General features: G+C 38.5%; 1 protein-coding gene across 2 annotated transcripts; it reads right to left on the bottom strand.

Annotated features, from left to right (window-relative positions):
• Positions 1 to 6,202: 6,202 nt before the first annotated feature.
• On the bottom strand, positions 6,203 to 110,044 carry MLIP (muscular LMNA interacting protein). 2 transcript variants are annotated; one of them, XM_053973566.1, is made up of 14 exons: positions 109,982 to 110,044; positions 66,727 to 66,885; positions 64,383 to 64,751; positions 56,897 to 58,516; positions 51,379 to 51,450; positions 42,853 to 42,918; positions 42,687 to 42,770; positions 42,532 to 42,591; positions 40,782 to 40,826; positions 38,267 to 38,311; positions 32,352 to 32,477; positions 16,113 to 16,169; positions 8,602 to 8,636; positions 6,203 to 6,497 (listed from the first exon to the last, which is right to left on the bottom strand). In XM_053973566.1, exons 1-13 carry the CDS (start codon positions 110,042 to 110,044, stop codon positions 8,610 to 8,612), a joined length of 2,793 nt encoding a protein of 930 aa, XP_053829541.1. In that variant the 3' UTR covers positions 6,203 to 6,497; positions 8,602 to 8,609. The 2 variants fall into 2 exon arrangements, with proteins under 2 accessions (XP_053829541.1, XP_053829542.1); XM_053973567.1 differs by lacking the exons at positions 56,897 to 58,516; positions 109,982 to 110,044 and adding an exon at positions 101,726 to 101,788.
• Positions 110,045 to 142,049: the final 32,005 nt, after the last annotated feature.

A 142,049-nucleotide genomic window follows, 5' to 3' on the forward strand; every position in this document is an offset into this window, starting at 1 on the left:
TACGTCTGTGCAGTTCTGTCAGCTCCAAGAAAATGACCTCTGATTTGCACTGACATTAGAAAAATTCAAATCTCCTTTATACAAATCTTGAGAAATACTTTTGTCTAGTTATCTCCTTGCTCTGGAAGCATAAGAAAGAATATGTGGTAAATGTCTGTCAGATTAAATGAACAAGCATATCTCTTTTTAACTTTAAAGACCTGCTGATGATAAACCAGAGGCAAGGAATTTGCTTGGAAATTATTTCAGCTCATTTACACGGGAGTTAGATTTCTTTTAAAGGAACACAAAAATCAACTTGTGTTCTAAGCACCTTTCTTTTGCAACGAAGTTGATATAACCCATTTTTCCCACTTGATGGTTTCTGTTCAAACCTTAAAAAACTCCACAAAACTATTCCATTGTGCTTCATCAAATAGATTTTTTTTTTTTTTTTTTTTTTAGTATTTTGCTCTGTAAGCCAAGCAGCTCTGTGTTCACTGTATGGAAGCATGCACTGAATTATCTGTAATAATTTAGAAACAGCTGGATGTGATCCTTTTTCTCTGTTGAAGATTAGCTTGTTCCAAGCATAACAGCTGTCCTAAGATTTTGAGTTAGGGTCCTAGTAGTGGTTCTAGTTGGCACAGTTAAGTGCAAAAATGTTTGTCTAGTTCATCTTTCAGCAGTTCTTGATGTTTACGTTTGAGCTTCAGAAAACACCACACATTTGGCAGAAATTCAAATATTAATAGCACTGAATGATTAATGGAGTAACAAATAATAATAAAAAAAGATGTTAAAATGTCCAAGAATATCTTTAAAGCTGCAACAGGGTTATTTCACAGCCTTTCTTTCAAAAGTCATCCTACTTTGTCTGACTAAGCCTACTGGGCATCATAAAAATCTCATCACCTTCAGAGAAGGGTAGGATAGCAGTGGCTGGAAAGACTCCTGGTGTTGAAGGTGACTCCCAGGATGACAGCTGAACCCACCCCATCAGACAACCATGACACCTTCCCTTCTCCTGGCTGCCACAAGCAGACTGGAGTCAAGCCTTGTGCAAAGGGAATTGCAGTACTATGACCTTATGCCAGGAAAATGAAGGGACACTCAGCCAGTTAAGGAAGAAATCACAATGCCAGACCCTCATGTGCCAGGAGGCACAACTCAATGCATCAGAGAATCCATGTAATTGCTTAAACTCTGCAATGATACCATCCATCCCCTTCATTGAATTCAAATGGAAATTTAGCTGGTGACTCCTAGCCCAGAATGCATCACTGATTTCTAGTGGCCACAATACTTTATGCTTACTACTCATTTTTATTAATGGTTACAATGCAGTGAAAGTTTTCTAGGCAAAATTACTTCAACAAATGTATTATCCCACAATGGATTGTCTCTACCTTGTACTAATGGCAGAATAGGATTCATCCTCCCAAATTGTGAATGACTAGCTCCTAGATGTGTTTATGCAGAGACAAGCTGTGTGTTAAAGTGATTTTCGCACTGTTGATTCAGTCTTTGTATGTTTGCAGCAGGCATAGGAATGGGGAGGGCCTTCACCCTGTTTGGCAAGAGCCTGGCAGCTCTCTGCTGTGGGTTGTTGGTGTGGTAGCAAGAAGTGCCACTTTTAATTCAAAAATTCAGGGCTGCCTATCTCAAGTCCTATGATGTTAATCCAAGTTACATGTAACTCAGAATAATGGTCACTTATGTGACAAATTTCATCAGATGTCTGAGTCCTGTACAGTGTGATTTGTTATTCACAGTCTCTGACACCAGTTCTTCAAATTCATCAGACATTTGAATCAACAGATTTAGGGCCAGAGGTAGAGGAAGAGCAACTGACCCTAATTGTGCATGCCAAAGAAATCCCATTCCTCACACACAGAGATGCACACACACAAATGCCCAAGAGTTCAGAGTCAACAACTGCAGGTAAAAGGAAGTTACTTTATAGGTGTTACAAATATATATTACATGGTTTACTACTACTACTACTACTACTACTACTATTATTATTATTATTATTATTATTATTATTAGGTTGTTATAGCCTCACAGCCGTTTCGTGCTCTACCCACCACAGTAATGGACCGTGTATATTTCTTGTGCCAGCTGCATCCCTTGGTCAGGCCTGAGGAAGCAGGTGCCATCTCATTCTTCTTGCCAGCCATGCTCTTGCGCTGTGTCAAGGCCAGCCCACTCCAGGCTCACTGCAGTGAAGCCTGTGAAGAGTGGGGAACCCTGTGCATGAACCAGCAGTGTCCATGTAGTCATAAAATTGCAGGCGCTCTCCTAAATGCTGTTTCACTAGGACCTACAGAACAGGTAGCAGAAGTCATTGTGGCTCATACCTGAATAGGATCCTCTCAAGAAACACAATCAGGTGCAGAAATTTTGGCCTCCCAATATAGGATGGACCACATGCCATTTTCATTATGCCATCAGTGCAGACTGTTTTAGTGGTGTGTTGCAACTGAGTTCATTGTGTCCAGGGAGGGCGCAGCTGCCGGCCGGGCATGGGAATAAATGAGACAGGTAACATATTAACCTGTGCATGGCTACATTTAGCTTCAGAGAGGTGATGTTTACCGTGAATTTGCCAGTCCCAAACTCAACCAGTCAGAGATGAAAGAGACAAGCATTATACTGTATTTCATTGACAGTATGAGCTCTCAGAAAGTATTATGCTGGTGTTGCAAGGTGTTGAGTTGCATTCTTTGGTTTGTTCCTATTCTTTTTGGTTTGTGGTTTCGCCCTCAGTTGACTCCCCCTCCCCAAAGTCAATCTTATCCCCATTCCTCCCATTCTGCTGGAACATTCTCTGTCAGTTCTCAAATCCCCTCCCCAGAACCTTGTCTGTCATCCAGTCCTCCATCCCTTTTCTCTAGAAGCTTCTGGGAGAGGCGTGGAGTGGTTGGATGAGGGCCAGGAGCCCCTCCCATTAAGCCTTGTGAAAGGCTGCCTTAACTGTCAGTTATTTCCCAGTCCCCTCCCTTTTGTTCCCTATTGGTGAATGGCTGAACTTCTCCCTTGTTACCACCCCTGAATAAAAGATGTTGCTCTGACTGTCTCGGAGTCTCTCTGGAGTTATATCTCCTGAGGCTGGGAGCTCCTTGTAGCAACCAATAAAGCATTGGACTAAATGCCCTCTGGAGTGTCCACTCCTTTCCTTCACCATCGTCGACAGCGTCCTCCCGGGGAAAGGGCTAACACCCTTAGCCGCCCTCCTGCACTTCCAAGCGCGGAAGAATGTCCCCCACAGTCTGCAGTGTCGGAGCTAGGAGGGAAGGCAGAGCGGCTGCCCAGTGGAAGTTCTGCACACATTGGTGTTCATCTCAGTTGTGTGCTCGTATCTGATCCCACCAGTGAATGTCAGAATCATAGGATCATTAATTTTGGAAAAGACGTTTAAGATCACTGAGTCTATCGCTGTGTTCTCCACTAAACCATGTATCCAAATGCTACATCCACACACCTATTGAACAGTACCTGGCATGGTGAATCCATGCTAACTTCAGCAGCCTATTTCAATGCTTGACCATCCTTTGAGTGAAAAAATGTTTTCCTAACACCGAATCTAAACCTCCTCTGGTACAAACTGAGGCCATTCTTATCCTATCATTTGCTATGTGGAAGAAGAGACTGATCACCCACCTGGCCACAAACTCCTTTCAGGTATTCATAAAGAGTGATAAGGTCTCCCCGGAGCCTCCTTTTCTCCAGGCTAAACACCCCCAGCTCACTTAGCTGCTTCTAGTAAGACTGTATCATAATCCTTTTAACAGGCTGATCCTCAGTGTGCCTAGCTGCCACTTTCTGATTCTCTACTTTCAATGATTTTTTTATACTTTAAGGTACAGATTCTTTCATTTTGTATCCCTGAGTTGCTACTCTTACCATGCTAACAAAATCCTTCTCTCTGTGCTTTTACTTTTCTAATTTTGCATAGCTTTAGCTTGTGAACTCCACGAGATTTAAGCAGTTTTCTCATTAAAACTGAGTCCAGACCACAGATCTGTGCCATACCAAACCAGGTTTTGGATGCCAGCCAGTTGAACCCTGGGACCAAGGGCTGTCCTTATTCTGATGCAGCATCTAGATTTTCTCAAGTATGTCACTGTCCAAATACACCTATTGTGTTGGACATATTTCCCTTCTGACCACTTGGGCCAACTTTAATAAATCATTTTATGATAGCTTGAGTTGTAGCACATACCAACAAAAGAAGCATCACAAGCATGCACAGAGGGGGGTGAACATGGCATGTCGGACTGCAAGAGAAGTTGAGGCCAAAAGGGGATCATAAACCCTTGCTAAAGATATGCAGCCATTGTGATCTTGATGGGAATGGGTATTCTACCAGAAAATCATTACTAAAATCAGGGTAAAGGCATCAGAACCTGGACTAAATATATTACACTATTGAATAAGCAGCATCTATTAATCTTCTAGAACTAGAGAAAAAACAATCACTTTTCATGTTATTTTGCTGTTTATAATGTCTCCTTAAAGATTTTTTTCTTAATATTTTTTCCATTGGTTTCCTAGGACAGAATTTCTAGAAAGTAATTGCCAATATAATCCCATTTTTCATTCAGAGATGGAAGCTTTTTGAACAGAGAGGGAAACTCTTTCTTAAAGTGCACACAGATGAACAAAATCACAAACCCAGAGGTAAACAAAAGGATTTCTCCTTTGTCCTTCCTCTAATCCCAGTAGCTCTTTCTCTTGCTTGTGTTTCTCTCACCTACGGGCTTCAGTCTATCTCATGGGTTAATTTAAACTTAAACGCAAGCCATGTGAACAATTGTCTCAGCTGGACATGCTAGAATGGATTTGGGCTCCACTAAAATGAAACTCAACAGGAAAAGAAATTGGGGGTTGGAACAAATTCAGAACAAAACAACTGCCTTGACAAAAATGAGCAGGAAAGCAGACTAATGCTTTTGAGAATCACACCGATCACAAGGCTTTAAATATTAATTTTTCCCATTTCAGTGCTTTACTGAAGCCAAGAAATACTATTGTGTCCTTAGTGGGTAGATCTATTACATCTTCTACAGTACTTTTAACACATATATAGTTATAGATGTTTTTGTATGTATTTTTTATTTCTTTTTAAAATTTTTCTATATTTTTTGTTCTATTTGTATGTGTGGATTTCTGTCCCCACAAACTCTTGAACTCACTGAAATGCTTTTTCAGTTTTTTCCATCACCTGGTTAATAGGTATGCCATTCACAAGATCTTCACAAGTTAACTTCTGTTATTTTTCTATTGGGAAAGAAACTTAAGAGAAAAAAACACCACCCTTAAATGTGTAGCAATCTTTCCACAATACTCTTAAAAATTTATATATTACTTATAGAGAGAAAGACTCACTGATTGCTGACCTTTTCTTCTGTTTTCACAGCTTACAACAGAGTCCAACAGCTTAAAAGCAGGCTGGATCAAAGTTCCACCAACTCCAACAGGGCAAAAGGCTGAGTAGCCTGTGGACTATTCCACTTAAGGTGGCTTTAATGTTTTTCCTTATGGCAGTATTTCATAACATAGTTCATCACATTAATTTTAATGAAAACAGCAGGGATTCTCATTAAATTATCAGTCTTTATCACAATTCATCATGAGATAAAATGCTCCTGCACTCTGGGACAGAGCTGTGATGCAAAGGTCCTGAGCGTGTTGCTAGCATCACCTGAGGGGTGACTTGTGGTTCAAAGGACCAAGACACTGGGGAGAACTCATGCAAGCATAGACAACCAGCTTCCCTGCATTTTCATAATGCATTTTGAAAGCAACATCTTTAAGATCCAGGTCTGTACAACATCATGTGGAAGCAGCACAAAATCAAAAACCCAGCAGCATAAACTGGAAAGTGGTGTTTCTTCCTGGTGTGCCAGGAGTGACGACAGTAATTCTGCCTGCACTCAGCAACTGGCAGGGTCAAAGGGGCTATGAATATTGCATGGCAGGGGAAAATCACTGTGCATGGTCACTGCTGACTGCTGTGGGTGCTGACACCAACGTGAATAATCCCTGGACTACTTCACAAAATACAAGTGTCTTTGTGGTGGCAAAATGTGACCAAATTTAAGCACACAGGAGCATTCCTTTCCCAGCAATGCTGGCATTTGTTCTCAGCTATTTGAAACCCATGGAGCAAGAATCACAAAAAAACACTTTGCAACAAAAATACAGCTTTATTTAATTTCAACATTTATATTATTTCTAAAGAAAATGTGCTGTGTTATATTGGGCATCTCTTAAATCAGCAAGCACTTCAAGAAATGGCATATTCATGTGTGTATTTCTGGGGTTAATTATGCTAGTACATAAGATTATTTCTTGAAAGAATATTTGATTGTTATTACTGCTTTGCAACTAGCATACCTGAAGCAATATTTTTTTAAATGACGCTTTAAATAAGACTGGTGCTGTGGATTCTTTCTAAATATAGAAACAGGCTTCAAAATTCAGTTTTAGCTCTTGATCCTAATTTGAGGCTGCAAAAGAAGGATTTTTGCATGAACGCAATTTGTCAAAAATACAGATTAGTAAGATGCATAACACACACTGAGATCACTTAGTTTTCCTAATTTATACAACCTGGTGATCTGGCTAACAAATAGAATTCATAGTTTCACAGAAAAAAAAAAAAAAAAACCCAACCTAAAAGATATATTCAGCCACCTCCTTTGTCCTATAGTTGTGGGAGAAGATGAAAGCTGGCAGATCAGATTTATCTTGTGAGAAACTTGCCTGTCTTTGCAGCAGCCTGAGGCAAACTGCTTTTAGGACTTAAATTTTCACAAAGCTGTAACTGTTCAAATTCAAACTAAATCTCTCTCCCTGAAATTTAGACGCATTTCTTTTTCTCCTACTCATAGGAAAGATGGAAAAGTGACAAATATCCCTTTAAAATAGTCAATTATGAAGAGAGAAACTGCTGTGCCTCTACTCTGTCCTTATTTCTTATCTTCTGTGTGAAGACACTGAAGCCTTTACATCTTTTCTAAATCTCCCATTTGTTTCCCACATCCTGTGCCACTGATTTTGCACTAATAGTGAAAAAAAGCAATTATCTTAATCATATTATAAGCATTCCTTTCAACATCCCTGAAAGCATTACCTATTCTACCTAGACTCAGTTTTTCCTCCCCTATAATCCTCAGGTTCTCACCTGCAATATCATTGACATTCTTTTTCTGTCTGAACCCTTCATATTTCTTTGTAATTTTTTTTCAATCAATTGTATCTCATTTATTTCAAGCCATTCTTTTAATGTAAGTGATTTTTTCTGAATTAAAATCCTGGCTTCCATGCTGCTTGCAAATCCTCCCAAGTGGGCATTATCTGTAAATTGGGTAATCCTATTGTCCATGTCATTGAGAAAGTAATTAATAGCAAAGTTTTATAGTGCTAAAACTATAAGACAGCATTCTGGAAGTCACTGAGATGTTCTCCCACTCAGGCAGCAAATAACTCTTCTCAGAGTCCTGCTTTCCAATCAAGTACCGATCTAGCTTATGTGAATTTAATTTAGTCCATATCTGCTTTGCTTGCTTAGGGATGTCATGTGAGACTACATTGAAGATACACTGTATAAAACACATCCTTGTATCTGCTTTGCTGTCACAGAAGGAAATGAGATCAACTTGATAGGATTTGTTTCTGACGTGTCCCTGTGCAAATAATCTTATCTTCTTACCATTCTCTAGATGCCCACAAATGTGTTGTTTAATACTTTGTTCCAGTGTCTTGGAAATGCTGTTAGGACTGAATTTTCTGTGATTCTTTAGATTTTCCTTTCCTCTTTTGCTTAGATAGAACATTGTGTTTACTATTCTCCAGTTTTCTGGGAACTTGCTCATCCTGCTAATCACTAGTGTTTGAGAAACTGCTTAGGTTAAGTATTTTAAGGGTAAATTTCATTAGGCTGTTCCATCCTGAATACTCCTATTTACCTCAGTATTCCTTCAGGTGTTATTTGCCATTTCTCTTATTCTTAATAATAATGGAAATAAACTTCTAGTCATAATTAATCTTTTTTGGTTTGTTTTTTGGGTTTTTTTGTGAAGATTGAAACAAGGAAGGAAGAAAAAAAGGCATTGAAGCTTTCAGCCTTTTCACTATCACCTATTTGCTGGCTTTTCTTGCTAAGTACTACATTAACTCAGCTCTCGAGCGTGGTGAATTATTTGCAATGTGGTATTGTTTAACTCTTGCAAGCCATTCATTTAAAAGCAGTATGTGGTTATGTGCTCAAATATTAAAAAATTCATCTTATTTCCCTGACATCGTTTCACAATCTAATTCCAGAATATACCTCAATTTCTTCCAACCATTTGATTGAATTCCACTTAAAATTAATTCTATTGTGATTTTATTCTGTCATGCTAAGAACTGGAATTATTCTGCATTGGTAATTATTCATAGAAAATCATTCACCAAATATAGCCATCTTATTATCCAAACACTGAATTGTGTACCTAAAGCATCCTATCATCTTTTCAACTAAAATGATAAAAGTTTGATAAAGTGACACCAAAGTAGTTACATATCCAAATTTTGACTGTAATCATATTTTTAAAAAGTAGTAATACTCACCATCATATCTAAACAGAACCTCTTTCATTGGAAACCTATAGAAAAATGAAAATAAAAAGCGAGAACAAAGTGAAGAGAAAAATAAAAACTGCAGATGTTATGCAGGAATAGTAGTAAAAACTGGTGAAAAATTCCATACAGCACTTCTTTGGTTTTTTTAATCACTGGTTTGCTGTACTCTTAATTTACAGCTCTGCTTACTGAACCAAGAATGATTTTTCATGCATTGACATTCTTGAGGAATTTTTCTGCCCACAGCAAATTTCAACAGACAAGCATCACCTCGATTAATCATACACCAGATTCACATTGGTTTTCCACTTCCCACTTGTTTTTGAACCTTATTCTTGGAGGACAGAGCATGTGGCCACCCTTGCATTCATGTGACACAGATGTTGCTTGCCTCCCCTTAGCAAGGACTTTGCCAGTCTTCTGTAATAGCCTGGCACCCAAACCAAGGAGTAGGATAGGCTACAGGGTGAACCAATGCAGCCTGTCCCTATCTGGGACAGTGGTCTAAAAAGATAGTACTCAACAGATCAAAATCTCTGCTCCAGGTGGTATTTCAGAGCATGCTAGGGTGATGTCTCCATCAGAGATCTGAAAAGCCTACATGTCCTGGAAGTCTGTGGATGTTCCTAATTTGGAGGATGAAAGAGACTGATATGCCAGGGGTACGACTCCCATTCTGGGGGACTTTGCCAAACTGGAGGAATGGGCTAGCAGAAGATCCATGAACAAAGGCACATACAAGATCTTCCATGGGGCAGGGGACAAGGAGGGATGGAAGGAGGAAATTAATAACCCGTGCAAATGGCATAGGACACTGACTGACTGACTGACTGACTGACTGACTGACAGACTGGGAAGCAGCTCTGTTGAGAGGGTCATGAGGTCTGACACCACACAGAATATGCATCAGTCCAGCCTTGTGATGAAGGATAACCTCACGTACAGTTGCATTAATTAGAGCATAGCCAGCAGGTTGAAGGAAGTTATTCCGCTCTGTGAGGCTGCATCTGGAACGTAATTGCCATTACTGAGCCCTCATGATAAAAATAGTTTTTGCTTTGTCAAGCAAGTAGAGGAAACCAATGGACAAGTATCAGGATGTTTACAAGTGTTCGTTGAGTTCTGGGAAAGTTGTGTGACAGATGAGGGGTGGCTACAGATAGCACTTGTTTCACCTAAAGAGTAGACTAAGTGGTATCTATTTTCCCTTTCCAGACATTTAAGAAAGGTTTAATGACAGCTCAGATTTGCATGGTGAGAAAAAAACAAGACAGTAAGTGGGGAAATTTCAATTAGCCAAAAGGAAAAATATTTTATATCATAAGAGTGGTCAAACACTATAGCTAATTTTAATCTGATTCTATGATACTAATTACTTATGCATTACTTAAGTATTGAATAATTTAAGAAAAAAACCTCCTTTAGCCTACAACTATGTTCTGACTGGCTATTCATGGCAAGTTCTTTTCCTCTAAAAGTATTTCTCAGAACTCCTGCCATTCTTTGAAGGTGACCAATAACAACAGCTATTTCTTAATGCCAGGCAGAATTAGATTCAAACTGCAGTTTGAATCACATACTGATATTTCAAACTTTATCATTCTTATATTACTACCCTTTCAGACTTTTAAATGTAAACTTATAAAAAAATTATTTACAGTAATTATTTTTATGCAATCACCATACAAATAAAATTCTATAAATGCATATAATGCTTTCTTCTTGTTACAGCATGGTGGTCTAATATGCCCTTTCAAGTCAATAGGCTATAACTGGAAGTTTTTACTTAAAACAAAAAGATATAATTGAAGCTGACTAAAATATTGCCCAAATACCTGTTGCAATATAAATTTACTGTTGAACATATAAAATCTTAAAGAAAATTAAAAAATAAAGCACTGTTCACATAGAAAGTAACTAGAAAGATTGTCTGCTGATAATTGAAGTTTTTATTTGAGAATTTAGAAGTGTGCATTGTTTGGACTTGCCTTTTTATTTATAAATATCAGAAGGCAACAGTTTACTGTTCCAGTGGCCTATTCAGTTCAGAGGTTAAAGAATTTGTCACCGCTAACACCTGAAAATCCTACTCCTTCAGTAAAAACAGTAGTTATTCCTACATTTAATGTTCATTTTCAGGGTCATTACATTTTCAGCTAAATGAACTGCTGTAAGTCTATGGAGAGAGCTTAGGGTTGCACTCCTTGGCTTGGTCAAAATAAACTAAGGGCGGTAAGACCCCTACTCCAGAGAGGAATGGGCAGCAATGTTCTGCCATACCAGTCTACACCAGCTCTCCACTGTCTGGGGAACAAGGCTGCAAACTTGTGCAAGATTGAAAGGAAAAAGTGAATAGTGCTTCTGTGATGTGACACATGAAGAGCCCATGCTTCTGTCTTCCAGGAAAGCACAAGGAGCAACACTGTCTTTTTTCCCCAACACTTCTGGAAAGATCTCAGTGCCAAATAGAAAAAGTAGGTACTTGCATAAATTTGACCTTTGAGTGGGAGTGCTTCCAGTGGAGTTCCCTCTACTTCCATTAGGCCCTTGCTTTGACACGCTTGAATCTTCTTTACAAGTTGAAAAGGTATTGAGCAGTATGTAAGAGCTGAATCATTACAGAATAATTCAGGGTCCAGTGAGGAGGGTGTTTAACTGGAAGAATATTGCTTTGCTGTGATAATGCCATGTAGGTTGGAACTTTTGTTTAGAGTAAAACCCTTTACATAAATTCTGTAGTACAAGGACATTTTCATAAAATGGGTACATTTTCCTCTTATATACAGAATCTATCAATGATTAATACTATTGTTGACTTCTGAGCAGGAACACTCCTTAAGTAAATAAAGACTAAGAGCAATGTATAACAGAACTTTGGACCATATTGACATTTTCATAGAATTTCAAATTTCAAGAACTTTTGTTACTTTGCACAAAAGATAGTTGGTAAAATCCTGTTGCCATTGAAATCAATAGAATCAGCTTTCTCTCATGGGGTCTTTTTATAAATGTTGACTTTAGAAATACTATTGAATTCTCAAGTAACTATTGCAAATCTTTCATGAACAAACAAAAACATAAAACATGAGTAACTACTTACTCAACTGCAGCAAAAGATTACATGGACCTGAAGTAATTGTATTGGTAACTGTAATTAGTCATTTCTTAGTAATTGTAATTGTAGACTTGGGATTTTATAAATCATAGATGAATAAGGGTAATGAGGACATACTTTTAGGCCCTGCACACAATGGTTTTTTTCAGATTATACAGGTACATATGCCCAACAGTCTCTCTAAAGGTTCTGACTCAGTAAAATTCTGAGAATGATTATAACACCATTCACACATCATAGCCTGGGCAAACACTAGCTTTACTTGGAAGGAAGACAGTAGGTATCAGGAATTATTGGCATATTGCTTGGTTATCTTTCAAAGAGTATCCTTCAGACCTCCTCCATTTAAAATGCACTGGTTGAAGAGGAGGATTTCACAAGGAGGAGAGTATCACTTATTTATTTTCTTACTTTCACAGGGAAGTTACAGGTCTTACTTGGTACATGCCATAACAGAATGATGCTAAAATTACATGAATGCTATTCTTCTGAATACAAAGATACCTCCATTTTGTTTGTTCATTTGTTTTGTTTTTTTTTTGTTTGTTTGTTTGTTTGTTTTTATTATTATTATTTCCAGTGAATACTTTGCTTTGAGGAAAACAATACAAATTACTATGGAGAAACTAGCAGCACATTTCCCTCATTTCCTCTCTCACTCCTTCCTAGAGGTGTTTGCATTTCACAATGGGAAATTTGGGGTTGGGTTTTTTTGGAATTGCACAAATCACACTTACTTTCTCATTCTGAGGGAGGAACATTGCAGGAAAAGTTAAGTATGGGCCTATATATAATTTTAGATAAAGAGGGCAGATGATAATTTAGATAATATAGAAGAATGATCTAAGGGTCTTATGATAGCAGTAAGAGTAATATTGGGCTTATAACTTGGCAGATTTTTTCCTAATCAGTTCATCATCCAAACAGAATTCACTGATTAAAAAAAAAATTAATTAGTTGAGGATTTGTGGCTTATGAAACTTATAAGGTGGAAATTCAGCATAAACTGTTCCTAGAGTAAAGATAGGTTCCCAAATAAAAAGGAACAACACAGGTGCCTGAAAATGTTGTGATTTTAAAAATCATCAACCAAAACCTACCTTGCTTTTTTTAATGCACTAGAAAGGGAAAGCATTATAACATACAATTCTGAAAACCCGACCACATAAAGAGAAAATGGTGAATATGTGTTAGTTTTTCAGAGAAAGCTTGACAACAGCTTATCTCCAAGAAGCCACTACCCTCAGGTCAGCTAAGAAGGCTGTCCCAAATAACTTGAGCTGGTCCTAGTTCTGTGTTGCTCTCCTGTCTGTCTCCAAGACAGTATAAATGTTGATCTCCTCTGGGTATTAGTGCTGTATACTTCCATTTCCAGAAACAGATCTCAAGGGAAACAGATGCCTTTGTTCAGTCCTTCTTGACTGAGAATGAAAAAAGGGGGTTATCTCCAGATGCATTTGTGTCTTCTCTGACACCCATTAAACATACAAAGAGGTTGCTCAGCCTTCACATGGCCAGCATGATGTGCCCTGCTCACCTCCTCCTGCTAAAAATGAGATTAAAAATGTGGGAAAATAGTAGATCATTTGCTCTGTACAAGTGAATTGAACAGTTCTATGAAAAATGTTTTCTTTGATTTGTAATAGAGAAAACAGTAAATGTGTCATCTCTTGATGTTACTTCCTGAGCAGCTTGTGGTGAGCCTGACACAATTCTTCCTGATATTTCTACATGGACTGGAGTCCAGGGAACCAGCACAAATAGTGAGCTTGCTCAGCTGTACAAAATGATATCTGACAATTTTTTTTCAACTTTAAAGCTAATTATTTGTCTCTACCTAACTTTATTGTAAGTCATCCAATAAAACATTAATCAAAGGAAATACAAAGTGTACTGATAACAGCACTCATAAATCTTCTTCTTTCCCATCGATTGTCTTTGGTCCTTATAAATGCAACCACAGTTTCATCAGATATAGTTTTCTATGGGCCATGGTACAAATTCTCCCATTGTTGTACTACGTTTAAGCTTTTTTTAAAAAATGCAGCTAGAAATTCTGTTCAAAATGCTTGTTTAAAATATAAGGGAACTTTTAGAAGACAGTTTTAATATATTTTACCTGCCTTGGAACAGACCAAGTTGGCCTCTAACCAAAGGAATTTTGCACTTTTTTTGTATCTGCCTTTACTATGTCAGTACAAGATCCTTCACTTTCTGAATTGATCTTAATAATGCATTAGTTAAATTATGTGTCTTGTCTCAGAGAATTCTCTTTGAAAATATCTGTCTTTACATTAGATTTGCAAAATTATTCATTAATGTGCAAATTTTAAAGCAGAAGGATGAGACACAAAGATCTAGCTGTTTGCTTCCCTCTATTTTCAAATACAGGAAAATCATCTGCATCATCAGAGGCTGCAAATATATACACACACACTTACACAAATACACATGTATGTGTATATATACCTGTTTTAGAGTTCCTGGTGTACTGAAAATCTGCTTAATCTTAAAAACAAATTTATCCTCAGAACTATGTAGTCCCTCTCACTGCCTTCTAATGATACACCATTACTTCAATAATATTCCCAAAACTTTACTGCTGAGATGGAAAAAAAACAACCTATCTGAGAAGATCTGAAAGGTATTCTTGGTCTAACTTCACTTTGTGAGGGCATTTAGGGTTTTCTTTGAATAGTTCCATAGCACACACTGTAACACCTGCTTTTGAGAGAATCAAGAAGTGGCTCCTGGGAGGCAGAGGAAAGGGGATTGATGGTGTAGAAACAAGCAGAAATGTCAAAGGCAAGGAACAAAGGAGGAGATTTGGAGAGCTGTGATGGAGATTCAAATAAAAAGAGATATGAAGTAGCTCCAAGTCCCTGACACCCTGTGCAGAGAGGCCAGGAATGCACATGGGAACAAGAGGCTACGGTCATGCCTGTGTACTCCTGGTGCAGAATTGCAGTCTGTTGATCCACCCAACCACTAAGATATCAACCTCTTTTCATTTTTTTCCTTTTTCCCCCCTTATTTTTTTTTTCAAGTGGAAACTGAGATAAACTGTGAGGATATAGATATGTTGTCAACAAACTCAGAATTCAGGCAAATTTTCCACTTCCAAAATGTGAAGAGCTTGACCCCAAAACTCCCACAGTATTTTCAAAACAGTATTTTATTGAGCATTTTACTCATTTGGTAAAAATGACTGGCAAACGTCCATTTCATTTATTTAAATTATCATGTGGCTGCTTTCAGACAAAGTAGAATCTAATTTTAAAATAATAAATTAAAAACAAACTGTTTATAAATATGAAATTATCATTCCTATCTGTATTTTTACACTCATTAAAAAACTAGTGAAATAATTGTGAGAATGCACCTGGTAAAAGAGGTCTTGGTAGTAAAAAATTCATTCTTGTGTCATAAACATTCTCATACTGCTATTATTGGTACTAAATTATGCTTTCATAGGTGAATTTCTAAAATAGTATTGAAAATATCCTATAATGAACAATGTCCTATTACATTCCAAAGCCAGATTAACGAGTGTGATAGTTATTTGAATTACATATGTTTATTCCAGCACTGAGGCTATAATTCATCTTCATGCTCATGATTTTTTTGGAAAAAAGGATTTTCCAGTGCCAGCTGAACCTTTTTAATTTTCTATATGCTCTGTCTCAAGAGAAAATTGATAATGACTAATAGATTGCATCTTCTCTCACTGAATGAATTGTCTAGGGTGGTAACCACTATGGTCTTACAGTTTAGACACATAAATGTAGTAGGGAATTGGCAACTGAATTTAGAATTCAAGAAAGTTTTTTATCCTTCTTCAAAGTAAAAAAAAAAAAAAAAAAACAAAAAAAAAACCAAAAAAACTAGCACTGAATTTTGATACTGGGCAAACTTTAATTACATTTTATGTTTTCTTGACTGTCTTTTATGAAATTCTTCATAATTATCCTAAGTGCTTCTGGTAGCTGTTGTAGTACCTGGTATTTAAAACAGAAGCTATATCAGTGACTGAAAATTGTGTTATTTAAATATGGCTGCATAATTTAACAAACTGCATAATTTAACAAACAGCATAATTTAACCATTCCCACTAGCACATTTTAGGAACCTGAAGCATAAATTTTACTGTTATTTCAGATTCACATAAGCAGCACACTTGGCAAAACAACTCTGGTTTTTGTTTTTTTGGTTTTTTTTTACATTGATCATTAAGAAAAATTAATGTTTACGCAGCCTCTTCACTGGAAAAAAAGCAGGTTTGGAAGCTCAGCACATTTTTACTGATCAACCTTATATGGGCTATGTAAATAGAAGATAAAACTAGCATGCAAATGCTTTAACTCATTAAATGTTAACTGATTACCTCCTTGGAGATGAGCATCTCATTTTCTGGAATAGGCACCATGGAAAGACTGGACTGCTGAGCCAAGATGTCACAGGTTGGACAGAGCATGAGGTTAAACACAGGAAAAAGAAATCCATTATCAGTTCAATTTCTATATAAAATATCACAAAAATTTAAAATTAAAGCCAATACCCTCAGACATACTAAGGATAACAAGGCAGTGAAATCTGTGTTCAGCAGACTCTTACTACTCCTTGTCTGTATTAAAATCTGTTTCAAGGTATGGCCTGTTTTCTGTTATATTATAGTCCCATAATTAAAAGGGCGGAGAAGGGATAAATTCCTTTTGAATTTCAAAGAGGCATCTCAAGCAAAAATCACAGCAAAAGTGCCTACTTTATGATATGTTTAGTATGAGATAATGCACTTAAAGTTATTTAAAACTAGAACCATACCAACTTCAATGAGAATTTAATTAGAATGCAGGTAAATCAGCTGGAGTTCATAAAGGCAGTGTTAAGATCATAAGCTTGTGACATTTTCTTATAGAGTGAAACAGAGACATCATGTTTAAAGAAAAGGTTGCTGAAAGTTTTGAGATGTGGGTGCTTAAGAATTCTCTAAAAGATTGGATACAAAAAGAATTCTCCAAAAGATTTGATACACTACTATTTTCAGTGTATCAAAGGCATTAATTTATTTTGGCATTTAGATCCAATAGTAAATCATCAAATTATGTGTTGCTTAAAAATATTGCTCTTCTAAGAAAATTGATTTTTACACTGCTTTTTGAGAAGCAAAACTGATCTGCTAAACTGGCCGTGTGCACAAAGAAATATACTGAAGTGGAATATACTCTAATTTTCTGCAATCACTTTATGGATGTGTTATATATTTCTCTCTTCCTTTGTAAATTTGCCCTGATTTCTTTCCAGAGAAGAAGGAATCTACTTTAGCAACAACAGAAGGTTTGAACCGTTTAACTTTTTTCATGATTATTATTCCCAAAAATGAAAAAGGAAGGGAACAACTTTAGGCAACAAGTTTATTTATTCAGTAGATTTGTATAAAAGAATAAATTTAGGTAAAAGAATGGTAAGGAAGGGGTAAGGTGCCTAGATCCTCTCAGTGGCAACATCCCTCCTTCTGACACTCATGTGGCTCCCAGTGTCAATCAGGCCAAGGCATCCCCCAGACCTTACACCACCCTCTGCTGCCGCACACACAGGAGGTGTTTGATGGTCTGCGTGCAACACAAGTTCTGCTTCCAAACCCAGCATCCCATGATTACCAAGCCTAGGCAATCCTTGATGATACACAGGTACAAAGTTCTAGAAACACCTGGGGCATCTTGGCAAGTGTATTCCATTGAAAGAAATCCTAAAGATGAGATATTCATTGCCTCATCAGAATATGGCACATCTGTATCCCAGGCAAAGTACGAAAGGTCAGCCACAAAGAGAAGAAGGAACGTATTGTTCATGTTCTGTTCACTTTCTGATGTACAGCTAAGCCCTCTGAGAAGAATTCTCCACTGCTCACAAGAAAGAAAAGTTCCCTAGTCAGGCAGTGAACTGAGAATGGAACAGGTTTTTTTCTCAAATTGCACAGACAGAAAATCCATGAAAAATGCACTTCTATTGTGTTATCTCATCCTGCCCTTTCTTGCTGGTAGTCACTGCCTGCACTCTTAACCTGAAATGCCCCTCTGAGTCATGATTCTGCCTTACCTTTTTTCTTGAATATGAGGTCTCAAGTCCATCCTTAGACCTGACAAAAGTAATTACCTTTTTTTGTCCAAGAAATATATTTGCTTCCCTTATTTTTATAGCATCCTCTTTTCAAACTAAAGAGCCAAACTGTGTGACAGTCTCCATAGGGAGGAAAATTATTTCTATTTTCTGGAGAGATACTCTTAATATTAATTGTTTTGGAGAAATTTAATTAAAAGAAGCAAGGAATTCACCAAATAATATTGAAGAAAAATAGTCAACAATATAGAGTCCTCTCTGTTTCCACAAGGCTTCTCTGACCAAAACACCTTGAAGTAATCACAGAAGAGTGATGCATTCTATGAGTCAGGTGGGTCTAGTCTTAAGGAAGTCACATATGGCTCATTTATAAAGAACTTTAAGTAATACTTTAGTGAATATAGAACACATAAGCCAAGTGCTGCACCCTTTTTCTGCTGAAATAACACTTAGTCTTGCAGGTTTCTGAAAGGAAGGTGTTTGGATCTTGCCTGAAATCATACAATTCTGCCTCTACCATCTGCAAAGGAAATTAATGCCTTGGCCTGGGTGACATCAGCCCAAAGACCCAGAGGCTGATTACCTGTGCTATTTCTATCAAGTGTCAGTGTAAACCAAAATATGTCTGCCTTGCTGTAGAAAATGCCCCATGTCTGTAATGAGTTTAAACAAAAGGCTACAGAATCTTGTTCTTTCCTTCCTGATTTTTCCTTAAAAATACGACTTTTTTTTTTTTGTGCTCTTGTCTGCACAGCCAACTTCAAAGTACCAGAATATGAAGTAGGCAGAATGAGGCTGGATTAGCCCTTTCTTAGTAGACATCGTGTGACTATCACTCCTCAGAGTCATACAGGAATGTGCTTGTGTCCACCAGATCAGAGATGTGAATGCAAGTAGGACTTTGTAATTTTTATGGGTGTGTAGTATCAGTGAGACCTCATCAAACTCTGTCATTGGCATTCTTTCATCTTCAGGTCAAAGCAGCTGGCAAGAAGCCCTATCTCCTATGCAAATGTGAAAATATTGTGTCTATTGATGGTGGGAGATGAATATTGCTTTTATAATTACTACTCTTTTTTCCTGTGACAGTTACAGAATTCTGCATTACTCTTACAAGGTTAATCAACAATTTTTAACTTCTCCAGATGTTACTCAGAATTCTCTTAATGTGGCATTTTTTCTTTATTATTTCTAAGAACAGTGAAAGAGCAAACTAGAGAAATCTGCATTTGTGGTTGCAAAATTGTACTGAGGAGAGCAGAGTATCTTTACAATATATAAGTAGTTGCAGCATGTCATTTCAAAGAGAAATTATACACCTGCCCAAAATAACCTCTTGCAGACTAAGACAAGGCTTAGAAAGAGGTGGTTATATAATATCTTCATTAGACCTTTGTTCATTTAGTTCTATAATCAGCAAGACATATATGCCTTTAGAAGGTCAGTTGATCTTTATTGTGCTATGAATCACAGCTGCCTCTGAACTAATACAAAGCTTTTTGAATTGTTTTCAGTGTAAGACATTTTTCATAAATCTAAGTTGCTCTCTGGAGGGTCTGCAACTTTTGCTAATTGAGGCACTGGCTTAAAACTGGAACCAGTGAGAGATAACATTCATAGGAAGTAAGACTATTTCAACTGTAGTAACCAGAGAACATTCACATTTACACTACTCTGTTGAGTCTTTAATCCCCTTTGAAAATAAATTAGGTACTCTAAACCCTTATTGAACATAGATACATTCCTTCACAATAGGAAAAACAGCTAATTTGTGAAAGACTAAAAACATTAATTTAAACATGTACAACAAGCAAATATTTTCATAAAACAGTTTTATGTCTCTCCACTTTATCTGAGTGATAATGAACATGAAACACTCAGTACCAATAAATGGTAAACCACCCACAGAAGCAGATAAAGGAATACTTTAAACTAAGGGGAAAGAAAATAATAGGATGTAATGGGTCAATTTATGATTATAAGGTCTCTAGTCTCTTTGAAATGACACAGTATAAAATCTATTTCAAAGATTCAGTCCTTAAACACCAAAATCTTTTGCATTTTGTATCTTTATGAAAAGGAAAAATAAAGTAGAAATAGTGTTCACATTACAGATTTACAATGTGCCTTCAGACTTCTGCAGTAAACCATCCTGACAGACCTGCAGATCCTTATTATACACTACTGTAGCTATGTGCTTTTATTTTGAAGATTTCAAAACCCTCTCCAGGTACTGAAAGTACCTGCAAAAAAGAAACAATTCTCACGCATGCATGGTTTCCCTACAGGTTCTTACCAGACCCAGGCCCAGAGGTCACCAGAGTACAGTGAGACTGAGAGATTTGAATCTAAATAGAATGAATCATAAAACCATAGAAAGGTTTGGGTTGGAAGGGACCTTAAAAATCACCTAGTCCCAACCCCTTTGCCATGGGCAGAAGCACCTTCTACTAGACCGGCTTGATCAAATTCCCATCCACCCTGGCCTTGAACACTTCCAGGGACAGAGCACCCACAGCTTCTCTGGACAACATAACACCAGAGAATACCAGAGGCTGGAAGAGTTACAGGGCTTTGCAGTAACATTTCATTATCTATAAGTGGAGTGGGAGGGAGATGCATGCAAGCTCAGCAGTGCACTAATTTTCCTTGGACTGCTTTTTCCCAGATTGAGTTTTACTTCACATGCAGGGCCAGTCCACAATGGATTTGACTGAGAATTTTCTGCCAAAATTATTTTTTAATGAAAAATACTAGCAACAACAACAAAAAAAAATAAACTTTGTGCAAAATATTTTGATTTCTCTTGCAAATTCTTGCTAGTAATTTAGAAAATTAAAATGAAGCATTCAATTGCAAGAAAACCCATCTGCAACTATAATATTGTGTTTTCTGTCTTGGATGTTTCATTTTGGATCACTTCCATAAAATACTAAGATGCATTTCGCTATCCACTTTGCGGCAATCATGTTAAGAGCCTCTATTTTCTGCTGTGTGCTAATGAAGCACTGCAATTCCTTGCGGGGCTGATTTCACTATTGGTGATTATGGGAGCTAGTGGCCAGCAAGGATTCCAGACCCACAATGAAGACTTGAGGCATGAGAACCACAACCTACACATCCATAGGGTAAGGCAGCAGAGACAAACCTCTTCTAATCACATGGATTAGAGCTATCTGCTTTGAGTTAGTTCATGTAACCCAAAGGATGCATATTGGTTTCTGGAGTATTCAAATATTTTCAAAATTTAATCTGTATTGGAAAGAAAAATGTCAGAATTTCCAACAACACAAGTGTTTGAAATTTCCCTCAGCATATTGACTGTGAACTATTTATGGACTCATTGAAATACTCATTGATTAGATGCTTCCTGCCCAAGGAAGGGGCTCATTTCTAGTTGAATGAAAACATCTAAAGTCTAACTGCTTTCCAGGTGACACTGTGAAATGAATTGGATTTAATTTTAAAGAGCTGACTTTCCCCCACATATTTTATTACCAGATTAGCTGCTAAACTGAAAAATCTCTGTTTTCTGAGCAAGCTTCTGATGCAAGAGATCTTTAACCTTAGCTACTTTAAGTTCAAACCGGAAACTTTTAGTGAATTTTCAAGAGTGCACATCTGTAATTGTCACCTATTATATAAAAATTTGCATTAAGATCATATTCTGCACATAGTATAACTAGTAAAATTATATATAGTTTTAACTGAGAAAAAGAAAAAGCTAGTTCACATCATCTCTGTAAATCAGTAAATACTGACTTCTTGAATTCAAGATTTGAGTACATTCTTGGAATTTCACCAGAACTAGTTATATTTTATGCTTTTATCTAACATAACTGAAATTGAAGTGAATTAAGACTGTATTTCACAGTATACATTATAGAAATACTTTCCAGAAAATGTCTGTATAGCTCTGGGTGCTTTGGGATACTTTCCAATAATTATGATTTTCCTTCAGGCTTTGCTTTTTCACCGTCTTCAATTAGAAGTGCACAAGTATAATTTTTGTTTCTTATTCAGGTTTCATATACACCAAATCTGATTTGGTATTCTTCACTCAGTTACATAATTCTGCTAATGTTGTTAATAAGTGCCTTTACCTCTGGGTTGCTTCTGTTCTCAGAAATGGGTTGTTAGCCAGGACCAGAATTTCTATTATATTTGGGAATGTTTATTGCATAAAAAAATGTCTGTCTGAAATCCACTATGCAGAAGACTAGATGCCATCACCCTAGAAAGCCAGATATAAGGATGAACTCACTCAAATTATGTAGAGACTTCTAAGAATGAAGACAAAACATCTTAAAGTGCTATTCAGTGCCTAAGACTGGTTTAATTTGTCCTAGCAGAGACAGCCAGTATAAAGGAAAAGGCAGAAAGAAACAGAAGTGGCTGTAATTATGTTTCAAGAGGAAACTTGAACACTCCTGGGTGTGTTCACTGGGAAGAACGTTTTGGTTTCTAAGCATAGAAAGTGCCTGCTGGGGCTTGATCCCATTGTGTTGTGCGCATGTTTTCTAAATGAACAGAAGCACACCAAAGAAATGCCAGGGTGCTACCATCAGCAGCTTCTCCTACTGGAAACAGGACAGAAATGCTCTCAAACTTGTCTAACTGCCCAGACCAAAAGCAGTGACACAATAATCATTGGGAGAGCTGTCTCCAAAGAAATGGGTACCTGAGGTTGTTCCAGGTGGAGCCAGACTTAGGACATTAGGGGCATGCTCCTGGGTCTTCTGTTGAGCCTAAGATACTTTCAAGTTCTGTTGCTAATTCAATGGCTTTTGAAAGAAAGCAATTGATTATGCTTAGAAAGTTATGATCTTTCTAAAAAGTGTTTCAAGAAACGCCTTTCTTTAAAGATGAGCTGAGCAGGGGCTTTAGACACATTTTATGAAGGCATTATCAAACCAAGTCAAAATGATAGAAATGTCATCTAGATATGATATCATTAAAATAAATCATTAGGAAATGCTATAAAAATAATATATAAAGAAGACACAGAAATATTAATCATTAATATTTTCCCAACGAGGAGGTCCAATTTATAGCTCAGCACTAATGAACTGACTTGTTTACCTCTGATATCTTTTTCTACATCAAAGCAATTTTTCTGGGTCACAGATTGATCAACCACAACACACCTACACAAGTGCAACATTTAAATACCAAAGTCCAAAAGAGAGAAAGCAACTGTCTTCTAGAAAATAAAAGCTGTTGGGATGATGTCTGGGAGAAAAGTGCTTTTCCATGGCAACCTTGAAAGGCTGCTGTATTCACAGAATGTCACTTCCCACCATGCTACTATTAATCAGATACAAACTCCAATGAGTAGGAGATTGAATGATGAAGTAAACACCACAGATTTCATTTAAAAAGTAATAAAGACTCCCTTTAAATATTCTGCTTACCTATGAGCCTGGAGACCTGCAAGTGATTATGAAAAGTTGACACTTTTGGCATGACTGCATTTAGTGGTTTCAAGAAAATTCCATTTAGACCATTTAGGAAAAAAATTAAATTGGCTTGAGCACAAAGTTGGACATTAAAGAGAACTTGTCCTCTGCTACTGTTATAAGTAATGCCTGACCAGACAGAAATGGTAATTTTTTAACATTTCTCACACTACTTGCAAAAATGCTGTTTCCTCCAATCCATTTTCAAAGGCTGTGCTGCTAAATATTTAATAAACAGGGAGATTTTCACAGGTGTGTTCATAAATCGTATATTCAGCCCTTGCTGACAGAAAGAAAAGTTTGAAAGCCACTGGGGACTTAGAGGCTGAGGGAGCTACACTCATTCATTTCTTGCCTCTTAGTTTGAGCAGGTCATTCCTTCCTCCTTCAAAAAATCACTAATTTTCTAAAAGCTAGTGGTCTCAGCCCTGAGAGGTATTTACATCTATTGTGTCTCCTATAAAACATAGAATCTTAGAACAGCACCAATTGGAAGGGCCCAGCCTTTTGAGGGAAACAGAGCCTAGGTGAGGTTACCTAGCATCCTGTCCAAACATATCTCAAAAACCACCTGTGGTGGGGATTCTAAACATCCCTACAGAGGTTGTTCCAGTGATTGGTCCCTCTCACAAAAAAAATCTTTTATATAACAAGATATTAATTCTCTCCTCCTGCTAGTTGAACCTATTGTACCTTGTCTTCTCCATGTGGCTCCATAAGAAGAGAAAGCCTCTGTCCTCTCCCTAACTATTTTTTAAGTACTAGGATCTTGTGAGGAGGTCCTTCCTGAGCCTTCCCTTCTCCAGGAAGAAAAGACCTAACTCCTTCAGTCTTTCCTCATAGGGTAGGTTCTCCTTTTCAGTCTTTTGATCACATCTGTGGCCTTTTTTTGGACTCTCACCAGCCTGTCTGCATCTTTTTTAAATTGCAGGGACCAGAATTGGACACAGTATCCCAGGTGTGGGGTTGTGCTCTTACACCCTACACATTTCTCTCTTAAAGACTGGAGGGATTCCAGTCAGAACCATGCTTTGGAGTAAACCACAGAGCTCCACGTTTCCTCAGACTCTCCATCACTGCAACACTTGTATATAATTCCTTTTTCCTGAGTTGTTTTGTTGCAATCGAAAGGAAGAGGAGCTTTCTTAATAATAAAACTTTTAAATCATGTAATTATCCAAGTCCAGGGAGTTTAAACAAGTGCAGCAGCACCTGGTGGCTGGGCAAGAGAGTGGGGAAGGAGAGGACAAGAGAGATAACAAGGCAAGTAAGAACAGAATCAGCTCATGAAGTGGACAACATTTTTATTGCAGAAGAAGCCTGTGCACAGATGTGAGGAGAGATACACAATACCTTGGTTCCCACTGCCTCCTTCTATCAAATCTTAAAACCACATTGTGAAATTATTTGGGACACATGTTATGTATTTCATCACTTTGAACAGTTATAATCCACAAAAACTGGCCGGTCTATCTTTCAGCTTGATCTCTGTAATTTTATCACCTATGTAGATTCAGGTACTTCAAAAAAAAAAAAAAACAATCTGGCACCAAGTCAAGCCTGCCTAAGCAACACCACAGTGCCCTTTCAATAAGCACTTCAGATCAATACAGCTGATATTATCTTATACCCCGAGCCAACAAATGATATGATCCTGGCTTTAGGTCCTCGCCATATCCAGTCTCCCTAATATAAGACATAGCTTATTGTTTTGGTTGTTTCCATTTCACATTTCTGAGGGAACACTCGCTTAAGGTAATTTTTTTAACAGTAGTACAGGTGGAGAATAACTTAATTCACTGTGACCTCCTGTCCCTTTTCAATACTGCATTTTTAACATATTTAGAATGGTTATAAGAATTTATACCAGCAGGTTTTGCCCTCTAGTGGAAGGTGAAGCAAAACACAACATGCAATTAGAAACTTTAACATTCATAGATTGACCCTGTGGACACTGACCACGTGTTTACTGGGTGGCTGGAGAGACAGCGAGTGAGTCACTGCATGTTATTCCTTATCCTAAAGGATGAGAAGTGGAAACAGGAAAATCCAGGGAACCGACAGATAAAATAGTCTAGGTTTAGTAGAGAACATAAAGAAATTGCCATGCTGCCGGGATGTTGTTTACAGAATGGGTCTAACTGTTTGAAATTTCAACGCTTTATCTTGTGTCTCCTGTGCTATGTTTTCTGCTACTGCAAGTATTTATGACAATAAATTAAATAATTTCTTTTAAAAAACATTATTACCTTAGATTTTTGCTGGGTGGTACAGGAAATAATAAGCAAATATTGTTATGAATTTTATCAGCATATACTGAATCAAATGTCAAATATTGATTAGGAGAACAAAATCAAAATTAATCTTCCTTTGTTTATCAACAAATTTTAATATTACAGACCAAAACAGAAGCATTAAGAAATTCTAACTGATGAATATTTGCTTTTGGGGTGAAAACATCTCTGTTTGTATTAAAATAGCCCAGTATTGACATCTGATTATTCTGTTTGCCAAAAAACAAGTGATATGATATACCAAAAAATTATACTATTTTAGTTACCTTCAGACACCTTTTTCCTGACTTATTCACTTTTCTATTCAAATTTCTGAGTTTTTAGCACTGTTTTCATTATCAACAGTAAATACCCATTTTCATTCTAAAGAAATGGTTTTATTGGTCATATGAACTATTTATTTGTTCATGTGAATGCCTACAATGAACCAGGAACTTGTCCAAAATATTTGATTGTAAAATCTTTTCTGCCTAAGTAAATATGTCAGCCCAGTTCAGTAAAAATTTCAACAGAACTTTTGTTCTGTTTAAACCAGTCTCTCAGATGGGAAAAGGTGCTTTTGTACAGAATGGAAGGTTGATTTAGTTTTAGTTTTAGTTCTGGTTCATCCTCATAAGTGGGTAAAATGGTAAAATCTGTAAATCCCATAGGATGGAGGGGCCAATATCAAACACCATGGACATTGCCTATTAACCCAAACTATGAGTCTAGTATGGAGAGAGAAAGGCTTTTACAGGTATTTCTTTAGAGTCTGACAGCTGATCAACATATATTCTCTGCAGAGATTGCACATTTTTCCAAAGCAGTCTTGACTCCCTGTCAAGCATGCCTGAAACTAGTGACACATATTTCACCCTGGTACTTCTCCTGAAGAGGAAACCAGGACACAGCCTAAAGAAACAGCACCCAATGCCTACATTTTAACCTCTTGCGTCCCACACAAAGTACATCTCAGAGTGGGACAGACTCTCCTGGAAACAAGATTTGATCATTTGCAGCCAGATTCTTTGTTAGAAAAAGAGGAAGTAGAAGGGATGCATCTGAGAGGTTCCAAACAGCATCTTTTATGAACTTCCACAACTGATGCTTTTCTAGGGCAGGGGCTCTCTTGAGGTACTGTAAATGCCTTGTGTCAGCTGCTCATCAAAAATACTTCAATTTAGGCATAGGACACAATTTTCACCTTACAAAGCTCATTAGCCAGCCCTGTTACCCACACTTGGACTACAGAGATTTTTCTCCAACTTCTCCAATGCTGTTTCAAAGATAAAAATGTCAGCAATAACATCATTCACTTTGCACTGGCAAGAGAAAACTGCTTGTCAGGATGACAGAGCCACTGCAAAAGTCTGTATTTCTCTCAGATTAGTCTCCCTTTGCTCAATCACCAAGAAAAAATTAAATACCCCATTACTTTAGTGAGGGTAAATGTTAAAACTAATCTGAGCATGAGGCATTAAATAGATTATTACTGCTTTAGAGAAGAAATAGTTTGAATGAAAAGTGGTGGGAGCCTGTCCTAGCTGGTCTAGAGAAAGCCAGACCCAACATGAGCTGTGTCAAGGAAAGGAAAAGCTCTAGTATCTCCAGGGACGTTGGACACAAGGCTCATCTGAGCTACATCTCCCATAGCTCTTGCCAGCACTGAATCCTAATGACTCAGCTGAATTCTGCCTAGAATTAAAAGGATAACAGCCTACACAGATCTTGAATCACACTATACTTGATGCTCACCTTATTGTACAAAAATAATGTGTCTGTAAGGGCTATAAGGATTCTCATGAACATCACACACAATGGAAGAGAAGTGGCTGAAAGTCCAGGGTTTGGACAGTCAGTGAGGGAGATGGATTGAGGACACAAAGGGGACTTAGTTGGAGGGATCAGTTTAGTTGGATAGAGAGGATGTAGGAGACAATCTTCTATGAAAAAGAAACCCCACAAGTAAAGAGAAATAAATTAATGGGCGCAAAAAAAAGAACTTTGGGCAGAAAGCAAAGTGCTTGTCTTGCACCGTTTTATGTCTCATAGATCTTGATGGTTAACCAGGAAAGGTACTGAACTTTCATGCCAATACAATTGATCTACACTAAACATTTTCATTGGTATGAAAGTGCACACACAAAAACCTAGAGTAGATGTCCCATTAAACCAGTTATACTTTGACTGGGGTCCAGAGCATCTGCCTCCTGCAGCTCAACAGGTGCTCAAGTGACAGAAAAGAAAATCCCTCAAGGATCCTATGCTAGGATAAAATGGTCATATTTGGGGGATTTAATAAAACAGGAACAAAACCAGTGTAAAAACCGTGTCTGAAAGGTACAAAAATGGCTGTATTTGTATATGAGCAGGAGCACTCCAGGGTTTTTAGCAAGACTTCAACAAGACTTTTGAGACATTTAAGTGTTAAACAAGTGAAGGTGCATACACAACATTTTTTGCTGTTCTGTCAGTAGTTAATAGTGTTTCTGGTTAAGAAAACCCAATATGTATGCTCTTTTTGCACCTAAAGGACAAAATCCTTTATAAAAGAGATTTTCAAAAGATTTGGGATAGAGTCAAGGAGGCATACCCAGGTTTTGGCACACATCTTGTGCTTAGATTTTGTCAAGGCTGTTGACATAATACATCCTGGAGTCTCACTTAGTTGGCTGGCTGTCTAGACCAGAACCTCCACTGTGCTGTGCCTTTGAGCCAAAGAACCAGAAAATTTGTGACAAGAGCTGTGATTAGTTCCAGCAGAAGCTAATGCATTGCCCACCAAAAGAGTGAGCATGAGCAAACAGAGGATCAGAACCTGGCAGCAGCCCAGCCACTTCACACCAGGCTTGCCTCTTGCCATGCCTCTTCAAAGGCACCAGTCCTGCTTCTATGAATGATAAACCTTTGCAAACTGGTCACACAGGCTCACACCAAATGTAGCTAATATCTCTTTAGTTCATCCTTATCTTTCTTCTTCCATTGCCCAAAGTAACTTATTTTTTAAATGACAAAGGGGTCTGTAAATATTCTTGCTAATAAACATTTGCAAGCACATGAATTGTCTAACACTCCTTATGAGTAATTTTATATAATTATGTAGCAAAATGCTTAACCTTCCTCAAAAAAAAAATTTTGTTCCCCCAGTTTCAAATTAAAATCTTCATAAAGCTGTCATATCAGCACTGCTACAGATTTATATCCAGTTCCAGTGTATTTCATGGTTCTTTTTTGAACAAAGTGGAACATACTTAGAAAATTCCTGGAATGCTACTGAAATGTACTAAGAGGAAAAAAAATCTTTCTCATGAGAGGAAAAATACAATCCCCAGTAAAGGTATCTAAAAATTGGGGAAGCTTAATACTGTTGGATGGCAACCTCAAAAATATTACACTCTGTAAAAAGTGTTTGAAGGGTAGATATCCACTAGGTAACAGTAATACCAGTTTTACAGGCCCTCAGGGGGGGAAAAAAAAAGCCAAAATAAATTGGGGGTTTTCCTTGGTTTATAAATTTTATTGGCACATGAGTGTAAATCTATATACACTGTGCCCAGAACACAGATGATGAAAGATATCTGTGAGCTGAGCTACATCCTTTCCAGATGATCTTTGCCAATTTAGATATTTTTTTCTCTGTTAGTTACTTTGGATTATCTGCATGAGATCATCTACCTGTTAAAGGAAAAACTATTTATTTTTAAAGGAAATTGACTTTTCCACATAGCAACATTTCTTAATTAAATGAAAAACAAACAAGCTACTCTCTGGTGTGCAGAACAGAGAGTGTGTTCAACAGAGGGATGTGAAGCTGAAGGTCAGCAGTAACAGCTGGCTGCATCATTATGTCTCAAACTGAATGTCACCCACATAGTCACCAGTGCTCAGTGTCACACTGAGAGGTTTGGCAGGGCAGGGATGTACTGCAGAAGTCTAAGAAAAATCAAAAGAGATAAATTAATAAAGCTGATGCCATCTGGAATCACATCTACTCTCTACCCTCCTCAAAGATGCAGTCTGAAAGGGTCCGTCCTTTCAAGATAGGCTACATGAAGGAGAGGCAGCAGCGTTACCTAGAGAGGTTGTTGTTGGCAACGGTATTCGAAAGAAAGGAAAACTCAGAAAAAGGGAGAATAGAATGTAAGAGCTGAACCTCCCAGCATGACTGGGAAAATCTTCAAAGAAAAATGGGGAAAATCTGTAACAGTATGAGCACTTTGGCCCACAGCCACAATTAATGCCTCCTAAGTTCTTATCTGAGGACAGATTAGCACTGGCTCTTCCACAGGGAACAGAATGCCTAACTTCCAGTCTCCTAATTTTAATTCCTCACTCTTATATCCCATGAAAGCAGTAAATTTACCCAATTTGGAGGGAAGATTGGTGGGAAGAACTCTCCCTCTTTGGAAGTCAGCCACCGTGCAGCCAAAAATGCTTTTACTGAGAGCAGGTGAAGGGGAAGAATGAGTCATTAGTCTTTACAGGCTAAAAACCCACGGTTAGAGACAACCAGAGCAATTTTCAAGCTGTTGTCTTGGCACCAAGCCCAGTTCCACAGTCAGTGCTGCAGCCCTCCTACAGGCACTAAAATCCCTCGGGAAAGTTTCACAGGTGCTGAAAGATTATGAACATCCTTACTTGGGCATTCAAGTCCCCTCCACCCACAAGGGATATCAGTGCCATGAGCCTGCTCTGGGAGGCAGGAGCTGAAATTAAGAGCATATGCTGTCTTGTTCAACACTTTAGTGTTTTTCCTAGATCTGCATATTATTATACAATTAATTGTTCTATGAGACCACAGTGAGAATCATATAGCCATTTCTCACACAAACAAAACCAGTTTCTGATTCACCAGTTAAGTGAATCCATCTGAATACAAGTCATTACTTCTTTTTTCAGAACAAAGATGTCTTTATAAACATCTTCTAATATAACACGTATTTTACAGTAACTTGCAATATTAGCTTATATGTAGCTTAGGACAAAAATACCAATTTTTCAGTACTATAAAGCATACAACATAATTTGTTTACATAAAGGAAGCAAAACTGAACCAATAAATTGTGAAATCAACCCTTCCGTCTATTAAAGACAATGCAGTATATTTTTTGTTCATTTTAATGTGTAGCTCTCATATAAATAACTTTGCCTTCTATTATAACAACAACATTAGACTTATTATGCTGTCAGGATTTTAATAATATGTGCCACAAGTAATTTATAAAGTGTAAGTTGATTGGTTTCCACAGTTAGCTTCAAATGTCATAATGCTTCAAGCCCTGGCAATAACCTCAGGTTTGTATTTGTCTGAAAAGAGGAAGTTTGGTGAATTACATTGTCCTTTCATCAGTAAAGCTATAGCCAGCATAATCAGTGTCCAGCCCTGATGGAAGGGAGGTCTGAACTGCCCTTGCCTTTACAGGAAGGCTCTGCTGAGGTGGCCTAGGGCAAAAGCTCTATAGTAAAATATCCAGAGAACTCTCCTGCCCTTTCATCCCTGGAAAATGGCAGCGCAGCACCTTGGAATCTGAAGGCTTTCAGTAAGTTAAAGCATGAATAACTCACTATCAACTCACCTGTTGTCACTGAACTCAAATATTCACTGTCAGCCTCAAAAGTTCAAAGTCAAACTGTAAATCACTATTTTTATTCATTTTTTCTTATATTTTATATAAACTCTACATTCTATGGAAACCTTCTGATGCCACCCATATGTGTTGCTGGAACCCACTCACACCACAATTATTTTCCTCTGCACTGCTGCAGTGTTCTTGAGGAGTTCTTGGATTTTTCTACATCAAATCAGAGCTATGGAGAGGAATAGAAAGAGCTAAAATTAAATTCTTAATTAAATCCTGTTTTAAAAGGAAGAAGAGAGGGCTGCCATTGCTAAAATGTCTAATGTAAGTAGAGATGCAGAGGAGTAAGAGAAATTCAATTAGTAAGGTATTTTATTCACATTGTGTCTGACAAGAGGACAATTGGCTTCATTTTATTTCTCTCCAGATGGAAGATTCAGAACATACTGGATAGGTTAATAACAAACTCTTACAGGGACATTCAGATTGTGTATCATATTTAAGGGTTTTTTTCCCAATAATGCACACAAACACAAATGCATGAGGAAAGGCTGTCAGAGCCATTTATCTGGAGTTTCTCTGAGATAATGCCTCATACAAATCAGCACAGTCCAAGATGTGTTTTTGCAAAGTGATCCTACAGCTTCATGCAGAGGGCTGTGGGAGAAGACAGCATCTTTGCTGCCCCACCATCCCATGTGGTACAACTGTACCCTCAGTCTGTGGATGGACATGGATATGGACCTGGGGGAGTTATGGACCTGGGAGAGTTCTGCTCTGGAAGTGAGACAGAAACACACTGGGGCTCGGCAGTCGCCCTTGGAGAGGAAGTTGTGAACCTTGCCCAGTCCTTGCTGCCATTTCTCTTCAGAGAGGATTCAGGTCTGGGCCCCAGATGAAGGAAGCACTTTCTAGTAGATATGATCTAGGCATCTGTTTGACAGGGAAGCACAGGATTTCAACTCTCTTTTTTACAATGTTTCTTACAGACATCATAAAAAGGTCCTCTCCTCAACATACAAGTTTTTACATCACCAGAAAAACATGGCCCTGTAGAATGCCCAGCTGCCCATCTCAGCTTGAAGACTTTCTTTTAGGAGCCAGGTGCCCCTTGGGGAATCATCTATGTTTATTCCTTCATCTTTAGGGAAACTAGCTGAGGCTACAAAAATCCTTCAGAGTGAGAGCTACTCACCTGCTCAATAGTTTGATCACTGATTTCTTCAAGGTACTTTTTAAAAGGATTGGGTTGATAGGGCTCCTCCTTTTGCTGTGCACTTTTTCCTTTCACCAGCACGGGACGAATTACACCAGGTTTTGTCTTGACCCATAGCACACCCAGGAGAAAAGAGATGGAAGAAGAATCACATAAAATACCTTACAATTTACAGAATATTTGTTATACAAGTCAATTCTGGTGGGACTGTACTGACTATATTTTAAAAAAAATTTCATAATGATGTGTTTCACCACCAAAATTATTCAGGTGTCATGCCGCCTGGACTACTTCTAATACAGATTGTGAGCAAAAGTGCCAAGAGCTGCTTTTAGGCATAGAACTTCATCATTGGCATGTGTTTATTACTGACAAAAAATAGCTACAGAGCTGTCAGACCATGGTTTGTGGGTTTTGCCAGCTGTTTTTTTTTTTCTGGCTGTTCAGCTGCAGCGTGATAAGTTCAAGTCACACTTTATGCACAGGCACGCATCTGCTTTCACACTGGGCTCCTCAAAACAGTAACTGTGAAGGAAGGAAGGACAACTTGTGATGCTGTTAACTTACACCCAGGCAGAAGCATATTAGGAAAAGTCTTAGTGGGGAATAATACCAGTGCTTACGTGCTGGATTTTACAAAGTCATAGAGTCATTGAATCATATAGGAGTGACTATGACAATCATTGGGTCCACCCATAAACCTACTACTGCCAAGTTCACAACTAAACCAGGTACCTGAGCCCTCCATCTACACATCTTTTAAATACTTGCAGAATATTATGTCCAACAAGTGAAAATTTTAAGACAGAGTACGAAAAGTGGAGATCTAATATTGATTTAAGGTACTGTAAATTATACATATGTAGAATATAATGTTTTGGATTGGAAAAGGCCTCTAAGATAATAGAATCCCACCGATGACCTACCACTGTCAAGTCCACTGGTAAATTTTATCACTAAAAGCCACATCCACAATCTTTTAAATTCTTCCAGGGATGGTGATTCAACCATTTCCCTGTGCAGCCTGCAGGCATTTTTCTTAATGCTTACTATAAACCTTCCCTGATATGACTTGAGGCCATTTCTTCTTGTCCTATCACTACCTCACTACAATCTCCTTTCAGGCACTTGTAGAGAGTGGTAAGGTCTCCCCTGACCTTCCTTTTCTCCTGGCTGAACAACCCCAGCTCCCTTCGTCCCTCCTCACAGGACTTGCTCCAGACCCTTCCCCAGCTCCACTGCCTTTCTCTGGACTCACTCCAGCCCCTCAATGTCTTCCTCATTATGAGAGAGATGGACCCAGCACTGGAGGTGTGGCCTCAGCAGTGCAGAATAGAGAGGGACAATCACTGCCCTGGTCCTGCTGGTCACTCTGTTACTGATACAAGCCAGGATGCCCCTGGCCTTCCTGGCCACCTGGGCTCACTGCTGGCTCAGGTCAACTGCTGTTGATCAGCACCCCCAGGTCCTTTCCCACTGGGCCCCATTCCAGCCACTCTGCCCCAGCTTGTACCTCTGCATGGGGTTGTTGTGACCCAAGCACAGGACCCAGCACTTGGCCTCATTGAACCTCATACAATTGGCCTCAGCCCATCCACCCAGCCTGTCCAGATCCCTCTGCACAGAACTCTCCTACCCAGAAGATCAACACCCAACCTGCAAACTGGCTGAGGGTGCATTAAATCCTCTCATACAGATCATTAATAAAGATACTAAGCAGAATGGGCTTCAATACTGAGCCTTGGGGAACACCCCTTGTGACCAGCCACCAGGCAGATCTAACTCAATTCAGCACCACTCTCTGAGCCTGGCCATCCAGCCAGTTCTTCTCTGCAGCTCCCTCTGAGGTTCCCCTGGGGCTCAGGAAGCCCCTCTGTGCACCCCGCTGGAGCACTCCACTGCCAATCATGCCAGCACTAAAGCTATTCACCTCGGTGACACAGTGACAGTTATCTTTAAGAGTTCAGTTGGAAAAGTACAATTTTAGAAAACCTGATCATCATGGATATGTGATACCCATAATTTCAGACAAATTGGATTATTTCATCAATAAAAAAGTCCTTGGTTATCAACCAGTCAACCAAAAATTTTGACTATTAACTTATCAAGGTAGTATATCTGTGATTTTTTTTTAATTATTTCAGTAAAATCTGACAAGATGGATTGTGGCATAAACTCTAAATGGAGGCTAAGGGATAATTTTAAAATAGATATGTTCAGTGAGCCAAAAAAAAGGATGAAAAAGTATACTTTCTCACTGGAATTTTAAAAGTAGACAAGTCTTCAAATATCTGTGAATTTAAACTTTTAAATTAGTCAGTTGTATTCTCTTCTGTTATGACTAACCCATAGAAAATAAGTGGTCTCTGTGACAACTTATGTAGGTAACAACAGGACTGCTGCTGAGCTCCTCCTGCGGTTGCGGAACAGAGGGGTAGCTTGCCCAGCTGGGACTGAGAAATAAATGTTGTCACAGCTCCCCATCCTCAGTATCCAGCTGGGTATAAAAATGCAGAGAAGAAACTTGATTCACTATTAGATTTATTTATAAAATAAATATGTATACTCAATAACACCATGCTGCCTCTTTATAAGAGCAATACACTTCATCAGTCAGTCTGGAAAAAGAGAAGCTTACTATGAAAGCAAGCTGAGATTGCTGGACGTAGCATGTAAACTGAGTCATGGATCACCTTAAAACAAGATCTGCAGGCATCCAGCAAGGACAAGGCAAGTGGGATGTCCATTGGAGGGGAGGGTGCAGAGGGTATTTTGTGCTCTGCTTCTGCCCTGGGAAATGACAGAGCACAGCCCAGGGGCTGAGGTGAAGGCAGCAAAGACAGGCAGGAGCACAACACTCCCCGGCAGAGCAAGGCCAAGGGAGCAAAATATCTTCCCTTAGATTTGTGTTTGCTACTCTCCCTCCTCTCCACAGATTGGGGCCCTTTCATTTGTCTGATCAAGTAAGAAAAATATTCAGCTGAAAGCAAAAAAATCAGCCATGCAGTGATACTAATTGTTTTAAAGAGTAGTAACTGTCAAGCTGCATCAAAAATGTTTTCATTAGATCAATTTTTTCAAAGATGCAGTGCTTATTTAATGATTTTCTAGTCCATATTTCATGACTATATCTTTGTAGGATTCACCAAAAGACACTTATTTTTCTATCAGTATTTCTGAAAAGCATCTGTAAATGTCTGGGTTTCAACATAAAGGTAAATATAAATTTAAAAAGAAAGGTACAGTTGTTATCAAGTCATTATTATGCAGACAAAGGACATGTGGTCTTCTGGCACTCCTCCACACCATGTAACCATGCAATCAAAAGCCCATTGTGGTACCTGAAATCATCAAGGATATGCTACTCTCCTTTTGTAAGAAACCTCTTCACTGTAGAAATGCTTTTAAGGAAGCATTTTCTAAACAACATCATGTACTTAAATGCTGACTGAGTCATATGTTTATGTCTGACTCTGCTAACAGAGTGACAGATATCAGGCAGCAACCAGAATTCTAAACACTTTATTAGCACCCTGACAAACTACATAAAATCTTTGATCCAAAACTAAGAACTTGAACTCTTTCTTTGATGACAAATGTCACAGCTGACATGCTGAGAAACAATCTAAAACTAAGTTTTGCCAAGGAAACTGTTGGTCTTCCTACAACAACATCCAAAAAATGGTAAAGGCTGTTATGGTAGCACTGGGCTGCCACGCTGTACTGGGCTGTACAGAACTTTCAGCAAATTACACAGGGCCAAAGCAGAAGTTCCAGGCTGACCCATAATCAGTGATACTGACCCAATGCCAGGGCATTCTCTGGCATGGGTTTGGCCCACGTCAGCAAGTGCACAATTAGAAATAAGCTACAGGTTGGGCTGGGTGCCTCTCTATGGGCAGCATGGACAGGGCCACTCTCCCTCAGGATAAGAAGGTATTTTGCATGAAAATGAGCCTTGCATAATATCTGTCCAAAAAGTCAGAAGACTGAATGTTGGCAGAGGTATGGGCACGTTCACCTCTAATTTTCTCCCCTGTTATTATGACCCTGGTTGCCCCTGAGATCTTGCTGAAACTGGTGGGTCAGGTCCCAGTTGCAACCCCATTCCATCTGTGACAGAACAAGGGAGATTTGCTTGAAACAGAAAGAGGGCAGGTTTAGATTAGATATTAACAAGAAATTATTTACTGTGAGAGTGATGAGGCACTGGAACAGGTTGCCCAGAGAAGTTGTGGATGCCCCAGCCCTGGTCAGGTTGGATGGAGCTCTGAGCAATGGGATCTAATTAAAGGTGTCCCTGTCCACAGCACTAGGTTTGGAACAAGTCACAAACAGAGTTCCTGAGAAATCTGTTTGGGAATCTGGGCTTTGAATTATGGATGCAGATCAGACAGAAAAGATTGTCTGGTAAGGTGACAAAGTTTGCTGGTAATACTAATTAGGGGACTATAAATATTGGTGCAAAGAGTTACAGAGAGATCTTAAAATACCAAGTAAATGAGTGATAAAAGGCAGGTGAAACATAACTGAATTCAGCACATTTCACAGCAAAGAACTAAACTACATCCCAAATTTGCTCATGCTCATGCACCAATGAACTAATTAGCTGAGAAACTAGCTCTTACTACTCAGGAAATATATCTTGACTTTATTGTGTATAGTTCTGCATGAACATTGGCTTGCTGCTCAATACAAGTAAGAAAAACGAAATAAAGTACTATAAATTATTAAGAAAGGAATAGAAATAGCAATAAAGGACCTTATCACATCCTCATTAAAATAGAAAATTCTGTATTCAGAGCTATACAAGAGCAGTTTATGGCTTTAGTCTTCCAATCTTAAAAACAAATATCTGAAAAAGATATAGAAAAGGGCAAGAAGGACCAAGCAATTTTTAATTTTCTACATGAAACAGACATGACTGTTAGTGCTAGGTCTAGATATTATTGCAATACCAAAAAAAAAAAAAATGTTATTTAGAAAGCAAAGAAAGAAAAATTATTTGTTGTTTCAGTACAAGAACTGAGGTCAAGTCATAGGTTTAAAACAAAGGACTAAAGTACTATTTTGCACCATGCATAATTTAAAAGTAAAGTCTATTGCTAGAGAATGTTATAAAGATCAAAATATAACAAAATTCAAAAAGTAACTGGAAAAATCATGAAAGAAGATTTAGTCAAAGATTGCTAGGAGAAGAAAATTATTCAGGAAGTCCCTAAGATTCCATTAGTTGAAATACAAGGGAAAAAAATTCTCATCCACATCTCCTTTTTTCCCTAAGCATCCATTAGTGATCACTGTCAATTGGGCAGGCTCCATGATTTCTCTTCTGACTCTTCTTCAGAAATTTTGGCTCCAACAAAATTGTGATCAGAATTGTGAAATTGTGATCAGAGTTAAAATGAACACCTGATACATAATCTCCCTTTCCAGTTAAAATGAACATCTGATATATAATGTCCCTTTCTTACTTGATCTTACCCTTGCTTTTCACTCATTGAAGCAGCTTTGACATAAAACAGAGTATAAGAAGGAAATAGAGGCTAGAATCTTTTTGCATTTAAACAAAACTGTACAAGTGGAATATTAAAAGAGTCCAAGAACTAGCAGCTGACTCTACTTCTGTTGTACACCTCAAGATTCAGCATGACTCTGTAGTTTGGGATTTGGCCTATGGGTTTACAAGTAGTGTCAGGATCTATAGCTACTTAAAACAGGTGTGTATTCAGCGCAGAAAAAAAAGCCAATACAGCTCTGTGGAAGCAATGCAGCTTTGTAAAAAGATATTGACTGGAGTTTTTTTTTTTCAAAGGATTAAGAAAGCAAATTAATAAAATGTTGTACTTGTGCAAATTTTGAAAAACAGTGTATCACAGCTGTGCTCTACATACCAGCTGACTCTCAGTTACTATAGGCACCGATTTGTAAAGGTTGGCCTGCAAAAAAGATGAATATATACAGTATTACATGCAATATCTTTGTGATGATAATGACAAAAAAAAAATTCAGGTACAGCACTAGGCTTAACTTAGCTATGGTAGGTTTTCCCACTGACACAGTGGTATGAAAGAATATAAAACTTTCTCATTTCCAGTTTATTTCTACATATAGTCAAACTCCGTTAAAATTTTAGGAATTCTTTTTTTCAAGTGCGACAAAATTTCTGTTTTTCATCCTGATCTAATCTTGAAATTTAAATATTTTTCTAAGCCTGCCATTTTCTGTTAATTTGCAGCACCAATGTTGTTAACATTATGAATAGTACTGGGTTGAGTACCTTCTCAACATTTTCTCACTTTATAGTAGGAGAACCAAAACAATCCTACTTAAGCATACATGTCAATAACATGGACATTCATTTTTCAGTTAGTCATGAGAAATTCCTATCTAGAGAATCATTGTATTATTATTAAAAGTCAGCAGTATCATCCCTAAAGCCAACAGAGATGCATTATTATTAAATGGTGAATAGAATCATATCAAACACCATACAGTTTTAAATGTCATTAAATTAGAACTGTAGTACTTAGTTGTCAGCTGGTATAAACTGAAGTTAGTTTTTATACTTTTTATACACTTGTGTTTGTACAATCATTTACATCCTTAAAAGGTTCTGAAGTTCATGAGAATATAAAAAGGTAGCTGAGGCCAAGGCAAATTTATGACATTTTAATTGTTAAATGGCAGGCTATTTGAACATACTTTTATAATCTACTACTCTGTATAACCTATTGAAGTAATTAACAATATTACCATGTGTACATATGTATACCTTTACATGTGGCGGTTATAAATAATACTTTAGCATTACTCATAAACAAATTTAAGTTCCTCTTTTAACCAAAAATGCCTTCAAAGCAACATTTTGACAAACATCTCAGTATTAGATATCGTAAATACAAAAAGAGAACTCTGTGGAAAACTATTTCTGTGTGTCCTTTCTCTAATGGCCAGAGGACAAATCACTGCCTGGATTATTAACTGGGGCAGAAATAGCCTTTTTATATCCTACTAAGGAAGCAGAGTGAGAGAGGAGGAAAGAGCTGTGATGCACCTATGCTATTATAGACACCTAATATATCATTCAGGAGACTCTGCTGCAGAGTACAGCAATGGCAGAGTACAGGAGAGCCTGGACCCATCAAGTTCAGGCACCACAGCCCAGCCTGAGGACCCCAGTCTGTCTCCTGACACACAAAAAATTCAACACACCTGTACAACTTATAGGAAATATTTGCCTTCCAATAAACCTCTGTGTTATTCCCAAATGTATTTTAAAATATTGATTTGTTTCATTAATGTAGAAAATTCTGGTGGAAACAGAAAAAAAAGTGTTTGTAAGGGTGATTCTCCATGCCATCCCCAGGCTTCCCTAACTGGATGCCTGAATTTATGGTATATGTCCATATTTCAGTTTTGGGAGCTGGAGATTTGCACTGGAGTGTTATTAAATACACTCTGTTCTCAAAGACTACCTCTGAAGTACACTCTTTTATTTCATTAAAAAGCTCTCCTCTGATATTCTTCCTAATTAGTATGAGCCAGCACAATCTGTCAAGCAAAAATCACAGTATGCAATAAAATATGCATACTGCCACATTCAGGAAGCAAAATAGAATTGATCAGTCAAGCATTGTGCTGGCATAAAACTGGGAGACCTCTGTTGCTTTGCCAGCACTGCTTTGATTTGAGATTCAATAGAAATGCTGAATGATGAATAGGAAGCTGAGATTTCTCACCACATGACTAAATGAGTTGCAAGTAAAATGTGGAACCTGCAGTAACTGTGTCTGCTAGAGAGAATTAATATGTTAATTGGGTTTAATGTTTCAATAATTTAACAAATGACTCAATATAGATATTTTCAACATATGTTGCACTGTGTGTGTATGTGACAAAACAGCTTCAATTCATCTCAGCTGTGAGTTTTCAGCCAGCTCTGTATCTTGGAAAGGAAAGTTTGGATCAACCCCAGATTCTGAAGGATAAGCAAGAACTGCAGGACTTCTACCAAAACAAGTCCCCTACAGTGCAGGCTGAGTCCAAAGAAATGCACCCTTCAGCACCCATAACAAACAGTCCGTTTACCAAACAGCTGAACTCTTGCCCAGGCTTGAAGGAAGCAACAACAAAGAAGTGTGTGAGGAAGTTAATTTTAACATCATATTCACACAGGTAAAATTATCAACAGACAGCAGTGAAGAGACTCCAGCCAGGATGGATTTACTACAGTGGGAAGACATCTCGAGTCTCAAATGTCAGCACTGTAAGGTATGTGCTTGTCTATGCTAGTCAACATCCAGTATCACAAGTAGATGCATGTTCAGACTCACCCAGGATTGCTGAGGAGCAGAAAAAGCAAGCATTTTTGCATGCAAAATATAGAGGAATTGTAAAAGTACTTACATATCTGGTTTCACGCCCAGCTGCTCTCTGCAGTGTTGTTGACATCTTGTAAAAAAACAAACAGATATATAATCAATATATTGAGTGACTCTGAACAGTAACTCCAAGAGATTTTCAACATTTTGAGAATTTATTAAGTTTTCCAGAAAACTTAAACGTAAGTTTTCCAGAAATATTCACACCATACATGAGACTAAGTCATATTTAAACTTTGCTTTTATGTTTATTGTAGAAAATACTACTTCATTTTACTGCTCAGAAACATTGATCCTGCTCTATTGATGATGGCATTTAATATGAGAAAATATAACAAAATGCTTATTATTAGCCATAGGTATCATTGCGCCATGAAATTGAAGTTACATTTGCTCACAGAATACAAAATATTACCTCTGCATGCTTTCATTTGCAAGAATTTGCTTTAATTTGACTAATCCATATCAAATCTAAGGCACTTACTTATCAGCTCTTTTTTTCTTCCATGTCTATGACCTTCTTTTATCCTCTGTTAAGCACTTTTTGACCTCATTCTGAGATCCTCAACACTTTTAGTTTGGTCCCTATGCTGCATCCTGTTAAGGTCACCTTTTGCCCCTCTTTATTTGATTTCATGACCGCTAAAAGATGCCTTCCATTCTCAATTGCCCAAGGAAGTGGTTTTTGGATATTCTAACTCAGCTTGGTACCAGCATTTTAACTACTCCAGATTCTTCAGGCATTGGAAAACACACTCAATTACATTGTCTGCCCATCCTTCTCCTGCTATCACATTTCTGTTTTTCAGCCTCTTAGAATCCAATTCACCACTTCATGCTGATTGACAGAAGTACTTTCAAAAACAGAAATTAAATTTGAATTGTATATTCAGTATAGCCACTGAGAAATGCTGGACCTGTGTCCTATTCTTGCATGGTGAACTGGACATTCAGCAGGATATTTTGAATGGATTAACTTTTTGGTGTGTTCATCTGCCAGAAATTCCTTTCCTCCCATTTTTAGTTGTATTTCTGCCATTTTCACTTTCGTATAGCTGCAACAAGTAACTTTAATTTACCTGGACCAAACTGAATACAAGACCTTCTTCCCTTGGTTAGCCATCCTTCTGAACCCAGAAGGCACATCATCATAACTTAATTAAACCAGAAGTTTAGAAATAGAAAATGAACCTTGCCTCTCACTAGCTATTTCTTAGTTATCCAGGAGAAAGAGATATTTCAGACATCCTCCTTCTGGGAGAGGTGAGACATAAAATGAAATCAGATCTTCAGAACAAGTCCAACTATTAATTTAATACTCCCATTACTTGAAAATAAGTTATGAACTTGAAAAAACCCCTATGTTCTGAAAGATGCTTCCAGCTACCAAAGCTAGAAACATTGGTTGCTTTGTAGTAAGGACACATGGATGGGATGAAGTCTGGGAGAAGGCCAGAGAACCTGCCATATGGCAGGCAAGGTATGAGAAATTTTTATCCCCTGAAGCCTTAACACACTCTTTTTCTTTCATAATATATCTCCTTCTGACTTCAGGAAAGTGTCCTGCAGCAAAGACTGCACTGACTCCAGGGCTACAGTTCTGTCCTTCCATGCTTTTTTAACCACCAACCACTTTTGATTTTGCATTTCTCAGCTGCAGTTCTGAGTTGCCATTGGTTTTACTGTCGCAGCGGTCCCTACTGCCTACTGATTTTGTCTGCCTTTATAATTACTTGAAAAGAGCTCTTGCTGTGGATGTGGGCTTATTCACCTACCTTGCCAGCATCTGACTCTGTGCTCATCTGCAGAAAACTTGGAGAAGACTCACACCGGCGCTGGAAAATTATTTTCAACAGAGAATGGACATATTAATGACAGGAGACAAAAGGAAAGGAAAAGAATAAGTCCATTCCACATGCTGATGGGTTACCATAGTCAAGGGGTCCTGCAGGACTTGATCAATGACAGCACACAACTCTTCTGTTTGTTGTCTGAGCTGGGCAGGGGAGCACATCTGAAAAGGGAGGATGGATCACTCAGTTAAACTTTGCTTTTTGCTTTCAAATATAGACCTGAAAGATAAATAACATCACTACCTCTGAATGAGTGTCCAAAGCAGGGCCTTCAGTCACACCAGCAGGCTTGGTTGGCTCTTCTAATGCCTGCAATTAAAGAGGTATTGGTGTGATACTGAGTTGAAAATTTTGAAAATCAAGCAAACATACACTTTTTCCAGAAAGTACCACAAAGGTGGTGCTTTCTCTTTCACCATGGAAAGATGGAAAAGAAAGAAATTACAGGCCTATTGATATTCTTTAGGTCACCAAAACCTGATTCAGAATGTAGATATGGGTTTACACAGAAGAGAGTATTCAAGCAGGGTGAATCATGTCCATTTCTGGAAAATCAGAAACTACCACTTCTAATTGTCTTCTCCTTCAACAATGCCCCCTCCTTCACAGTAAATGTGCCACGGTGAGTGTGCACTGTGTGCCACAGAGGTGTTGGGTGTGCCAACAGAGAGCTACCACCTGTGAGCAGGTGGACAAGGCAGGGACCCAAACACACAGGAGGCCCCTTCTTCTCCTTCAGTAGATGTTTTCTGTAAAAAAGTGTCTCCTGTTTAAAGAGGATGGTGATTTTACCTTGCAACAAAAATAGTGTATGCCATTCTTGGGTTTTAGCCTGAAATCAGAAATGTATGAAGCAAAATATATTTCATACTATATTTGTGACCTCACACTAAGCAGGTATGCAAACTCTTCAAAACAAAACTCCATCTTTCTAGCTTCTTGTGTTTGACTATACCGCTCACTTTCCTATACCAGTACTTGGAGCAGGTTTGAGAACAGTGGAAATCAGTTTGCCAATCCCTTCACTTTATAAGGGTCACAAAACACCCTCAAAAGCCAAAATCCACTGCTCAATTCCCTTTTCATCTTCTTCCAGCATCTGTGAAGCACATTCTCCCTGCCATAACCCATTTTTGCTTTGAAGTGATTTTCAAATAGACATCGTGCTGAGACCAAAAATTACTCTGGAAGCCTGCTGATGTGTCTGCTTAAGCTGGACTACAGAGAAGGGAACTGCAGGGTGTGTGGAGTTTTTTTGTTAAACACATATTTTTGTAAGATTTCATTTTGTTTGTTTTTTTTTATTTAAGTATAAGAGGAAAAAAGGGCATTCCAGTAAAGCCCTTTTTCATGCATGTGGGATTCTGCATGAATAGACTGGTCCCACTGAGGTGGGTATGAGAGCTGCCAAATACAGGAGACATATAGATGGAAATGTCAGAATCTTTAAAAAATAACAAACAAAATAAGCATATTTATTTCTGAGTTTTACTTTGCTGACTACAATTGATTTCTTTCCTTGTCCAGCTACTGGTAGCATACATCTGTTTACACCTAAGCAAAAAGTTAATGGCAAATTACTTTTAATATTATTAAAATACCACCCACAAATGATCTTGCACAAAAGCACATTTATGGAACACCATGTCTTCTACTAAAATTAAAAGTGGCTGCTTTCCAAACATTTCTTCCTTTCTCTCTATCTCTTGACAAATGTGTTTGCCTTAGAGTAGTTGCAGCTCAAAAGGTGAAAAGTAAAAGTGATTTACTTTAATATACAGAAATTAATGTAATCTTATTCCAAGACAGACCATGAAAAGATAGTCTTCCTCATCTCTGAAGTCTCATCATTGCCACCTAGTTAGAGTTTCAAAAAGACAGACAGTCCTATTGAAGAGGAGGACTCAGCCAAAGAGAGCTTAGCATTGCATTCAAATACAGTACCCCTTGTTCAATAAGTAATAAAATTAAGTAGAAGAGTCATTTCAGTACGTATTAGGGTCAGGACTGACAAAACAGCCTGATGTAGAGGGATGATGAGTTTGAATGTTAGTTAGGAAAAAGGAAAACTTCTAATCAATCATGGATTTTCAATAGGGAATTATCTAAGCTTCTCAAAACCCCCAAGAAACCAGTAAGATAATAAACATAATAAAGGGATTGTTCAGAAAAAAACTACTAGTTTCTATTTCATATTCACTTCACCAGAATAGTGGGTGAACAAAATCAAGGGTAAGAAACAACTACCCTGAAGATTTGGGGGAATCTTTCCAGAGGAATTACAGCTACATCCAGAGGTCTCTATTCAGAACCAAGACTGGCTAATTTAAGAATCTGTTCATTTCAGAAATTGAGTTCCGACATAGCTTTCCATTTTGGAGCCTTCAGTGACTAAGGAATTCAGGTGAGCGCAGCACCAAGGTCTGCGCTCTCCACAGTCCCTCTGAGATACAGCCATCATGCAGGAGCCACGCTAGAGAAAGCTGCTGTGTTCTCCCTTTCTGTACCTTTGGGAAAAGAAAATTTTAATCTTCAAACCAATTAATCTAATTTCATTCAGTCTTTCACCTCTTTAATTCTTCTTTCTTTCTTTTTTCTTTTTCCTATTTTTCATTTTTTCTTATTTGAACAGCTGAGTTTTCCAAAGAAAGAATAGAAACAGGAAACTACTCTCTGTAACTATCCCTATCAACTCCACAGAGATAAATGGTTCTGTTTAATCCGTTGTTAGTTTTTCAAAACACATCTCATTTTATTTCCCAGTATGCCTTCTTTCACATAGAAAAAATAAAGAGATAAAAATGTACAACTACATTTTCAAAATTACTGGTGTCATCATGCAAAAATGTTATGATTAATTTCTATCTACATACTGCTGATTAACACTATCAACAGTACTCAAGATTCCCTTCCTATGCTGATGGTCTAACAATATTAGAAGTGGAACATTCTTATTTAGACATTCAAATTTTTGATTATATATGAAACCACAGTGGTACCACAATTTAAAAGAACATTATAATTTAGATAATGAAAATGTAAAGCAATTTAAATTAAAGAACTAGCTGCTGAACCACTTTTTTTTTTTCCTTGAAAAGGGCAATTTTGGGGGTGTGATGCATTTCTGCCATTGACATCACTGATGACTACAACCCTTCCCTCCTCATTCTTTCTTTTTGATTGCTAAAACTGTATCAGAGCTGAAAGGATACTGGTAAATGATCCAAACACAATCTCCAGCATTTCATTAGAAGACTGAAAAGTCCAGGCAACATATAGAAAATACAGAATATCATTTCATCCACCAATGGACCACAGCAATAGAAAGAGAAAAAAAATAATTTTGTGACCTAGATCTGACATAGCTTTCTTCTTACAGTATTCTAAAAACCCTTGACTGAGCATATTTTTCCCATCTCTATCTTTTCCTAAGCCCTCAACACATGCAAAAAAATCCCACTGTACTATGGAACTTCACATACCATTATTTCCTTTAACTTCTTTCTTGAAGATTCTAGGGGATTATACTGAAAATTTTACTGAAACTATTTCTACTACTTTCTGTTCTATAAAATAATTAATATTGAAAACTGCCAGGCCTATGAAAAATTAGTGAGCTCATAGGCTGCTCCTATATTGGCACATTTGATTATTATTACAGACAAACTAGGTCTTTTATTTAGTCCTACAACTACACAAATTCTTGCCTTTCTTTCTTACCATGAGGTATTTGTCTCTAGCCTTGAGAAACACTTTGATGTGAACACACAATCTGGATGCAAGAAATTCACCTAGTAAGTGCACACCAGAAGTATTTGGGGAAAATCTATTTTTATCATAATATTCTCAACAAAGTCTTGTCAGAAATGCTTTCCAGGTCCAGAAAGTTGTGACATGCCTCATAATAGCCAATTGTCCAGCAGTTAGGTCAGTCATCAGAGAGTGAGAAAAATTGGGTTCCAGGTTCTTGCTGTATGATTTCAAAGAGTAACCTGTATCCTCATTTGCTGTGACCAGTTCCTATAGCAATGGATTTTTGATAATACAGTAACTAAGAGTTTCCTAAAGGCAAGAACTCAAGAAGTTAAAGCTGGGTCTTCAATGTAGCTGAATGCTGCAACATTTCCTCAGTTGCATTTCTTCCTTTTCATTAAAAAAAAAAAAAAAAAAAAAAAAATATATATATATATATATATATATATATATATATATATATATATACCCTCTCTTTTTTCCTTCTGCATGCAGAGGAAAATACCTTTTTCTGTTTTTTTCTTCCACAAGGAGAATATGCTGCACTGCCTTTAGTCTGTTTTTGCAGGTGATGGGATGCAATTACCAAATCTTTGAAGTTTTCCAAGAAGTGTAACAAAATATGGAAAGACTTTTACTTTTTCTACATTTTCTTAGAATTGAAATTATTGTTGTCTGCTCATAATCAGTTGATAAATGCAGTCCAAAGGAGACAATACTTGCACCCCTTCCATCCATAGTCAGTCATATCTAGAGTTTTTCAGAAGACTTGGTAAGTGTGGGATAAGCCTCAGCTGTGAAGCAGGTTTGTTTCATGACACATTCCATCCTCCTGGGTTGTAACACATGTGCCACACTTCATCCTCAGTTCAGGTTGAGGGAAGTCTGAGCAGAATATTTGCAGCACCAAGTCTGTATGCCCATGTTTCCTTTCCACCAAAATGATGCTCAGGCAAGGGAAATTCACACCAGAGGGGATGTGTAGCTGGACAAATACAGCGAACCCATATTCACCTGCATAGAGCTTGCTGTAGACCAAAGATGAGTGAACTGTTAAGAGAACACTTTTTTGGTTTGTAAATCCAAAGCCTACAAAAGGTTTTGGGTTACATATCAAATTCTACATAATCCTGAAGATGAAGCTGTACTTGTTTTAAAAGACTATTTTTCAAGGCCCTTGAAAGAAAGAAAGAAGGAGTTCATAGGCTGCTCCTACATTAGCACACTTGGTTATTATTACAGACAAACAAGTCCTTTTATCACTCTACTACTGCACAAATTATTGCCTTTCTTTCTTAACATGAGGTATTTAAAGTTATGAATTTTGCTGTAGCTCCTGGAAATAAACTCTTCATCTACCCATTTTGACAGAAAGACATTGTAGTTGATATTTGATAAATACAACCTCTAAATAACAGACACATTACTTTTAAATAATACCCAGTTCAGAAGGGAATTTTGAATTAGACTGTGACCACATCCATATAATTGTAGAACTTACACAAGAGTGTCTGTAGAAGTGTGACTCACTGTCTCAGTGTTAATAAGGCCAGAAGGAATGACAGTGCACCTAGTATGATGTCTTTAAACCACGGGACTATCTGGAATATGAGAAGCCAGAAAATTGTCCTGTCTTGATTTTTCAATTTTTGTGATAAAAGACCTATTTCAGTCTCCAGCAATTTTTTCTAATGGTTAATTAATTCTTTCTGTCAAATTTTTGCCTTATGCCGATATTAAACTTGTTCAGCTTCCTCTTCTGGCCAGTGGAGCCTATCATCCACTGGGCTGAAGAGTTCAGTATCACCATCTGTGGTCCTGACCCAAAGCTCTGGATTTGTGTGGCTGTGATGGCACTGCTGAGTGACCCTGGTTATCACCAACTCACTCTCAGCATTTCTGCCATCCCTGCTCAGGCACTGTGGAGCTGTGCCCATGCTGGTGAGGACATTGTCTTGACATCCGTGCTGCCAACTCTGCTCTCTGCAGAGCAGCCCCCTCTTGCTGCTCCCTGACAGAGCCTGACCATGCTGAGGGTAAGTGCCTTAAAAACAAGTTTTGTTCTTCTGGCTGTGAAGGAAGTTACAGCCCAATCTTCCAAGAGATATCCTGGATGGCGCTTTTTCTGAGCAGAGAACAGAAATTATGTGAGAAACATCAGGTTCATACAAACTCAAACAGCTGGGAAGTGTGCCAGTGAGGAGATTTGATGAGATTAAGCCACTTCTGGGTTTCTCAAAGTATACACATATATAGCCAATCAGCCTTTTCTTCTCTACAAACGGGCACATAGTCAAACAGCTCTCTTTGAGTAAGAGTACTGGAGGATAAGAAGAACCTGTTCTAGAAAAAACATCAAGGTGATGACAGACTAATGGTTTCATAAGCAGAAGCTGAAAAACTTTTCCAGTTTAAATTAAAACATCTATACAAACGTAAAAGAAACTTTAGAAAGTTAGACACCAACAGAAAATTTAGAGGCAGTCAAATTATTGCACCTTATATGGCACATGAGGAGCAGTTTTCTGTCATGGGACCCAATTAATACTGCAGATGAATTGTTACTAAGGTCACCCACAACACAATTCTTACTAATTTTATTTCTCATGACCACTTAAATTAATTAATATAATTACTCAGACAGTGGGAAAAAGTTGACTTCTGATAACATGCATTTCTAATTTAATCATATAGCAAAACACTTTTTTAGCACCTTTGGCTAAAAAGTATATCTAAAATTATGTTGTTTTTCTAATCATATAATAATTATTTGAATGTAAATAAAACATCACTTATGCAGTTAAAAATCTTACTGTCCTAAATCTCACTCTAATTAATGCTGTGTATAAAATGCTTTGTATAAAATGGGAACAACATAACTACTGTTGTTGAACTAGAATGTATCATAAGTTCCCCATCCAATACTTTTGAGGAGAATATTTGGAAATTAGACTTGGTACAATGGGGCCCAAGTGTGCCATGTGACTACTTCATGCTTTCTCATAGGAGTCATACTCTAAACTCTTATCAGCTGACACAACGGGACCAGTTTAGAGCACTACAATTAGCTGCTGCTGCAGATCAATAGGGGAGATTATTATCCACAACTCCCAAGATGGGAGAAAGCACGTACTCAGGCAATGCTGAAACATACACTTACGAAGTTACTTAGTCAAGAGTCTCTCCTGAAGGCAAATCCTATAACAGAGAATTGATTTCTTATTAGTACTACATGACTGCTTTCACTACTGAAGGATACACCATGGCTAAGGTTTTCAGTAAATCCATGGATAACTAAAAGTCTATCTAAACACAGATATCTTTTAAGTCATTACTTTTTCCACAGATGCTGGCGTTAGACTGCACAAATCAGTTTTATGTATTTGGGATAAGTAACATGCAGATTGTGAGTCAATGCCCCAGAGAGCACCAGCAAGACCATCAAAAGGAAATCCATTTTTTTTATGAAAAAGTGCAATCAGACAGCTGACATAAACCCACTAGTTCACATCAGGAGTGTGATCTTAGAGTGAATATCCTGCTCAGGGTCACCTACCTGGCTTGGGTTGCAGAGTGGTGCAGTCTCAGAGTGCACAAACAGTGCCTTTCAGGTGAAGTCAACCATGAAGTGCTACTTCAGGAGTCCACCAAATTCTTCCACCCGCTAACAGGCTTTCTGCTCAAAAAAAACCCTCCCAAAATACATTCTGTAGGGGTGTAGAATCTCCTGCATCAGCTATTTTCCTTTACAGAGCCGTTTCTATTGCACCACATTGCAAGCTAAAGCAAACATAACCTTCATTAGTGCATTCAAGATTTAAGTAAGGGAAGGATCAGGTTTTATGCAAAAGATTAAGAAAATCATTCAAGATTAAAAGAATATTGGAAAAGAAAGGAATGTCTCTTTTTTTCTGAAAAGTAATCTGATTTATAGCACTTAACTGATAATTACTAGATCATAATCAGTAAGATTTCAAGGAAAAAATTATCATCTTCAAATATTGTACATAGTTAAGTTCACTCTACCCAATAACTTCAGGCTTTGTAAACTACTAGTGAAATCAACTGAGCTGTATATGTGAATAAATATTTAGATGTGTAGTCAGGAATGCTTAAAGAAATTAAGCAGAGGCTAAGTTCCCCAACTAGGTCCTGAACAGAAAGCTTTTTCTGATAAATCTACAAACTGAATGTTAGCATGATTAAGCCATGCCTTTAAACATGCAAGACACTTAGCTCATTGATCATTAGAGAAAACTTTTGTTAAACTTAGCTATTCTTTTGGGAAAAATATTTTTAAAATAAATGTCCATGGCTATTTTGAACCCTTAATGCAAAGCTTAAATTTTCAATTGACTTTCCAAGTTGAATTGTCTGAATAAGACTATACAGCCGTGCCTTTGTTGACTGTGACTTTGGTAGTAAATCGATGCACTGAAGTCTGGGGTTTGAATCTATCTGCCTGTCCTACACAAAATGATTGCTACCACAAACTACATACTGGGAATGGCCCACTGGCTAGCTCTCACAGTGTTCAGGAAGAATGGAAGTTAACAGAGGTCAGAACAATGCCCAGGATGGCTCTCAGTTCAACAAGACAGCGGGTCAAAATATCATATTTTTGGTTGTTAAATTTTTGGGTATAAGCACAGCTGTCCAATAATCATTAACTGACCAAGTTCTACTGATTGTCAGGTCCCAGAACAGCAGTGCTTCAGTCACTTTCCAATAACAAAACAGATTTTGAAATATTGCGATAAAAGGCAGTTCCTTTAGGACACTGGGATTTTTTCCTTTTTTATACTAAATTGATTTTCATAAATTCACATTAGTGAAACTTTGATCTTCAGTGAAAGTGCTTGACCCTGTAAAATGGCTGGAATTATAATCCTGAGTAGTTAGTACCCAGAATTCACATTCTGCAGTATCCCCCAACAGAAATGTCAGAATTTGTACACAAAGTTGAATGGTCTCAAATATACAATGCAATGCCCAGGTCTTTGAGTGAACACTAACCTTCTGTTCCATAAGCAATGTGTTTGTAGGGATTGCTGCAAATGCCTTGTAGCTTGTCTTGATCTTGTACTGCTAAAAGGGTAAACCAGAGAGCAGGAAGAGAAGTAAAACAGGGTAGAAGAGAGAGAGGGAAGAGAGGGGAAAGGTACGACAGAATGAAAGACAATTACAATCATCTTGCAGGCATGTTGCAACAAAACAATGCTTATGTATTTCCTAGAAAAACTATTTCTTTTTAAAAATCTAGTGTTTCTGTTAAGGTTTTAAAGTTCGCTAACGTACGTGTTTTGTTCTTAGTACTGAAGTACGACAAAACAAATTCCCTCTACCTTATAGCTTCCAAAATAAGTTTAACCACTTTCTGCTGACTACCACCCTTAAATGAATATCAGGGGAGGCTGTAAGTTTTTTTTCCAAGTTTTCTTGTGAATTGATATGAAAATGCACAGCTACTTCCGTTGTACATCCACCTGAACAACTGTTGCTGAGTGGTGTGATCCTGAACCATGAAATCAGAGGGGTTTCTGTGATTGGCTCTCATGAGACTGATTATGATCCTTAAATGCTAAATTGCTCGTTTGAGTGGATAGATCATTTAAATCTTCATGCAGCTTTTCATGTCCTGAATAAATAAGTCTACCACCCAAACAAAGTATAGGAACTTTCACACTCTAACAAAACTAACAGAACTGGCAATCTAAACCATACAAAATGTATGGGTTTGGGTACAAAAATTCTAAGATCAACCTTAAAATTTATTATTTTCAAATAATTATATTTTAGACCATATTTGTTTGCCCAGTTATTTTTAAATCTTTACAAATCATATTTTTTACATTTCCTTTGCAAATATAAAGGTTGAATTCAGTAATTTTTAAAAGATTGATGAGATTCTTCTATACTTGTAGGAGTTCAAGAGGTAGGATTCTTAATCACATGACTGCTAGAATTTTTACTATTACTGCTATTATTATTATTATATTAAATAGATATTTGCTACATTGTTCCATTTTAGGCAAAAAATTTTACAAAAAAGTCATAAATTCACACAACAATAGACTTTTAAGTTAGTGATTGATTATTTCTGCGACAGTCAGCCAGAAATAAGGTTATTTGTTAATCAGGTCAGGTTTTTTAATGTACCATTACCTGCAACAGTAAATACTGGTGATCATGAGATAACAGTCTGAAACAGCATGTTGCACTTTGAGTCATTCTTTTGTTTACTTTTTATTTTCTTTATATCTACTAAAGGTCTCAATGACAGTAGAGTGGGCAAAATTTTAACTCAGGAAAGAAATTTATCCACACACCTGTCTTGAAATAGTGTAGGGCACGACCTTTTAATTCTTTCTATACATAATAGTGTTTGCTTTTGGCTTCACTCAGTTGGAAACTGGAGAATGAGTCATTCAAGAAGTTAGTAATCACAGCAATCATATTGAATGAACAGTTTGACAAAGCAGATGAATGCAAATGCTGGAACAGAACTTTCTTCTATTTTTCGGTGGGAGGGGCTTTAGAGCTTGGGATAGTCATTCATACGAGGTTTAGTGATTCTAACTTGGATGTCTACCATTCAGTTTCTTCAGTCAACACTAATGCTTTTTATAATCACAGGCATTTCTATAAAATTAATCTAATCCCAAAGTAGGCAAATCGAAAGGTAAAATAAAATCATCTTCTAAATAGACCGTATTCTCTCCACTAACTGTAATAGAATCATCTAAATTGTGCTTGGATATGCAACTTTCAAATGTCAAAAGTCATGTGAGTTGAATCCTGCCCTTTGAACATTTAGACAGCAACTCTGCATAGCTCCATAGATATATTTATTCATATACAAAAACTATAAGCAAAAGGTTAGTTATGGATAACTAAACTTACGTTTAGTTCTTTTTAAACTAAAATAAAACACTGATCACTGATATGGAAGACCAAATTCCAAATATTAAAATAGGTATATTCATAAAATGTATTCTTGTTTGATTATAATTGAAATCCAACTAAAATTGTATCATTGAACATGTGAAATACAATGTCTTCACTAGCTCCTAGGCTTTCACAAATGATGAAATGTGCAGCATATATGAAAAGAGAACTATGATCACTTTGAGGTTAGTTGTACTATTATATTAACTAAACAAAGACATAACAGACTCTTAAAATCTAAAAGTTTCTATGCTGCTTTCATGTGCTTCATGATTTCCAAATACTGTAGAACCTGTGAGAAACGTGCTATTTTGCAAGTCTGAGATGAGTGGAAAGTCTGTAATTCAGTTTCTCATCTATATAAATATGTTTATTTACACATTATTTCATGGTTTTTAAAATTATTTTTTCAATGCCTAAATACATTTAATTATCTGCTTCACAGGAATCTAGCAGTAATTTTAAACAGCCATGGACAGTTAGGTCTGCTGGCCTGCACCATGGAACAGCCAAAAGCAAACCAATTCCAACATCAGAGCTTGGGCAAATGTCAGTGTGGGGAGTTTGAGGGAAAATGTCCCAGCTTTTTTTGTTCAAATGATCATCTAGGGCACCCACGGGGCACTGCAAAAGTGCTAGATGTGCTATAAAGGCTTAAAATCAGTGACCAACCTTGGTACCACAGAGCTCCTCATGAATAATCTTTCCTGCATTATGGTAGGTTTTGCAGCTGTGCTGAGCTCCATATTGCTAAAGTCAGTTTGTTCCCCGACTGTTTTGGGTAGATCTATATGCATTCTTGAGCTACATTCAAACAGGAAAAATCAAAGACTATGGAAGCATGATACCCCATGAAACCACTACAAAGTTTTTTCAAAACAGAAAGCTAGAAGTTGTTATTCTAACAACTGTTTCTGCAGAATTGATATGTCCCTACTCTGTTTCACTGTCCAGATTGCTATATTGCTATGAGGACATTATCAAAGGATCTACAAAGTCTAGGGAGAGGGCTTTTATTTCCTGTGGTCCCCCAAAGCTGACACTTCACACTGATCTGTGGATTTATGTTTATATTCACTTTGCAAAGCATTCCCATTTTTAAATCATTAACAAATATAAACCAAGGGAGAACACATGCTTTTGTATATATATATATATATATATATATACAAACAGTTAAACAAATGAATAGGTTATCCTTTCATTTGCATTATTTGGTTCATGTCCAAATTCTGGTTTAATAGATGTTGGATGTTGGTTTAATGTGTGTTTTAATGTTGCTGCAATGACTGTTGAAGCAACATTAAGGTTGGAAAATTACACATGCCAAATTACACACACCAAAGGCAAGCACTTCTAGATGCTGTCTTTTTCTCCTGATGTTCACTTAACATTTTTATACATGAAAACATTTTGTCATGCATCAACAGTAGTCAGATAAAGCAATCTGCTTTTTGTCTAGTTATAAAGTTGAGCTTATTAGTACTAAAGAGACCTAAATGCTGCTTAAGATATTAAAGTTGTCTTTCCTCAAAACTTTTCTTTTTTTCTGTGGAAAAAAAGAGATTTTTGAGATTTGAGGCTGAAGTATCACTGCACAGCCTGCTACCATTAACACATCAGCAAAGTTCATTGAGCTATACCATAATCTAGGGATGGAAATACATGAGAGCAGAAGGGGGGTTGAATGGACAGTATTATTAACAGTAGATGAAGTCTCCGACTCACATTTTAAAGCCATGAGAGACCTCTCTTGCTCTGAACACCCTGCTGCATTAGACTTAGATATTTTAGGTCTTCCACATCTCCAGCTGAGTCAGCTTTGTCTACATGATTAAAAATTAGACCGGACTAATGGTCCAAGTCTGTTATACTGGTGGACACTCTCCCAGTCTTCATGGGATGGTGGCGCAGTTTCAAAATTGCCACTATATTGCATGATAAAGCAGAATTAGTAGGAAAAGGGACAGAAGGAAAAACAGAAATATAACAACCTCTGCAAATATAAACCCAGGCAATAGCTCTGTGTCACAAGCAGAGAATTTCTTTATTGCCAGAGACCTCACAGTGCTTGATGCACCAGCTAGCAGGAACAGCAACTGTTTTGCAATCTGAAGGCTTGGTCATGTGTTACAGTTTGGTCTCAGGGGCTTTTTTCTTGGAATTTCTACAATTTCATATCTCTTTTTGTTTCATTAACTAATACTGACAGGGTATAACAACACTGTACAGCTTTGCTCAGCACAATGGCTCCTCTTGGCTCATTTGGATTTTAAAAGGATCATTCATGACAATTGCTACTTTGTGCTGATTTTAACCTCTCATTTCCAATTAACATTTTTTTAAGCCACCCCTGTCATGACCAAACTGTTAGGAGTACACCTGACACAACTTGATCTGACGACCAGGCTGTAATTTTGTGCTGTGAGGCAATATATCAGTAAACTATGATAGACTTTGTGTGATGGACAGAGCTAAGATATGAGTTGGAGGCAGGGAACACAGCACAAGGAAAGCACAGAGTGCAAAGATAAGATAAAAGAGGATGGGAAGCCTTCTGCAGCTCTGGTGCCTTCTGCAACAAACCCCTCCTTTTTGCATAGCAGTTCCTCTTGTTTTCACCTACCTGCTGCATGGTTTTGGATACCCTTCCCTTTCCTTCTTTTTCTTGAGATACACCTTTAAATCCACAGTGTGACTGGTTCCCAAGCCCTCCTGCAGCAATTGCCATCGTTGCTCATTCTCACTCTGCAATGGCTCTCCCGCCTTTGGGTGGATGACAAACAGCAGGAGCATGGCTGATCTGCCAGGTGTGAGACTTTGGTATTTGCAGTAGTTCAGGCTGTAGGAAGCTTGGCTTTTCTTTCCCCCTCATCCTCTGTCTAGCACAACAAGATCAGAGGAGTACAAGAGAAAGGAAAGAAGCAGGAGACTGTCCTTGTCTTCCCTTGCTGGCCCTTGGCCACAAAGTCTTTGCTCAGGCTGAGTTCATTATTGCCTCTGGGCTAGTCCCAGGGTGGCTAGGGTGAGGAAAACCTCCTGGGAAGTGAGGAGGACAGAGGCAGGATGGGATGCTTGGGAATCACTTATCAGTGGAACAGCTAGTTCACATCAATTGGATTAAACTGCTTCTTGCTCAGCCCTGCACCTCAGATCACCATACTTCTATTACTTTCCCTGGGAATACATAAGGATTTACTTTAGAGTGGGGTGAATAGAACATGCTTCAAAGTTATTTTTGATACACCAGGATTTTAGGCGAACTTCATAAATATGTGTACCAAATGTACATCAGAGCCACTGCACACACACTCCATCTTTAGTAGTAAATCATCATACTCAAGAATAAAGTATCTTCTTTTTTATGCTAAAGGATTTCTACAACATCTCCATAATACAGAACACAGTGCTAGCAATTTGAAGGGTAGGATTTCATTTTCACTATCTTCACTATTGATATAAAACCTGTTCCTTTTCCACATTTTTTCCACATCCTATTTATTTTACTAGTATTCTGCAACATGGATGTGATTTTTTTCCTACAGGGACAAAGAAATATTATAAAATAAGCATGCACCAAGAGTACCTTGGGTTTGATGTTTTCATGGTCAGGAGTCAGGGAAAAAGACAGTGGTGAAGTCAGCTCTCTGGGTCTTGATGGCAGTGTGCCTGGTGACTTGTCTGAGATGGGAGATCTGCACTTTAACACTGATGAGGTGGCAGAATGTTCAGGTCTCGGAGAGGAGGAGTTAGACCTAAAATTTGCTTGCACCAATGAAGACTTAAATTGTAGTGGATGGGAATTAATATTACCAGTTTGTGGAAACAGTGGGGTAGAGTGAGGCCGTGGGAGAGACCACTGCTTTGAGATGCTAGAAGGGGTAGGAGAGGAGGCACTGATCTCCTGAACAGATGTTTGGGATGAATCTGATCTAGATCTAGAAGGTGAGTGCAAAAGACTTGGGGAAGGAAATGAGTGTTTTTCTGGGGGAGGAGACAATGCACCACTAGGACTGGTAGAAGCAAGCAAAGGATATGACCGGCAAGTAAAGATGGGCGAGTAAGTGTGTATTCTCTGAGACTTCTGAGGTGCGCGGGACCTGGAGGCAGAATAGCCCAGCCCTTCTGGAGAAGGAGAGGTGGGGTATGCAAAGGAAGAGGGAGTTGGGGCACGAGAAGGATGCAGTGAAGACTGTAAATCTGGAGAGGCAACTGATCTTCTATGGGGGGAGAGAGGGGATGACAAAGAATTTCGGCAGTCTGGAGAAAGTGACTGAATGGGAGGGTGCTTTTTAGGAGAAAAGGACCTTGTTTGAGGGGTGGGATCAGGCTTGGAAGGTAAAGGCAGATGCTGAGCCCATCGTGAAAGCCAATAATCCTCTTTGCTGGGGGAATCTGGCCTTATGGGAGGGCTTGAAAGAGATTTCTTGGGGGTTGGGGGAGTTGTTTTGAACTTTTGATCTATTGCAAGTGTTGAGGAACTAAGAGAGCTAGGGGAAAATGTGGGACAAGAAGCAGGAGAAAGCGGCCTCCGCTGAGAGGAGCCTGATCTCAGAATAGCAGTCAAGAGAGTCAGTCTGGTTGGCAGAGGGGATTTGACTCCTGACTTGGCTGAATTTCCTCTGGATAATGTTTGTGTGCAAGGCTCATTTATACTACATATGGTCGAAGAGGACCCGTAACGAGAGGGTGGAGACAAAGGTTTAGGGCTAGGAGATAATGAATGTGTTTTTATATGTACAGGGAGAGGAGACAGAGCATCCCATTTCATGGAAGAACTCCAAGATATAGACTGAGCTAAAGATCCTTGAATTTCAGGAGGATTGGAGGAAGGATTTGGATTCCTTGCCGGAACAGAGGATGTGGTGAAGCCTCCCATTTTGCAAATACAGTCAGGGCTATAGAAACTTGGTGTTTGTAGGTTATCAGATAATCGAGGAGTGGAGTACCAACTCTTTGATGCAGAAGAAGATATTTTAGACATTGAGGGAGATGAACTATGGGAAGCAGACTGCAAGTAGAGAGATGAGTCTTGCTTAGAAAACCTGGTTGCTGACTGCCAGTTGTTACAGGAATCTTCCAACGAAGAGGCTTGATTCATGTTAACCATGGCACCACACGCTACTTTCTGATTAATTTGAGAAATTAAGTGGACAGCAGGTGGTTTAGAGGAAAGATGATCAGAGGTGGAAAGAGTAGAAATTAACTGGAGAGAAAAAAAAAAAAAAAAACAGAATTGTTAAAATAGGTGGAACTTGTGGAACTGTTAACCACCCCACATTTCAGTCCTGTGGTCATGCATATAGGGTTTCCATTAGTATTGCTGTGTAGGTTAAAAGCATAGGGCTGTTTTAAGCTTGGACATTGAGCCTGATGGATAAGGTATTTATGGGTAGGTGACTTACACAGACAAGCTATATGGTACTTTGGGTTTATGGCACTTCAGTTTTGTTGACGTAAACAAGGTTGAAGGCTACAGTATTTTTCCTTTTAGGTAAAATACAAGACAGTAGTGCCATGAGTGTCTGGAATCATGTGATGCCATCCACATTATGTAAACACAATGAAAGGTAAGAAAATTGCAATAGTGTCCCTTCTCACTTTGCCTGTTCACTGGAAAGCAGCCTTTTTGAAAATAGGATTCAAGTCCAGTGTTCTTTTTCTCATTCAGTAAACAACCGAACTGCCCTTCTGCAGCACTGTGATATCAGAATGAGAAATTTGCTTGGAACGACTTCAATCAGACATCCAGTCTGCTTTTCACTTCTCCTGTCATTCACAGAGCAGAGCATTTGACAGTTCACAGGCATGTGAGAGTCCTTATCCCCTTCTCCACAGTCTTTCGATACACTAATAAAACAGTAATGAGCTCTTTCATGAGTGTCTTTTTTTCTTGGGTCTATTCTAATTAGGATTTGTCAAAACTAATTAGAGCATACAAGTATATTATCAACCTGTTATACAGTTTCATGCTTCTAAAGAAAGAAATTCTCTCAAAATCTTCCAAGTTATTATAATGCTGAAATTAAAAACTGAGGTATACACAATATGAATAAAACAGATCAGTATGAAATCATGATTAAAGTCAACTGTAAAACCAAAAGGATACAAATTGTCACCTAACATTTGACTGAGCAATTTGAAAGCAGGGAAATTTACTCCAGTTTCATCAAACTTGATGTAAATATAAGAACACCTATTTAACTACTGTTAGATACCCTGAAAATATTATGCAGCTCCATGAAAGACTATTATACTATTCAGTTTCAACACACGCCCTGCTCATGGCTGTGGCTCAGCCTATGAATTACATTTTTAAAGCATATGTCTTACCCATAATAGAGACAAATTATTATGATTATGATTATGATTATGTAATATAGTATTGATGTATCACAAAACAAAAATAAGAAGAAAACAACTAATTTTCAAGTGAGAGCACATGCTGGAAGAAGCTGCAACAGAAAAGCGAGATTTAAAAGCTTTCAAAGGCAAAAATATGCCTAAATACAGGCTAAATACACACTTCAATTAACCCTTATAGCTTAAAATCAGTGAGCTCATCCTGCTAAATGATACCATACAAATAGCAAGCTTTTTAAACCAAAGACTCTTTCTCTATAAGGTAACTTCAGAAAAGCTAGGCCAATGCTTGATTTATAGGAATAAACACATAACCTCTGAATACCTTTACAACAGCACTAACTTCCCCAGTTTTATACATGTGTTAAGGTGTCCCATTTCAAAGTGGAAAGTCAATGGATGTATACAGGGCAAATATTGGATATAAAAATTAATGTTGTTTATATCCTTGTATATATATTCTATTCAACTAAGAAATTAGGACTCTTGTTGAAAATGCTGCTAATTAAGAAGCAAAAATACTGGAAATTGACAGTAATTTACCAGCATTTAATCACTATGAAAAACTATTATTAAAAAGATAAAATTATTTAATGAGTTGAAAAGCAGTGTGGTAATAAATCTGATAACTTGGAGCAGCCTCGTGAATTTAATAATGAATTCTGGAAGTTAATCAACTACCAAAACAGAGCTGGGGTATGTAATCTCTGTATTTCAAAACAGAATAGTTAAATTTCCCTTACAAAGACAACAGATTAAAAGAAAGTGAGGAACAAATACGAAACTTCATAATAAAAGCCCATGATGTACATGGACTTCTAATTAGTTAAAACCTAATAAGATTTATAAGCAGCTACAAAAATGTTCATGGTAACAGATGACAAATATGCTCCTGCAAGTAAGATAAAGACATTTTGCAGTACTCTTCTGTTTAAATACCACTGAACACTTACATGCTGAGCTAATTGAGCCATTAATCAAATCTTCAGAAATTATTTTGCTATTGCAACACAGAATTAATAACTACATCTACAGATGATCAACCTCCTATTTACAGGATCAGGGAATCATAATCAAAGTGGGCTGGAAGTGACTTCCAGAGGTCATCCAGTCCAGCCTCCTACTCAAAGCAGGGCTCTCACCAGCACCAGTGGCTCAGGTCAGCTGTGGCAGTGTCTCCTCAGTCTCCAGAGCTCTGATGGAGCTCCAGCACCCCCAGGCAGCCTGTGCCAGTGCTGCACCACCTCCCACTGAGGAAGCTGCTTCTGATGTCCAGATGGGATCTCCCACGCTGCAATTTGCAGCCATTGCTGCCTCAGCTGCCCCTGCAGAGAAGAGTTTGGCTCTGTTGTGTCCATAACTGCCCTGTAAGGGGTTCTGGGCACTTCCCAGATGCCTCCTTAGCTATCTCTTGGTGGGAGTCAACAAAGCCAGCTCCTTCAGCCTCAGCTCACATATGCCCCAGACATATTTACACTTTTGTGCTGGACCCCATTCCCTTCCTCACATCTCTCTTGAATTTAAGGGTTGCTGGCCACCAAACTGAGCATGGCTTTACAGTTGCAGCCTCAACAGTGCCAGGTGAGATAGAATAACTTCTCTCAATCAGTGGAATTCTTTTTTATGTTCTGGTTCTCTACTGGATTAAAACCCTCCTGTAGGTGAATTGGATTAGTGCAGAAGAAGTGAGTGACCAAAGTTGATTTGTGGTTTTTTGGTCTGTGATTCAACTGCAAGCCTTTTTCTCTTCTCCTGAGTACCTATACATGTCCCAAAAATGTATAAAGAAAGTTGAAATGGGTGGCAAGGTTACGTTAGCACAAAGGGATAAAGGCACTTGAAAAAGATCTTGATGCCTTGTAGTTAATCATTCCGGAATTTTCAAAGTGGACATAATACTAGTATTGAGCCTTGCCCAGAAGACCTTCAGCACATTTGAAATGGCAGAACTGAGCTAGAGATAAGGCAAATGGTCATTCTGGTGAGGTCACACTGTTCTGGAAGGGCACAAAAAATGTGGTTAGTTATACCAACAAGACCCTGAAAGATGTGCTGGTCAAACAGGAGAAGGGAAAGAATGTGCAAACTGACACCCCAAAAGGCAGGAATCATGTCTGAGTGAATCATGTCTTCAATTTAGACCTGATCCTGGGCCCAGTTAACCATGCTTTGACCTCAGTAGAATCTCCTTTTAGATAGGAAAAAATAAAAACAAATTACCTACAAAGACTGCAAGCTGAGAAGCAGAAAGTCAGGAGGAAACACCAGAAATTGTGGAAAACTTGAAAAAAATCCCTAGAGACAACACAGTACATCAGACTGTGAGCTGAGACTCAATTAATATAAATGGTATTTAGTCCAGTTTCTCCCAACAAGGAAGGTGTATTATCCAAGCAATGGCATGAATTTGTAGGGACCCCTGACTCATTTGGAAAAGCCAAACCAGATGGCACTGAATGGACAGAGGAACGTCAAGTGACTTCAAGTAACTAAAAATCCTTCCCATTACTGATCCCCCACAGCAAGTCAAGAAATAAGTTGAGCTCATGCCCTGACATTCAGGGAAGCAGATATCCCACTCAACCCAAAGGGCAAATTCCCAAAGGCAGGAGTCAGTCTGACTCTCTTGCATGACTAGACTCACTTTAACATAAAAAAAAAAAAAAAAAAATTTAAAAGGCAAAAAAAATGCCACACACAATATATAAACATTAAATTATTACCAAAAAGTTCCAAATGTGACCAGAATAACAGATTATATTTCTCAGACTTTGAATATAACGTGGCATTTTCCTACATCAGTCATGACCTCTATGTCTCACAAAACAGAAATTTCCATTTTTTTTAATGCTTTCCTTTTTTCCTTTTGTTTAAACAAAGTCAGAAATTAAGCTGAATGAGGCCTTCTGCAACGCAATGGTCCCCAGTATTTGTTTTTTTCACATTTGACAGGAAATTCATTGTCTAATTACGCTTTTAAGTTAATGTCATGTTATATGCAATAACTCTTAAAAGTGACATGATACTGCCCTTATAATCCAAGAACTGAAAAGGTAGCCCATATATGGACTCCTTTGTAAAAAGGAAATGGATCAACAGATAAACCATGCATCTCTTTAATCTTTTCATAGTTTTTCCTTCATTTCAGAAGTGATGATCCTACATTAGATAAGTCAGAAAGAGTGATGCCTAAGGAAGCACCTTAGAACCAGAACAGTAGTGAAAGGCAGCTTAGTAGAAACATCTTTTTTATGAAGCAATAGAGATGGCTAAAGATACAGAGATAATGAAGACTGAGGAAGTACAGTCTTGAAAACCTGTGACTAAAGAATAATGACAAGATATGCAATTACCCATATTACATACTGCTTCTCTTCCTGTTCGGGTGAACAGTTAGCAAAGTTGGACTTAATTTCTTGTTCTGTGCAATCTTTAACTTCTGTTACCTCACCAGCCAAACCCCAATTTACTTCTGAAGTCACCAGAAGCTTAGGAAAGATCCAACATAGGAACTCCTCTGTATAGTATTCCAAAATTCACCCAATTTCTGTAAAAGCTTTTTTAAAACATACCCAAGTAAGCCTGAGCATTGCTGAAGTAAATTTGTATTTCCTCAGAACAAGTATTCTGTTACCGCCTGCTTCCTCTATGTATGCTTACCTATGACTTTAACCTTCCTCATGGAAAATTCTCAGTGACTTTACTGGGAGTTTCTCAGAAGAAATGAACATTTGATACTGCTGTGAATCCCAAACAAGAGTGGATTTCTTACCCACTTGTCTTCAAGCATAAATTGACTCTGCATTGTTATGAAAAATTGAGTAGCAAAAGTATTTCAACACAAGATAGTAAATCATGAAAATCATTTTCAGAAACAAAGTAGCCATGCTTAACATTTGTTTTTAAATTATCAATGAAGAATTGCATTTTCAAGTGATGGTAACCCAGTCAAGGTCAAAGGAAATGCTTGAATTCATTTCATGTGACATGGACATTGCTATTTTGCTAAAGGTGGAATTTTCCATTGCATATACACCCTTCAATATGTATCAGTGTTCTTCCAAAGATGGGAGACATTAACTTTTCATGCAGTACTTTGAAGTGATGTATTTTGTAAATGAAACAATTCAAAGAGTTTTTGGAAATGCCCCAGGGAGAATTGAAAATTTAATATGTCAATAAATGCACCTATAAAGATACACATAAAATAGAAATTTCATCTTCATTAGTTCTTTACACCTGTGCAAAGTCAGGTGTACCAACCAACAATCAGAATAATAGGATTTTTACAGCTTCTTTCTCTTGCATAAAGGACTGGAAGAGGTGCTGAGGAGAAAAAAGAATATAGGTCTGGGAAGTCTGATGCTAATAATTCAAATGATCTCGAGGCTCCATTGATTTTGACGACCTTACCCAATTTAGACTAGCTCGGAATCTAACATCTCCTGATTAACTTCCTGTCATGATGAGCTGCTCTTAAAGGAAAGCATAGATCTGCCTCATCTGCTCCACACACACACGCCAGAACCACATGGAAAGGCAGCAAGTCAGAAGGGTTGGGCCACCTCCTTAAGGTCCAAACATTACAGAAATGGCCAATGAAAATGCTAATTAAAGAACAAATTGACCCAGCTGCTGTACAAACTGGCTTCATATGCTGAAAGGTTTAGAAAGCAAAGGTTATCTCTAGAATCTAAAGAGCTCGTTACCTGATTTTTTTGGGGATCAGTAGTACTGTGGGAAAGTGCAGCACCTGGAAGGTGCCCATCGCCAGGAGGGTTCCCTGTCTCGGTGCCAGGTGAAACATGGGATGTGGTCAGCAGCTGAGCACTGATGGGACTGTAGCCATTGGAAGGCTGATGAATGTTGCTTGAGGCAGCAGCTCCTTCATCTTCCTCACCGGAGTCCGTAATCAGGATAAACTCAGCTTTAAAAAGGTCATTCTCCTGCATTTCTCCTTTGCTTGAATTACACCTCAGGGACTGGAAAGCTGTTCGGGCGCTGTCTGTACAGACAGTGGACGCACAGTCTTGTTTGGCCCCACTCTTTAAGACCAGCTCATCAGAGACTGCGTCAGACTGCAAAAGATACAAGGAAAAAGTTGCCAATTAACTGCATTTTATTTGTGTTCCCCAAAATGTGAAGCAATTTTGACTTTAGGTAGTGATTGTCTCTGCACTACCAAAAGTGCAGTAGGCAAATGAAGAATTTAGGCATGAGTACACAGCAGAAGCCACTTCCCCAGGGAGTCCCAGCTTCCAGCCCCCAGCCAGTGCTGTGGGGGCTGCATTCCCAGCAACTCACAGAGCAACAGGGGCTCTGAGCACAGCGATGGCCTGAGACACGGCCGGCACGGGAACCGGGAAGGAGGGTGCAGTCGGAGCCAAATGAGCTGTCAGACCGCACTACACCAGACACGATGGGAAGGCACCCCAACCGCGGGATCCACGGAGCAGACAATGCTCCCCAGAGGAGTCTGACAGACAAATCTGGGACAAAACCTATACATATTAATGAAGAAACAAAGGCCCTTAAGACAAGGCATTCTTCTAAGAGAGACTCAGAGGTCAGAGAGCTTTACTGTATGTTCAAGCTTCGCAGCACAGACCACAATTGTTCCTTGTATTTTCTGCAATTTCCACATCCAGTATGTCACTTCTCAAGCATGCTTCGGATGAAAGCAGGAATAGTGCAGACTACACACATGACACACATATCATTAAAGCATTCAATATCGAAACTGCTATTGTAAATCATGTTTCCCTCAGAGGAGGAATCAGGTAAATGAATAGACGTATTGTGTTCTGTAAGAGGAAGCCTCCAGATGGGGCTCATATTTGACTGCTGCTTGAGGAACATGGTAATTACAAATTTCCACTTCACTGGCAGTTCCATGAGTCCTGGAATTCAGTTCTTAGAAAAAATATTGGACCACAAAGGGGCATATCACCACTATGAGTCTGACAGTGTTATTTTGATTATCTGATGTTGGTTGTTGAAATAATATTCAGGTTCTAGGTATTTTAGAAGAGGGACTAATCTGTGCTATGAAGGCCTCACAACTGCATCAACTGCCAGAAAATTTCCTCTGTCTACAGAGAAACACATGGGGATGGATGACAGCAAGACCTGATTCTGCTTTACCCTGGGCATTACCTATAACAAAACCAATACTGAGCAGCTGTAAATGTAACTAATGAGTTAAACCACCTGGGGATAATATTCCAGTGAATGTCTCTTCAAATACATCCATCCTTTGCCCAGACCTAACCCCTTTTTCGGCAGACAGGACACTGAAGTGCTGGAACACGTTCAGGTCAGAGGGCTGTGAACTCCTGTGAAAAGTTTATTACATGGAAAACCACCCAGAACTGCAGCCCCAGAAATGTCCCAGGGAAAGAGCTTTTAGACAAAAGCAGAATTGCCATAAACACTAATATTAACCTGAGGGTTGTGGTCGACTTTCAAGCAGCATGGAATAAAATAACACATTAAATGTTGTGAGGCAGGAAAGGAATAAACAAACAAAGGGTTGACTAAAGGAAGGAGAGTCAGGAATGTTGTGCTGCTGACTTCACCGGTGCAGGAAATTACAGGGACAAGTTTTCCAAAATCAAAAGCTTGCTTCCACTTTGATGCATTACTATGCAGCTATGAAAGGAACTGGCACCTTTCTGGAAGCCACAGCACTGGCATTTGCTGAAACCAGGACCAGTGATTCTGGTCAATTTCCATGTGATAACACTCCTTGCACACCACCCTTGCTGTCATGAAAATATAGAAGGAATCCCCCTCATCTGCCATTGCATGACTGGCAGAGCACAGAATTGAGATGATCAAGGGTTTCCTTCCAATATAATGTCTGCCAAAGGCAAAGCAAACTATTGAGCAGACACTCGCCTTCTCCTGAACAATGATTCCACATCTTGGTAATTAAACAAAGCACAAGCCAAGAAACCATTCAAGGGAAAGAGCTTCAGTTCAGCAATGCTCAGAATAAAATTTTCTTTATCTTTTGAAGAAGTGAAAAAAGTAATGCAAACAAAAATCTACCTTATTTACAATTTTTTGATTGCTCAGATCCTTTGGTTCCTCTGGAATTGTCACAAGGAACTTCGAGATATCCACAACCTCAAAATGAGTTGGAAGCTGTCCAATGGATGGTATGAATGTGAAGGTCAATGGTTTGGTTCCAGATTCTTGAGAAGAGACCTACAAAACACAAAATTAAATCAACTTCTTTATCCAAATAAAGATGATTTTTATCAGAGTTGAGATAATATGAATAACATTAAATAATTAATCTACATAACTTACATGTCTGTTATTAACTCTGCTGGTCACTGTTTTGGTGGGATTTTTTAATTGGCTAATTGTGTACTAAAGCCTTATTTAACAGACAAAATACTGCCTTGGTTATACTCATCAACATTCTCAATATTCTAGTGGTGTGGCACAGCAGACAGGAAAACTTTTGTTTGATAGCTTGCTATTCTTTCAATTTTCCATAACAAAACCAGAAAACCATATTCAATCCATTTCAAGGCTGTTTTTATCTTTGTTTAACTCTACTTTAGTAGGAAAAAAAATTCAATTATACCGGTGTATCTGGGCAAATTATAGCCCCTAGAGTATTTGCTTAACAAAAAACAAATTGGGAAAACTTGCAAATGCAGCTAATTCTGAGCAATATCAGAAACAAATTGTGATTTAAGTATCTTCTCAGTTTTTTGGGGGGCTTTCCAGCCACATACACCAACTAGTTGCTTGTTTCTCCCTTTCCCTGTTGCCCTCTCAGTAGGACTGTGCATATACAGCCTGAATCCTCCAAAGACAAGAGAGACTAAATGAAGGCAATTTCACCTAAATGTTCCATTTTATCACGGTGCTCTCCGATCACTTGAATCTCCTTCACAGGAAAGTCCACATCATCATAAAACTCTCAGTTGCTTTGCCAGATATCAGGAAGAGGAACTGTACATGCCTTCACTAGATAAATAGAGGGAACCACACCCCAAACCATGGAGCCTGACATGCTGACTTTCCCACTATTGTTGGTGTAAAAAAAATTCTTTTTTTTAATTCAAAACTATGGAGTACATTGATATTCCTTTGTTATATAACCTGATGTAAACCTTATGATGGTTAATTGTCTTTTCAATGAACTCTAATATGCAGAGGGTTGAACTGTATTGAATCATACAGGAAAACAGGATTATTGCTTCATCTCCTTTTGTTTTTTGTTTGTTTTTTTTTTTTTTTTGCTTGCTTGCTTGCTTGTTTAAAGTGAAATAAATTGAAGAGCTATGACTCTCATTATGCTTCTTTGTAATTTACATCCTTAAGTAAATAGCAATTATAGAACAGAGTGGAATTATGGTTTACATTTCTTGATCATCTTGTGGCTGGAACATTAAAATGATGGACACAGATTTCCAGTTTTTAAAAACTCTAGGCAAATATTAGTTACTTCTACTAACAGCTGCCTCCTGGAGTGATTGGGCAAAACAGAGACAGGCTATTTGTAGAAATGCTGTCAACTACTCTTTCCTCTACAGTTTGGAAAACTGTGCTCTCTCAGACAAATGCAGGTGTGCAGGTACAAGGTGCTCTCCTACTTTTACTTCCCCCTCCATTTCACACAAGTGACACATTTCACACAAGCACTGGATCAACAGCGAGAGTAACAGCTAAATGCTGCACCATGCCAGGAGCTCGGGTTGTTATTTTGTGTGGAGGAGAAACAACAGCTCTGTCCTTCTCTCAGGAGCTAAGGTACTTGAGTCTGATAATTTCTTTCCATAAAAGACCAACACAATTTTTAAAAATTAGCCAGCACAATAAACACTTAGTCCTTGCACCTGATGGAAGCCAGCCGAGTCCCATCAGTACTCAAGGATGCACTTGCTAGCGAGCAGCTACCTGTCCCTATGACACAGCCAGGGATGCAGCCTCCAACCCAGCCCCTCCTGCACCCAAAGGTGCCTGCAAGGTGCAGGAATATCTGCACACAGGCAGGAGCATCACATCAGCATTAGTGATTTCTGTACAGCTGACACAATTCACTGCATTCTTACACTGTACCTGGGTCTACACTAAAATCAGCTAGAGATGGCCTTTGCTTTCCTGAAGACCTGTAGTTTTGCTTTCATCTTCTCTTCTCTAATTAGGAAGTGCAGCTGATGACTTTGGCTACCTTGGTTGTCTTTAAAAACATTTTCCCCTTCTACCTCTCCCTCTAGTCATGCTCTTGCTTTGACACTTGACAGCAGCTGTCCTGTATCACTGGACATTCTTGAGTCAGAGAGCAAAATATTCCTTATAAAAGGAAGAGAGGGAATAAGTGTGCAAATAGAAAGCCCAAACACAAACAGATTTATGGCAAATTCCAATATAATGTGTCAGCATTGCTAAACTCCCAATATTTTATCTGCATATTTGTAACAAGGAAATACAAACAAGAAATTAGACTAGAGGCTCCAGGCTGTTGCATGGTAATGCAGACATCTTGATATCACCTTATTTTGTATGTGTCTTACCCTGCACTTCCAATTTTATTGCTTTGGTGGAACAATTACAGAACACACAGAGAAAACCTTGCTGCCTTTGGCCTAAAGACATTGTGGAAATAATCACCAAAATTGCTTGCAAGCTAAAACTATGGTTGGAAAATACATCAAAATAGACAAACAAGATTTTTTTTTCAGGTGGGAGATGCCATTAAATCATGACATTATTTCTATTCCCCCAGTGTATATTATTTTCTTAAAGTTTAGAAAGCATACACAAGCAAATACAATTACTGCATTTCAGACAGTTTCAAGTTGCTAGATACTGCACTAAGCAGTGACAGGACTGTGCTCCTCTTAGTTTCACTCTTAGCAATTGAGAAACAGGTACTTCCAGCTGGTAAAACTGGTCATGCAATCTAAGCTGCTTCACAGAAACCTAGACAAATATCACATGACTAGCCAGAAAACACAAACATTGCCACTGAGGGAAAACAAAAGAGAAATATTTGTTGCTTTAGATTATTTTTAGTGTTTATTTCCATTTATATATTTTTTAAAAATGGATAAAAATACTTTGACATTTTAAAATTTAAATTTTTATTGAACAATGCAAAGCAGAAGGAACTATTACATACTACTTCCTTCTTTAAGGTAGAAAAAAGATGTTTGCACCTTTTTTATATACTTATACTTTTATATACTTATTATATCTTATTTTCCATCTCTCTCTCTGGCTGATGTTTCTAACCTTGAAGAACTGAAAAGAAATGAACAGGCTGGACTTCCAGCACTTCATTACATCTATTAATTACATCTATTAATATCCACTCTGATATGTAGAGGTAAACAGTAAAGAAAAAAGTTTAAAATTCAAATATATATTAAAAATATATTAAATGCCTTATCATCTTTTCTCTGTTATCAGTAGTAACAGCAGAGGTAATTCAATATCATACATTCCCTGCTGCTGGAATTCACTTGAATCAATACAGTTACAGTGGCAGAAAAATACCAAATGTGACATCTATTGAATTCAATACTAAGGAATTCTAGTTTATATTATATAACCAATCCTATGCACAGGAAATAACTGATTGTTTATAACTGCAGCCTTCACATTAATTAGTTTTTTAAAGAATACAAATTATGGAGTTTAATATTAATAACCTTTGAATATCCACTGGTGTTTATTGGCAGCTGCATAATATATTGACAAAAAGCTTCAAAACAAAAAAATTCTAGATGACTTCCATGAGCTCCTATGTCATCAATTTACAAACAGGTTTGTTGCATAATTAATACGATCAATTTACAGCTGCCCTGGGGATAGTAACTTAAATTATATTAATTATTGTTTTCATTACCACAGCTTCTGTAGTCCTTAGTTGTAGAGCTCATTTTTATTGTCTTGGTTACCTTATGAACACAAACAAACACTTTTATTTAACCTCTCATATGCACTATATGCATTCAGCATACTGACTATTTTGTAATTGAAATAGAGGTTCTACTGTAAGTGATTGCTTCTCAGGACTTCCTTCTGGAATACAGATTGCTAAAGTGAAATTCAATATGCTGATTCATGTTACCACTTCTTCTACTTATTTGTTAATGTAAGTCATTCCATTAATAAAACAACACCCTGAGAAAACCTTAGTCTTGAAAGATCTAGTTCTTCCTTTGTAGATATTTATTTGTTTAAAGGACAGAAAAGGAAATTATGAGTAAATAATAGCAAAATAACAAGCATGTACATCATGAAATAGAAATATGTTGACTGAAGCACTGTTTTGGTCAGAGCACTAATTCACATGCCCACAATTCCTGAGTGATAAATATAGCTCTGACACTCAGAGAGAGCACAGCTAACACCATTTACCCAGCCGGGGAGAGGGGCCATCCAAAAACACAGGCTGAGTTCTGTAATCTCTCCTTAAACTCCTTTTCTGTGTTCAGACTAAAGTCAAACCATAAAGAGACATTTTCTCCTCCTCGAGACAGAGAAAAATCTAGTCAGATGGAATTATCAGTGAATGAGATGTAAGAATTTTCAGCCTATCTTCATATCCTGACTCATTACAGCTATCACAATAACCTAATATGGATTAGCAGTTTATTGTGTAATATGAGCTGTGGCTTTTCTAAAACCTTTTACAAACCGCAGCAGATGCTCATATGAACACCAACTTTCTCTCTGTAAAACTTCAGAGGAAAATGCTAAACCCATTCCAAAAGTCCAGAATGAAGTTATAGTCAAGATGAAGTTTGTGCCAAAGTTCCCAAGGACAGCTGTGGTCCAGAAGCTTCCCCAGGCTTTATGATGTGCCCATTTTATCACCTTCAGCAAATCATTTGTGCTTCTTTCATTACATCAACACACACTCAAATGCAGACAAGTATCTTTTGAAAATGAATGTGTGATGTGTGTAAAGCACTAGAAAGAGCAAATGAATAATAGTAGAAAATTTTAATCTATTATTCAAAATGCAAGAGCTCATTCAGATTAAGTGGTTTTTTTCAGACATCATTTTAATTAGCTCTTCAGCCCAGCAGACTTTATACAACTGTAATTGCTCTTTGACACTGCTCTACTCATATGCAGCTAAATTTGATGAAAGTAGGTAAAAATAACATTTCATTTCCTCCTTTTGCTAAGGGCAAGTAAAATACCTTGCCTGTTATACTTACTTGACTTCATTAAATGCAGTACAACTAAATGGTCGTAAAATATTAGACCTTAAGATGACCTGGGTCTTTAAATCATATTTATATTATCACTGACACCCTTAAATGGCTTATTTGTTTCCAGTCTCCAAAACTTCTTAAGAAGCAACATCTCCCAAGTTAAAACACTGTGTTGTACCATCACCCATGCACCAAACCACAGCTAGGTTGTCCCAGACCCAGACTGTCCCTAGCTTCTCCCTCAGCAGGTAATCACCACTTCCTTCTGGCTGTCCTGTGTTCATGTTATTTTGTGCATCAATCAGAAATTAAGCTGAAATATTGTTGCTGATTTTGCACTAGCGTGGCCAGGCTTGCCATCGGGCCTTCCATAGAAGGCAGTCAAGGACTGACAAAAGTAGACTGGAAAAGTTTGAAGGCAAAAGAAAATGTTTAAAAATCAAAACAAAACAAAAAACTGGTGCTGTCTAAAATGCACATGGACTGTTTATCAAGTATTTTTATATTGTTCATCGTCAGAAGACTTCTTGGGAAATGTGAGACTTCAGATTAAATCCAGTGCCTGCAGATAAAGAAAAATATCTGCCTCGAAACTGGAGTCCTTACAAGGTCATAGGACTTACGCCTTCATATGTAGAGCACATTAACAGATACATTTAGAAACTGATATACATAATATATGCTTATGCAATGTCATGATGTCTCTGCCTAACAAAAAAGGCTGCACACTGGTTAGTCACATTAATATAGCAGTAAGGCAAAACAGATCCTGATTTTCCAGTCCATTTTTGAACAATTCCAACTTGATTACTCAGTAAGAAACTGAAAGTTATAATTTATTCTTTTTTCCTGTAAGTTTCTTGCAATTTCAGCCCTGTAAGAGAGTCCCAAAATGTTGCTCTTACCCTCACAGCAACCTTAAAGCATGTTCTCATTAATCTATATGACATAATTCCCCTCATTGTGTTTTCCCAAAAGCTATGCCTATCAATAAGAGGGTGCTGTTTTCAAATCAAGCACTGGGAGGATAAACAAATCCCTACTTACATCTGTCAGAGTTGAAAGATCAGTCTTGTGGGATGATGCTAGCATAGAACTTCAATTTTATAGTATCACACATCAGCCATTTGCCTTTGGTGTCACAAAATGTCTGAGCAGCTGAGGGCCAGAGGGGTTTCAGCCAGAGCAGCTCCCTCCCCACAGAGCTGAGGCCACCACACATTGAGCACTGCCAGTCCTGCCCATGACACCAGAGGAGATTCAAGCCTAGAGGTGCAGCCACCATGGGTGAGCATCTCCACTGTTCTCCTTTCAAAAACACGTTGCAGAGCAAGTTTAGTAACACACCAGTGACAGTGTTGCAAGCAATGCATTTTGGAAGCAGGTGGTACCCAGCATCACAGCTGTGCCTGCACATACCCCTGCATGTGTTGAAAACTTATTGATAGAATGACAGAATAGTCTGAGTTGGAAAGGACCCATAAGGATCAATGAGTCCAACTCATTTTTTGTGTTGTGAGTGGCCAGAGATTGAACCCACAACCTTGGCATTCTTAGCATATGCTTTAACCAATTGAGCTAATCTCCTAGCAGAGCATTAATTTTGTACAATGGATTACCTACAGAGTGACTCCAGAAAAATGATCTATATGTGCTAATACTACATGTCATGCTTTCATAGCTTGAAGGCTGTTGAAGAAAAACAAGGGATTTTAAAAGATGCTTCCAAAAGTACAAGGACAAGATAACAGCAGAAGCCTTGAAAGTGCAAGTGTGGAATAGGAGCCTTAGGGTTACAAGCACAAATCATTAATAATAAGTTGTTACTCACTACAGGAATGTAATCTTGTGTGCTGGTATTAAGGATAACAGAGCAAGCAAAGAACCAGGATCTGGCATACATAAAACATATCAAACACCATCAAATTTAGATATAGGATGTGCTGGCTGATGAAGGAGGAACAAGTAAACTGTTAACAAAGACAGTAATTTCAAGTGGGCACAAAGCACAGGGTAAGCCCCACCATCAACGTCATCCACCTTCCTGCAAACCCCTGGAGATGCTGGCAGCTTCCATAAAAATGCATAGAAAATAAAAGTGATAGGAATGTCTAGGTTGCTTTCAACTGTGAGACCATTGGGAATGAGCTGCAATAATAGGACCATTTGGACTTTAAGTGTGAGTATGTCTGTACGTAGACTACATCATAATATAAATCCCATGTATGTGAGAGTTTGTGTGCACTTGGGTAAACAGTACAATGAGGAGGTGCTAAGAGAAAACAGATTGAAGAGAGGGTAAAGTGTGAGAGGTAGTGCACTAAAGTCTTTCCCAAATGGATAAACTCAGGGGATTAGTGGTCCGGTTGAATACAAAATAAATGACAAATTCAGAACATCAAGCATCGGCCCAAGACCACCAGGACACACTGGAACCAGCAATGAACAAGTTGAACCCCCTCCCTGTATCTGCTGTGCACAGACAAAGACTGCAGGATTATACATACAGGTCACTTTCCTAGAAACCAAAGGCATAGTAGTAAAGCCTTCTGCTTCTGCACAGAGGGCTGTGGCTCCAGCTGGGCATGAGTTAGTGCATGAGGGTTTGAGAAAGCTGCTTGGGTAAACAAACACACCCTGTGAAAAATTATCTCCTTTAATAACAACAGCCTCATTCTCTTAATATCTTGACTACCAAAAGGGTTTGTATAAATGTTGTTTTTGAGAAGTGTTTCCTTCAACATGTTCCTGTCAGGGAAAAGGGAATTAATAACATTATAATTCTGTGATTAGACTGCTAATTTTCTAATTAGAGTAACTAGAAATTTTTGCATCTCTATATGTGCTTCTCTAGCTTGCATGAGTTGCACAAGGTATCTGGTCTTACCACCCTTGAGGTTTGGTAGTGGTTTGGATACAGCAGATGAGAGTGAGCATTTCTCACCCGTGCAAAGTTTCTGCTCAGTTTTGAAGTACTGCTTTGCTGATTTGCTTAGATGCAACTGAAGGAGGACTGGTACAGCCTCACTTTAGCAGATGAGTTACACTTCAAACTTCTCCAGGTTAACAGCTGTGTGTGAAATCCCTCATGGACCCTTATGAGGATATGTTGGGTATCAGGGCTCTCAGTGCTTCAGGGAAAACCTGCTGTTAGCAAGAGCACTTCAGCAATATTTGGCAAACACAACATCATTTGTTTCACAACAGCATTTTCTCTGTGTTTCCCCAGATAAAAGTCTATCCAAAACACTTCAACACAGTGTGAACACCCCAGTCATCCAAGTCTGACAGGAAGAAATGAAAAACCATGGCCCTTTGTACCATGGTCACCTGTTAATTGTAACATTTACTCTAAGGAAAATTGTCCTCAAACCCAAAGGACTACAGCTTCAGGTTCAAATTCATTCTCACTGCCAGCACTTTCAGCAAAGAAAATTCTTTCCAGGAGAGGATACAAGATGGTTTCCAACACTCCCCCCTCAGAGACTGCAGCTACCTCTGTAAGATTTAATGCTCCCATTCCCATGCCCCAGGTTAACAGATCCTGTCATTACCTCCTGCCCCGATACAACCAACAAGCTCCACCTGCTCTCATCAGAACATCAAAATGCAGTGATATGCTCACACACAACCTGCAGCTACTACATGCATGTCTCCACTGACAGCTGTCTCCTCATTTTGATCTTCTGATTTCCTAAAAGTTTCCTTTTCTTCTAATATTCTTCTTTTATTACTGCTGTCTGTTCTCAGCTAAAGAAAACTTTTTAAAGGTATATTTAAGTTTTTTGATGGCTTTTTCAGTTTAGTTTATTAAAATATTTTCATTTTGTAAAACAGTAGAAAAGTAAGGGATTTTGAGAGTTAAAATGTTTTGGACAAGTTTTATTTAATTGGAAAGTAGATATTCATTTAAAAATAGTTGATCTGGCAGGAGGAAAGTAAAGGCTGGCGTGATTTGCTTCTGGCAGCACAGATTCTTTCCTGTGTTTGGACTCTGCTATTACTATTATTTTAAAATAAGAATCACATTTTCAATAGGTATGTCCTTTCCCAAACTGCTACAACTTGTATCTGGGCACTGGTACTCCTGAGGAGCTATATTTTTGGAGCAGGGATCCAAAGAATATTAAGAAAGAGTTGTATTAAATTTTCAAAAGGCCATACAGCTGCCACCCACATGCCAATGACAGATAACAGCACATCTTTCATGCTTTGGTGTTATCTCACTAAATGATCATGACACACTCTCAAATATGTTTTCCAAGATTCAAAAAGCCATCTGGCATCTGGATTTAACAAGCTTTTTTATCAATCAGAAAAGGGTATTTTGAAAAAAGAACAGCAACGCTGTCATAGATTTCAACACAGGCAAATTAAAACCTTAGTCTTTATTTACTCATATATGACCAGACTGAGGGCTTCCAGTTAATCTGACATAATTTTTTTTTCTACTGTCATTTCAGCAGACAGCAGTGAAAGTCTTGTAATACCAGCTAACCCATATTCCTCAGCTCCCTTCCATAAAGAAGAGAACAGAGTTCTCATTGATGGTACATTAGAGATACACAGAATCCTTTGGAAATATCTGCAGCTAAATTTTCAGCCATTAAACAAAGCACACATAGGGGAGGGCAGTTAATATTTTAATCTCTAAGAAATGGGTTATTTCATCTTGTATTATCAGCAATAGGCTTCCCATCAGAAGCTGCACCCTTTACAGTCATCTGTGCCAGGCATTTAATGATCAATACAAGCTCATCTACAAGCATTCTTACCTGTCCCCTACTAATAAAACTCAGAGGGTTGATAATTCAGATGCCTCCTTCTGCAGTCTGCTGCCTGTAGTATGTAGAGCACAGTTGGAAGATAAATAAAAAATGAACATTAAGAAAGCAGCAACAAAATGTCTATGATAAAACTGAAGAAGAGGTCATATTTTCCCCTTCTCAGCAAGGATTTTCAGAGGTCCTTTTAATGAGCTATTTTCTGAGTAGGTCTGTGTGGGCCCAGAAGAATGTTGGCTACAAAGAGTAATTATTCTGGCACTCAGCTACTAGCAAACAATAAGGTAAAGCTGAATGGCTGTTGGCTTCTTCTGCACGTTCACAGGAGGGCATGATAATAAACTTAAAATCTTGTTTTCTTCTCTGTGTTAATCATTTAAAAGCAGCTGTCTTTAAACATTTAACTTGAGCTTTCCCAAGATAACAAGAATACTGCGTGGGGTCATTTTCATATTACTTTATCTGTTGGGAAAAATAGTTATACTTGTTCCAATTAAATAACTTTATTTTTATTTATTAAATAATTTTACATTATATATATACAAACTTGACTTTGTCTCATTAAAAAAAAATTGTTATTTTTCCACTTTGGCATAATAATTCACTAAATACAGTCGTGTACCATTCCTCAGATATTTTGGAGTGTAGGAGAAAGAATAGAAGAACTGTAAGAGAACAGCAGACTGTACATTTTGCACCAAGAACAAGCATAATTTCTTTAGACAACAAATCTGGGAAGAAAGAAAACAATTCATGATCAAGTATGGTACTAATGTCAGGGTTCTAAAGAAGAGTCTCCCAAATTTAAGCAAAACCCTGTCAGTGTTATAAAGAATACTTTGGAGTTTCAGTTGAAAATGTGTAAATAGCACTCTTTCCATAGATGCTATGAACTAACTAAAAGGATCAGAGGTTCAAAGGATTATAAAAAAGGGGACTTAATTGAAATTAACAAAAATCTACATGCTGTCTACAGATACTTTCTTCAGAAGTTCCCAGTGTTAGAATACAGGTGAAAAAGCAATGGAAAACACTTTTGCATGTAGTAAGAAACAATGTAGGCTCGGCACTTAATTCCTATGTGCTTGTACTGCCATGATGTATCTTCTTTCTAGGAAATTGGAAGAAGGCATGAATGTAATAATCATAGGTTTAGATTAAAGAAGCAATTGAATTAATTTACTGACAGAACTACAATATCAGAGATTTTATAAATATTTTTGCCACCTTAAAATAGTTCAAAGCCTATATTTCCTATAATAGCCCAAAATAAACTCAGTACAATCAAGGTTGACCCTGGCAGTAATTCCAGTATATTTCATACAGATTCTTAAACCACCCTCATCACCAGGGTGATTACCCTTGATTACCCTCAAGTTGTGCATTAATTGACATTCCTGACATACATTACATGGGGTGGATTCTGTCCCTCCTCCTGTAAAGGATGTTCAGCATTTTGATTATAGGAGCGTTCATGAGTGTGCTGTGATTTCTGTTAGCTAAAGACACGTGCCCTCTTCTTCCAACTCTAGGTTTTAGAGTCCAAAATTTTGTAGCCATTCAGAGACCTTTGCTCCTTTTGCCTTAGTGGGAGATGAATCTGAAATCTCCTAAAAGCCGAGCAGACAAATTCAGGGAAAACATCCCTTGCTTACTGCAGTGTTCTGAAATAAGTGGATTGAGGAGAATCGTGCAAGATTTCAGAAGAAATGGTGATTTTTAATTTTTTTTTTAATAATTTTGGACCATTTTTTCTTAAGAAAGTCAAATTTCACCCAATAATTGAGTGAAAATGAGTATGATTCTGAACTTCTGAACTTGGTCTTTGCTTTGAAAAGGGAAGCAATATATCTTGGATGAAGATTGAAACTGAAATTCAAATTAGTAAAATAGGAGGTTAATATAAAGTTTTAAAAAGTGAAAACATTTCAGTTATCAGTTTGTTAGTTTGAGATACCAGTCACAGTTTTAATTTTCAAGAGCGGGGATCATTAAATGAGATATCAAATATATATCCTTCATTTAAATTCAACAGAAAAGACTTATAACTCATGCATTACTTTTTCATCCGATGTTTTGACAAGTTAGAAGATTTATAGATAATAAACAGATTTGGACTTAATAAAAGTCCTTGTTCTGCATCAGCAAATGACTCTTGCAAGTATTATTTATCCCAGAAATTACATGTACTGTGAACAATATTAAGAAATGACAAGAATTTTTAATTATGCTCTCCTATCTGCCTGCACAAGGCACCATGCAAGCTGTAAAAGATTCATAATCAATGTCTTTTGAACAGCTTAATTAGTTTACATAACACAGAAGCATATCTAGTCTCAAATTTTAAAAAAAATTAAAACCCCTAAAACTCTAGATCAAATATCAAAAGAATCATAATAACAATTTATTGGCAATCCAATAAAATTTTAATTATGCAGACTTTTCACTAAATCTTTGGATTATTTTAAAATATTCTAAACTCAGTTTTTACAAAAAAGGCACTGCTGTACTATTTATGTCAAATTCCATTCATAGTGTTAGACTTTATGTTGCTATTGACTACAGCTCTTTCTTCATGAAAAAAGCGATGAGGAGCTCAGTCTTGCCACAGCTATCCAGGTGAGGTTTTGATTACAGCAGAGACTACAGGTCAAGGGGAGAGCTCAGGTGCCCAACAAAAGCCAAAGGCAGATATACCCACAAGCCCAGTCCTCTTCCCTAAACCATTCATTCTCTGACTCCTAAAGTGTAATCACTGACATGTTCTCCCAAAAACTTGTATCCTTGTATGCAGTATTTGTCTCACAGCTCCAGTCTCTGACTTTGCATCTGCCCTGTCTATTAGGTCTTGTTTGTTAACTAGCCAGAAATCGGCATTAAGAAAATAATTTAACAGTTAAGGAAATTAATGAAGGTATTTTTTGAAGCAACTTAAAAGACCTCTTGGTCCAAAAAAATTACTTTTACTCTGCTTTCCAAGAAAGAATCTTTTAGAAAATTCCCAAATATACTAGGAGCTTATGAAATTCTATTAATTTAAAAGGTTGCCTTTAATTTCACTAGAAGTCAGATGCTTTTGTCATATTTTGTTGCATGTTGCCTTGTACATAGGAAATCCCATCTCCTTTGCAGTTCTGCCGTGGACCAGGAATTTTTCATTTAAGTATTTTCTTCCACACTAAAAAAGTCAGTTTGCTTGAACAAAACCTTTTAACAGAACATATTTGGCTTCATTCATTTTATCTGGATGATGCCTTGAATACAGGAGGGAATGATTAGTGGAAGCACCAAAATGGAGAGACAGAAGTGCTTTTGAATATGTCTCTCTTTGAATGACAAGAATAAACTCACCCCACGTTTCCTACAGTGCTGATGAATGACCCAGCTACCAGACTATTTTCAGATGTCTCTCTCTCAGATGTGTTTTTCAGCATAAGATCTGAAAGAGGTCATCCGCCATTAGTATCAGAAAACAGATTGCCAAAGGTTGAAACCTTCCTTCCAATAATGTCTTTTCCTAGTCAGAGTTGTCAGACACAGTTATTGAATGTCATAATGGTGTTGCAGCCTTCTGGAGTTGGAGAAGCATTTAACTCAAAAATCCTGACACTAAGGCCTTGGAAGACGGATTTGTGGAGCAAGAAAGGAGTTTTAGGTAACTGTGAGGTGACAGGTTTTGTTTTGCAGCACTTACTGGAACCTGCCTTTTGCCTGCAAGCAGCCAAGAGCCACTGCAGCACCTGATAGTCACAAACAAGCCAGAAGGCTGCAGGTGAAGGATCTGCACATCTGATCTGTCATCAGCCTTTATTCTTCTTCCAAAACAATGCATATGAGAAATGCACATGGTCACAGATTTGAAGCAATTGGCAGACATTTTTGTTTGGCTCCTCACTAATGCTAAATAAACGTAAGATTTAAGGCTGTGCTGACCCACAGCTGTTCTTGGCAAAATTCAACAGCAAAAAAGGTTTATAGAGAGTGATTTGTGCTACAAAAACAAAATCAGGTCTGCTTAAGAGCTCCTTGTCTGCTACATAGGACACAAACTATCTCTTAGTCATTGCATTTTCACTCCAATTTACTAGAACCTCAAAATTCAATAGAGCATTCAGGATTAAGAGGCTCTGGCATGGTTTCTGTAGAAAGTGCGTGTCTTTGTGCGTGTGTGTGCTCAAACGAAAGACAGGAGAATGTTATGTGGGTGGAGGTGAAGTGTCAAGAATTTGGGATTTGCTTTTGCAAATAGCTAAATCAGCAGACTATATACTTCTCCTATCACAATACACTAGGCCTTGCTCACATGAAACTCTACAGTTTAATGGATTTTTTTTAATTAAAAAATTTGACTGGAGCAAGATTTTATGATGTTTTTGAGATTGCATCAAAATAGAAATAAAATAGGCTTTCATACATTTGCACCTGCCACTTAAAAATACTCTTCATTCCATGAAGATTAATGAAAGGAACAGTTCCATAAGAATAATGCTGTATCACTTCAGAAGACCAAAGTCTAAACTATCAGCTTGTTTTAACCCTAATTACCCATGTGACACACTTCAGAAGTTGTTTTCTCATCCAAAATTAGTTTATCTCTCTTGGAACATGTGCATCTGATTGCAAGACTATTTTTAAAGGTTATTATCTGTCAGAGGGGGTACAGATAGTGAACTATTCATCTAGGGACTGCTGGACATCTACAACTGCAAAATAAAAAAAAAAAAATACTATGCAGCAAATAGATTTATATAAATAGCCTACCATTACTTCTTCCCTGGATAGCATGAGAATGTGTTTCTGCTAATAGGGGTTAACTTATTTGAATGTGTTCGTCAAGCATTTGCAGCCATGTGGCCTTTCATATCTGGTAAAACAAGACTGAGACATCCTGAAAAACTCTTTTGCAGTATTTCTTATTCAGCAACATTGAATTCTACATCACTTCTAAGATATTGATCTTCTTTTTTTGTTTCTTTTTTTTTTCTTTGCTGTTTGTCACCATTTTAAAACATCTGTTACACAAATCCACACTTAGAAAGTATATTCTGGGAAAGAATTCTTATACACTGCATCCATCATTGCAACTGATCCATTAGATAAACCCTCTGGTAAAGCTTCATGTTTCTTCTCTGTTCACACTGACTGCACACTTTTCTAGGAATTTTAAAAATGCACTCGCTAAAGTATCAAACACAACTTCTGAGAGCCTAATGAGAGCTAGTTCAATGCAAAAGCTTTTTTCATTATTATTAATATTATAAAATGACAATATAATTATTGAAAAATGAAATATAAAATCGAATAAAATAGAGGCATGACATCTTTGAAGAATATGCGAAGAATGTAATTTACTCATGTAGCAGCAAAGAAGATGCACAAAAAAGTCACCAAGAATTGTTAGTTTTTGACATCAAATGTAAGAGATTTTCAAACACTCAAATTCTGTTCAGAATGCAGGGAACCATTAAAAGCTTCTTGAAATTTTCTGAGCAAAATTGAATCATTGGGGGTGGAGGAAGCCAATAATTAGAATATTTAAGGGAAAAAAGTTAAAATATTAGGTTAGCAAAAAGTAACAAAGAGAGATTCATTTAACAAATACATAGAAATTCCACCAAAAAATTCATATAAATAATTAATATTTAGGGCAATGTAGAAGCAGCTAAGGATTAGCTGTTGATCAGGACATGGGAATGGAAAGGACAATTTAGGTCCCTTGCTCTGGCCCAGTGAATATTCAATTAGTTAAACAACATGAAAGACTTTCATTAGGAGAAACTCACTGACATACTCTGTGCCTAATGATGAAGTATTGTAATTGCCTCGCAAATGGAGAGATGTGGGCTCAGCTCCTCATGCTGGCCCCTCTCACGCTGCTCTCTAGGTGTCAGCTCTCAGACACAGCCTGAGAGCCTGAGACAGGACGCTGCACAACTGGCACTCTGGCTGATCCAGCATGGCAGTTTTCATAGTCTCATTCTCACAAGAAACTGATACCTGGTTTAGAGGCCTAAATTTGGAAAGAAGTCACAGCTGAGAATGCCGAGCAAGGCGAGCTGCTCGCCCATGGCTCCGTGTCAGATCCTTACCGCTTCCAAGGGCCGGGGCTTGGGCGCTTTTCTACAGCTGGCTTTTCCTGATGGCTCCCCGAGGCAGCGTCACAACTCTGGGGTCACAACTTTCTTGGGTGATTACTACAGATAGATCCAAATTATCCCTTCCTAAGCTCCAGAGCTCAAGAGACCTGAGCCAGTCTGGGTCACCAGCCGTACAAATACAGGCTAATTGTGTGACACGTCACCTAATTTAATAAGCAGAGCACAGCTCTGTGCTAGCCAAATGACTCATCCTCCACACCAAAGTGGCTCCCATCCAGATGGTCACAGCATGGTGGTGCCTCCTTTCCTTTAAACATGGCCCTCCAAGCTTTAGAGAGGATGTGTCTGTGTGCATGGACAAAACACTGCACAGCACCTGCAGATGAGTTGCAAAGGCAACACAGGGCTAAGAGCCATTGTGGTCCCACCTCTCATGTCTCACAGGTTCCAGCAAGCAACTCTCAGTTCTGACAAAAGATCTTTTTGGCCCAAATGTGCACTGCTGAGCTCTTTGTGCCCTAGACAAAGCCCCACACTTTCTGTGCCCTTCCATAGTACCTACATGGTGAAAATAAAAGTCTATGGCCAAATCAACTCCAGTGAGATCTAGAATGCTAAGCATCATGAACTTGTGCAAGCAAATGACTCACAGCTCAGATTCCCACCACCTATTCAGGGTCCATAGCAGTTATATCACCCTAAAATTCCTGTACTTTGGAGGGTTATGCAATTTGCAGCACGAAGTTTTCCAGAGTACCTCCACTAGATCAGCCTAGTGTTTTGATACCAGTCATTCACATTCAGAAGTTAGCAACCTCTAATCAACTTTAAATTGCAATCAAATGATCGACACATCTTAAAGATGCATTAATCATTACATAAGTAATAGTAAAACTCTATTTTAACAGAAAAAGTATGCTGTTCCAGACATCAAATTTTGATGTAAATCACAAAAATGGATTTTTATTCTGAAAAAAAAAAATCTTTGAATCACATTGAATCTGTTCACTACTTGAATTGCTGGCAATGAAATTAATTGTATGACAGCCTCTCATACAAAAATGTTTATCTATAAGCATTTCATATCCAAACCAATAAGTACTATCTTTGTTGCTAGGAGGAAAAAAAGACACAAAAATAACTACTGCCTTTTGAAGGAGATATTAAGGGCAACGCTAACAAGTAAACTGAACTAATAGACAATTGTCTTACTCCTGCCAAGGAATGACATGACAAAATCAATGTGATATATATGTCAATACATGCCAATGTTATTTTAACATCAAATCAGAGTCCTAGGTCAATGTTTTGCATAGGTGGTGATAAAAGTGACACTGGTAATAGCAGTGTTACTTATCAAGATGTGTTATGTCAGCTTCCTTCTGTTCCTGTCAACACTGAAAACGTATAGTGATAATGCACTACATATGCTACCCACCTCTCTCTGCCAGCATCAACCTAACTTATGCCAAATCTTTCTAGAAACACTAATCAACATGCCTTGCTACAGAGAGCTGAGATACTGAGGCTGTCTAATTTAAGATGCTGATGAATAAGTAATTAACTTTCAAGTATTACAAGCAAACTAAGGTTCTGCCAATGTAGATACTATAAAAGGCTGGCAATGATTGCAGTTGAATATTCTAATAGCTTTTATATTATAAAAATACCTCATTTTTTTTACTACTATATATACCATCTACTAATACAATAATGGCAGTATAATAGAAATGTCTGATTACCTACGGAAGACCTAGAAATAATTTTTACATGTCTTCTCCCAGTGAAGATTTTATTAAAGACCGCAGCACACATATGCAAGAGATACAGTGCATTTTCCACTGTCAATAAAGGAGACAAAAAACATCATTTTAGCCTAACTACTGTTTTCTAGCTGTGACAGCCTTCATAAAATAAAAATACCTCTTAGAAACACTCATATGCATGACAGTAACTTTTCTGGGCCCAAGTATCACCTTCAGGAAAGACTAGTCCCTAAATCTATAGCAATTTGGGACTAGTCCTTTGTAGCTCATTCCCACTTGCACAGGCTCTGGTGAACACTGCCTGCAGTGGTGGCAGCAGGTGCTCAGGTCACAGCCACTGGCCAGCGTGTCCATGGCTCACTGAGACCAAAGGGGGACAATGCAGTGTTGTATCTGCCCAAACCAAACCAATTAAGGAGTTCTGAGGAGAGATGGGATGGAAATTCTGGGACCAGAGGGGCCTCTGAGATTTCACTCTGAGATTTTAATTTATTTCAGTGAAAAAACATCATCAATTTTCTTTCAGAGTATTTTAATGAAAATGCTTATGTGAGGTCAGATGTGCTGCTCTTACTTTCTCTATTGAGAAAAGAAAGCACAGGGTGGACTTGGATTATATTGTCACAGAAACCTCGTCTAATCCTGCATTAGATCCTCCCAAAACATGAGACAGAAGACCACACCATTAACAATGCTAGATATTATTACTGTCCTAAATTCAGAACTAAATGTAAAATATATCTTATATCTTATTCCTTATATGAATCTCCAGAGTAACAATCTTTTTTGTTATTATTCTTTTTGGCTTAAATATCCATCTCATTAAGCAAGACACATGACAGGGACTAAGATATTTGAAGAATCACTTACAAAAATGCTAACAATATTATTACTTCACAAATTTGATGCTTTAAAGGGTTTAAATGCTATCAATTTGGAAGATATTTCCTCTTTTCTGTCCAAATTCAGGAGCAGTATATCTTGTATGACTGAAAGTGCACCATAAATATTATAGATAGTCAGAAGTAATGTATTAGTTTGTCAGATTTTACAATGGCTTCTAAACAACTTAAAAAACCTTATTGTTTATATGAACAAATTACATCAGTAATCTTTGTAGTAAGCACCATCTGAGTTTTACATTTATAGTTATTAGCATGAGGTTAATCTCCATCAGTCAACTGCAACTGTAATAAAATACACCCTTGAGCTCATGGTGTGCAATTCTATAAAAGCAATTACATTTCTTTGCCTACTATGGAAGTGAAGTTTTTTTGTGACAGCCAGCCAAGTTCATTTCCAGTGATAGAGAAAACCAATATAATAGTCTCAGGATCTGTCTGTTATCTCCAAAAAGAATCCATTGCATGCTTCAATGGACATAAATGTGTATAAATATCACTGCACCTTGTCAAACCCTAATTCTCTAAAAGCATTCCCAAAAAACATACTTGATCCATGTAGTAAGTACTGCCATGAAAGACAATTTTAAATTAAACCAAATAGCCTTAAATTGAAAAGGATATGACACTGAGGAAAAGGAAAGCTAATGAGACCACATTCTTTAATACAGGCCCCACAACTTGAAGACAAATCCTAAATTATAGCTCAAATGTGACAAAGTAGCAAGTAGCTTTCTAACCACAAAATTACAATGATATTTGTTCCTTTGGGGTGGAGAATCTCTTAAGAAAAACAAAGCTTTGTTCATTAACACAGGTCTTGCTTAAAGCAGAGAACACCTAGTGATCAACTTCAGACCTCTTATCATCTATACTGTCTGTTGATGCATAATTCCATACAGCACTACATACCATATGGCACTTCAACATCATATAAACCATTGCAGGTCTCTTCTTTTTCTTTAAAGCCATCTAGATATGTTTGTAACAGTAAGCAAGATAATAAAAAAAAATCTGACACCACTGTGCCTATGAGAAAGCATTACAATAATGATGGAGCAAAGTTTATATAGAGCTAAAATTGTGCAATAGTAAAGAATGAATCCTGCAGCTTCAGGAATGCATAAAAAATCTGAAGTATCTGAGGAGGAGTTCATTAGAGAGGTAAAACTCATCTGAGGGTATATTAAGGGATTGTGGGTTTCTTCTTTAGCTGATGTGAACTGCCAGCACTCCTTGTATCTCCCTTTGGCTTCACTGGTCCACATCACAGAACCAGTGGGGAAAAAAGACAGACCAGGAAGATGCATTCAGGTGGGGATCAGGAAACATCTTCCAGTGCCATCTAGCACTCTGAAACAACCCATCAGGACAGTAAGGCAAATTCTGGGCCAAACTTCAGTGATCAGGCTTTTAGTAGCACAGGAAAACAAAGACTCAAAGTATTCCTTGCATAAAACATTATCTAATATTATCATGAATCTATCATAAGGACTATAATTTATTTGTTAGAATGTTTTTCATTAGCATATAACCCATTTCTAAATACCTTCCTAAACATTGTTTAGCATCTAATTCATATCCATCAAAAGCTATTTATAAGTTGTTTGATTTTATAAGTTGCTTGTTTCAATTTCAAATATTCTTTCTATTACACTAGGAAGAGGCTGACAATATAGAGATGGTTACACTACCAAACAAGTACAGGTGTGTAATATAGGCAGTTGTTTTTCCTTTTCAAACCAGCTTTCTGAATAAAGTCTGCCTGAAGAAACTTACACCTATGTATTCCCCAACCAGCAGGCAAGAGGTCACTCTTGCAAGAGGTAATACTCATTCCCTCTTCTATTACACTGCTTTATATTCAGAAAATATTCAGTATTTATGATTGCTTATTTCCCAACAATAATTAAGGGACATTATTACTAGAGAGTGAGATTTGGGGGCTGGGATGCATCTTAAGGTTGGTTTAAAGAAATTATTTAAAGCACCCACATTCCCCTGCCCCACTCCAGTAGGATGCCTTTTAAAAAGGGACAATTATTATTCTTTTCCCTTTCCTTTTGTATTAAACAGAAATCACCATCCTGTGTATCTCTGTTCTGTGAGGGAGGCTCAGATCAAATTCATAGGATCAAAGGACTTACCAAAAAAACTTCTGCTTTCTACATTTGTGATAGAGATATGGTTTCAGACCGGCACCAAAATACTCAGAATATACTGTAAAATGAAGCCACTGAAGCTGAAATGGATGTGCTTGGGAAATTTTCATATAAGAAAACCTTAGAAGACCATGACTTGAAGGGAACTAAAAATAGTTTTTCCAGAATTTCGACTGAGATATTTGAATTATGTCTGAATCTTATTCTGGGTGGGAAAAGCTTTTCATCTCAGGTCCTGGAAAAAGAGACTTCTTCCTTGCCCTGCACCATAGTAAGCTAACTGGCAAATATGGTCAGCAAGAGCCATTTAATTTTTGTCTTCTGTCATCTCTAACTCAAGAATTGTGGTATAAATCTGGAAAATAAATAGGAAGAGACCAGATTTGTTTTAGACTAAATGGACTGAAAATAATCTACATGCCATAAAATTGCACTGTCTCTTGGACTAATCTACATGCCAGAGTATTGGAGTGCTCTGTCTCAGTGCTGATATGTTACCTTCTCTCTTAAGACTTACAGTGTCTTTAGAACAGTGGGCTTGGTGGTGGGAAGGGAGATAAAACTTAAGACGTCCTTCCAAGACACCCCTCTGGGTCTGTAAATTAAGCAAATGTGAACATCTTTTTACAAATGCAGGGGAGGGGCCCACAACAAAAAGAAGGCAGCCAGCTCCATGGTTACATGCATGTTTGGGATCAGGTGGAGGTACAGAACCTTCTAGAGAGCCTGGCATAGCTCCACATCAAGTTTCAGTAAACTCACTTCTTTTTCTTCTTTTTATTTCTTCTTTTTTTTTGGTAGTAAAGTCTGATCAAAGCAGACTGAAGCTAACAGTTTTATATATACTTATTTCCACTTCATACTACTCAACTTCAGGCAATTGCTGTGTTAAGCCAGCTTGATTTGAAGAGGCTGCAATCCAGTGAGCAATATGACTGAGAAAAAGAGCAGCAGCTCTTTTCCAGCTCTCCTCCAGCCCAACTCCTTGTCTGCAAGTGATGTTCTTTGTCTCCTTAGTCCAACTGTCCAGATTTTTGCTTTACCTTAGGCAATGTAGAATTTTTTCCTACAGAATTACATTTTCTCTGTACAAAACAGCCCAAGAAAATTTTTTAAAAACTACTGCCAATGACATCTGATTTCAGCTCAATGAATGCAAGCACAAAGGAAATTAGGTTAATCTGACACCAGGGGCAATGAGTCAGAGTATCTGGTTTAGTCATACAGGTACTAAGTGGGTTCACCTGCTATAGGTACCATGGTCAGTACCTTTGATAAGTACCATGGATTTAATTTCTGTCTGTGTCACTACATTTCTATAGGTACATATATATCACTCCAACAACAACCCTCTCTCTTCCTACAAATGTCCTTCTTTATTTGTAGACAGAGTGTCCTTTGTAAAGTTACTCTTGTTTAAATGAGAAAACCTGTTTTGTCTGTAAAGATTTTATATTGCAAGGCCTTTTTTCCCTAGAACTGAATTTTTTTGCATTATGATTTTCTAACAGAAATGGAAAGCTATATGAGAACAATCAACTGGTTCGTCTGTTGCTATAATTTCAGTTAATTCTTGCAAGAATTGTTGCAGAGTTCCTGCATAATTTTACTGCTTTAATTCATATGCAACAGAGTATTTACACTCTGAAATTATGCAAAATTCAAGCAATGGAAGTGGGATATTTCCACATATTTCTGTCTTGCACTTTCATGACAAAGGCATAGAAAACTTCTCTGCAGCCTAAGTGAAGCTTTCATTGATTATTTGAAGGCAGATACACTGACTGCATCTGTGATGATCAGTGAATACATAGTAGTTAAATAATTTCCATCTCCTTCTGATAAATGAATACTGGGTGAAGAACATTTATTAAGTATATGCAAATCATCCCATTAGCAGATTTTTTTTCTCCACATTTCTTAATTCTATTTTCCCAAAACACAATAGAGTTGCCAAGGAAAATACAGATAATTACCTTTATCCTACAGCCCCTTTTTTTTTTTTTTTTTTTTTTTTTTTCAGCTGTGATTGCCCTCTCTCAAGGCATGTTACGTCTCTTCACAATTTTTTTCTTTCCTGACTAGTAACTACTAAATCAGAGACTGTCCTGAATTCACAAACACAGCAAGGAGAGTAACCTCCCAGGAGTATTTGACAATTCAATAGAGGAATCTACAAGCCTTGTGGATCAATGCCACTGCAGTGGTGATGTCTAAATGGCACCATTCCCTAAGAGGAAGGAGTTGTGGTTATTACAACCTGGAGACTGCTGTACTTAAACTCACATAATTAACAGTACAAATTGAATGCTCTTCTGACCATTTGATCCTTTATTGTTCAAGAGAGAAACACAAGCAGAGCCTTGCCCAATGTACCAGAAAGAATATATAGGGTGTAGTAGAATATTAAAAGAGGCTGTGGGAAAAAATAGCTTCAGAAAACATGAAGAAAAGACAAGAGTGTGTAAGATAATAAATGCCTGACATACTTAACATGCTGAAAATACTCTTCCAGACTGGAATCCCCTCTGCTATCAATCAAAAACAGTGGTTCTTAATATAGCCTAACACTTTCCACAGGAGTACGAATGACAATGGTTGCTTCTTGGGGCTGTGCCCAGATTTCAGTCTACATTTTCACTTGTCTATATCTTGAAATTCACATCTATAATTTTAGTGTGCCTGCTGATACCTCTGTTTCACATCAAATATAACTCTGAGCAATGAATTAAATGAATTGACAGACAAAAAAAATAGCATTGCAATACTATGAAAAGCCAAAGTTTCTGCTAACTTAAAGTGACATTTCCTATACAGACAGTTAAGGAAACATAGGTATTTACCAAATCTACATGTGAGCTTGTTCAAGGCTCCATTATAGCCAAAGCAGAGATATCAGACACTTCTTAGAGTGAAGAAGGCATCTAAACTACATCAGAGAATAATGCCCAAGAAGTCCCTACTTCCTTCTGCCGACTGCAACAGGAGCCTCAACAACCTCTTCAGATGTAAATGCAGCTGTCTAAATTCAGGAGAGATGAATGACAGCCTATTGATTAATCCTGTTAGCTAAAATAAGAATTTCTAAATTACTGATTTTAGGGAATGAAAACCAGGTATTTGAGGCAAGGTTAGACTCTGAATTAGTAGGAGAAAAATGACTATAACTTGGGGTCTACCCATTCTCTCTTCTTCTGAAGACTAGCAAGTAAAATATTGAAATCATCCGTAGGTCTCAAACATCTAGAGCCTGCCTTCCACATCCAAAGTTCATAGCATAGGTCTTGAATAAATTTTAAACAGTAGTCTGATACTTTCTTTACAATTTCTGCATTGAAATATCATGCTGACACCTGAAATTTTAGTGGGAATGAATGCTGAAATGCCAGCACTATCAAGAAATAGGTCCAAAGGTCTTTTTTTGTTTTTTTGTTTTTTTTTTTTTAAGAAAGCTTAGTGCTAGAATGCCAGAAAGCACAATTAGGAACTAAGCATCATTTGCTGTTAGTTACTGAAACTGCATAACCAGGATAAGTCAAATGCTAGAGGTTCTTGAAGCTTACTTAGGTGGCTCAGTCTAGGGTTGTTTACATCTTTGAATAGATTTTTCTCTCGTATTTGCCTATTAGAAAATTGTAAAAATCAAAATACAGTTTCCAATTACATAGTGGAATCAAACTCAATGGATTTGGCATCAGGAGCAGGAAAGACTTGACATCAGAAGGGCAACATCAAACACAAGGCAGCATGTTTGCGCCAATGTTCAGTGTGGCAGCAATAGATTCCTCCGCCATCGGGGACATCAAATGTTTGGAATTGATTTAAGATGGCAAGCTCTCAATTAAAGGCACACCACCAAGGCACCTGCAAGCTGAGGCCCACTATCTCCCAGGTGCAGAGACCAGCTCTCCTCTTCCCTTGGCCCTGGGATCATCTCTTATTCCTCAAAACGGCACACCATGTGCTTGTGACGATAACATTTACCTGCCACCTTGCTTTAGTTAAAGGAGCAATGTGGTTTTTTTCACATTGCCTTGTTTTTTTTTTGTCTGTTCTCTTTTCCTCCCATTTGCTAGCTGCCAAACAGACACAAGGTAGCATTAATCAAAATGTTCTGGGTGACCTTTGGAGAGACACTGTGCTGGGAGCCCTCTTCACAATCTAAATGAAACACATCATCCAAGGAATGGGCTCTCTTGAGGTTACAGACAATTTCACAAAAAAAAAAATTGTGGGCACACCATGATGTCAGGCATTAAGGAAAAAAGCCCTTTTTTCAATAAGAGTATTAATTGCATAAAACCTCCTTGCCATTTCCATCTGTACTGCAAAAGCACCTTAGCTAGTGCCCAAAGGGTCTGGCTACCACCTGCCCTAAGAGTGTCTGAGGAAGGACAGTAAGTAAAATGCATTTTACCAGCCTATTATATGATGAATAATTCATAAAGCAGTTTTCTTCCCAGGATAATGTATATTTCCATTCACTTTTTCTACAGTGAATGACCTCCCCAAAAGCAATATTCATTCGACCAAATGCAGAGGTGTCCAGAACAGAAATCTACATCTAAGCCATGTTCTCTTTCCATGCAATAGAGAGGAATTGGCACTTCTGAGATGCAGTCCATCCTACTCAAAGGTAAATGTTTAATATGGGTCAGATTAATCATAGTCTCTTTTTTTTAACTGATATAAAAAAAAATCAATTAGTTTCTCACTCAGATGCACATTATAGACATCTCAAAGAGGAGATATCATTCCTGTCTAAGCAACATTAGTTGGACCATTCATGCACAAGATTCCCTGTAAATATGAGCTAGTGGGTACCTAGAACAAGACTATTACTACTGTAATAGTGAATAGAAAAACAGATCTGTATAAAGCTAAGTTTCTACTACAATGTCATGGATTCTTGGGATAAGAACAAAATTCCCATGAGGCACCACATGAATTTATCATACAAACAAAAGTGGCAGTTTTAATATAATATACATAATTATTATGAAACATGAACCTCAAGTAACAGTCAAAGACAGAGCTCTGAGATAGATGGACTGGATCTCCAATTCAGCCATCCATTCTTGTTTTCTGACCTCATATTGCCAACACTGTTCTCACAGCAGTGAGCCAAGCAAGGAATATTATAGTCCTACCTCACACATACCATTTTTTTCCAGGATTAACAAATGCAGGTTAAGCCTCAGTTTTACACCAGGAGCACCCAAAGCACAAACAAAAAAATCAAGCCATGACCTTACCTGCTTTCACAATATTACTGCAAAACATTTGTGCTTGGTCCAATCCTCCATTCCTGATACATTATTTCACTAGAGATATTTACTGGTGAGAAGACTTAGTGTTGGAGCCAAACACCTACTTGATATTATCCATTCTGTCATCAACATGTCTCATCAGCAGTAGTCTCATCTTCTATTCTTTTGAGCAAAGTTGAAAAATTGCTTTAAAAAGCAGCAGAATTTGACTGTAGAGTGTTTTTCTGGGGAGCTCAAATCTTAGCCTGTGACCAATGCTGCTAATTGAATTTTTACCTCCCATCTTTTTAGGGGAGAACACAAACAGTAAGAGACAAAGTTGCTTTTTGTTTCTTCTTACTACATTGTACCTTGTTCCTTTTTTTTTCCTAGCAGTGAAACACCAAACTACGGCTCAAAACCCTCTTCTTAAGCATTTTAACTATTTTCTGAAGGATCAGACACATGGGGATTTCCCAATAATATTTTGGAGCTCAGTAGTGAACTGTCATTGCAATACAAAATAAGCTCTGACCTGTTTGTGATAAAAAATATTTTACATATGACATTCTTTTTCCTTCTGTCCAAACATCCCATTTTCCTTTTACTTTTAAATTAGCCATCAGGCTAACTACTGTATTTCAGCAATCACTGCTGCTATGCATTACCAAATATGAACTCTTATGCCAAGCTGAAGGAGACACATATCCCTTATATTAAATACATATCCTTCATGACTGAAAGAATTATGTTAGGGAAGAAAAACTGTCATATAATGCTAATTCAATTTCTTTTGAGCACTTTTAAATCCACACTGCAGAAAAGAAAAATTTAAAAATCCAAGTAACGACAGGAATCATACATATTTTCTGCACTAAGTAACTACCATTCCCTTCATCCCATTCTACTCCAGAGAAAAATGAATTACTATTATCTTCCAGTACAATCAGCGTAAATTAGTTATTTCAAAACTGTCTTGAAATAGACAGACATACGCACACACACATACCCTAACAGGAATATTAAAATGCTGCTAAAACCAGGAAATAGTTACAAGCGTTTTCAAGAAAATCTTTTTAAAAAAAAGGTTTGTGTGTGTTTGAGGGCTTTCCCCCAAATTTTACCTATGTTTCTTGCAGCCAAGTCTGTATAGAGAGCCCATAATAACAGGCAGGAATAGGGACTATATCAATATGCAAGCCAGCTGTCTGGATAAACCTGCATTCTCTGGTGGTAAGCTTTAAAAAAAATCTGTAGTGTTTGGGGCCTTGTTGCATTTTTTTTTCAATCAAAACAAAATGGTATATAATCAAAACTGGCTGCATTTGTAGAAAAGGAGCCACATAAAGCTGAGCATTGGCAATTAACAGTGCAAGTGCTTTTCCTAAAGGGACATACAGTCAGTGTTTACACTCATCTCAGTATTAGCAGCCAGACACACAGTGCTTAAAACAATAATTTTCATGGAGTTATCAAAATTTTCAACTGCAAACTCTAGTCCCTATGGATACGAAATCACAGAAGCAATCCAAACAAAATCAGTGGACCAGTGCTGCTAATGAAGTGTGTGCACAGATCTACACAAAGTCGTAGTCCTAAGTATTTATCAGAGAGAAACAGGTGCCAACCAGATGCCAAAAAAAAAAAAAAAAAAAAAAAAAGTCAGAAATTAATAGCAGTCAGTCTGTTGTTCCTGCAAGTGACAGAAGACAACCAAAATGAAAATAAAGGAACCAAAACTTTGTAAGAGCCCACAAGCAACAAGGGCAACCACACAATCTAATTTATGTTATCTGATATTACTTCAGGCTTCCTAATGCTGAAAAAATACAAGGTTATCTCTACACTCAAATAAAGAACCAACCATGGGACTGCAGAACACTGCAAAGCTGTAAAAGGACAATTCTTGTTATAATGCCCAAAGCTCCTGCCAGGCTGGAGCACAGCAGCTGCCTCACGTGCCTGGAGTGCCGCAAGCAGGAGTGCCACAAATCCTGTAAACACTTCAGAAAATACAGGAGAACAAGAGGTCAACCAAAGATGTGACACACTGCCTAGTGCTGTCGAGTGAGAAGGCAACCACGTCACTGAAAGAGTAGCAGCAAAGGAGGATTGTCTGCAACGCTGGAGAGATATTAACCATAGAAATATGGTTAGCAAAATAAATCAAGAAAAGAGCTGAAGCATTCTCACTTTAAGATATGATGCAAAGTATCACTCCCGGATTTCTGAGTAGAAATATATCTTCTAGTTACACAGCAGATGCAGGATATAAAATCTTCTGTATACCCATCATTTATTTCTATGGATCAGGACAAAAACAATTTATTAAGACTGAGTTACGAGTGCAGTCGAGTGTTTTATATAAAGTGCCGGAGGGAAAGGAGAGAAATCTTGTTTACAGTTCAGCTAGGCTCAGGTATGAAAATCAATGGCAAAACGTGTTTGTACAGAAGGAAAAGAGGGTTTTTCCCCTAGTATCAGCATCAACCCACGTGGAAAACTGTGCTGATGAAGCCAGCAAGAAAAATGCAATAAGTTTTAGTCTCCCTACTGAAAGCCTTTATCCTGTAATATGTGAAAAAATGCAACTAAACTTTTTCATGGAAGAGGCTTGTAAGTGTCTAGTGGGGAATTAACAGATGATGGGAGAATCACTTTACCAATGCAAAGGGTTGCTATAAACACATTAGCAGAAGGAGTTTCTGCTGTTGAGCCATAACTTAGAAGATATTTACAGGTGTTCTCACTCACAAGTAATCTGTGAATTCTACACAGTTATTTACCAAAAGTGTGAGGAAACTTAATAGTAGGTACAAATGATGGAATTATTACATTGACAAATAAAATACAGCTAGTCACACATTAATTATTAAAAGATAAGCTTGCTGAAAATTCAGCCCAACACATCCCCTATTTTTCATTCTCCATCTCTATTCCCATGTTTCTTGAACTTTTTTAATTCACACATATCTATTTAATTCTCACTGTCACCATCTTGTAGTCTTTTTTAACTCCATTTTTCAAAAGTAATTACCTTTTTATCCCCTTTTCTTTAATTTCTCCCATTTCAGGGAGAATTACTTTTATTACTTTTTTTCCACATTCTTTTATTAATTTTTAGGACTCCCTGCCTCTCCTGTCTTATTATCAGCTTTCTTCTCAAATCTTGTCTAATGTTTGTATTACAACCATGTCTATGGTGCGCAGGACTAAAAAGGTTTGTGGCGCATGCCACACTTTGCCATAGCAGCAGTGAGTGCAAAGAGCCCCCCAGACTCACCCCATTTCTTACTTCACCAGTACTTTTCCCTGCAGCACTGATTTTACTGACATATGCAGCAAAGAGTAAAATGCTTTTGTTAAGTCCCATTGCTTCAGGAAACAATGAAGTGATGAAGCTCCCTACCAAAACCAATTTAGTAACTCAAAATAGCACTTATGCTTCTCCCAGGTTCAACTTTGCAGCCCTTACTCCCTCTCCATTCAATATTTATCCCTCTTCCACACCTGTAAACTCACATGTGCCTAAATATGGGGATAAAACATCCTTAGGTACCCATGCTACCACTGCTGCTTATCCAAAGCTGTTACTGCCTTGGCTCAGCTCAACATCCACCTGGATGCTCATCTCACACCCAAAGCCAGACTGGGATTTATTACTCAGGTAGCAGAGCCCACATCTCCTGACAGGCAGCAGCCATGCTTGGGAAAAGCAGCATTATGAAAGCCAGAGGCGTTTCTGCCAGGGGAGTGCTGCTGTTCAGCTGGAGGACGACAGGAAGGGATTACACACCACAATAAAGGGCCAAAAAATGTGCAATTAAGAGGTGATAACATAATCAAACAAATTTGAAAAGTAACTGGCTGGTGCAAATAAACTTCACTGAGATATAATTCATTGTCCTGTGTCTATTTTAAAAGTTAAAAAGTGCCTTTCGATTTCTCTGTGGGTTAATAGTCCCAAAAACCTCGAGTACTTGCCATTCCACAAAATACCTAGCCAGTCACTTCAGTGGAATTCTAAAGAACTGATTTCAGCACACAGCTAATAGACATAAATATACTTTTTGATTATTTTTCTGTCAGGTATGTTCATTCCTCTGAAATGGAAGTAACAGCACAGAAAACATTTTAAACTTATTATATAATTATGGTTTTAAAACTTCATTAGAACTGCTTTAAAGCATGCTTCATTTTCCAGCACAAAAACATTGCAAATTATGGAAATAACTTTCTGTTCATGAAATCTGCATATTTTTAATTACACACATTTAATTAGAGAAGTATTTGTTGAATTCAAGAATATAACAGTTGGGGATGTTTATTCATGCATCAGATGGGAAAAAATAAGTTGGTCATAGTCTTCTGAAGATTGCTTCAAGATCACTTGAATTCATGCCTTTTCCACATATTCAATAGCAGCTTAAAGCAAACATCTGAACTGGAAAAACATTTACAAAGAACTCATATGAAGAATTTAGTACACAATAGCATGTGCAGTGTGTTCTGCAGATAAATAGTCATTGGTTACTCCTAACCTTGAGCTAAAAGGCCCTGATTTGGATGATTTGTGGGTGAAATTGCAACATACATAGAAAATTACAATATTTGTAATGCTAATGATGATGCAAATATTATTAATATTTATGCAATGATTTTGATTCTCCACTGGTTTCCACAACAATCATTTGGAATTCAAGTATTATCTGATTCCTTTTATGTTCGCTAAGTTGGAGTACTGAAATCCCTCTCACAATTTCCTCCACTTCCCAGATAAAAAAAAGAATATTTGGCTAGGATACTTCCCAGAATAGCCCGATTTTCTCAGAAGCAGGCACAGTCACACTGAACAAGTTCTGGTCTCTTCTTTTGAAAGGAAAAGTTGGTGCACTGAACTCAGAAGCATCCAATAATGCTAAAAATACCTTTGCATTCTGCTTCAAAAGCGAAAGCTGGTTTTACAAAACAGCTTATCAACTCCCTTCACACTTTTTGCTGCAAATTCTGTCCCATACCTGCATGTCTCACACCTGCAAATACAAAACCACTGCTCTTCATTGTTTGGAATCTCTTCTGTAGGGCACGTTTCAGATATGCCACACTGATCATCACTTTTCATATAATATACTCTGTTTGCAAGTAGACATACACACATTAGTAACAGATTTACTGGAAAATCATCATCTGCTCACTCACACATTGATTGAAAGTGGGTATCTGTTTATATATAAATAAATATTAATTTATTTTATATATAATATCTTTTATGTCAGTGAGTAGCCCTCTAAATCATTTGTATGTGATGAAAATTTGATAAATTCTTGGACTACACATGTTAGCTGCTGGATATCCATTTAGAATTGCACCCTCTCACAGACATCAAAAATAGGGTAGCTACAATATAAGATAATCTCTGCACTTACAAAGGAAGACAAACAGCTATCAAACTGAATCATTGCCACCCTGAGATAGCTCAGTGAGATAACTACTGTAACTATTTATGTTTTATACAAAAGGCATTATTTCAAATATAATTCCATTATTGGAACAAATTGTTCCCGTTTAAGGAATCTGAAAGAAGGCAACTATCTCCTGCATTAATGAAGGAACATCTAAACCTGTAAGATCTTGCATGAGAAATAGTAAAAATCCCAGAACAAAAAGAACATTAATTAGAAAATTCTAATATACCATTTCATAGATAAATAATGTTTACAAGAAATCTACAATACACAATAAATATAATAGAATATAAGTAATTCTGTTCTTAATAGAGTTTCCTATCAAGAAACTCCAACATAGGAACAGTAAAAAGATTCCTTCAGAATATGGGGGTCAACATTTCAAATAAGATTTGAATTTCGAGGAATATGTAATATTGCTACATCAGAAGATATGCTGAAAATCTTCATCAGCACATGTCAAAGCATATCCTAATTCTGCAATGCCCAATCTCACACTCCTCCCAAGACATACACTGCCCAGAGCATAATGAAAATTATTTCCATACTTTTACATGACACTCATATCTGCAGTATTTGAGCACTTCATAGAGGCAGTGCTCCTAGAAGTCATGCAGTCTGACCAATCACTTCTTAAAAATTACTAATATCGACAAATTTAGCTGCTTTTAAGAAACTAGTTTAAGTTGTCCCTAGTAATTTGCAGAGTGTTACCCACACACTTGCTGGCAGGGGGTAACTTCCGAGAACACTCTGCAGTACGCAGAACCATTTTATGCGCACTTCCGTTTGATTGTCATTACGTGGAAGGGTGATAATGACAACTTTCCCTTTCTTTGGACATCTCAACCATTTGACTTAGATTTTCTACAGATGTCAAGAAGCACGTGTTCTGAAAAAACGCAAAAATATTCAAATGGAAACAGAAGGATGAAATATTAGGGTTTGTTTTACCACATTTTACTTACACTACCATGGTGGATAACTACTCTTTTTTTCAGATCCCACTGTATACTAATCTAGTTGGTCATGGTGATTCCTAAGCAAAATCACCATTGGAGAACAAAGAAATAGCCTGTAATCCTGTTATTGACACTTTTATGATAACACTTATGAATAAAACAAAGCAAATAAAACAACGTGAAAATCAAATTTACTCTGATAATCCTATTTCCCAAACTTTAAAGTGCACTGGAGCCTCTGAAAGCCCCAGGCAATCCATCATACGACGCAGCCCTGTGTCACCACAAGTCATTGGAGGCGCACAGCCCTGACTTCTAAGACTTAAAAACTGGGAAGGAACTGAAAGTCATTACAGAAATCATTTATCATTATAATCCTTCAGCACATACACTTTATTTCACAGAAAAAGACATTGTAAACTAGAACATATTGTTATTAAGAATAAAATTAAATGAAGAAAGGAAAATCTTTCTTGTTAGATTTAGCTACTTCTCTCCTGACCAAAAAAAAAAAATTACTTTTTAAAAATTTTTTTAATATGTAAATATCAGTGTCAATTCACCTAAAAGATTGTAAATAAGATTTCTGTAAGGAAAGCTGCTGTATTTTTAACTGAAATCTGTTCCATTACATTGGTGAAAACATGCTATATTAAAGAAAAGCAGAGAGAAAAACAAATCATGTCCTTTCCTCTGCCGGAATTTCAAATACAAAAACTTTGCATTTTGATTTTGTTGTCTAAGACTGAAAGAACTGAGTTTTGACTCAGGAGCTTTGCTAAGAATTACTCTTTGTCTGATTATCACTTAACTCAGTTGATGTTTCAAGTTTGATCTGGATATATTTCAAAGTGTGTTTACTAAAGAAGTACATTAAACCATTTAATTCTTGTTTGAGGCTGAAAAATCTAATGATGTTTTTCAAACATTCATTTTTTACAAAATCATCACAAACAGGTGTATTTCTAAGAAGGAGTAAAATGGTGATAAATGTACTGTCAGTAACATTTTATGAGATACATGGAGTTTCAATAAAAACAATTTAAAATCTATTCAACAGAGGAAAAATTTTTGATGGTTCTTCCCTGAATCTTCAGCTTTAAATGTTTAAAGCAAATCCTGTTGGTTCATTTCACAGCGTTTAAAAACGTATTTATAAAACACTATCATTTTCCCAAGTTTGGTTTCTAAATGTTCTTCAAAAACAAGAAACATGATACAGCAAAGCGAGAATGGCAGTGATTCAATTTCTGTCTCATAGAGAAAAATGTGAAATTGCTTGGGGATTTCTGTCAGTTCTGGGGTAGGAATACATTCATTTGTGTACAATTCCAAGATATGAAAAGCTTCAACCAGTTACTTTCTACTTTTGAGAATGCTGAAAAAATTGAAAGTTGTTGAGCAAAATTAATTTTTCACCTACATTCAGCAAATTTGGCTTTTGTTCCTTTTCCTCAGCAATGGATCTTTGTGGCCAGGAAGGTACTAATATAGTAAAATTTCCATAAAAAATTATTTTGCAATATGTACTACAGGTCACCATCAGTTCTTTCAAAAAAGGTAACTGTTAACTCTCAAAAATTAAATATGAAATGCAGAAAGGTTTCCTGCATGACCTTCATGTTCAATCAAGAGTTGAAGCTCTGCTCCCTTAAAACAGAGAATTTAGAGCTGAGGGTAGTGCATCCCTCTAAAGGAGAAGCAACAGGAAGGAAAGGTTTTGAGTTCTAGAAACTAAGGACCACCAGACATTGCTCCATTTTCCATCCTGTTAGGAAGTAGCAGGTACTCACCGGTGCCTCATCATCAGTCTGTGGCACAAACTCATTCCACACAGTTTGTGTTTCTTCAGCCCACCTTTGCTAACCTCAGTGCAGCAGACTATATACTTAAAAAGTGAAATATAGGCTACCCTGCTCCAGCTTCTCCTCATCCAGTGGAATCTTCTTCTCAAGGAGAGATGAAAATAAGCCATCATCACTTGAGGGAGGCTTGATGCCTCCCTTAATGTGACTGGAGAAGCAGGCCATACAGAGGTAAGGCAGCACTTTTCTGAGATAAACATCCTTGTTCTGGTTTCTGGAGATAAGCAAACATAGCACAGTAAAAGTGCCAGAATGAGGTCTAGAAGCAGGAATGGACTGCCAACAAAAGGCCGACCCAGTAGAGAGGGATCAAGACCACCAAAGACCTCCAAATGCCCTCCAACCTGTTTCCAGAAGGATCTAGAAGAATGAACTGCATATGACAAGTAACTTGCACAGAAAGTGAGACACAGCTCCAGAACAGGCAAAACTTATCAATAAAAACATACGCCAACAAAACCCAGGCACACATGTGATCCAGAACCCTGGACACCCCTGTTGCATCATGGGTTGCATTTAGTTAGGAATTTTAATAATGTTAGTTAGTTGGTTCTGTGTACCCCTATGTTTCCCCCCGCGATGGTTTGCTCCAGGTCACTCACCATTGGAGCTTCCCATGTCAGTCTTGGAACCACCCCCTGTTCATTCCTGAAACTTCCATGCTGGTCACCCCATCCCCGCAATCCCAGAACCCTCTATCCACCCCTGTCGTGTTCCCATTGGTTGCCATGATCCACGTCACTCCCCCATTGCCTGTCCCCATTGGGCGAGCGGGGCTTCCGCCCCTGTCTGCCCGCCCCCTATAAAACTCCATGCGCTCCTTTGTTCTGCCACCATCTTGTCCATATGGGCGCCAGGAACGGACGCTGCTCTCCACCGCAGCCACCACGCGGCAATAAGAGTTCTCCAGCCAGCCGCAGGGCAGGGTGGTCATTCCTTCGCCTCTTTACCTCCTCCCAGCATCGGTTACACAATGCGGCAGCCCACGCGGAGGCTCAGCATTGGAGCCTCCGAACCAGCGGCTGCCCCGGACTCCTTGACGTTACGCAGAGCCTAGCCGGGCTTCCCGAGCCGCCCGGGACCGGGAAAAAGAACGCAACGCCGCAGACCCCATCAGCAGGATTGAAGCTGGAGCCAGGACTGGTGTTCTTTCTTTCTTTCCTTCTTTCTCTGTCTCTTTAATCTCTCTCTCCTCTTGCACCCTACTCCTTACTCAAAATCCACTGCAGTGTGTTTATACCATAAGGGACTAACACTCCAATTTCCATGCCATGTGTATAATTTACAAATAAAACTTCGTAAGTTTTTGTAGACCCTCTGACTTTTGTAGTTCCTTTTCAACCACAGGCATCTGAGAATCTTGGGTGCCTCTTTCCCCTTAAGGAGAAATGTGGGACACCACATGCATGTTGTCCTCCAAGCCCAGCTTCATTAACATCCACCTTCTTTATCCCTTTCATTAACCACTTCTCTCTTTTTATTCTGTACATCATCAAGTAGTTTGTCCTGGTTTCAGCTGGGATACAGTTCTTAGTAACACACTGATGTTTCAGTTTTTCCTAACTAGTGTTTACTCTAAATCAAGGACTTGTCAGTTTCCCTTGCTTTGCCAGGGAGCAGGTACCCAAGAAGCTGGGAGTGAGCACAGTCACGAGACCTGACCTGAACCAACCAAAGCTATGAGCCATATCATGGAACACCATGCTCAGTACATGAACTGGGAGGAGTTGGTCAGGAGGAGCTGATTGCTGTTCAGGTGCAGGCTGGGCATTGGTCAGCAGGTGATGAGCAATTGTATTGTGCATCATGTGTCTTTGTTAGCTTTCATTCCTCTCTATTTCTCTGTTTCATTAATGTCATTATAATCACCATTTCATTTTGTTTCAATTATTAAACTTGTTAAACAGATAAACTTATTAAACAGATAAAAAATGTATTTATCTCAACCCACAAGTTTTACAGTTTTTTTATTCTCCTCCACAATGTGGAGTGGGAAAGGGGAAGGAGGGTGCAACTGTGTGGTACTTAATTGCTGTCTGGGGTTAAACCACAAAAATCTCTATTTTCAGGAATTCATACAAAAGCAAAAGATTTAATGCTGCCACTCTATTATTGAGTGCTTTCAGAATTCAAAGAACAGTGAATTGAAAACATTAGGCTTAAAATGCTGGAATGAGGATGCCTTAATGACAAGCACAGTCTCATTGTGTATCCATACTAAATGTGTTGAAAGAGATTTGCTATAAGCATGTTTCATGACAAATGCTGTAGTGTAGTTCAAAATTAAAGAAATGCTTGGAAGGGACCTCCAAAAATCATTCACTCCAGCATACGGTTTCAACTTCAGACTACTGCCAAAGCAAGGCCATGATTTCATATGGTTAAGTCCTGAAAACTTCCCAGAGTGGATAGTCCACAAATTCCTTGGTTGTTCCGGTGCTGCACTATATTTCTAATGAAAGAGCTTTTCCTAAAATTTATTCTGAATTTCAGTGTGAGCAGTGGACAGTGAACATCTTCACAAGTATCACCCATAACTTACACATTCCTGAGGAATATCTTTGGAAAAAATACTTTTTTTCTAAATAACAGTCTCCATAGCCAAACTTATTTCTGGAAATGGTCTGTCACTCATTATAACTGTCAGGTTATACCTGAGTATCACTCAGGGAAGTCTCAAACCAATACCACAGAAAAAAATTTCCATTTACCTGATTTCTAGAGAGTTTCATGTGTAGAACTGTTTCCCAGAACTGCTTTAATTAATCAACACGGGCTGTCTCTCCATACTTACACTCTTTTTCTTGATGCCTCACCCAAAATTCAAGCACTTGAAATGCCCTGAGTGACTTTGTGGCAGCAATTGATGCAACTGTTGCAGGGGTTCCTATCTTTCCTCACCCCAAAACATTAAAATGGACAATTGCTACTTGTTCATGAAAAGCCTCTTTTACCACAACATTCAAGACCATGCTGCACTCTTCTTCTGAACCCCTGTGTAATATTGTATGGTATTGTTTCACAAAATCTCCAACCAAAAATCACTGATGACACCTCTCCAAGATAGCTCTTTTCCCACGGATACAATCAAAGCCTACCTTAAATGTTCCAGCAGTGCCTCTGTAAGACAGGCATCAGCCTAAAGAAAAGGCAGCTCTTGCCTCATTGCATTTATGTTCAGTGACAGTATTAGAAAGAAGGGCAGATTCAGTGCTTTCCACTTTCTTTTGTCCTGTTTAATGTCACATCAACAGTGCTAAAAATATGCTGCTACGTGCAGGCTCCAATTTATTCCCTCCTCCTCCTCCTTCTGGGTGATTGCTTGCTGACGTAATCCATGCCTCCACACAGGCAGGAATGCAGCTCCAGGTATGCAAGAGGAAATGCTGATCTTCTGGCTGGAGCTCTGCCTTGCTCACTTTCCTACACCTGTACAGCAAGATGCAATTGCCACCATGTTACGGTCTTATTGCTGGAGCAACTACAAAGCCTCAGTCCTGATCTACAGAGCTCTAGGTTATTTGAAAGTTGTTCTTCTGAAGCAACTCTTTTTTGCCAAAGCTGCTGTATTTGGGACAAAGTAGCACAAAATGCCTTAAGTGTGTCAACTCACCCACCTGAATTCAGCTACATGACAAAATCTGCCAGAGGAGGTCATACAGATACTCCACAGCAAGAACTAAAACCTTTCTCTTAGATAAACAGGAATAATTTAAATATATACTCATATAAAGCCTTCTCTGACCCTATACTTTTGTGTTTATTTAATTTTATATGTCATGAGATGAGCACAATACTCAAACTTCAGCACCGAATTATCAAATTGAGGAAAAGATTCAGTCCTATTTTTAGGACTTTCTTTCATGGGTAGGTGTGTTATTGCAGGACACAGAAGTAGAAAAGTCAAGGTACAAAAAAAAAAAACTGTGAAGAAACTAAAACAAAAACTCACTTTACCTCTCATGTGTACTCTCTCACCTGAATGTAAATTGGCAGTCCAGCAGCCACCTTTGCTAGGGGAGAGAACAGGCAGAGAGGAGGAGGGGTTTGTGTTGGGCCTCTGTGTATGTGCCACCGGCTTCCTCATGGTGTGTAACCGGCTGAGGCACCTGAATGTTCTGCACTCTGGGCTGTACTGCTGTGCTTCTCCCCCTCGGAATCCCTGCCATCCTCACATGCAGTGGTTATCGCTGCCTCCCTCCCAGAAGAAAGACATGACCTTAGCAGTGCAGTTCCGTGCTCCCACACCACCGTCCTGGCTGGACGCGTACAAGGGTAGACGCCCTGAGCTCGGCACGGACACAGATACCTGATACAAGGAACCTACGGACCTGCCCCTCTCAGAGACTCCACGTTTCTTCCGTGGAGCACCAAGTGCATCGCCCCCACCTCGACCTTTCCAGGCTCGCTCACCCCACCAGGAGGAGCGGCCCAGGGGCTGGTGTGTCACACGGGCTCGGCTCATCTCCATGAGCAGACCCAGCTGTTCTTTGTTCCTCAGACACGGAGATTTCTGCTGTGCCAAAGATGATCCCGTTGTCCAGGGCTTTGACTCCCTGTATCTGCACAAACATTTGTTCTTCCCTCAGCTCCTCGTCCCTCCTTGTGGTGATCCACAGAGGCCTTAGCACAGGCCACAGCAGGACCTGCCTGGTGCACACCCAGAGGGAGCGTGTCAGAGCACCGACCATGGGGTCCTGCTCCTGGCAAAGAAGTGACAGCCAAAGCCCAGGAGGAGTGCCGCCATCTCTGACACCAGCCCCCATGGCACAAGAGGGAGGGTGACCTGGCAGAAGAGCTTCCATGGAGGCATGGCTGCACCCAGCGCTTCCTGCCCTGCCCACTCCCACCAGCCTCCACCCAGCTCTCTTATCTTCTGCTTTTCAAACAACCCTTCCCCGTCTCATACTCACTTCTCACCTGGTTTACACATTGTTAAATCAACAACAAAACCTGCAAGCAGGACCTGCCACCACCTCATTAGCCACCATCCTCATTCTGTCTGGGCTCCCTTAGGTGGCAAACTTCAGGAAACAGGCTGCCTTCTTCAAGGAATCTCTACTTCCCACATTTACCATGGAGAAAACTTGATATTAACAGGTCTTGTGATGTTGCTACCAGAGTACGAAGATTAACCATTGTTTCACTTGGGTGGGCTTGATCCAAACTGCCTTGCTCTGTATAAGCTCTATCCACAAAGTGTTTGTGAAAAGCAAATGCTAATTCTCTGAATGAAGTCCTGCAACCCTGTCATTCAAAACCTAACCTTAGTGCCTTTCCAAGGAGTGCAAGGCATCCTTTCTGATTCATATATCCATTTGGTTGATTTATTTTCTATATAGAACTGTTCTTTATTGCTACTCCATGTAAGAAGAAAGTAAAGAGAAAAACCCTTATAATGCAAACTAAAGTACAAAGATTAAATGCTCCCTGTTAAACATACCAATGTAAACATTATTTTAAATGCAATAGTTTATGTGCTGCTGTTCATGGGGAGAGAACAGATCAAATAGGAAAGAGACAAGTGTGAAATATAATTAAAATAAATTTAAATAAGGCAATATGCATTAAGGCATGAGGACTTCAGAATGAAAAGAGACTATTTTGAGGTGAGCCATTGTTTCAGTAGGGAAACTTTGGAATTACTGAGTCCTTCTGAGCTATCAAAGCTATGAAAAGAGAAAGTATGTCCATCTACTTAGTCCAATCTATTTTATAGTGAGTAATTCTATTTTCCCTTCACAAAATGGGCCCTCCATTATCTTCCATTCTCACAGTCAGCTCCACACAAAGACTCTCTTCAGGATTCTGGCTGCTGAGTCTTCCTCCAGGAAGCAAGAATAAGAATTCTTTAACAATAAATTTCACAAATATTACATGAAATAGCCTGAAGTGGTAGAGAATTTTATATTATTTATCTCATGCACAGTAAGCAGTGAATGTAAAGGTACAATACCACTTTATAAAACTGTGATGTTGTCTTCTATGTTAGACTCTGAGCATGAGCTGGTCTCTATTTGATTGACATGCTACAATCAGAGTATTTTCAGGATGACATAGACTTTGTTCTTTTGAAAATAGCTAGAAAATATTTGTAACAAGGCGTACAGATCCAAGATTGGTTTTACACACACAAATACATATAGGTCATAGAACTACAACATTACAGAAATAACAGATGTGGTGGGATAGCTCACATGGCTATAGTGCTGCAAGGGACACAGGCTCTTCAGAAAGGCAGAGAAAAGACAATCTCTGTGTGAAGCAGCAGCTAAAATGTGAAGAGCATTTGTACAGGTTTAACAGGGGTGGGTGAGTGCTTGTGGGTCAGGATCAGAGGAGAGGGCGGTGAGGGTGACATTGCAGTGGGACTGGGCTACAGACAGCATGGAAGGGGTGAGGAAGCGGAAAGTGCTCCTCACAACAATTTCCTTAAACAACTCAAGGAAGTATCTGGACTGCACACCCTGTTTGTTTGGCTTTTTTCACATGAGACTTAAGCTTTTGTGACACCTGCAGAGAACAAAATGGCACGGCACAAGCAATGCAGACAATATGTGCAGGGTGTCAAGGACTGCTTCTTGATGCAGGCACAGGATGGCCAAGCAGTGTCATACACAGCTGGATCTGTTATTCACAAAAAAGGAAGAAAAGGCTGTGGATGGATTTACTCCGTGGCAGGCTTGGCTGTAGTGACGATGAAATAGTGAGGCCTAAGGCCTTGTGGGGAACTGAGGAAGACAAGTACCAAAACACACAACCTGGGCTTTAGGAAAACTGACCTCAGCCTATCCAGGAGCTAGTAAGTAGGATACTGTAGAAGGCAGCTTAGAAACACAGGGAATTTGGGAAAGCCATCATATCCTTGAAAAAAATCTCTTCCACATGCAAGGCTGTTCACGATTCAGGAATACAAGCAGACTTATCAGGACACCAGCACGGCAAAACAGAGAGCTTGCAACTGAGGTGAAGTACAAAAAGGCAGCACAGGAGGTGGAAGCAGAATATGAAATAGTGCATGTATTTGCTCTACTGAAGTTAAATATGTGAACAGACACTCAAAACAGCATGTAGAAATAGTATCTGTACCACAGATTGACACTGCTCCCATGCAGTCAGTTGACCTGACCTGCATGTAACAAACAGTAAAGGATAGAATCAATAAAAATCCAGGAGATACAAAACTAGGGAAAAAATGTGGGGGCAAAGGGAAATCAATCTAGCAAACAGAAAGAAAGGCATTAAGACTAAACAGGCAGAGACAGTTTGAGGTGGAGCATACAGGAGGCTGGGGCTCAGCTGGAAGGGGACAGGGAAGGGGCTGGGAGGACCAACCAGAGGCATTCCTCCGCTGTCAACAGAGTGCTGTGAAACCCCCTGAGCCTCTATCCCCTCATCTGAGCACCCACAGGAATGTGACCTGTCACTGTTAAGGGACATTCTCAGTTCAACGTGTTGGAAGGATTTAGTTTTGAAACTACTGAACAGTGTGTGACCTGACATGAGCGTTAGCATGGCTCCCATCAGCTGGGTCCCTGTGTGCTCCAATTTGCTGTTTTTAAAATTAGTAAATGATGCACACAAAGAAGGTCAACAGCAGATCATTAGTGTTCCAAATGAAGCACTCTGCATTTTAGAAAAGCCTTACTTAAGGTTGGCTGCTCAATTCTTTGTGCATGAGGATATGGTCTGCAATTAGATAACCATACAGGCTGATTACATTGCTATGTATTTTCTTTTTGCATGAGCTAGAACAAAATGTCAAAGGTTTTCTTTGAAACCTTCCCTGAAGATAAAGTAGATTTTATACTTATTTTTATGCTTTCCTCATATTTTATATATCAATCACAAATTGAAAATTAGGTCACTAATTAATTCTAAAGAATTAATTCATTAATTAATGAGAAAATGAACAATTAAAACAATAAATAATATTCCCATTAGAACTTAAGCAGTAAAGCTTTAGCAATGCTCTTTCAGATATTACTCTTTAGATAAATACTGGTTTTTTTAATAAAAAGTACTATAAGACCAAGTCATTATTTTCACTTTCAGTGCTTTCCTTATTTCCTACGCAATGCACCTTGCCTTGGTGAAGTGGTATTGAAAACTGTTAACTAACACACAAGCTTGCCAAAACTAATTTAACTGAGGCTGGTAGATGCCAACAATGTGATTAAACAGGAGTAAAAGTCAGCCCACTACAAAACCAAATCAATGCAACACCACCATTTTTAGAACCACAAGTGCTAAAAAATTCAGTGCTAATTTGTTTCTTAGTAAGAGTGATGACCACTTTTCAAAGCCAAGAATAAACTGCCCTTTTTGTGATATCAAGGAAAAAAACCTCATTAGTGCAAGGCAAATTATAAATTGCATTGCAAGCCTCAGCTAATTAGGAATAAGCTGTGTTTTGACTGTTTTCACTTTCTCTTAATTTGTTTTGGTCACACCTTTTTTCAGTAAGTTTCAGACCCATTCCAGATACAAACAATTTCTTCTGCCATTTACTGATCTAAAGTTATGGAACATAATGTGCAAAGATATAGCCCCTTAAGAAAAATACAAAAAAACCCATTGATATTAGCTATCAGTTTGGGTTATGACAACAAAGTTTAACCAGATTTCAGTTTTTGCATTTCACATGCACACAAAATAAATTCACAAATTTCCATAATTTCCACAGAAATGCACTGTCTTAATTAATTTAATATACATTAATGAAGTTTTAATCTTCAAGGTCAGTGGTTAAAGGAAGCCAGGAAATACTCCTATAAAGTACAATGGATTATTTATTTTTCTGCTTATAACTACGCTTTAAAAGATTTAAAATATCAACATTTCTCAACATATCTTACCATTTGCTTTTCCTCTAAAGTTTCTCTTCCTGAGGCTTTGCTTTCATGTTTTCCTAGCTCCATTTCCCAGAGGAATAAAAATCACCAAATATCCTGAGCAGAAGTGATTCAACCTGACTACATGTTAGATATCCCTGTACTTTTGGAGTCAGGTCAGAAAAGTATCAGGAGCACTACACTGATTTCTGGTCAGCATGTGTTTCCATTTATAGCCATCGAAAATCCCCAAATAGAAGTGTGGAGAGAGGGCAGACAGCTGCCTCTGATAACAATAAACATTGGTTTGGTATCACAGCAGATTGTTCGGGATGGATTTTGGTTACTAGCCCCATTCACTCTCTCCTTTTTCCCCTCTATCCCAAAAGCTCATATGAAAAAAGTCCATGAACATTAATAGCTATGTCTCAGTAGCACTAGCTTCAGTTCACAGAGATTATTAAGCAAGCAAAATAATGAATGTAATTCACTGGCACCACATGTGCTATGTCAAGACAAAAGTGTAGAGAAAAGCACTTTAAAACAGTGCTTTACCATAACTATTGGTCTTTCTCCTGTTGAGTGTTTGGGATGGAGCTATCCCCACATTCCCTCAAGCGGAGAGTACTCTCCTATCCTAATATCTTGCACTTTTGAAATGCAGGAGGAATTGCTAAACTTACAGGCAAGCACTGTGAAGAAATGACCAGTGAACAACTAACATGGAGCTGACAGCCGTACCAGGGTGGTTGTGGAGTTTGTTAGTTGACTGTTGAAGAATAACCTGGCTCTGGTTCACAGTGATAAAGTCAGGAGGCCAATATTAGAAACTGCAGGGCTGGAGGAACCTCTCAGCAGCTCTGCTGAGGATGCCAAGGTTTACAACACACCCTTCTGCTGCCACATCAACTGAGCTCGTGTTGCCTAGGGTGAGATTCACACACAAGGCTGGCTCTGCATGTGAAGGGGAAGCATGAAGACACAGTAACACAGAAAATGTTTCCTACTGTTAAACAAGAATGTGCTCTCTGGTAATCTGTGGTTCATTAGACATGCTCTAAAGCTGGCTGTTTAAGCATCTCACTAATTCCCCAGTAAACACACATCCTTTCCACCTCTTCCTGTCAACACATTGACAAAAGAAGGCTCCCATAAAGTAGATAAGCAGACAGGATAAATGAATAAATAAATATTGAACCATTTTTCATCTATCATTTTTCAAGAGCGCTAACTAGGCACACTCCTTTCTGCATGTTTCTTTAGAGATGCTATACTCATGTGATCTTTAGATCCTTGAATAGGAAGAAAAGGTAGCCAGTCATCTCCCAACAGTCTATATACCTTATATATGAAAAGCTAATAAAACCTTAGACTGTTCCTATTCTGAAACATTCTTCAGAACAAACAAAAAGTTACTTCAGTGACAATTGTTTTCTTTAGCCTTTCTTTTACCTGTGTTTTTAGAAGTGTAATACAGCCATCAGAAGAGTAAATATGGCAAGGCAGATGCAAAGAACCAGTCAAATCTGCAAGGGCAAATGTAGCAGAGGGAATAAATACGAGCTTGATGTCATGACGTAAAAATACACCCCACTGTGTCTCCTGGGACAAAAGGAGCAAGAGTAAGTGACATAATGCCCAGAAGAAAGCTGCAATTCTCCACTCTTCAGTGGGAAGGCAAACAGTAAGAAGTTTGTATCTCCATAATCTTTTTTGTGAAGCTGAGACTTATCCCTGTGGCAAGGGACTTCATAATGGCTTTGCACCACTTAAAGACCTCAAAGGAGGTCTTCAGTGGGCTCCAAACAGCAGCTTGAACTATGCTGCTGCTTACATTACTGACCATTCCTGTGGTGCAGGTGAAGAAGTTGAAGCCCCTCCAGTGTCCTTAATCTGTCCATCTGCAATGGTTTTAATTGACAGTCAAGGACAGGAGCACCTCAGGTGGGCTCATTCAGCTGCATGGCTCGGTGCCCTCCCAGCCCTGTCCCTCTCATAGCTGGGAGACCCTGGATGTCTGCAGGCTTCCAAATAATGGCTCCCAGGGGAGTCACCTCCTCCTTGGGCTGGGGAACAGATATCCTTGTCAGTAAGAGAGCAGGCTCTCAGTGGTGCAAGAAACCAGCAATGCAGGACTCAAGATGTATACAAGCAAGCAATGGCAGATTTTTATCTGGTGTTTATGTTACATGTAACTTAGCACTCATCCTAACTACCCTAAAACTTAATATTCAAATATGTTTATAGTCTTTACTTGCAGGGTCTAACTAATACTGTTTTCATGTGTCAGCTCACCCTTTGATATCAAAAACAATCACTACAGAAAGACACAAGGAATTGATCACGGAGTGAATTGTACTTAATAATTTTAACATAAGAGAGTGATAAGAGTATGTAGTTTCACAAGTGGGTTTCCCATTAACATTCTTGTAACAGCATCGAAAGCATTCACTTGAGAATCTCCACTTCTCATGAATGGAAATTTATATTCTCAATGCATCATGTTGCTGACTGTGCAACTGCAAGGCACTTGGAGCAAACTGCATTGGAGATGGCAACGTGAAAAAGAGGCTATGAATTCAAGAGAATATGACACCAAACTTCATGCCATCACACAAATCAATGAGCCCAGGAAATACTGGATGCAGAGCTCTTCTGTAGCCTGAATGCTATTATATAAGGACCCTGGAGATAGCACAGAAAAGCTGACATCACCTTATTATCTACCACACCTTGCTCAGCCTGGCATTTCATCATCAAACCTGAGGAAAGACCATGATCCTAACCATCTAAGAATTTGGTTTTATATAATCATGACTGTACATTTCTTATTCCTACAGAGAAATAATGGTTATTCTACTCCAAGAACTTTCTGAGACACTGTTAGTAACTGTATATTTCCTGTTTTGTTTCACAAGGGGAAACAGAGCAAATAGGTGCTAAGTAAAAAGCATGTTCTAGACATTGCCTAAATTACTGTGCTATTTCCATTTGCTTCTTTTTATTATAGTTACTCATCTCTTGACACCAGTTTCTCTTCTCAGAGCAGAAGAGAAACAAGAGGCCAAGAGAAGAAGCTGATGGAGGAGAGGGCTGTGGGCTTTCTTGTAAGATACAAGTGCTGAATAACCCAAATAACAGTATTGTGTAAATAAGGCACTTCAACAGATGTGTTTTCTGTGCTCATTTGATCTGCTGTTCCTGGAGAAGGAAGCAAGTGAATACTTGTGATGCAATCATGAAGTCTGTGTGTCACTCTCAGCTGTGTTTTCATTCTTGTGGCTCCTGCAGTTTTTTAAATTTGCACATTTTCAGCCTGGCTCAGCAGTAGCCCAGGGCTGCCAGCCAGTGGCTGCACCACACGTCACACATCTGCACTACTGCTTTCCTAAGCCTGTAGCTTTTATTTGCTCAGCATCAGACACATCATAAGAATTCAACAGAAGTATTAATTCCGCCCCTGATGTGGTCACTGAGAATGTACTCGGTTGAAAATCATCTACTTAAGTCACATTTACCAGTTAAAAATCCTAATACAGAAATTACTCTCACAGTGATTTTTAAAGCTCTAACATGGAGAGCATTTCTGTCCCATACTTGAATCAAAAAGTTGAAAGGAACAACAAGCACCAAATTCAGTAGAGTGCCTCTCTAACTGCCAGTCCAGCAGATGGCACAAGCTGAGCTTTCCAGGTTATTTCTGGTGCTCACCCTTCTCTCAGCCCCATCATGCCCCACCAGCAAGCATTCCCTGTGTTACCCCAGGTCACATGCACCCAAGGTCACATGCACATGTCTGGAAACGACAGAACCCCAGCAGCATTTCTAGCTGGTATTCCATGGCAGGATCCCTGCAGAAATGAAGAGCATGACAGAGCTACAGAGACAGCATATGAAGCAGGCTTACCTTCCAGGCAGCCAGGAGCCAAGGGTGGGAAGCTGATCCTTAGGAGAGATGGGTCCACATTCCTGCTGCAGCACCCGACAGCTGCTGCTGTCACTCCCTGGTCCACCCCGCTGGCTCTGCAAACACTCACAGAGCAGGAGATAGCAGGCGTGGAAAAAGGAAAACAGCACAGGCACCACAAGTCTCTGCCTTGTGTGTGAGGAGGCAGAGTCCTACATGTCATGTACAGAGAGCAGAAGGCTTCTTGATAAATTTTCTCCAAAGGGAGAAGTTTGTTTATGTATGAGGATGAAAACAAGGAAGGTTATTTCAACATTACAGTAAATTGATTCCAAGAGCTCAGGTCCTTTTCTGACATGGCAGTCCATGGAAGCTGTACATGCATTCTTCTCTTTGCAGGTCTTTTAAGTTAATTGTTTTAAAGTGGACTATCCTTGTGCTGGCAAGGTCCTACATCTACTGTCCTCCAGGAGTACCCAGATAGGAATGGAACAACAGACTTCTTTTCTGTCAGATATCCATTGTTTCAGCTGTATACGTGATGTCCCTGAATATTACCGCTACATCCCAACAAACCAAATTATCCTGGGCTGTAAAATATACATCAATAGATTAGTTACACAAAGAAAAATATCTTCCCTCCTATATTGATTTGTACTGTTTGCCATGCCTTCCTCCACAATGATGGACGCAACAATAATGAGATGGGGCTAATTAAATACATTAATAAATCATTATATACCTACATAGCTATCTTTTATATGATGTGGCAACTGAGAATGAGGAGAAGCCCGTTCCCCACAGAAAACAAGTAGTCCATAGCCAGGCAGTAGCTTTTTCTAGTCACCTCCCAGGTCAGCAGGAAATGAGGATACAGGATATGAGCTGTCATTAACAGACCAACTCCCACTGAGCCTCTCCACCTTCTGTCTGCCCATTCTTATCAAACGGCCAAACATCAAGAGACTTTACTCAGTGCTGATAAGGACACCAGCATGTGACCTTTACCTCTGCCCCTCTTATGCAGAGCAAGGACAAAACAATGAACTGAACTGAGTTTTTTTCTTAATGAAAGCTTGAATAAGAATAGGCTTTCATTTGTTTTGTAGAGCAGCATGTCCATAGAGAGTGTTACCACCGTAAGTTTATACTCACAGCAAAATTTTCAACACTGCAATATGAAATTTGCCTTGAAAATCAGTGAAGAAGGACAGATAAAAATCTCAGTGTTTAAATTTACCTGAATGGCGAGAGCATTTGGTTAAAAGTTTGTCATTTTGATAGCAAATGTTTTGATTTCCAAGATCTAATGGAAAATCTAAAACAAACACTTGTGCATGTGAAGTAATAAGTAAGAAAATACCAACTTCTCAACAGAACTCTTATTTTACTAGCTTTCAGCTACAACTTGTTCTGCAATCCAAGGCTGATTTATAACAGCTGAGGGTCTGTGGGTTTTTTTGCAGTCTAGTAAGACACAAAGTAGTAGTAAATGGTATATTGCTTGCTAGAGTGCCAAAGCATTTGTGGATTCTGAGATTGATATTTTTGCAACATGCATTGATCAAACATTAAGTCATGGTGGAAGAGCCCTGTATATTTTGGAGGAAGAAAAGAGATGGGAAACAAGTTTTTTAAATAAAATTTCATTTATCAATATCATTTAAGCCTATGTTTATGCACATTATACAGTCTTTAATATTACAGTCATAGCAGATTCTAAGATAATATTCATTTTGCAAATGAATGTAGTTAGCTTAATATTCCTATTGCTGTCATCAATTAAAATGCAGATGTACAAGATAATAAAGAAACAAAAGTGGATGCCATTGACTTGATATCATACTGTTAGCGCAAATCCAACTTTTCAAAATAAAATATCCCTTTTGTTAGCAGGAGATATTGTTCTTTTTGTGACAGCCTCCTGGGAACTTTCTAATTCTGTAAAAGCATTCATTGAAGTTATATATGAATGATCACCTGAGAAATCTTTCTCAAGAATGTGAATATAGTATGAGCATTTACTAGGTTATTGAGTTTTGCTATATTACATTCACAGGAAATTAAACTGTATAAACATCATAAAAACCATCAATGCACACTTAATGTACATGAAAAGAAAGTCATGGCATTCAAGTCTAGCAGGGCCAGACCCCATCTCTGAGTTAAGGCAGCACCATGGAACACCAAAAAAAGAACAGTCTCAAATGGTTCTTCTTAAACAACTTAAAATGCATTAGAAAGCAGTGCACTGAATAGTAGTGAAGGGAATTAAGGGATTGAAAACTGTTGTACAGGATAATTTGCTCTTAAATGCTTACCTCACACACACACACACACACACACACACACACACGAAATACAGGCATACTGCAGTAAGGCAAATTAGAAGTGTTCTGCTTATATGCAAGTCAGGGGAAACAAATACATTTCAGACAGTTCCTCATGCATAAGAAATTGCTTCTCACTTCCCTCTCAGGTACGTGGTTGCATAAGGTGCCTCCTGCATTTGGATTTAATAAAATACAACTTACAGATCCTGTTCCAATCTGATATACATTCACATTACTGATATAACTGGAGAAACTGTTCTTTATTACAATAGAATGAGATACAGAATTCCAACACGGATAACATTTCTCAGTGGATAAAAAAATGCAGGACTATTTAAAGACAGATTTTTTTTTTTTTTTAATTCTCATAGAAAATGACATTAAACTGGACAAATCAAAGGAACCTGGGGGAAGATAGAAGGATGAGCTGTATAGACAGAACATGGACACAAGATTTAAAAAATCCCACACAACTATACAATTGTTTTCAGTGTGTTTCCAAATGGGTAAAGTACCTTCTGAATAAAAATCACCTGCTTTTTTCTCCATTACATTTAGGTGCTGCAGGGTACCTTTACAAGTGGCTACTGAAACATGTGGTAACATTCACATAACTTGACCCAGTGCATTTCATTCCAGGTTCACAAGTTCTTGCCGAAGGAAGTTCAAGGCAAAGAAATACAAACAGGGTTCTCCTCATCAATCTGTCCTCCATGTAATGGTTTTCACTATAAATAAGGCATAGTGGTTCAAGTACTACATTAAATGTAATCAAACAATGGGAAAGAAAACCACCCATGAACTCCTGCCAGAAAAGTACTCTATTAGGGAGGATAAAAAGCACTGCTCAGACAGTCTGAATAGGCATGGCCTTCTGTGCTGTCAGGCTCCTCAGGCTCAACGTCTTCAGGGTCTGGGGGCAACTGGTCAGCATCTTCATCAGAAGTGGAAGGGCGTGTGAGGATTATCCGAGGTATCTTCAGCAAGATGTGAAAGATTTCAGAAAAAAGAAACAAATCAAGAGCAGGGAAACGTTTAATGCGAATATTTTAAAGGGACAGGGGAAACAGGTCATGAGAAAAAATATGTGAGAGGTGTAACACCATAGAGAATTGTAGAATCATTTAGGTTGGAAAAGACCTTTAACACCATCAAGTCCAACTACTAACCCAGCAGTGCCAAGTCCACCACTAAACCATGTCCCTAAGTGCCACAACTACATGTATTTTAAATACCTCCAGGGATGGTGACTCAGCCACTTCCCTGGCCAGTGTGTTCCAATGCTTAAACACCCTTTCTATAAAAACATTTTTTCTAATCCAGTATATACCTACCCTGGCATAACTTCAGATAATTTCCTCTTGTCCTGTCACTTGTTACATGGCAGAAGAGACTAAACCTCATCTTTCTACAACCTCCTTTCAGGCAGTTGTAGACAGCAATGAGGTCTCCTCTGGGCCTCTTCTTCTCCAGGCTAAACACCCCCAGCTCCCTCAGCTGCTCCTCACAGGACTTGTGCTGCAGACCTTCCCCAGCTCCACTGCCCTTCCCTGGACTCACTCCAGCCTCTCAACTTCTTTCTCATAGTGAGGGGCCCAGAACTGGACCCAGCACTGGAGGTGTGGCCTCAGCAGTGCTGAGTACAGGGGGACACTCACTGTCCTGCTCCTGCTGGTCACACTATTGCTGATACAGGCCAGGATGCCACTGGCCTTCTCGGCCACCTGGGCACACACTGGCTCATAATCAGTCAGCTGAAGTCCAACACCCCGAGGTCCTTTTCTACTGGGCAGCCAGCCCCCAGCCCCTCCTTTTCCACTCTGCCCCCAGCCTGTAGCTCTGCATGGGGCTGTTGTGACTGAAGGGCAGAACCTGACACTTGGCCTCATTGAACCTCACACAAGTGGCCTTGGACCATCAATCCAGCCTGTCCAAATCCCTCTGCAGAGCCTTCCTGCCCTCCAGCAGATGAACCCTCCCACCCAGCCTGGTGTCACCAGCAAACCTATTGAGGGTGCACTCAGTCCCCTCATCCAGATCATTGATAAAGATATTAAAGAGGACTGGCCCCAGTACTGAGTCCTGGGAAACACCACCAGTGACCAGCCACCAGCTGAATGTAGCACCATTCATCACCATCCTCTGGGCCTGGCCATTCAGCCAGTTTTTCACCCAGTAACAGTGCCCCTGTCCAAACCATCAGCAGCCAGGTTCTCCAGGAGAATGCTCTCAGAAATTAAGTCAAAGGCTTTACTAAATTCTGGGTAGACAACATCTAAGTGGGTCACTTTGTCATAGAAGATTAGGCCAGCCAAGTTGAAGTTTCTTGGATCCTCTTTCCAGCCCCTCTTCTAGATGGGGATCACATTTGCCAACTTCCAATCAACTGGGACCTTCCCAGGTAGCCAGGACTGCCAAGAGACGATGAAAGGCGCTTGGTGAGCACTTCACCGGCTCTCTCAGTACCCCTGGGTGGATTCCATCTGGCCCCATGGACTTGTGTGTGTCTAAGTTGTACAGCAGGTGTTGAACAGTTCCCCTTGACAATGGGGCTTTCATTCTACTCTCTATCCTTGTGTTACAGCTTAGGGGACTGGCACCCAGAGAACAACTGGTCTTGCTATTAAAGACTGAGGCAAAGAAGTACCTTAGACTTTTCCTTATCCTTTGTCTCTGTTTCTTACCACTTCCAATAAAGGATGATTCCCCTTGGTCCTCCTTTCATTTTTTGTTTTATGCCAAAAAGCCATTGATAAAGCAAAATTAGGATAAATTGCCCTTTCCTCTCATTATCTAATCTTTTAAAAAACCTTCTCTAGGTAAAAAAAAAAATTAAGGTTTTTTTAAAAATAAAGACAAGTAAATATGAAAAATTATTTTAACTTCATTATTCATTCACTTCATCCCCCTGAAAGCAATAAAGGATTAATTAAGAACCATAAATCATATCAATTATTGATCTTTGAAAAATTGCATATTTCAGCTCCTTTACTGACAAAACTTACTGACAAAAAATATTAAAGAGAAACATTAAGACAAAATATAAATGTTTAAATTTGTCAGTAAAATATACATACATGGATTTGATTCATAATTTTTTTCGGACAAAACTTTGTGTTCTTTGAGAATCATATTGCAATGTTTTAAAATTAATTTTAATGCTGTAACTGAGGGAAAAAAACAGTGTCAGGCTCCTATGTGTAGTCATATAATATATCAGTAATTGTTCTTATCAATGAATGGTTTATTACAAATTTCACTCTGATGCACCCTTTTTACTGCTTTCCAAAAAAGGTTTAACATGTAATGAAAACATATAAGGGTGAGCCAATATATATAACAAACGGTAGGATGATAATGTGTAATAAATAAAGTGGCTATCTTACTAGCAGTATCTACTTTCAGGAAAGTTAGAGCTTCTTATTTATCAGCTACTTCTACTTTATGAGAACATTTAATGTTGACATCACACAAGTCAATTGTTTATATATTATTTTCTCGCTGTACATTATTTGATTTAGGAAATTACACAAGCATATAGATGCTTTGTGGCTGTTGCACTTTCAGCCAGGAGGTTTCTGCATTGAAGTAAAATGAATTATTCTCCAGACTCCCCTGACATTAGGTCCAACTCCCTTTGGCTCACAGCACACTACACATAGACACCAAAGTGCAGGTGTCTGTCCAGAGCTGAATCTTACCCCTGGTAGGTGTAAACTAATTTTAAAACCATGTGTAAATTTAGTGTATACCCTGGTGTACTGAGCGCCCAATTATATACCTTTTTTTTCCCCCATTCTTTTTCTTCTGTTTAAGTTAAGAAGGGGACATTTCTGGAAGCTTTTAATAACCTATATAAGATCCTAAGCACTGGCAAAGCTACAACTCCTGGGAAGATGTGCTTTTGTCATGCACACATGACATCCTTTATAAGCTTTCCTTGCACTGGATGGTTCCGTTCTTTGCTGAAAGATGCTTCTTGCTTAACAACAGCCAGCAGCTTTGCAGTACAGCAAATGCACATCTATACATGCAGGTGGTTTACTAGGTCACATAATGAAATTCTGACATATCAAGAACTACTGAAGAAGTCCATGCTCTAAGTTACCTACAGTCATATCCAGGACCAGGCCTTGCATTTCATTGAGCTGTCAGTTGAAAGCTTAGGTAAGACCTTTCTTTGTGTACTGTGCTATCAAAAATAGATACGTGCACACCTTCCCATGACTGACATGTATTTCATTAGCAATGCAGAGTCACCAGTACCTATTTGTCATTTTGAAGAAAAAACCTTAGCCATTTTGAAAGTCAGTTTTTTTAAGTACTCTTTTTCAGCATGGTTCCTACTCCCCAGTTTCCAAAGAACCAAAAATAACTCTCAGAAGAGTTTTTCTCAGAAGAGATTTTCTTCAAACATTTCATGACTGCTTGCATACTATCTTTCAAATATTATGATGGAACTAGGTCTGAAAATTATAAAATAAATTTAATTGATGAAAAGTGCTCCTTCAACATTTCTGAGGTGATTGTGTTAACTGCTCCACAAAACAGATGGTGTTGGGGAAGTCTTACATCTAATCTTTCATGTTGCTGCAGGTAAAGAGGAAGCAGCACTAAAGGAACAACCAATTTTCTACAGCAGAGGCTGAACAGTGTCTCAGCCCAGAAATGCTGCAAAGGCTGGAAACCTGCACTCCCAAGAGAAGAGTGGGCTCAGGTCTGACCTACAGCAGCCCCTCTGTGCCCTCTCCAGGCAGGTGAAAGCTCACACAGACGCTGACTCACGCTGATTTGGAGACATTCTGTTGAGTCCTTCTAACAAATCAAATGTCCTGGTCCAAGTGCAGCTGTATCTCTGCCCCTCTGCTTTCTGCACGTCTCCCTGCCCACTCTTCCTCTGAAACCCCAGGGGAACCTATACCACTACTGTCCCTAAACCATGGCTGCTCCTTCCCCTGCAGCCAGTCATCCTCCCCTGCGCCTCTGTCCATGACAGGGTGCTGAGGAGCCCATTTCCTCAAATCCAAATCATAGGTACCAATGAAAAAACAACTCTCAGCTGAGGATGGTGCCAATTATGCAATTGCAAATGCAACTAAGTATTGAGCATGCATTTGTACAAGGTCTAAGTCAACGAAAAGAGGCTCAGGCCTCTGGTCTCTCTCTCCTTGCAGCAAAAGTTAGCAATTAATCTCCTCTATAAGCCAAAACCACCACAGAATGGATGTAAGAAACACACATCACATTTCTAACCACAGTGGCCTAACTATCTTCACCTAACCCTCCCCTAAGAACCCAGCACTCCCTATCACTGCCTTCACATTCACCCAAGCTCCAGGAACATCACAATATAAGCTTTATCAGCTTCCTTTACTCTTTCAGTTTTGTTAAAACAAAACACAACAAACAACAACAACAACAAAAACAAAACAAACCACAAACAAAAGAAAGTAACAAAACTCAACAACTCTAAACTTGCATTATATTTTGTTATATCCTTTTCTCAAACCCAGTGCTTCTCTTCCCAGAATCCCGGAGGGATTTTACCTCCACTCTTACCTCAGCATTACCCTATTAAATAGGCAAGCTTTGCTCTTGGAGCTTTTCTTTACTATTTGTATTTGTACATTTCCTGGGGCAGCATGATTGAGGGAAGATAGGAGAACAGATTTCCTATGTGAAAAAATGGCACAGCAAATAGGAAGCACACTATTTCCACTGCCCATTAGGCAGGGCAACACAGAGACATTTAGGATGGCAATAAGGAAAACCCTTCCAGTACAGGCACCTGAGTTGCTTGTCTAAGGCATGTGGGAAGGTGTGAAACTTCCATCATCTGCAAATAATTCTGCAAAAAAAATTGATGCCAGTGTAGGAGGACAAATTATCTAGATTTTCTGCTATTCCATTGTTTTCTCCACTGGTAGTTACTCAGCAGTGTTTGAACTTGTTTAAAATTCTTCTGTTGAAATTGTAAAGTCCTCCTACTCACTTTCCATCGTCATGCTTTAAATATCATTATTTAAATAATATTTTGAACTACTATTCAATCTAAAATTGTCAAAATACATAGAATACTTTTTCAGAAAAATGCATCATTAATTACCTGAAACAAGTTACTATTTTTCCATTTCCCCCTGAAATTATATTTTCAGTGCCTAAAAAGTAAACTTCAAAATGGACATGTCCTGTAGCAAAACCACTGGGCTCACTGTGGAACTTCTTCCATTAACCTTGTTTGTGCCACTTTTTTTAATATAACCACTAAGACTTTCTAGACTAAAAAAAAAAAATCAGTTTTGTTTGAATCACACGTAACTAAAAATCAAATTATTTCAGACACTCTCATTTAACGGGATAGCAGCCTACATTGAAACTTGGAGTCCTTCAACTGGAGCACAGACAGAGGGCTGCCTGTGCACTCCTGGTCCTCTGCAAGAAGAAGTAAAATAAAGCCATGTAAACAACTTGGGGCAATTCAGCTGCAGTGTTGGCTGCAAAAATTCTTTCATACTGAAACAGGATAGGGACAATCCCACAACTAGCTATGACACTTGAAAACAGTTTTTAAAATAAAATGTCATAAATGAGATGTCTTGCCAACAGGTTAACATCCAATAATTTTTAACGTCCAGATGCGCACATGTGCTTTCCTTATCTACTTCTAATCAAAATGTCTGTCCAAAATGTTGCAGAACAGTCCATAAAAGACAGTTCATTATGTCTTTTTATAATTTTTTTCAAAACTAAAATGGAACAGAACAAACCCCATCATTTTGTTTTTCTTTTGGATGCCTTTCCCTTCCCCTGGCCTCTGCCAGCCCACAGGTCCATACTCCAATATTAGCCAGAGAGGGAAGTTCTCAAGGCAGCAGTCACAGTTACAAACCAAGCTTCTCATCAAAGGCATAGCCAGCAGCAACAGGGCAAATCACAGCTGCAGCAAGGCCAGCTGCTGGGGACAGAGGCTACAAATCAGAAAGTGAAACGACACATGAAAGGCCAAAGTTTGATGGAATAAGGGCAGGAAAAAAGAATTTGGATTGACCTTTTCTAGGAAGAAAGCCAGACATACTTTTAACTCTAGTTCAAACAGGTAAATTTTAAAAGAAAATATTCCCAGCTAGAAAACACCTGTAATACAAATGCCTGCCTAGCTCCGTTCGTATTGAAATTTGTATTTAAATAATGAATATTTTTAAAATTTGACTTTACTGCTGATCTGCACTGGCTCCAGTGCTAAGGATGGTACCCTTAACTGAGGAAAATAGGGGAAAACAAAATTATCAACACAGTGCATGTGCAGGGGTTTATGTAAGCCTAATGAATAATGTTATGATTTTATACTTAGTCTTACCTGTTTTGTCATCCCTGGGGATGGAAGTAGTTTTTTAGACCTGAACAGGAAATTTAGAGTTCTCACTAAACAATGAAAACAGTCCTTTGCTAGATGCAAAAGATCACATTTGATAATGACTGTATTCACAGAAGAAACTGTCTAAATCAAATTTAGTAAAGTAGGGCATTTACTTATACCTAAAAAATATTACACAGTTGGACTTTTAAATAAAAAATTTTAAAAGAAGATGCAAAAATGCATCCAACAGAACAGCAGAGAAGGAACAGATCTGAGCTGCACACTTCACAACAAATCCAATGGCATTCTTAACTGAAGTAATGTCAGCAGCAATAGAAAAAAACAACCTTCCTCCCAAAAAGAAACAATGAAATACAAGTGAGAGAAAGAGATCCAATTAGCTCCCTGTGAGTTCATTACTCACAAGCAATCCCACCTCCAGGCAGAAGCGGGCACAGCAGCTGGACACAGCTGGGGCAGGGTCGAGGGGCATGGGGCAGAAACCAGCTGATGCACAGCTGTGTATGAAACCACATGAATGTGGAAACCCCATCTAGGTGTTCAACACAGCTCCCCTTTCACAGCCTATCAGGGATGTTTCAATAAGATGTGTTTTATGGTGTACCCTCAACTTCCTGGTCATAGAAACCCTGGCTGTATCCTTTTCCCCAGCACTTTACAATGCTATTTTACTGCTGTGTTCAACCTCTGGCCAAACCCCAGAAATCATAAATTCGATTGGGGAGAGAGGTATAAACCTCTCCTGCACTCTGGAGAAGATAAATCTTTGGTGAGCCATGGATGAAGCACCTCATTACACTTGGCTACAGAAGACCTCTGCACAAGGAAGTCTGTGTGACCTATGTTGCTGCACTCAGGGAGCAACCAGCTCATGACAACACCTTTTGTTGCTTGGGGCTGGGAGAGGGCAGCACATAATTTAGTTCATCCTTGGAGCAGCCACACCACTCTCAAGCTCCAAGAGAGGAGCTTGGGCACCAAGCTTTTGGAAGTGCTGCCTCAGTTTTGTGTGCAGCAGCCTGGTAAGAGCCCTGAGAAGGGGCTACCCCACCAGCCCATCCCTCCTCCCTGTTGCTGTTGCAACACTGTGCACAGTGATTTACTCCAAAGTCTAATTCAGCTCAGTGTGATTTCCTGGAAGTCAATGAACCTGGCAAGCAGTAAAACACTAGAACAGGTTGCTCAGAGAGGTGTGGATTCCCCATTCCTGGAAGTATTCAAGGACAGGTTGGACACCTTCTAGTGGAAGATGTCCCTGGTCATTACAAGTGGGGTACAAGATGGCCTTTAAAGGTATATTCCGACCCAAACCATTCTATGATTCTATGGAAATTTCCTCTGTGTGAATTTTCTAGATATTGATATGTTTTACAGCCCAGTTTTAAAACTGAGTATTTTCTCTACTTCTTGGAATAGCAAGAGAACATCTTGCATGTTTCATCTGTCTTCCAGCATGCAGTTTATACAACATTTGGTCATGTCACATTTAGAGCAAAGCTCCTTTCTGTTTTTGCTCTCTGCCAAATGCCTCCCAAGGGCATTGCACAAGGCAAGAAAGATGGAGCTCTGTCAACTCATAACAAAAATGGAAGATCAATCCTCATCATGTCATATCTGCAATGCTGTCAAACACAAAAGGCATGATGATTCAAATTGTGTATGAAAAATTGTCCTTGCTCCATTTCTTTCATCTTCGAATGTACCACTGGATAGTGACTTCCCTGACACTGGAACCTGACTTACAGATTTTCATGTAAGTGCTTTCATAGAAGCGTGTAATCATTTATGGTCTGATGCTATGAAAACATTAAAGAAAATGCATTGCTCTGACCACATCAGGAGACTTAAAAGGCATTGCCCCCATAAGCAGTGCTACCTGTGGTCCAAGTTGCCAACCCTTTGATTTTTTGAAGAAAACTCATCACCCCTGTGAAAGGCAGTGGCTGTCTGAAAGCCTGCAGGAACTCAGTGCAGTATCTTCCCGTGCAGTACTCCCAGAGCCCATGAGGATGCCTTTCACAAGGGAGGACATTGCTTATCATTTGTGTAGCTCTTTAAATACTTATCCTCTTTTATTCTCAAATAATATTCTATCCTACAGCATAGTTCAATGTGCCTTGCTTGAGTCTGTTTGTCTTTTGTATGTTTTTGCTTATATTGTCTGCAGTGCTTATATTGTCTACCATATGATGGGCTCATTTTGTAGATTTTCTCCAACTTGGAGGTATTTTAAGGTAACTTGAAAAGATCAAATAATGTCCTGTCCTTTTAAAAGGTTTTTCCTATTCAGCATTGTTAATTACAAGCTTTGTAAAATCCAAGAACTTAAAGTTTGAAATGAGTCAGTTTTGACTGAGTGTGTGAGAAAAATACTTAAAAGGAAGAGAGGAAAAAGATACACTGTGCAAACAGAAGCATTTGTTGGGAGCAGGAACTTAATTTCAAATTCACAAAATAAGTTCCCTAACCACTACACTATGGAGGCAAACACAGTGTCTACAACACACACCTTTTATCTTCCATCTTTCATCACAGCTCAGAAATACTCAGTTGCTTAGATAAAAGCAGAAGCAAACTAGGAGATGAAATGGAGGAGGCAATCACACGGCACATGGGTGCTCACATTCCACTGGAGCTCACACGATGACTAAGGTGAGCTAAACCAACAAGGCTCACAAGTTTGTCTGCAAACACATGTGAACCTGCACAAGATGCAAGGCAGTGGAGAGTTAGATTCCTGACTTCTAAAACAAACTTAGCTTGTCAGAATAGGGAAAAAAAAAAAAAAACATAAAAACACCAACACCCTTACCTGACAAGATTAAAAGAGCCATGAAAATGTTTTGGAGAAGAGATAAAGCAGTTCCTCATAAGAAACTTAAAGTTGTAGACTTTATGGTGCTATAGGTCATTCAAACACTGTATGTGATGTGAGCAAGGTCTTTACTGTTCGAAACAAGCTTAAGAAGAAACATGGCTTTGTTCATTATAAAGACATTCTGAATCTCACTTTAGTTGTCTCCTTTTATACTGCTTCTCTGACCTGAGTACTCCACTGGCTTTGCCTTTAAAATTCAACAAAGTAAGACAATGATTAAAGATACAGAAGTTTTATGTTGTATGATTTTAACTTTCTGATATGTTTAGAACATGCTCAGATGAATAAAGAAAGGGTTTGATAATTAGACTTTTGAAGATTTTTAACTAATGTAAGTGGATCAAGGTTTTTTCCTGAAAAGTCTATCAGCTGGAAATGAAGAAGGTGAATCTGCTGGGATTCTCATCCATGTGAGATTTCTCACAACTTGCATATGAACAATATGAGACAAAGGCAGAAGACCAGCAACTGCATACTGTGGGAGATGGTGTATCTGCTTGTGCACTTTCTGCAGGCACAGGAGGATTTCATTTTGATACATGTTACAGGTTATAGCACACTTGTCTGGTTGGATTTTTTTGCAGATTTAGGAACGTTTGGTATCTCTGCATTTTTAACAGAGCAGCCAAAAACTTTGGCTTTTTTAGTGTTCCAAAGAAGTTCTTCAGATTTTTTCAGTACTATAAGCTTCATCTTTTATTTATTTATTTATTTATTCACACAATCATTTTTAATTGGTATCTCTTACTTTAACCTTCCTTGAAAATCTTAGTATCAGTGACACTTGTACTTCTGGTGAGCTACATGAAAAGACATTACTGAGGAAATTCCCAGGGCAAAGGCATAAAATTAAATTAAAGAATATGCTAACAATTTAAGTTAAATACTAAAGTATCTTGAAGACTTGATATTAATTACAAACAATCTAACATCCTTACTATGTTAATAGCCCCAAAAATGAGTCAAAGAAGATAGCATGATGATGCATATTATGAAATTATAGAAGATGCTGAAACCTGTCAACACTCTCCATTCAGTCAGACAAAATCCTCTGGGAATTTCAGTCAGAGGTTGAATAAAAATATTTATCATAGAGAAAGATTGTGAAGAGCTGGTGCTATATTTGAGAGGATGGATAGGAAACAATAACAAAAATGAAATGAAGACTCCAGAATCCAAGCTAAAGTTCCTCCTGTTAAAGTCAGTATTGTTTATATCCATGATTTTTTTTTTTTAATTTAAGTTCAATTCACATATATATATAAAATAAAGTAAAATATGTTTTCATATTTTTGAGGTTTGATTAGCATAACTGAGGCAAGTCTATAAAATACTGTATGCAAAAACTATCTACTTGTAATTAAAGTTCTGAGCCCTCTATCTACATGTCAGCAAAATACTCAATTATAATTAAAACCAAGGAAGAGTCTCATTTTTCCTTTGCAAAACAATGACTCACTGTGAAAGAACATTTCGTTTGTCCAATTAATTACTGGTCATTCACACTGTCATGAAATCTTAAAGCTGACACAAAGGGGTTGAAATTGAGTTTGGCTGGATGAGTTAACAATTGCATGAGCCTTTTAGAAGCAGTTAGAGCAACCAAGCCTGTGGAAAACAGAAAGGAAACCTGAACCTGGCAGCAGCATTGCCTGTTTTAATGCCAGAGCAGCTGGCTCAGAGATGGGGTGGGCTATGGCTAGCAAGAATGAGACAAATATTATCACAGAGAGCATATGCAAAGAGGATGTTTATTAAAATACAATAAAAACAAACAGATGAAGACAGTATCTGCTGGAAGGCAGGATGATGACATGGAAGAGAGGGAGAAGAAAAATCACACCATCTGGCACATACTCAGTTTTTGCAGAATAGTAATAGGAGTCTCTGGTGTCTCTGCCATTATGCTTCAATCCTTCCCTCCCTTGATGTAGACACATCTTCTATTGAAACCTGATCAGAAACACAAAGGAAATGAACCTTCCTATATTCCTAGCACAGAAGAAGATTCTGCATTAAGGTCCTACTGCCACCTGCTTATCTGAACATGCAAAGCAAGTCCTCCATAAGAAGCCAGGCTCTAAACATTTTTCAGATAATAAGATTTCCTTCAGTTACTGAGGAATAAGAGGGACTTCAAAGTGAGAACAGATGAGGAACTGAGCAGCCCCAAGGTAGCAGGATACCCCCCACAAGCCCATAATGCCTAAAATTGATGAATGCTGCTCCAGGTTACAGGCAATAACATCTATCATTTGCTACAGCACAAAGATTTTAATTTCAAAAGAAACTAAACCAGAAATACAAATGCTTCTTCGCAAAAGAACTTGCACATTGGTTACATTTGACACTCTGAACATATTCAGCCAGTTGACTCCCTCTGAGTACTCTGCTCTAAGTTAAGTATCTCAGTCTAATCTGCCTCCTCCCCCCACTACACTTGAAGAACTTTAAAGGGAGGCATACAACATAAAAATACAGCAATTTCTCCTTTTTGGATGAAAATACTAAAAGTCAGATACTTCAGCAACAGATCCAGGCCACTGCCAATGTATGAATAAACTCTTGCAACAGTGGTTCCTCCAACAGGAACCTCATGCTTCCTGTGATGCTGATAAAGACTAAGAAACAGCTACCAGGTAAAACTGAACAAAAGAAATCCAAATTGATGAAAGTGTTTTAAGCTGGAAAATAAAACTGGTCTAAATCATGATCTCAAGATGATGTTGGAGGCCAGAGGCCTCAAAATAAGTTTCTTTAAGCAGCTAATAGAAGGGAAAACCTTTCTTAGTCTATCTCATGGACAAGAACTGTAGCTCAACATGTCAAAGAGTGACTAACAGAGGAAACCAGAGAAAAACAGTTGCATGATCTATTTGCTCACTTTTTCAGTCAACTAACAAATCATGCTAGTTATCTAAATGGTTAATAAAAACTAATATGGTCTTTGATCACAGTCTTTTATATAATATACATACTTTCACTTTTGGCCATTAGCTGGGTTGTCAATGATATTAATGGAGAAAGATTTTAACAAAAACTTAAAGAAGAGGAATCAAACAAAGCATTCCTCTGGCATTTGCTGTAGGAGAAACAGTTGTTGCTTCCTGGTATTTCAAGCTCCATACAAGTAAGATGCTTTTTGACCTTAATTATTCAGATACCTTGATCTTATTGTATTTCCTCGTAAAGCCATAGTTTCAGTGGTGCACAGAGATGACCAAGATTAGGGTAGGTCTTCAGAGAGTTGAACTTGCTAGAGAAGTTCAAAAAAGTGGATTTCTAAAAGCCACCCTGCAGGCTTAGCTGTTGCCTTCTGTGACACGTGCAGTAGGCTTTCTCTCACCAGTCACCTAAAATACAGGCATGTCTCAGCCTGTGACATAAGTTCCCCCTCCTGTCAGAAGATGAAAATGGTCACCTCCAGGTAGCAGTTCACCCTCTCCCTCCTAAAAGAGGGACTCTGGAAATGCTGCTCCTTCCATTAGCTAGAGACAGAGTCCAGACAACAGAATGATGACTCAGACTGGGGGGAATGGACACCACCCTTAATTCCGCAAACCAGAGTGCTTCAAAAGCTCTGCTCTGCTGTGTGGGTGCTCACCCAGGAGCTGAGCTCCTCCAGAAGCCATGTCCCAGATGCAGTGACAGCCATCTAAATGCCTGGTATGGTATCTGATCTTTGATATGTGTTGAGTTCTGTGCCAGTCTTTACTAACATTAATACAAAGACAACACAAACATTAAGACAACACAAATTTCTTAGGTAAGAGTGACTTGTTATTTACTGGGCCATCCTACTTACTGTTATGACATGGTTGACTGTCGGGGAAGGGCTGCCCTTGGGGGAAGCTTCAGTAGGACCAGCATCAAGGGCAGCAGGCTCTGAAACAAAGGTTGCCTTTAAAAGAAAACACCAGAAACATATTTTTATTCTGAATGCTGCTTAAGAAGAGGGGTTCTCTCCCTCTCAAGTTAGTATACAAACATCTGGCCCTATTGCTACATGTGGTTGTACAACAAAAGCAAAAAAACTGCAATTCTTGCTGTTTCCCATTTTTGGTGAATTTTGTATTTGAACTGTTGAAATTACCAGTTCAAGAATATGAAGTTGTTACACATAGTGTCAAGAGAAAAGTGCTTGTTATTTGTACACAGATTAGTCCTGTGGTCAAAACAGCAGTATTTCTATACCACACCTCATTAATTCCTTCTCGTCACACACACACACACAAAAAGCAGAGAGTTGTTTTCTATATTCTTTAAACAGATGAATGATTCTGCCATCTTGTGGGAGATGGAGAAATCCTAACTATTTGTACAATAACAGCAGGGTAGAACACAAAGGAACAGAAATTTCTTCTTTTTTACTTATCTCACTATTGATTAAGTGAACAGACATTAACACCCAGTATATTCCAAATAGTCCCCAAAATAAATAATTAATTATAGCCTCATGGAGGAACCTGAGCAACGGGCTTGATTTTAAGATACTAACTTGACCAGAAACTCTGCTCAGAAGGTAAAGGTACAGCAACTAAAAATCCTGGTTTTTTCCCCAATCATCTGATAATGTGAAATATGTAGAGAATTATTTCATTCTCTCCCATTTGTTACAATACCTTTCATAAAAGAAAAAATGTAAAATTATACAGATTTTTATCTACAATTAACCTTTTAAGAACTGTCAAACCAACACAATATTTACATATTATGGAACACCACCCTCTATTCATAACTCCATAGCATAGTTTTACAAAATCATTAGATGAATTTATCATTAAAGTCTTTGGCTGATACAGATTGTATCATTATTCCTGACAATTTAATAGACATACAATATTGCTTGCTCTATCCCACCTTAATTCAACATGGACCATGCTAGAATAAAAACTATTAATCTAACCAAGTATAAATGACAGTTTAAGAGAACAAGAGCTGAAAAAATATAGACCAGTTTCACCTTAAAAGTAATTTTGTAGAGATTCTCTTCCTACTCCATCATTCTCAGCAGGTAGAAATCAAATGGTATAACAAAAGTATTTAGCACAAAACTGTATGGGACCATTTTTCCCCATTGTTGTTGGGAAATTCTGAAGCTCATGAATGTGGCTTCTGCTAGGAAAGATGAGGCTTGAGGTAGAGCAGCCTGGGAAGCACATTTATCCCTTGGCACTGCAAGCCTCATCGGGGGACTTACTTTAAGCTGTTCTTATCCCACCAAAAATTACCTTGGGGAAAAAAAAGTTCATCTAGTTTATAATTCTTGGTTGCAATTGCAATCAATTTATCTAGTAAATCTAATACCATATCACAAGAAAGCTTCTTGGATCAAATATTGCATTTATACTTACATAACCACTTACTAAGACCATTATTTTCCTTTGTAAAGCATTCATTTAAGTGAATAATATTTTGTTAAGCACTATGAACATAAAGATCTGACAACTACAACATAATAAGAAGGAATACAACAATTTAATGTTATTATCATTTCTTATAATGACAAGCATCTAAAAAGCTAAGGCAAGCCTAGATCTGGATGTCAAGTTCCCCAACTCTAAGTGATTTGATTTAAAGACAACAACAAGAGAACACATTCCACAGTGACAAACAACCCATCTACCTCAGCCACTCTGTCTCCTGCTTGTACACCAGCCAAGTCTGGTGGACCATCTTTTGGCAGCCGTGCAATCAGGATCCCCTGGTAACACAAAACATAGGTTTCAGAAGTGACAGTTTCTCCCACTGTACTCCCAATGATAAAAAGCAAATAGGAAGTAATTAATTTTCAAGACTTATTGTTTTGTTGCCTCCATAAAATTAAAAACTAAATGCCTTAGCCCATTAGCAAGACAAAAAAAAATGCCTCCATGGCTGACACATACAACAATGAACAAAAGTCAGCAATTGTTCACACTGTGCCATGGGGAACACACTGGAAAACAAAGATTTATTTAAAAGATCAGTCAGTGAGAAGATGTGTGAAATATTTCTCTCGAATCAAGTTAGCTCCTGGGAATGAGCAAATGAGATGGGAGAGGCATGTGAATTGCCAAGGAAGTGACCCCAAATTGAGGCAGAAAATGAGAATTAGACAACAGTGTTTCAGCCATCAGGTCGCCTTTGCAAAATCATTGGTTTACATTCGGGTACCTCTCCCAAATCATCCTTTCTGGAGCTGTCCATCAAAATCTAATGCCAGATCCTACTCTGGGAAATAAGCTACCTGTGTTTACCCTTGTTAGCTTTAGAAAGACGGAAATGTTACATGAAGGACAATCTCAGAAAGCAAACAACAAAACACAATAACTCAAGGAACTACTCATAAGTCTATTCCTAACAATCACTAGATAAGTTTTTAATACTGAAATGCACCTCATCGTTTTCTTTACATGAAGATGAGCCCTTTCCACCAGCAATGCTAATACCAAGACTCCCCATCTGACTGCACACAGTAATGGTTACCTGGAAAAGAATTATAATGGTTAAGTGACCTGATTTATCAAAAATATTGCCTATTAATTATGTGAGCATTGAAAATCTACCTCCCACTCTGAACACCAGCAGACATGCCCCTGGAGAGCCCAGCCTAGAGAAAAATGGTGCTACACTTCAACACTGGCACATGCAAGATTTATCACCACTGCTTTGAAACCATGGACTGAACGAAGACTCAGCTCAGTGCCCACCTGTACATACCTTTGGCTTAGCCTCACAATACCAAAGCTGCATGTATAAAGTGAGATACATGACTACAAGGAAAATAGGCTTTATTGGGGTTTTTTAATGGGAAATTCTTTTTCCATGTATGTCATGGGGAGCAATGACAACACTCAGCTTATTCTCTTTAAGGTAAGCCTCATGATATCTGCCATGCAATGTCCCCCCTTCTTTGCATCTTTCACAAACTGCCTCACCCATGAGGAGTTCCCCACAGACATGAAGAGCCCCCAGCAGCAGCAAGCCCAGCCCATGCAGCAGTTCCAAACCTTCAGCGGGGGCTGTGGCACATCCAGCACCCGCAGCTCCTCCGTGGTCCGGCCACTCTCGCTGGGGAAGCTGCCTGCTGCTGGCACAGGTGGCTGCACCCTGGTGTTAGATCCTGGAAGAGTCTTCCCTTTCATTGCCAACTTGTGCTTTTCTTGAAGCGTTGTTCTGGTATTTCTTTGATCTCGCATGCTTTCGTTGCTATCAAAAAGGCTGCCGGAAAACTTGGAAATAGGTTCCTGAGGGTTAAAGATAAAAAAGGTAAACACAGCAACAGCAAGGAGAATCTGAAATACAGACCTTACCTGTGCTAGCATGAACTTGTTCCTCACTCTCACATTGCTGTATGATAGAATTTATTTCACTGAAGACAAAACTGGAACTTTACAGCAAACATACAAAGATTTCTTTTACCATTATTTCTCTGGGCTTGTTTTGCCCTCAACACTGGGGTTGAAACTGAGGGAACAGGGAGAGGACTGGGATTTTGTACAGCCTTTCACTAGATTCCCACAAGCACACGTAACACACACATATCCATATGTGCATAAATTCTGCAATGCCCTGTGAAAATGGCAGAGCATGAGAACAAGAGTATTTTGGGCAGCCTCTGGCAGCTCTGTAGCACTGAATCCACTGTTCTGGGGGAAGGAACCACACACACAAGGGAAAGGAAAGATATTTCCACACAGAAAATAAAACACTTCTTACAATTCCTCAAAACTCACATTCCATTCTTGGGAGCATAGGTGTGAGAGGGAAGGCAAGCCCCTGCCTTGCATCTACGTATCTAAGACTTTGTTTCAGTCACTGGATTGACTTCAGTTGCAAATGGCAGTGAGTGGAGACCTGCAAACTTAAATGATTTAGGAGCCCTCTGGAAATGGAACCTCAAAGGTGGTGCATACTAAAGCCTACTCTGAAGCCTGGCCCTAGGGTTAACCTACACTGAGATGCAGTGAGGAGCTCACAATGTCACCCTATGTTTAGCTAAACCACAAGGGCTTGAAGAGAGAAATACACAATTAAAATACATCCACCAAACAATTAAAACTTCAGATAAGTTTGACTGCAAAATATACTGAAGTTTTCCAGCTATCAGTTATTCCTGGCAAAGGGTTAAATTAAATTCAGACGCAATGCTCAAATTCTGTTCACATTTTAGGAATGCTTTACTTATATGTAGCTGGTTTTTGCTCCTTGATTTGATGGGTTCATGTCAAATCAGATCTTCATATTGCCCAAATCCTTCTATCTTCTGTTGGCAGTAAAATGATGCAGCAAACACACATCAACACCTCTGAAAATAAACCCCACAAGTGTTTTTCTAAGCTTAGAAGTTTAATACCAAAATAAAAAGCAGTGGCATTACCTCAAGCAGCTGTGCAGAACCCCACTGGACAGTTTATTTTTCAATCTATATTGGCACTTTCCCACAATCTCTTTTTGGTTGGGATGAAAAGAAGTATTGCCAACCCCAGGGAAAGCACACAAGGCATGATTGCTTCCCATTTTCACTTAAAAGGGGATTTGCTTCACTTTGACTCACATAAAACATTCATTACCTTTCTTCTCTTGAGAGAGATTTCTCCTAAGAGTGCCAGGCTGACTAACCCAGACACGTCTGCAGTGCTGTGGTGCTCTGGGTGCCGGGGAAGGAGGCCATGAGCAAGAGCCAGGACTAGGGGCTGCAGGAGGGGGCACACCAGCAGCACTCACAGGGGCTAGGAAGGAAGAAGAGGTCCTGGAAGAGGAGCAGGAGCCCCAGCTCCTGCCTCATCCCCCAGCTAACATCAGGAAGAATGGCAAGCAATGCCCTGAAAGGGAAAGGCTGCAAAAGTGCAACCACCACCTCCTTTTCCCAGGCTAGGACCAAGAGGACAGCCAGGCTGCAGCACAGGTGACAGACACCTGGCAGGCACAGGCTGGAGAAATTACAGCAGGCAGGGGCTTACAGACATCAGCATCCTGGAAGAGCATCACCCAAAATTAACACACAGTGGAGGAGCACTGCAACCTCACTTTTCTACCATCCAAGCCTAGGGAGATGCTGAGCCCCAAGTGCTGCCAGCAACCTACTTACCTGAAAGAGATGGAGGGAGCTTGGTAACTGGGGGTATAAGTAGGAGTAAAGTAAAAAAGGTGTCTCATCACTGCTCAGGTTACTCATCTTAACCTGCAGGTCAAACTGCACTCTTGAGGGCTGGATAAATTAATTGCAAGTAAGGTGAAGGAATAAAACATTGAACATAGCTCTGTACCCTCTGCACAAGCAAGGGCATGAGAGTATAAGCAGTGCAGGTCCCACAAACCCAAAGTGCTCTGCTGCACAGCAGTGTGAACAGCTACAGCCTCTTCACAGGCACACATTATTTTTCCCAATTTCAAGACTACTTACATCATCAGGATCCTCGAGTTCCTCTGCTTCTTGCTCAGGACTGATCCTTCCTTCTCTCCATTTTCCATTAGCAGAGCTGAATTTGTACAGGTTACCACCATGAAAACCTTCCTTCCCTTTCAACGAGGCCCAGCGAGAGCCCTGGGAGCTCCAGTTATGGCCACTGTACAGTTTAGGAGACTTGGGAAGCCACTTAATAGAGTCCTGAAGGAAAGAAGATGTTAAAAAAAAGGGCAATGAATAGATTTTAAGAAAGCAATTGAGGTATATAAGTGCAGAAACTGCCTGGCAAGTTCTGCAAGGTATTTTAGATTCTTGCAAATACTGCATTTCCCTTTTTTACCTTTAGAAGTACCTTCAGTCCCACAAAGACACCAGTAATGCCAGTTAATGGGCATTACTGGTGATACAAAGAGCAAGCAGAGGCTGCTGAAAATAGTGGAAGCCTTTAAGGACTTATAAGAGCATGGTTGACCAAGCCTACCTTCAGCATTGCAAAGAAGAATTAATGATCGACAACAGTCTTCAGTAAAGTGTACTACTGAGAAAACAAACAAGAGTACTTAGACCTTCAGTGACCATCTCATCTCATGACCTGAGTTAAAAAAAACTATTGTCATTCCCCTCTTCATTATTCATTAAATAAAATGTTTCATTTGTTGAATGGTACCAACAGAAAGCACAACACTTAATCGATCTTTTAAGGATTGCTGATTTACAAAGTGATTATAGTTCAGTTATCCCAAAATGCCCATTACTTATTTGCATCCAAAATACTCAACCTTTCTTGCTCAAAAGTTTATACATGACAAGTTGTGTCAAGGTTGCTTACATACCTAAATTTCACTGAATTTTAGAAGTAATTTTTCAAAGTAACCTTTATCTTTATTTGAAGCTTTCTTTAAATCTTCACTTCTGCATTTTCTTACAGTGATACAAATCCAATGGCAAAAAGCAGCCTGATGCCAAACAAATAAGATACATCAATGAAGAAAACAAACTAACGAAAATAATTTTCCGCAAGCTTGTGGTGGGGCAATCAGAAGGACATGGTGACTTTCACATGTTTTAGCAGGTATTTGATTCAGATTTAACAGTTCTGTAAGTTTCAATTTTCCTATTTAAATGCACAATAGTTATGTTCACACACACACACACACAGATACACTACTGCTAGCAGCAACCCAGATGTCACTGTCTCTATTAGATCTAAGGTGGAAAAAGACAAGGAAATAGAACAAGACTGTTCATGCTGGACACACTGATTCATCTTCAGCTGCCAAAGAAGGTTGTCCCCTTGGGATTCTTCATTTCTCTCAGTTTTAGGATGGCTGGAAATACTAGGAAATGGAAATGGACAGTATTGCAGCATCTTGCGTAGACCTTTCTGTGAGTCTTGAAAAGATGATAACCCCATCACAGGATTATTTGTGTTGTACAAGGAAGGCATGATTGGCCTTTTCCTGCAAGAAATGTGCTGTTAAATCACATTTTGAACTGCACTGGCACTCAGTGATATTGTTATTTGCTGGTAAATAGCCCTTATTTCTGGTTATTCTAAACCACATTGCTCAGGACAGTGAAGCTGATTGTCAATTTAGTTGTTCAATGGAAAAGCAGCACAAACAATCTCAATACAGCAGTGGCTCCCTTTCCTCCTGACAATTCAAAATGCAAGGTAGGATATCTCCTGATATTTCTTCCCACTCGTCTCGAATAAGGAAATATAGGGTGCCCTTAACCAGAAACTTTGCTTTCTGTGAATATTAACTAGGGGGATAGCAATTCTAATCAGGCAGATAAACAGTACACTAGGTGAAATTGTTTGCTAGTGGCTTGGACAGTTCTATTTCAGACTAACTAATGTGCCATCTCTCAATGTTCAGGGTATTTCAAGACACAGCTTAAATCCTTGTCAACTTTTAAGCTCATTAGGAAATCATAAAGCAATTTCACTCTAAAAATAAAAATGGGTACAGTGAAGCATTTAACTTCTTCCAAGAAAACATCTCATCCTTGTTTGACCCTGATCTCTAATCCTAAACAACAGCTTCTCAAACTCAACCTGCCAAATTCTGTAAAACCAGTAAAAAGCTATTCTCTCAAAGTAACAGACAGATTTCAAATTAAGCTTATGCTGACAATCCCTTCATCATTTTAGGCATAGACTCAGCTCCAGTGGCAGCCTCCTGTATGCAAAGGAGCATGGTGACGAACATCAGTAGATTTTACATCCCTATGCCCCCTGCAGTTCAGCTGGGAACACAGAGCTACAGGGCACTCCTGCTCCCTGTCTGCCTTCTCCTATGGCATGATGCTTTCCTCATGCTGACATACAGGTGTAAGGAAAATTCAGTACCTGTTTAACACCTGTAACCCAAGAAATTTTAGTATTTAATATTCTTGATCTACAGTAGTACAAAGTAAAAGAGAAACAACAGAACAATTCTGGCAAAGAATTTTCACCAGGTCTACATAATACTGTGGATAGCATTATCTTTATGAAAGCAGTTTCATTATTTGGTTGTATCAATAGCAAAAGATGGAATGGAACAACTAGAAATGCCCTTTAGTCTACATATTCATGTACCTGCTATATGCAAAACACATGAATTATACTTCCACAAAGTAAAATGGAGAAACCAAGCCAATGAATACTACTGCTGTGAGTGCAAGCTAATATTATTTTGCAAACAAATCTTAATCTCCAATTGTTTTTTACAACTTGATCCTTTTTGATGAAAGAAAAGGGAGAGGGGCTGGAAATAAGATCGTGAATTCAACCTCTCAGTCTGATGTTTTTACTGGATTTTGTTTTCCATGCCAAAAATAAAACTGATTCCTTATTCTGACATATTAATGAAAACTGATACAGATAGGCAACAAGCTTCTATTACCCCTCAATTTCATTGAGGTAACAGATAGCAGATTTGTACTCCAAAAATGAAGCTCTCTTTAAAAACTTCCAGTAATTTATTAGCTCATTCTCATTTTATTAAATACTATAGGACCATGCTTTGAGACAGGAGGCTACAGGTAAATATCCTAATATGAAGAAAGAAAAATCAGTTCTCCTTACAGAATTTTACAGATTATAATTGGCCTTCTTACTACACAGGTAGAGTTTGGAAGTTCTTTCTTGTGTTTCATATGTGGGGAAGCTAAGACCCAAAAAGATTAAAAACATGACTGGTTTCAGTCATTAGCAGCAAACACAAAGTGAGATGCACATAGATTTACATTTTCTTAAAAGTAACTGGAATTAAACAAAGGTAAATTTTGTATTTAGGACTTTAAGATTTGTGGGTATGTGGGCGGTGTAACACCGCTTGTTTTGTAAAATCAGAAGTGTTTGGAGGGAGAAAATATTTATAAGCCCAGCAGTTATTATGTTCCCTGGAAACACATTTTTCTTCTCCCTTCACTGTTAATGAGCCTAACTGATTGGAAACAGATCATTTTGCTTCAGTATTTCACCAGCAAGTCAAGTGACGTTTTCACCTCCCTTCAACGTGTTTTTCATCTTTTCAAAGGCTGTCTCTCCATAACATAACTACTGCTCTGTATCATACTCCTGCAGTTAAGAGGATAAATTGTTCCAATAAAACACAAGGTGTCTATTCTGATAAGATCTCACTAACAGATGCCCTAGACAATATATTTCCTCCAGAAAACAAAGGTGTGCAAATGCTATGTATCACCCTAAAACATTCTGGTAAATGAAAGAGAATCCAAAACAGCCTAACAATAAAAGCCAAGATATGAAAGCCACCCATGTCTCTGAAAGCACAACACTGAAATCACAGTGACAGTGAAACATGCTGCTTACAGCCACAGCCTGGTCTCCACTGGCAAGTAGAATCCAGTTACCTAGAACATTTCAATGGTCATACACCCGCTACTACAATTCAACTCAAAACACAAACACACATTCTCACCTATTTTTCTATTTAAAATATTTCCTTAAATAGCACAATTATGGGAGAGAAAATGGTTTTAAAGATGCATTTCCTAGAACATAAACACTTTCCTGCTTCAAGTACAACTATACATAACATATTCTACTAATCAAAAACTATTTCAGACTCATTCAAAAACTATTTCAGACTCCCTTTTTAAAGTACAAAAGTCTGTTTCTAAGCTTTGTGTAACTCACATGACACAAAAGCTCAACAAAATGCTGCTGAAACAAAGGCATCCTTGAATATGCTTCCACTGGAGGAGAGGCAGCGTAAAAGCTGCTGGAACTGATTATGGAAGCAAGCCTTATATACTTTGCTAGCAGTAAATACACAATTTAATTTCAAACTCAGACACTCAAGTATTAACTATCCAGATAAGATTTTTTTTTTAATTTCCTGAAAATACAATTTTTAAAAAATTGCTGTAGGTTATCCTAAAAACATCCACTATGCAAATGCTCTTCAGACTTGAAGTTTTCTCCCCTTATGAATGATGTCATCAGTAATATTCAAACAAACCTTTTTGTTAGTTAGTTTGGATTTTGTTTTGGTTTTAAGTTGCTTAGTGGAAGTTCAGGATGCCATTAACAAATTCTAAAGAAATTCACTCATGTTTATATCATGTAGTCATGGTTATAATGTTTTATGTTCCAGAAATATGGGACAATCCCATCTCCTATGAGCAACTTCAAAATTATTTAAAGCAGCCCATTTATTCTGGAACTGAGTAAAACTGGCAAGTTCCTGAGAGTGATCATAGCACAGACTGTTTCCATCACAAGCACATCGCCACAACTTGTTCAAGTTTGCTTCAGGAGAAAAAGAAGACAGGACTTTGAAGCATTTAATTAGTTTTGTGTCCAACTATAACCTTCTCTGCATTATACTGGGGATGCTTACAAACTGAAATGCAAGCTGCTGATGTTTTAGTGGTATTTCCAAGCTCTGTGTGCATCTGTGGATCTTGAGGAAAGTTACTGCAGTCAGCGCTGGTCTTCTGCAGTGAGTGCTGCTAACATTTTGTGTTTGGCTGTTACCACCAGCTGCACATCAGAGATTTCAGCCAAGACAGCATTCCCAGCAACAGATGAGCACATCAGAGAAACAGTGTCAAAGGTTACTATCCACCAGGTGTCCATTTCCTGGTTTTAATGCCAAGGATGTTTTCCTAAAACCCTTCTCTTAAACATCACTGAGGAGCCACACAGTTCTCTCCATGGACAGTAGTGATACTGTATTTTCAGGAGAGGTCTCCTCCTGGGAAAAGATAAGCTACTTGTTAAGAGCTCAGAGTTAATGGACTAGTAACAACAGTGTTTAGAGGCAAACACCCTGAACAGGTTACAAATTCAAAGCCAGACTGCCATAAACCCCCACATCTGAAGTTAGCTCACAGTCCAGCTACACTCACTGAGCTCCTTCCTCCAAGCCCTCTGCTCTGGTAGAACTCATGATTGACCAGCCCACTGCCACAAGAACTGCACAACAGGGAATAAAACAAACAGTGTCTCCCACACCCACCAGAAGAGGAAACAGGATGGCTCCTGCAAAGCAGCTCATAAAAGCAGCTCAAATCAGACATGTGCTACCCACTTTGAAAAAAAAGAAAAAACCCACCTCACATTTTTCATTCAGCTGGTGGAATAATGATTATAGTATTGGCTTTACAATAAAAGACAGAGGCACTGTCCCACTGAAAATTTCACAACTGCTTTAGGAGAAAGGGAACACCCCAAACAATTACTGATAGTCAAGCTTTTGTCATATTTCCTGACAGCAAACCCAAGCACAGAAAGAGATTTGTGTGTCTGTCAGAAACTGAAGATGGGAAACACTCTTGTCATCAAATCAATTGAAAAACTGAAGTAATTTTATTTTCTGGACTCAAGGCAAAGAATGGTGGTGAATTCTCCATTAACAAAAGGTCTAGACATTCCTGATAAATAGTGTGCTTCCGTCTCAGTGGGAGGCAGACATTTACAGCAAACCTGGATATTATCAACCAATATTCTAAGAAATGTACTTTTATTAAAATTAAATCCCTGGCATCACTAGTCTCTCTTTAAAGCTGAAAATACGAGCTCCAAGTAGTGAAACCTGTTAAGTAGCTAATCAGCAAAAAGCCGCTCACCCAGCACTGGTAAAGCATCAGTACTAGACCAGAAGCAGGCTGAGCAGGACACAAGTCACTTGCTGGAAAGAACAGTGTTATGCAAGTTTCCAGTACGCACTTTCCTACTATACAC

The sequence above is a fragment of the Vidua macroura genome, chromosome 3, assembly GCF_024509145.1.
Source record: "Vidua macroura isolate BioBank_ID:100142 chromosome 3, ASM2450914v1, whole genome shotgun sequence".
NCBI classification, from domain to species: domain Eukaryota; kingdom Metazoa; phylum Chordata; class Aves; order Passeriformes; family Viduidae; genus Vidua; species Vidua macroura.

Bases quoted from the DNA above. Each gene is read 5' to 3' on its own strand.
- MLIP (XM_053973566.1), bottom strand. From the start codon at position 110,044: ATGGAGCTAGGAAAACATGAAAGCAAAGCCTCAGGAAGAGAAACTTTA. The intron at 66,886-109,981 runs GTAAGATATGTT...TGTGTTTTGTAG, and splicing joins CTTTAGAGGAAAAGCAAATG to GTCTCTTCTCAAGAATCTGG. The intron at 32,478-38,266 runs GTATGTAGAGCA...CTATGGGTCAAG, and splicing joins TAGTAACTGAGAGTCAGCTG to ACAAAACCTGGTGTAATTCG.